We start from the raw sequence: 130,756 nt of genomic DNA on the forward strand, positions 1-130,756 counted from the left end.
GGTATACATATCTCCCACAAGACTAAGAGCTTCTTAAAGCTCCACACCCAGTACAACACTTGACACGTAGTCAACACTCAATAAATGCTAGTTGAATAATATATAAGACATATATTCATGCTATTTCCTCTACCAAAATTGCCTCTTCTCCCTCTCCTTTTGCACCTGAAAAAATTACACTTGTCCTTCAGGGTTCAGCTCAAATGTCAACCCTTTCTGATTCAGCATAAAGCAGAAATAATTACTTCCTCCTCTGGGCTACCGTAGTTATTATATATGTAGTTCTTGTAGCATCTACTATGTTGTACTGTAGTTAGTTAAATTTAAGAACCATCATCCACTCCTCACGAACTCAAGAGCAGGAACTTTGTGTTATTTACATTTGCATCTCTTTGTACTGTACCTACTGTACCTAAAAATTGAAGGCCCTAAATAACAGTCTGTAAATTAGATTGAAGGGGGTAACAATAAGAATAGAGAGGAGGAGATGTGTGTTATAACAAGGGGTAGAGACCAAATCAAAAGAATTTTCTGAACAAAATAGTGAGAAAAAGGAAAGATATAGGGAAAAAAATCAAGGATGATTAAGGTTTTGAACCTGAGTGACTAGAATAACTGAGTCATTTAAACCTGAATAACAGAAATAAAGAAATGAATACTAGGCACAGGTTTGGGCAGGTGTGGGCAATTAGGACTTTATTTAATTTTAGACATGCTGAGTTCAAGGTTCCAGGAAACATCCAGTCAACATTTAATACCCAAATCTGAATTTAAGTTGCAAAAGATACAGGCTTAGCATTCATCTATCATTGGAGCTATCAGGATTAAGTAACAAGAAAAGGGTATCCATTTTCCCACATTGGTCTTAGTAAAAAAAGAAAAAGAAGAAAAAGAAGTGAGTGCTAAATACTGGGATTATTTGCTTATGATATGACAGTCTAACTGGAAAAGTATAAAATAGAAGCCAATAAAGTTATAGAAGCCAGGATAAAAGATGAATACACAAAATTCAATTGCTTTCAATATAATGAAAATAACTAATTAGAAAATGCTATTTTAGGACTTCCCTGGTGGCACAATGGTTAAGAATCCACCTGCCAATGCAGGGGACACGGGTTCGATCACTGGCCCGGGAAGATCCCACATGCCGCAGAGCAGCTAAGCCCATGCGCCACAACTACTGAGCCTGCACTCTATAGCCCACGAGCCACAACTACTGAGCCCACGCACCTAGAGCCCATGCTCCGCAACAACAGAAGCCACCGCAATGAGAAGCCCGCGCACCGCAACAAAGAGTAGTCCCCACTTGCCGCAACTAGAGAAAGTGTGCGCACAGTAACAAAGGCCCAATACAGCCCCCCCAAAAAAAATGCAATTTTAAAAACCTATTCATGATAATAGCAAAACTATAAAATGCTTAGAAAAAAATGTGTAAAACCTATATGAAGAAAATCATAAAACTTCACTGATGCACATAAAAGAAAATCTTTAAAAACAGAAAAGTATACCAAGTTCCTGGGTGGGATGATGCAGTATTCTAGATAAAACAATTCTTTTTAAATTAATATATAAATCTAATGCAATTTTAATCAAAAACCTAAAGAAATTTTTGGAAATATTAAAAGTTAATTCTAAAATTCCTCTGTAAGAACATATCCTAGAAATTTTTGAAAAAGAATAATGAAAATGGACTTGCTCTACCAGAAACCAAAATTTACATAAAGGAACAACAATGAATGCAGTCTAGGAGCATATTTATATACATCTGGGGATTCAGTATGTGATAACAGTGGCATTTCAAATCAGTGGGGAAGAAAATGATTATTCCATAAATGAAGTTAGTACAGTTTTCTATTCATTTGGGAAAAAAATCAGAATCTCTACTTTATACCATATACAAAAATAAATTCCAGATGGATTGAAGATCTAAATGTAAAAAAGAAAATATAGAGGAATAGAAGAAAATACAGAAGACTCGTGACAATATTGAAATAGGAAAAGCTTTCTAAGCAACTCACAAAACACAGAAGCTATAAAGTGAAAAAATGATAGATCTGACTGCATACAAATTTAAAATTGTACAACAAATGACAGCATAAATAAAAATCAACTGTTTTGGTCTTCCCTGGTGGCGCAGTGGTTGGGAGTCCGCCTGCCGATGCAGGGGACGTGGGTTCATGCCCCAGTCCGGGAAGATCCCACATGCCGCGGAGCGGCTGGACCCATGAGCCATGGCCGCTGAGCCTGCGCATCCGGAGCCTGTGCTCCACAACGGGAGAGGCCACAACAGTGAGGCCTGCGTACCGCAAAAAAAAAAAAAAAAAAAAAAAATCAAGTGTTTTTATTTAAACATAATAAGTACAACTGGGATAAAATATACTAACAAATTAAAGGATTAATATACATAAAGAATAAAGAGTTCCCTCAAATCAATAGAAAAAGAGAATCCAAAGGAAAAAATAGGCAAATAGGTAATTCAAAGATAAGAAGTACAAATTTCCAATAAAACATTTCTAATGTTCAGCCTCACTAGTAATCAAAACATGCAAATAAAAACAATGAGATCTTTTCTTTTTACTCAGGTTGGCAAAAAGGAAAACAATCAAATACTTATTAATGCATATCCAATGCTACAGATAAGGGTGTGGAGAAATGGACTCTCTTAAATCCTATTAGTGAGAGTGATTGTAAATTGCTTCAAGCTTTTCAGAAGGCAAATTGTTATTGTCTATGAAAGCTCTACATTAAAAACTATAAAATGCTAATTATATATTTAAGTATCTATTACAATTTTACAGGTATATACTCCATCATCCAGTAATTGCATAGTGTGCCTTACATACCTTATTTCCTTCTGTCACACCAATCCAAACCTCTCCTTTATGATAATCTATATGTTATTTCTCATACAGCTCTCTTCCTCTTCTAAGATAACCAAATCTCTCACTCTCTTTACCCTCCCTAATTCTTCTACTGTGTCCTCTGGAACTCCATTTGTATCAGTATTAAAGTCTGTCATATCCTCAACCTCTTCCCTAAATGTTCCCTTCACCTTCTTGTTCTCACCAAAACCTCACACTTCCCTGAGCACACTGCTTTCCCTGTAGCCCTCTCAAGTGGAGGTTGTATCTCTTCCACACAAGTCACACCACTAGACTTGGACATAAAGTGGTCTCCTGTTGCCCCTCTCCTCACAGCCATTTCTAATTCACTCCTCCTTAAAAATAATTGCTGTCTTCTAGCCCCAAGACTGATGACTTTGCCATCAGTCTTACATCTTGCTCTCTAAAACTACTGTCATTCTTGGTGACTTTGATATTCATGTGGATGATCACTGAACCCCCTCTGGTCAATCAGTTCCTTGACCTCCATCACATCCAATGATACTTTTCTCCAGGCTGCCTCACCTTCTCACTTCACTGCCGTAACCTAAACCTGTAATCACTATCACTGAATCGCCTTTCAATGTAACAGTGGCAATTCAAAGACAATAGAGCAATGCCTTCAAAATTGTGATGGAAAATTATTTTCAAACTAAAATTCTATATTCAGTCAAAGATCAAGTGACAGGGTAGATTAAAGACATTTCAAACAGGTAAGATCTCAAATAATGCTCGAGATTCTCATCCCCCATCCCCCATCCCCAACACACACACACACACGCAATGTTATGCTCTGACCTATTCTTTTTGTGAAATATAGTTCATTCACAATATTGTGTTCGTTTCATGTGTACAGCAAAGTGATTCCGTTATACATATATATGCATATATATATTCTTTTTTATTCTTTTCCATTAGAGTTTATTACAAGATATTGAATATATTTCCCTGTGCTATACAGTAAATCCTTGTTGTTTATCTATTTTATATATGGTAATGTACATCTGTTAATCCCATACTCCCAATTTATCCCTACCCACCCCCTTGCCCTTTGGTAACCATAAGTTTGTTTTCTATGTCTGTGAGTCTGTTTCTGTTTTGTAAATAAGTTCATTTGTACTATTTTTTAGATTCCACATATAAGTGATATCATGTAATATTTGTCTTTCTCTGTCTGACTTACTTCACTTCATGTGATAATCTCCAGGCCCATCCATGTTGCTGCAAATGGCATTATTTCATTCTTTTAATGGCTGAGTAATATTCCATTGTATATATATATATATATATATATATATATATATATATATATATAGACCACATCTTCTTTATCCATTCATCTGTTGATAGACACTTACGTTGCTTCCATGTCTTGGCTCTTGTCAATAGTGCTGCTATGAACATTGAGGTGCATGTATCTTTTCAAATTAGAGCTTTTGTCTTTTCCAGATATATGCTCAGGAGTGGGATAGCTGGATCATATGGCAACTCTATTTTTAGTTAAGGAACCTCCTTACTGTGTTCCACAGTGGCTGCACCAATTTACATCCCTACCAACAGTGTAGGAAGGTTCCCTTTTCTCCACACCCTCTCCAGCATTTATTATTTATAGACTTTTTAATGATGGCCATTCTGACCAGTGTGAGGTGATACTTCATTATACTTTTGTTTTGCACTTCTCTAAAAATTACAATGTTGAGCATCTTTTCATGTGCCTATTGGCCATCTGTATGTCTTCTTTGGACAAATGTCTATTTAGGTCCTCTGCCCATTTTTTGATCAGGTTGTTTGTTTTTCTCTTATTGAGTTGTATGAGCCATTTGTGTATTTTGGAAATTAATCCCTTGTTGGTCACATCATTTGCAAGTGTTTTCTCCCAGCCATAGGTTGTCTTTTCATTTTGTTCATGATTGCCTTTGCTGTGCAAAAGCTTATAAGTTTGATTAGGTCCCATTTGTTTATTTTTGCTTTTATTTCTATTGCCTTGGGCTAGTGACTGTCTAAGGAAACATAATCAAAACATTGTTACGATTTATGCCAGAGAATGTTTTGCGTGTGTTCTCTTCTAGGAGTTTTATGGTGTCATGTCTTATATTTAAGTCTTTAAGCCATTTTGAACTTATTTTTGTTTATGGTGCAAGGGAGTGTTCTAACTTCATTGGTTTACATATGGCTGCCCAGCTTTCCCAACACCACTTGCTGAAGAGACTGTCTTTTCTCCATTGTATATTCTTGCCCCCTTTGTTGAAGATTAATTGACCGCAGGTGTGTGGGTTTATTTCTGGGCTCTCTATTCTGTTCCATTCATCTTTGTCTGTTATTGTGCCAGTACCACACTGTTTTGATTACTGTAGCTTTGTATTATAGTCTGAATGCTTTGACCTATTCTTGAATACTGAAGTTTGGCCATGGTGAGCTTTAAAAATATAGTGCAGCCCATTCCCTCTGGTCATCTTTCTGCAGAATGTTCAAAACCTGGTCCACACAACAACAGCCTTGCCAAATACCCTGACTGTTCTGAGCCCTGTGTTTCTCAGGACAAGTGGTTTGCTGGTTTCCTGGCTTTCCAAAATATTTTTTAATCAAAAGAAAAAGCCCTGAGTTTAGATTTTTGTCAATTTTCATGACACAAATATTTCCCTTAGGGCCAATTTCAAGCTGCCAACATGAGATCAATTTCCTGAAAATGTAATCATCAGCCAGTAAAAGCTGACTCCAGCACACCACTATGTAACGCAGCAGCACTCACTTTAGGCTTTGCCCAAGAATTCCCACAGAAAGGATTCCTATAAACTCTCAGAAAAGCTGAACACAGGCTATGCCCCAGAGACTTCCTATGAAAGTCTTTATTTAATAATGGCAATATTACTCTTTCCTAATACAGTGAAATTAGTGCTTACTACTCAATTTTTCAAAATTAAACCAAATACATTACACAAAGGTGGTTAATATGTAAGAAAAAAACAAAGAAATGTTTAAAACAAAAGGCAAGATAGTGATTACATCTGGTGGTGAGGGAAGGGTACAGAAGTGAGAAGGATCCACACAGGGGCCTTCTAAGGTATTGACGATTTTCCGCTTCTTAAGTCAGATGACATGTATCCAGGTGTTTATTTTATTACTATGCTTATGCTATTTTTAATGTAATATATATTTAATAGTTTAAAATGTTTAAGTAATAATAAAATAGAAAAAAGAAAGAAAAATTATGTACTAAAATAAAATACAGTAGAATATTTTTACATAATCTTCAACGGGGAGGGCCTTCTTTAGCAAGACTCCAAACCCCAAATTGAAAAGATTGACAAGTTTGATTACATCAAAATATTAAATTTCTGTACAACAAAAGATAACATAAATGAAGTTAAAAGACAAGTAACAGAGTAGGAAGGAAAATTTTCTATTATGTGAGGAAAGGATTAATACTTAGTATATATGAAAGGTCCCTACAAATCAATGAGAAAAAGATAAATAACCCATCAGAAAATTGAGTAAAGAATATCAACAGACAATTCATAGAAAAAAGGCAAATATTAAACATATAAAAAATGTTTGATATCACTAATATTGGGGGAAAAACAAATTAAACAATAATGAAATGCCAATTCTCACCCATCTTGTTGGCAAAGATAAAAAAGATTGATGATACCCAGTGTTGGTGAGGGTGTAGGGAAAGAAAGCCTCTCAAATACTACTCGTGAGAGTGTAAATGAGTACATTCTTCTTAGAGGACAATTTGGTTGTATATCTAACAAAATATTAAATGCATTTTTCAACCCTGCAATTCCTCTTCTAGAGTACTAGTCTTCAGACATACTTTCATAGGTGTACAAAGTACAAATATAAAAATAAAAAGAAATGCCCATCAATAGGGGACTGATTAAATATATCACAAGATATTGATATAATCGAATATACGCATCTGCTGAAAAAACAAGATTCACTGACACGGAAAGATGCCTCTGGTTTATTGTTACATTAAAAAAAAGCAATATTCAGATCAATATGATTGACTGATATGATTTTATTTATTAAAAAACTATTATGTGTATTTATATATATAAATAAATAACATATATAAAATGTCATATATATGCTTTTTTCTTATATATTTTATATGCTTATATATTTTTTCTATATGCTTTTTAATAATTTAACTATAATATATAAAAGTAGATATAGATATAGATATGTAAAAGCATAGAAAATATTTTGAAAGAAACTTACTAATCTGTTCATTATGTTACCTCTTGTTGGGTCATGTACCTGGGGAGCAGCTGGAGGAAGACTAACAGTTATAACATTTAACTTCTGTATTGTTTGAATCTTTATAAGCATGTATCTGAAGGTTTTTTACACAATTATAATATAAAAATGTTAATGTTTACATAGTTGGTGCAGAAATTTTTACAAAAAATATATTTGATAATGTTTAATTTAGTATAGCTTTGATTGGGACTTCTTTTAGAATAATCCTGATTACTTCTGTCAAAGCAGCTTATGGATAATATGGGCTCACAAGCATAATAACAAAATGGTATATCTCTGACTTCACTCCCATCAGCTCTGCAGAAGTTAAAAATAACTCTTCTTAAAATTTTCCCAAATATTTCTGGCATTAAGTCCCCAGAGGCTATCTCACATATGCTCTGTAAATGAGTCTGCTTTGCTGCCATGTGGTGCCTGCCATTTTTCTCCAGTAATGATGTCTCCGTTCCTTTCACCAAGAGTGGCTAGTATGCCAACAATGTCCATGAAGGCCACATGAGCTGATGTCTGAGCTGAAGGTGCCAATGCTGTTTAGCAGAGGCACTGAAGGTACCACTGCCAACAGAACTACTGCCTTCAACAATGCCACTGCTAATGTTGCTGCCACCATCACCATCATCTTGATACCACCCTTTCCCTCAACCCCACATCCTTATTTATCTATAAGTCCAATGGATTCAAGTTCTAAAACATATCGCCAATATGCCAACTTCCTTCCAAGTCCACTATTAACACCCTGGCCCAAGCTACCACCATATTTACTTGCACTATTGCAAATACCCTAAATGCTCTCCCTGTTTCCATTCTTACACCAATCCGACCCATTTTCCATGACAGTAGTAAGAATGATCCTTTAAAATATAAATTAGGTCTTATCATTTCCCTGCTCAAAATCATTCAATGGCTATTCATCACACTTAGATTAAAATTCAGAGTCTTTACCACGACTCACTAGATTGTATAATACATGATCTGGCCCCTGACTACCTCTAGAATCTCATCTTTTTTTTTTTTAATTTATTTAATTAATTAATTTATTTATTTTTGGCTGCGTCGGGTCTTCATTGCTGCGAACGGGCTTTCTCCAGTTGCAGAGAGCAGGGGCTACTCTTCGTTGCAGTGCACAGACTTCTCATTACGGTGGCTTCTCTTGTTGCAAAGCTCGGGCTCTAGGCGCGTGGGCTTCAGTACTTGTGGCACACGGGCTCAGTAGTTGTGGCACGCAGGCTCTAGAGCACAGGCTCAGTAGTTGTGGTACACAGGCTTAGTGGCTCCGTGGCATGTGGGATCTTCCCAGGCCAGGGCTCGAACCCGTGTCCCCTGCATTGGCAGGCGGATTCTTAACCACTGTGCCACCAGGGAAGTCCTAGAATCTCATCTTGTCCTACTCTCTCCTCAATCAAACCGGCCTCCTTTCTGTTCCTCAAACATGCCAAGCTTCTCCTGCCTTCGGGTCACTACATCTGCTGTTCTCCTTGCCTAGAATATTCATCTCCCAGCATTTCATATGGCTTGCCTCCTCCTTGTCATTCATACCTTACCTTAGATATCTCCTCTGCAGAGAGCAAACTTCCCAGACCTACCAATCCAAATAAAAGCCACTCATTCTCTACTATATGACTTTATTTAATATTCTGCACAGCACTTCTCACTACCTGACGTTGTTTTGTTAGTCCGTTTTCACCAACAAAAGTACTAGAATCCATGATCCAAGAGAGAAAGGACTCTGTCAATCCTGTTTGCACTGTTTCCTTAGTGCCTAGACTGGTGCCTGGCACATAATACAGGCTCTCAATAAAATTTTGCTGAATGAAGGAATCACCATCACCAATACTGCCAGTGTTGTTGCCAATACCAAAGCTGTTAACCCCTTGTGCTCTTGCTATCCTACTTAGTTTTAGAGGACACCATTATTTTAGCTTTTACTCTTTTGCAGCTCCTTAGACCTAGTCTCAAGTATGGCAATCCAGGTATGACCACAGGTATGACTCCCTGGGGGCTGAACCCAGGGGCATCTTGATTGATAGAAACATGCTGCACCCAGAACCACTCTTCCCCTGCTGCATTGGTCAGTATTCTTGACTCAACCCTGTGTATCTCTAGGCTCTCATCCTCTGGAGCTGCAGTTCTTGATTTTGGCTGCATAAAGAATTACCTGAGGAAGTTTGATGCCTGGCCAGGTCCCACCCTCAGAGGTTCTGATTAATTGGTCTGAGATGCATCAAGGGCGTTGGGATTTTTTTTTAAGCTCCCCAGGTGATTCTGATGTGATAACTGCTGCTTTGGAATAAATTCTTTCACAGGAGCCTCCTTGATTCCTCATATAAATTAGATTCCCGGTAGGTCAATTTCACGTCCTCTTGAATCTCCCAGAATTACGACAAATGACAACTTTAGGCTCAATCTGACACCCCTGAGGCCCTCGCTGCATGGATGAGCTGCCACATACTGATACTGAAATAGTAATACAATAGTATTTTGACCAAATCAGGGTTCCGAAGATACATTTCATGATCACATTAACTGAGCTGAGGCACTTTTGAGAAATGTAGTATGTGCTTGTTGTCACTAGAGGGCTGTCAGGTAAGGTAAGCAAAAGAAGAAAAGAGGAAGAAAAATTGTCAAACTTCAGAGAATCCATTTACTCCCACAGTTCCTATCATTTTGATGAGTACAAAGCTAAGTTTTCTATCACTTGCCCTGATCACTTTTCAAATGTCCAGTCCTGTATATTCAAGTGGATCCTAGCGATTTCTTCCTGATTGTCCACCACCTCACATTTAAGTAAACACTAAAATCAAACACATGCCTTCCCAAACTGACTTTTCTTTCTGACTTCTGTTTCTGTGCATGACGTTTTTATTTTCCCAGGCACCTAACAAGAAACTCCACAGTCCCATGCTTCCTTTTCCCATATGTCCCCTCCCTCCATGCTCTACACTGATTTGCCTCCTAAATATTTCTCACATCCATTTCTTCCACTTTATCCCTATTGCCATGGCCTTAGTCCAGACCCATAGGACTTCTCACTTGGATTTTTGTAATAACCTCCGAAAGGGTATCTCTGACCCAGTTTGGGGTTGTCTACTCTTTCCTTAACACTGCCACCAGAATGAGCTTTCAAAACCAAAAAGCTGACCGTGATCATGGCAGTCCCCTGCTTAAAACCCTTCAGTGGCTCTACACATAATAAAGTACAAATATCTCTTTAGGGCTCTTTAAGATCTGGCTCCTGCCTACTTCTCCAAACATATGTTTCACAGCCCCTTCTCTTGCATGCTAAGATCTGATGTCTACAAACTTGCAGTTCCCCCATCTGTGCCTTTGCAAGTGTTATTTCCTCTGTCTACAACGCCCTTCCTCCTCTTTTTAACCTTTTTAAGATACTCATCTCTCAAAATTCAGCTATGGAATTTCCTTCTTTTTCCAGGCAAAGGTAGCCATTCTGGTGCTGCCTGGGCATCAGGATTTTTCAAAGCTCTCCAGGTGATTCTGATGTGTACCAAGGTTGAGAACCACTGCTGCCATATATCTCTAAAACTACAATATATTTCAATTAGTTTTAGGCATATCTGTCCTCCTTTCTAAACTCTAAGGTCTTTGAGGGAATAAACTATGTCTTATTCAATTTTACAGTCCTAGTACCTGGGGAGAAGAACTGAATGAATGAGTGAATAAACCCTCCCAATGATATAAAAAATACAAGTTTCCACTAATATTTTTGTCATATCATAACCACATGTAAGTCTCTTCTGTAAAAATATGATGGAGCATTACCTTATAGGAACATAAGAATTGTCTTGCTGATTTAGACTAAATATTGTCACCAATAGTGTAAAAGAACATGATTATCCTCATTGACAACTACCTTAACCTGCTCAAAGATACACCTATAAATAATTTTAGCTTCCTGAAATAATTTATTATAAAACCATTTAAAAGTTGTTTAGAATTTTAGCTCATCCTATTTTGTGGGGATAAATTTACTATTGGCATGCAGCAGCATTCCAGGGCCTGCTAGGAGACACAGAGTACAATGAAGCCACCTAAAATTTTCTTTTTTAGATAGAATTCGATCCTATGCCCAAGGACAATTTATCCCCACAGCAGCTTCCCTAGATGCCTCCATTACACCATCACATTCTTATCAACAGCTGCTTAGCTAAAAAGTCCTGAGGACAGCTCACCCAGCCCAGCCCAAAAGACTTGAAGATATTTCTGGGATTAGAAGAGAGATAGTTGAGAGACCATGGAAATAGGGGACAGCTGCTGTTGTCATTCCACAACAAAGAAGACACCAGACAAGTTGGGCCTTCGTCCTAGGTAGGAGTGCCTAACCACAGTTTGGAGGTTTCTGGCCCATGAGGAAATACGAAGGCCTAACCTGAGTTGGGTCTGGGACATGTGTTCTTCTAACCTGCACCCTGCTTTGGCAGGGGTGTCCTGTCAAAGACTCTCTCAACTCCTTTCACGTCATTTATCTAGACACACACAGGGTATTTAAGGGCCAGAACCATTACTCTTATCCAAAAGAACAGGGACCTGAACAGGCCATGGACTGGCAGCAAGAAAGTACCTTTGTACATAGGTAGTCAGATCAAGAAAACCAGGGTTCGAAATTAGTTGGAGCACATATTAACAAACTCTCATGTAGGAGCATAGTCTAAAGCTACAGGCAGCCAGGAGGCTGGTTGTCGCCTCAGCTCTAGTCTAAGGAGGACTGTTCAACGATAAAAATGGCAAACATTCTTCCTATTTTCAGGACTTAAAGGGTGAGCATCTTGTCCTTTAACTGAAAGCTCGATTAGCATTGCAGATGGGATGAAATGCACCTGGACACCCTCTAGCTGGGCTCCTCGTTTTTTCGCTACTGACCAGCTCCCTTGGTCTATTCCAGACACGAGTAAACTTAAAGCGCTGAGAGGAAAATTTGGAGAAAAGCTATTTACATTTGTGGTAATGGCAAAGTATTGCTCAACTTCGCAAAGGTTGAACCACTAAGTAGGTCCTTGCAGTATTCACTGCTAACATTCCCTATAACACAGAGGAGTGACAACAGTCACTAAACCCCGAACTTGAAGTCTATTTTTTCTAATTAGTTTTCCCTACTTCCACCTTCCAGACCCAGATTACAATATAAGCTTTAATTTCCTTTTTGGTCTTTAGAGGGATAAAGTCCTTTGTTATCTGGCTTTCAACAGACATGGGTTTTGGCTTCAGCTTGAAACGGCATTAACTTCCTGACCACCTCTCATCACCCACTTGGTTAGTTTCCCTCTGGCTGCTCCCAGGATGTCCTGTTTCTATCGCTTCCTCCCTGCTTGCGACAGAGGCCCTGCTCCCACGCTGTTCCTGGTCCCTGCCCCCAGGATTATAGCATCCTGAGTGGTCTGCCATTTGTCTCTATTGCCTCTCTCCAGACTCTCCCTGACTTTCCGGTCTCCATCATATATTCCACACCCAGTGCCCTTGAGCTTCTTTCCGTCCCTGACTCTGGTCATCCCACGTTTTCTGTCTCTTCTCTTTTTTTCCAAAGAAACACTTTTGGATTTGGGATTTCTTTTTCACAAGTTTACCCCTAGGTATCACCCACCCACTATATATGACTCCATTTCCTTACCTCCCTGTAGTTCAATCTTTCCCCCATTCAGGCTTGAACAATACACATCTTCAAAAGTACCCCCCAATGCCACTAACCAATGGCAACACTAATTGCCATTAAACATTTACATATACTTAAGATTCTTACATTTAGATTTTACGAGTCCCACTTTTAGACCTCCTCTTCCCAATTCCACAGTCACTTTGAAGAAGGAAGGCATTTTTTTCTATAGATGTCTCTGAGTATTTATGGCTGGAATCCTCAATCTGATGGCCAAATGGCAGCATGAAAATATAATGTGAAACTCCCTCAAGTAAACCTTGCTTAAAGTGTTATCTAAAGACCACCTGCATCACAGTCACTTGGGGGAAGCTTCTCAAAATGCTAATTTTAGGGGCTTCCTAGAAATAAGAATTCAATAGGTCTAGGGTGAAGTTCTAGAATCTGTATTTTAACCAGCTCCCTAGAAGAGTGTATAGTTTGAAAATCACTGCAGTAAGACATGCTGCTTACATAGCTTTCCTAACTTTAGGTGTTAGGATCTTGACTGTGGTCACCAGATTATACATCCATAACAGTATGTGGAGAGTTCTTTAACTTGGGACTTTATGAAGACATCAAAAATAACTGAACCTGAACTGAACTCTAATAACAAGAACCATATACCTACTCATAAACACACACACACACACACACACACACACACACACACACACACACACACACTGCTTATTTACCTACTGCATATATTTAGATAAAACCAACTATAAGGTCTACGGTGGGTTTTTTTTTTTTTTTTTTAAACATCTTTATTGGGGTATAATTGCTTTACAATGGTGTGTTAGTTTCTGCTTTATAACAAAGTGAATCAGCTATACATACACACATGTTCCCATATGTCTTCCCTCTTGCGTCTCCCTCCCTCCCACTCTCCCCATCCCACCCTTCCAGGCTGTCACAAAGCACCGAGCTAATATCCCTGTGCCTTGCGGCTGCTTCCCCCCAGCTATCTACCTTACTACGTTTGTTAGTGTGTATATGTCCATGACTCTCTCTCGCCCTGTCAAAACTCACCCCTCCCCCTCCCCATACCCTCAAGTCCGTTCTCCAGTAGGTCTGCGTCTTTATTCCTATCTTACCCCTAGGTTCTTCATGACATTTTTTTCCCTTAAATTCCATATATATGTGTTAGCATACGGTATTTGTCTTTTTCTTTCTGACTTACTTCACTCTGTATGACAGACTCTAGGTCTATCCATCTCATTACAAATAGCTCAATTTCATTTCTTTTTAAGGCTGAGTAATATTCCATTGTGTATATGTGCCACATCTTCTTTATCCATTCATCCGATGATGGGCGCTTAGGTTGTTTCCATGTCCTGGCTATTGTAAATAGAGCTGCAATGAACATTTTGGTACATGACTCTTTTTGAATTTTGGTTTTCTCAGGGTATATGCCAAGTAGTGGGATTGCTGGGTCATATGGTAATTCTATTTGTAGTTTTTTAAGGAACCTCCATACTGTTCTCCACAGTGGCTGAACCAATTCACATTCCCACCAGCAGTGCAAGAGTGTCCCCTTTTCTCCACACCCTCTCCAGCATTTATTGTTTCTAGATTTTTTGATGATGGCCATTCTGACTGGTGTGAGATGATATCTCATTGTAGTTTTGATTTGCATTTCTCTAATGATTAATGATGTTGAGCATTCTTTCATGTGTTTGTTGGCATTCTGTATATCTTCTTTGGAGAAATGTCTATTTAGGTCTTCTGCCCATTTTTGGATGGGGTTGTTTGTTTTTTTGTTATTGAGCTGCATGAGCTGCTTGTAAATTTTGGAGATTAATCCTTTGTCAGTTGCTTCATTTGCAAATGTTTTCTCCCATTCTGAGGGTTGTCTTTTGGTCTTGGTTATGGTTTCCTTTGCTGTGCAAAAGCTTTGAAGTTTCATTAGGTCCCATTTGTTTATTTTTGTTTTTATTTCCATTACTCTAGGAGGTGGGTCAGAAAGGATCTTGCTGTGATTTATGTCATAGAGTGTTCTTCCTATGTTTTCTTCTAAGAGTTTGATAGTTTCTGGCCTTACATTTAGGTCTTTAATCCATTTTGAGCTTATTTTTGTGTATGGTGTTAGGGAGTGATCTAATCTCATACTTTTACATGTACCTGTCCAGTTTTCCCAGCACCATTTATTGAAGAGGCTGTCCTTTCTCCACTGTACATTCCTGCCTCCTTTATCAAAGATAAGGTGTCCATATGTGCGTGGGTTTATCTCTGGGCTTTCTATCCTGTTCCACTGATCTATCTTTCTGTTTTTGTGCCAGTACCATACTGTCTTGATTACTGTTGCTTTGTAATATAGTCTGAAGTCAGGGAGTCTTATTCCTCCAGCTCCTTTTTTCGTTCTCAAGATTGCTTTGGCTATTCGGGGTCTTTTGTGTTTCCATACAAATTGCGAAATTTTTTGTTCTAGTTCTGTGAAAAATGCCAGTGGTAGTTTGATAGGGATTGCATTGAATCTGTAGATTGCTTTGGGTAGTAGAGTCATTTTCACAATGTTGATTCTTCCCATCCAAGAACATGGTATATCTCTCCATCTATTTGTATCATCTTTAATTTCTTTCATCAGTGTCTTATAATTTTCTGCATACAGGTCTTTCGTATCCTTAGGTAGGTTTATTCCTAGATATTTTATTCTTTTTGTTGCAATGGTAAATGGGAGTGTTTTCTTGATTTCACTTTCAGATTTTTCATCATTAGTATATAGGAATGCCAGAGATTTCTGTGCATTAATTTTGTATCCTGCTACTTTACCAAATTCATTGATTAGCTCTAGTAGTTTTCTGGTAGCATCTTTAGGATTCTCTATGTATAGTATCATGTCATCTGCAAACAGTGACAACTTTACTTCTTCTTTTCCGATTTGGATTCCTTTTATTTCCTTTTCTTCTCTGATTGCTGTGGCTAAAACTTCCAAAACTATGTTGAATAAGAGTGGTGAGAGTGGGCAACCTTGTCTTGTTCCTGATCTTAGTGGAAATGCTTTCAGTTTTTCACCATTGAGGATGATGTTTGCTGTGGGCTTGTCATATATGGCTTTTATTATGTTTAGGAAAGTTCCCTCTATGCCTACTTTCTGGAGGGTTTTTATCATAAATGGGTGTTGAATTTTGTCGAAAGCTTTCTCTGCATCTATTGAGATGATCATATGGTTTTTCTCCTTCAATTTGTTAATATGGTTTATCACATTGATAGATTTGCGTATATTGAAGAATCCTTGCATTCCTGGAATAAACCCCACTTGATCATGGTGTATGATCCTTTTAATGTGCTGTTGGATTCTGTTTGCTAGTATTTTGTTGAGGATTTTTGCATCTATGTTCATCAGTGATATTGGCCTGTAGTTTTCTTTCTTTGTGACATCCTTGTCTGGTTTTGGTATCAAGGTGATGGTGGCTTCGTAGAAGGAATTTGGGAGTGTTCCTCCCTCTGCTATATTTTGGAAGAGTTTGAGAAGGATAGGTGTTAGCTCTTCTCTAAACGTTTGATAGAATTCACCTGTGAAGCCATCTGGTCCTGGGCTTTTGTTTGTTGGAAGGTTTTTAATCACAGTTTCAATTTCAGTGCTTGTGATTGGTCTGTTCATATTTTCTATTTCTTCCTGATTCAGTCTTGGCAGGTTGTGCATTTCTAAGAATTTGTCCATTTCTTCCAGATTGTCCATTTTATTGGCATAGAGTTGCTTGTAGTAATCTCTCATGATTTTTTTTATTTCTGCAGTGTCAGTTGTTACTTCTCCTTTTTCATTTCTAATTCTATTGATTTGAGTCTTCTCCCTTTTTTTCTTGATGAGTCTGGCTAGTGGTTTATCTATTTTGTTTATCTTCTCAAAGAACCAGCTTTTAGTTTTATTGATCTTTGCTATTGTTTCCTTCATTTCTTTTTCATTTATTTCTGATCTGATTTTTATGATTTCTTTCCTTCTGCTAGCTTTGGGGTTTTTTTGTTCTTCTTTCTCTAATTGCTTGAGGTGCAAGGTTAGGTTGTTTATTCGAGATGTTTCCTGCTTCTTAAGGTGGGCTTGTATTGCTATAAACTTCCCCCTTAGAACTGCTTTTGCTGCATCCCATAGGTTTTGGGTCGTTGTGTCTCCATTGTCATTTGTTTCTAGGTATTTTTTGATTTCCTCTTTGATTTCTTCAGTGATCACTTCATTATTAAGTAGTGTATTGTTTAGCCTCCATGTGTTTGTATTTTTTAAAGATCTTTTCCTGTAATTGATATCTAGTCTCATGGCGTTGTGGTCGGAAAAGATACTTGATACAATTTCAGTTTTCTTAAATTTACCAAGGCTTGATTTGTGACCCAAGATATGATCTATCCTGGAGAATGTTCCATGAGCACTTGAGAAAAATGTGTATTCTGTTGTTTTTGGATGGAGTGTCCTATAAATATCAATTAAGTCCATCTTGTTTAATGTATCATTTAAAGCTTGTGTTTCCTTATTTATTTTCATTTTGGATGATCTGTCCATGGGTGAAAGTGGGGTGTTAAAGTCCCCTACTATGAATGTGTTACTGTTGATCTCCCCTTTTATGGTTGTTAGTATTTGCCTTATGTATTGAGGTGCTCCTATGTTGGGTGCATAAATATTTACAATTGTTATATCTTCTTCTTGGATCGATCCCTTGATCATTATGTAGTGTCCTTCTTTGTCCCTTTTAATAGTCCTTATTTTAAAGTCTATTTTGTCTGATATGAGAATTGCTACTCCAGCTTTCTTTTGGTTTCCATTTGCATGGAATATCTTTTTCCATCCCCTTACTTTCAGTCTGTATGTGTCTCTAGTTCTGAAGTGGGTCTCTTGTAGACAGCATATATAAGGGTCTTGTTTTTGTATCCATTCAGCCAATCTGTGTCTTTTGGTGGGAGCATTTAGTCCATTTACATTTAAGGTAATTATCGATATGTATGTTCCTATTTCCATTTTACATATTGTTTTGGGTTCGCTACTATAGGTCATTTCCTTCTCTTGTGTTTCGTGTCTAGAGAAGTTCCTTTAGCATTTGTTGTAAAGCTGGTTTGGTGGTGCTGAACTCTCTCAGCTTTTGCTTGTCTGTAAAGGTTTTAATTTCTCCATCAAATGTGAATGAGATCCTTGCTGGGTAGAGTAGTCTTGGTTGCAGGCTATTCTCCTTCATCACTTTCAGTATGTCCTGCCACTCCCTTCTGGCTTGTAGGGTTTCTGCTGAGAGATCAGCTGTTAACCTTATGGGGATTCCCTTGTGTGTTATTTGTTGTTTTTCCCTTGCTGCTTTTAATATGCTTTCTTTGTATTTAATTTTTGACAGTTTGATTAATATGTGTCTTGGCGTGTTTCTCCTTGTATTTATCCTGTATGGGACCCTCTGTGCTTCCTGGACTTGATTAACTATTTCCTTTCCCATATTAGGGAAGTTTTCAACTATAATCTCTTCAAATATTTTCTCAGTCCCTTTCTTTCTTTCTTCTTCTTCTGGAACCCCTATAATTCGAATGTTGGTGCGTTTCATGTTGTCCCAGAGGTCTCTGAGACTGTCCTCAGTTCTTTTCATTCTTTTTTCTTTATTCTGCTCTGCAGTAGTTATTTCCACTACTTTATCTTCCAGGTCACTTATCCGTTCTTCTGCCTCAGTTATTCTGCTATTGATCCTATCTAGAGTGATTTTAATTTCATTTATTGCATTGTTCATCGTTGCTTGTTTCATCTTTAGTTCTTGTAGGTCCTTGTTAACTGTTTCTTGCATTTTGTCCATTCTACTTCCAAGATTTCGGATCATCCTTACTATCATTATTCTGAATTCTTTTTCAGGTAGATTGCCTATTTCCTCTTCATTTGTTAGGTCTGGTGGGTTTTTATCTTGCTCCTTCATCTGCTGTGTGTTTTTCTGTCTTCTCATTTTGCTTATCTTACTGTGTTTGGGGTCTCCTTTTTGCAGGCTGCACTTTCGTAGTTCCCGTTGTTTTTGATGTCTGTCTCCAGTGGCTAAGGTTGTTTCAGTGGGTTGTGTAGGCTTCCTGGTGGAGGGGACTAGTGCCTGTGTTGTGCTGGATGAGGCTGGATCTTGTCTCTCTAGTGGGCAGGTTCACGTCTGGTGGTGTGTTTTGGGGTGTCTGTGGCCTTATTATGATTTTAGGCAGCCTCTCTGCTAATGGGTGGGGTTGTGTTCCTGTTTTGCTAGTTGTTTGGCATAGGTTGTCCAGCACTGTGGCTTGCTGGTCGTTGAGTGAAGCTGGGTGCTGGTGTTAAGATGGAGGTCTCTGGGATATTTCCACCGTTTAATATTATGTGGAGCTGGGAGGTCTCTTGTTGACCAGTCTACGGTGGGTTTTGTTATCAATCTCCATATCCTCCTTTCTAAGGAAGTGACCTGTGTACATTTTCCTTCCAGGATCTGAGGATCACCATCTGTCTGCCAAGTTGTTAGTATCCCGTGCTGACTGAGATGGGAGATCCAATTCCTGCTTCACAGTGCTTATTAGGAATCCCATGCACTTGCTCTAAGTATTGAGAATTAAATGATTTATATGTTAAGCTTTACATCCTTCCAATATGTTCTGCAAACAGGTGACTACCTATTGTACTAGTTAATTGGAATTGTTTCAAAAGAGAGCCAGCGGGGAGGGAAGGGAATATATGAAAATCAACTGAGGAGCTTTTTCAAGTGACATGTGCCCTCTGTCCAGGATGCCTGAGATTTTGGCAAGATTCATGCTTGTGGATGGGGTAGGAAATTCAGGTTGAGAATTACACTCTGACCAGCATTCTGCATCTATGTTCTCTGGAACAGGTGGAGTCTCTTATTTTTTTAAATCAGCATTTTTAAAGGTGAGAGGTGCATTTTAAATATATTTTGCTGGGAAAATCCATTCGTGCTTTTGAATCTAAGCTGAAAAAAATTCTCCTATTTCTCTCACGACACAAGTCCATAACACAACTCTTCCTCTATACACCATAAACATCCTCCACAACCATTCCAACCCTTACTCCTGGGGCAGCATCAGCTCAGGGTATTACTACCTAATCACTTCTTGCCTTCTATCCATTGATCTAAAGAATGACTTTTACATTTACAATGGGCATCCTCAGAGATTGACAGTATCTACAGTCTTTCCCAGGGCTGGTATGAGATACGGCTTAGATTTTGAGTTTCCCACATATGGTATATGACCAGAGGGAATGTGTTTCTGTCACTAGCTTCATTGACCTTCATCCCTCAACCAAAATGATGGACATCGAATAGCTGTCCACTAACCAATGTATACCCAAAGGAGGAAGACTTAGATTCCACTCAAAAAAATCATTGACCCCTTCTTAGACAAAAAAGTTATGGCTCCTCAGTAAGAAAGTAGCTCAGTTTCAAATAAATTGAATCTCCACATGTCCTAGGCAGACCAGATATCTTTATGCTATTATGGAAAGAAAGGATTCTCACCTTCTACCCAAACAGTGCTTGATCTACTTTCTGCAGTTCTCTAGGCCAGAAAGTGTCTGCTTCAGGACCTGCTGCTACTAGAAGTAGTTATATCACACTACCTGATCCAGGACCTCAAACATCCTTAGTTTTTCAAAGACACGATAAATCCAGTAAAACATATCCACTACAACAACTATGTAATGACCCAATCAATATAAACCGAAAGGCAGAGCTTCTGTGTAATCAGTTTTACTTTTTGCCAAAAAGACTGCCTCCATGATAATTGTACACATCTTAATCCACCTAGCCAAACATCTTTCTGTGGAATAGAACTGAATTGAGGGACATTCACAGAAAGATAGACAAGATAAAAAGGCAGAGAGCTATCTACCAGATGAAGGAACAAGATAAAACCCCAGAAAAACAACTAAATGAAGTGGAGATAGGCAACCTTCCAGAAAAAGGATTCAGAATAATGATAGTGAAGATGACCCAGGACCTCGGAAAAAGAATGGAGGCAAATATTGAGAAGATGCAAGAAATGTTTAACAAAGACCTACAGGAATTAAAGAACAAACAAACAGATGAAAAATACAATAACTGAAATAAAAAATACACTAGAAGGAATCAATAGCAGAATAACTGAGGCGGAAGAACGGATAGGTGACCTGGAAGACACAATGGTGGAATTCACTGCTGAAGAACAGAATAAAGAAAAAAGAATGAAAAGAAATGAAGACAGCCTAAGAGACCTCTGGGACAACATTAATTGCAACAACATTCTCATTATAGGGGTCCCAGAAGGAGAAGAGAGAGAGAAAGGACCTGAGAAAATATTTGAAGAGATTATAGTTGAACACTTCCCTAACATGGGACAGTAAATAGCCACCCAAGTCCAGGAAGCACAGAGAGCCCCAGGCAGGATAAACCCAAGGAGAAACACACCGAGACACATAGTAATCAAATAGACAAAAACTAAAGACAAAGAAAAATTATCGAAAGCAGCAAGGGAAGAATGACAAATAACATACAAGGGAACTCCCATAACGTTAACAGCTGATTTCTCAGCAGAAATTCTACAAGCCAGAAGGGAGTGGCATGATATATTTAAAGTGATGAAAGGCAACAACCTATAACCAAGATTACTCAACCTGGCAAGGATCTCATTCAGATTCGATGGAGAAATCAAAAGCTTTACAGATAAGCAAAAGCTAAGAGAATTCAGCACCACCAAACCAGCTCTACAACAAATGCTAAAGGAACTTCTCTAAGTGGGGAACACAAGAAAAGGACCTACAAAAACAAACCCATAACAATTAAGAAAATGGTAATAGGAACATACATATCAATAATCACCTTAAACGTGAATGGATTAAATGCTCCAACCAAAAGACACAGGCTCGCTGAATGGATACAGAAATAAGACCCATAAATATGCTGTCTACAAGAGACCCACTTCAGACCTAGGGACACATACAGACTGAAAGTGAGGGGATGGAAAAAGATATTCCATGCAAATGGAAATCAAAAGAAAGCTGAAGCAGCAATTCTCATATCAGACGAAACAGACTTTAAAACAAATACTATTACAAGAGAAAAAGAAGGACATTACATAATGATCAAGGGATCAATCCAAGAAGAAGATATAACAATTATAAATATATATGCACTCAACATAGGAGCACCTCAATACATAAGCCAACTGCTAACAGCTATAAAAGAGGAAATCAACAGTAACACAATAATAGTGGGGGACTGTAACACCTCACTTACAACAATGGACAGATCATCCAAACACAAAATTAATAAGGAAACACAAGCTTTAAATGACACAACAGACCAGATAGATTTAATTGATAGTTATAGGACATTCCATCCAAAAACAGCAGATTACACTTTCTTCTCAAGTGCACATAGAACATTCGCCAGAAGAGATGACATCTTGGGTCACAAATCAAGCCTCAGTAAATTTAAGAAAATTGAAATCATATCAAGCATCTTTTCTGACCACAACAATATGAGATTAGAAATCAATTACAGGGAAAAAAACGTAAAAACACAAACACATTGAGGCTCAACAATACGTTACTAAATAACCAAGAGATAACTGAAGAAATCAAAGAGGAAATCAAAAAATACCTAGAGACAAATAACAAAAACACGACAACCCAAAATCTATAGGATGCAGCAAAAGCAGTTCTAAGAGGGTGGTTTATAGTAATACAAGCCTACCTCAAGAAACAAGAAGCATCTCAAATAAACAATCTATCCTTACACCTAAACAAACTAGAGAAAGAAGAACAAACAAAACCCAAAGTTAGTAGAAGGAAAGAAATCATAAAAATCAAAGCAGAAATAAATGAAACAGAAACAAAGAAAACAACAGCAAAGATCAATAAAACTAAAAGCCGGTTCTTTGAGAAGATAAACAAAATTGATAAACCATTAGCCAGACTCACCAAGAAAAAGAGGGAGAGGACTCAAAAATCAATAAAATTAGAAATGAAAAAGGAGAACTTACAATGGACACCGCAGAAATACAAAGGATCATGAGAGATTACTACAAGCAACTCTATGCCAATAAAATGGACAACCTGGAAGAAATGGACAAATTCTTAGAAAGGTATAACCTTCCAAGACTGAACCAGGAAGAAGTAGAAAATATGAACAGACCAATCACAAGTAATGAAATTGAAACTGTGATTAAAAACCTTCCAACAAACAAAAGTCCAGGACCAGATGGTTTACAGGTGAATTCTATCAAACATTTAGAGAAGAGCTAACATCCATCCTTCTCAAATTCTTCCAAACAATTGCAGAGGAAGGAACACTCCCAAACTCATTCTATGAGGCCACCATCACCCTGATAACAAAACCGGTCAAAGGTACTACAAAAAAGAAAATTACAGACCAATATCACTGATGAATATAGATGCAAAACTCCTCAACAAAATACTAGCAAACAGAATCCAACAACACATTAAAAGCATCATACACCAGGCTTCCCTGGTGGCGCAGTGGTTGAGAGTCTGCCTGCCGATGCTGGGGACACGGGTTCGTGCCCTGGTCCGGGAAGATCCCACATGCCACGGAGCGGCTGGGCCCGTGAGCCATGGCCGCTGAGCCTGTGTGTCTGGAGCCTGTGCTCCGCAACGGGAGAGGCCACAACAGTGAGAGGCCTGCATACCGCCAAAAAAAAAGCATCATACACCATGATCAAGTGGGATTTATCCCAGGGATGCAAGGATTCTTCAATATACGCAAATTAATCAATGTGATATACCATATTAACAAATTGAAGGATAAAAACCATATGATCATCTCAATAGACGCAGAAAAAGCTTTTGACAAAATTCAACACCCAATTATGATAAAAACTCTCCAGAAAGTGGGCACAGAGGGAACCTACCTCAGCATAATAAAGGCCATATATGACAAACCCACAGCAAACATCATTTTCAATGATGAAAACTGAAAGCATTTCCTCTAACATCAGGATCAAGACAAGGATGTCCACTGTTGCCACTATTATTGCACATAGTTTTGGAAGTCCTAGCTACAGCAATCAGAGAAGAAACAGAAATAAAAGGAATACAAATTGGAAAAGAAAAAGTAAAACTGTCACTGTTTGCAGATGACATGATACTATACATAGAGAATCCTAAACATGCCACCAGAAAACTACTAGAGCTAATCAATGAATCTGGTAAAGTTGCAGGATACAAAATTAATGTACAGAAAGAAATCTCTTGCATTCCTATAAACTAATGATGAAACATCTGAAAGAGAAATTAAGGAAACACTCCCATTTACCACTGCAACAAAAAGAATAAAATACCTAGGAATAAATCTACCTAAGGAGTCAAAAGATCTATATGCAGAAAACTATAAGACACTGATGAAAGAAATTAAAGATGATACAAATGGATGGAGAGATATACCATGTTCTTGGATTGGAAGAATCAATATTGTGAAAATGGCTATACTACCCAAAGCAATCTACAGATTCAATGCAATCCCTATCAAATTACCAATGGCATTTTTTATAGAACTAGAACAAAAAAATCTTAAAATCTGTATGGTTACACAAAAGACCCCGAAGAGCCAAAGCAGTCTTGAGGGAAAAAAATGGAGCTAGAGGAATCAGATTCCCTGACTTCAGACTATACTACAAAACTATAGTAATCAAGAAAATATGGTACTGGCACAAAAACAGAAATACAGATCAATGGAACAGGATAGAAAGCCCAAAGATAAACCCACGCACCTATGGTCAACTAATGTATGACAAAGGAGGCAAGGATATACAATGGAGAAAAGACAGTATCTGCAATAAGTGGTGCTGGGAAAACTGGACAGCTACATGTAAAAGAATGAAATTAGAACACTCCCTAACACCATACACAAAAATAAACTCAAAATGGATTAGAGACCTAAATGTAAGACAGGACACTATAAAACTCTTAGAGGAAAACATAGGAAGAACATTCTTTGACATAAATCACAGCAAGATCTTTCTTGACCCACCTCCTAGAGTAATGGAAATAAAAACAAAAATAAACAAATGGGACCTAATGAAACTTCAAAGCTTTTGCAAAGCAAAGGAAACTACAAACAAGACGATAAGACAACCCTCAGAATGGGAGAAAATATTTGCAAACAAAGCAACGGACAAAGGTTTCATCTCCAAAATATATAAACAGCTCATGCGGCTCAATATTAAAAAAACAAACAACCCAATCCAAAAATGGGCAGAAGACCTAAATAGACATTTCTCCAAAGAAGACATGCAGATGACCAAGAAGCACTTGAAAAGCTGCTCAACATCACTAATTATTAGAGAAATGCAAATAAAAACTACAATGAGGTATCACCTCACACCAGTTAGAATGGACATCATCAGAAAATCTACAAACAACAAATGCTGGAGAGGATGTGGAGAAAAGGGAACCCTCTTGCACTGTTGGTGCAAATGTAAATTGATACAGCCACTGTGGAGAACAGTATGCAGGTTCCTTAAAAAACTAAAAATAGAATTACCATACAACCCAGCAATCCCAGTACTGGGCATATACCCAGCAAAAACCATAATTCAAAAAGGCACATGCACCCCGATGTTCACTGCAGCACTATTTACGATAGCCAGGTCATGGAAGCAACCTAAATGCCCATCGACAGATGAATGGATAAAGAAGAGTGGTACATATATACAATGAAATATTACTTAGCCATAAAAAGGAACGAAATTGGGTCATTTGTAGAGACGTGGATGGATCTAGAGACTGTCATACAGAGTGAAGTAAGTCAGAAAGAGAAAAACAAATATCGTATATTAACACATGTATGTGGAACCAAGAAAAATGGTACAGATGAACTGGTTTGCAGGGCAGAAATAGAGACACAGATGTAGAGAACAAACGTATGGACACCAAGGGGGAAAGTGGTGGGGGGTGGGGGTGGGGGTGGGGGTGGGATGAATTGGGAGACTGGGATTGATATGTATACACTAATATGTATAAAATGGATAACTAATAAGAACCTGCATATAAAAATAAATAAATAAAATAAAATTCAAAAATTCAAAAAAATTAAAAGAAATAAAAAGTAGATTAAAATTTTTTTAAAAAAGAATTGAATTGAGGAAATATGGCAGAAGAGATAGCCAAAGAAATACCTCCAGTTTAGTACATCTTAAAATGATAGGCAGATAGATAGATATGATAGATAGGTATGATAGACAGAATATATCCTTTTAAATGCAGGGCTGATAGTTGAGATAGTGGGAAAATAAGAGCCAGTAAGGACATGTCAGCAGTAATCCAGAATAAAGAGGAAGCTCTGGAGGTGGCAACTACCTTTGGATAGCTACTGGTTCCTAATAACCCTAGAGTTCAAAAAATCCTATTAGTTTTAATGGGCTAGTCGAGTGCAAGGGACCAAAAAGACAAATCCTGGGGCCCAGGCAAGGTTAGAAGTTAGATCAGGCACACACCATCCCTTTCTTTCTCTGCTTAAAGTCAGACCCCCAAAGGGTGATGCTCTTCATGGATGAATGGGGGCAAAACTACCACCCAGAGGCAGATGGTAGAGATAGGTGCTTGTCCTGGTTTTGGCTCTGCGTAGAAGAGAGAGAGAGAGAGAGAGAGAGAGAGAGAGGGAGAGAGAGAGAAAAATTTCCTTTAGACATCATAACCCCAGGCAGGTCTGGGTCCAGAAATCACATTACCTCTATGGCCAAAACACCTCATACCAGAAATTTAGCTTAAAATAGTCCTGGACTGGCAGTATTCCCAGGTGAGTAGTAGGAGCAACTCTCCCCTAGAAGTGTTCACTTTAAACCCAGGTTTCAATCTTCAGAGAGAAAGTTCCAATGAAATGTGTGCTCACAAATAAATACCAAAATACACACGAGGGAAAATATGAAAGACAGGTGAAGACATATGGAGGATATAATGAGACGGATCGACATGCATCTAGTGGAAGTTCTAGAAGGAAATATCAAAGAGAATAAGAGAGAATGGCTATGAATTTTCCACAGTTAGCGAAATACAAATCCTCAGATTCAGGCCACATTTAGCGAGCTTGCTCACTTTGTCTACTAAATTATTAGGCGAATATCAACGTTTCATTTGCCCACATGAGAATCCTGGATTGACCACAATCAGGGTGTCCATTCGTGTCATCTTCAAAAGGAGCAAAGGGCAATGAGCACAGTTGCTTGAATAAACCTTATGGTTTTTTTCAGAATACTAGACATGCGATTCTGTATAATCAACACAGACATTTCCTTCAGAGTCTGAAGTGGTATCTGGTAGGTGAGCTCTATTAATTCTAACTCCTAGCTTGACCATTCTGCAATCTCCAAAAGGAAAAACAGAGAGAAAAGTATGCATTTTGATGCAGTATACTGGGAAAAGTGTGCATTTAAGGGCCAGGTACACCTAAGTTCAAATTCTGACCCTGCTACTGTGCTTCAGGTCCCTACGTATAAAAATTTTTTAATAAACACAGTGGGGGAAGGTTTGAGAACTGAATGACTGAGATAACATGTAAAAAAGCCAGCCAGATCACTGGTACAGCACAAGTGATTATTCCCTTTTCATCTCCCCATCCCTCTTCTTAGGTCATGACTTTCAGACTTTTGTCCAAGACTGAGGTCAGATCCCTGATTAGTTTTTAAACAAATTGTCTACTTTTGACAAAATGGCCCTTTTAGGTATAAAACTTTGTTAAAATTTTGAAAAACTAAAATTATGTTTACTATTTCTCAACTTCAAGATGTATATGGTCAAGCTGGGTCTAAAGATTGAAGAGATACTGACCAACGAGAATGGCCAGCCAGTGTGACCCAGATGGAGAGGATGACTGAAGTAGGAGAAAATATTTGGCATGACAAGCTAGATTTCAAGTCCATAACTTAGTACTAGCCAGGGAACATTGGAAGACTGTGGTCAAGGCAAGCTGGAGAAGGCTGGCGACCAGAAGTTTAGGCTTCAAAGATGAGGAACATAGGCAAAAGCCATAAATGAAAAGCTAGGCATTTAGTTATTCAGGGTGACCTGGATTACATGTGTCAGATGCCAGGCACAGAGTACTGAAGCTACAAGTCAGAGCTCAAATTAAGAGTTTAGGGCTTCCCTGGTGGCGCAGTGGTTGAGAGTCTGCCTGCCAATGCAGGGGACACGGGTTCGGGCCCTGGTCTGGGAGGATCCCGCGTGCCACGGAGCGGCTGGGCCCGTGGGCTACAAATACTGAGCTCTGCGCGTCTGGAGCCTGTGCTCCGCAGCAAGAGAGGCCGCGACAGTGAGAGCCCTGCGCGTCTGGAGCCTGTGCTCCGCAGCAAGAGAGGCCGCGACAGTGGGAGGCCCGCGCGCCGCGATGAGGAGTGGCCCCCGCTTGCCACAACTAGAGGAAGCCCTCGCACAGAAACGAGGACCCAACACAGCCAAAAATAAATAAATGAATAAATAAATTTAAAAAAAAAAAAAAAAAAGAGTTTAGGTGACAGGGATGAAAAGCCCAGCCCAGAAGGACTGTTATACCACTGTTAACCCACTACTAGTACAATGCCTAGCATATAGCAAGCCCTCTGTTGAATGAATGAAAGAATGAATGAATGATCAAGCAACCACCGTGAAGCCATGTAAAAATACTGGAAGGTCAGTAGTAAGATTAACAGTGAAACTAAGTCTAAATTCTAAAGGCAGGCAGGTTCACTCAATGGTTAAAGACCACAGAATCAAGGGAACCAGAGAGTCCCTAACATCACACGGGTAGCAGGATTGCTGCGGTTCTGGAGAATATTTTGCAAACGGGGTTGAATTTTGGGTGTACTGTGTGTGAGTGTATGTGAAGCAAGATACTTCTTTCATATCTTAAATGCATGTTAGGTAATTTTTTCTGATCTCACTGTTTTTTCTTCTGTTATATTACACCTTAATGTTCACTCCCAGTGTTACATTTACTCCCAAGTGCACTCAAGGACTTCAGAAAGCAAACAGCACCTGCTGATGTATCACACTTGTTTTGCCGTGACCTACCTAGATTCATGGTTCTTAACTAGCAGAGGGAAGATAAGGATATGTAACCCTGGAGTCGTTTTCTATTGTTTCATAACAAATTACCAATTTGTTAGTGGCCTAAAAAAGTGGCCTAAAAAAATACGAATTTGTTAGCTCACAGTTCTGTAAATCAGAAGGCTGGGTAGTGTGGCTGAGCTCTCTGCTCAGGGTCTAACAAGGCTGAAATCAAGATGTCAGCTAGGCTGCTTTCTCGTATGGAGCTTGGGATCCTCTTCCCACCCCATTCAGGTTGTCGGCAGAACGCAGATCCCTGTAGCCAGAACACTGAGGTCCCCCTTTCCTTACTATCAGCAGGGAGCTACTCTTGGTTCCTAGAGGCCACATTCCACACCCCTTGGCCCCAAAGGCAGTATACGGCATAGATGTTTGCTTTCTTCTTTTTAGATGTTTGCCTTCTTTTTTTTTAGATGTTTGCTTTCTTCCAAGCCTGCCAGAGTGTATTTCTCTGACTTCCTTTTCCCACCAGTCAGAGAAAATTCTGCTTTTAAAGGGCTCATGTGATTAGGTCAGATCCACAGGTATAATCTCGCTATCTTAAAGACAACGGATTTGGGACTTTAATTACATCTGCAAAATCCCTTCATAGCAGCACCTAGATTAGCATTGAATTGAATAACTGGGAGAAGATGTGTGTATAGAAGAAGCTAGGAAATCTTAAGGGTCTATCTTAAAATTCTGCCTACCATAAATGCCAATGTTGAGATGTTCCTATTTAGATAAATACCATAAAAAGTGGGAAAAAAGAAATATCAACCAATTGCTTTAATTTTTTTGTTGTAATATTATTATTTCAGACACTTCACTCATTAACATGGCTCATTTGCTATAAGTTAGTCAAACTAGAGGAAACTCTGGGAAGATAACAAAAATAAAATAAAATAGAATAAAATAAAATAAGTGTGACCTTGGGCTTAAATCTTCACCACTAAATGCTAGCTGTAAAACTCTGGGTAAGTTACTTAACTCTTCTAAACTTCAGTTTCCCTACCTACAAAATGGGGATAATAGTAGTATATTCATCATATAGTGCATGATGGATTAAGTGAAATAATATGTGCAAAGCACTTAATACAGTATCTAGCACTAATTTAATGATAGCAATTATTATTTTATCATTGAATGATATAAGACATGTAAAACTGTCTCAGAAAGCATAAAGAGTGATTCTGATGTAACATATTATCACTAGGTACACATAGAGGGCACACCATTAGACAGGTATCCTGTACATAAGGTGAATATGTTTACTATGTACACATATTATCACATACTTATTTAATGTACCACTTTAATTGTGCAGTTCAAATTCCCACTTATCTTTGTCTCTGAACACATTCAGCATAAACAAATCAGCATACAGTTGACCCTTGAACAACACGGATTTGAACTGTGCAGGTGCACTTATATGTGGATCTTTTTCAATAAATACATACTACAGTACTACGTGAACCGAGGTTGGCTGAATCCGAAGATGCATAACCACAGATACGGAGGGCCAATTGTAAAGTTGTAAGTGGATTTTTTGACCTCTAACCCCCACATTGTTCAAGGGTCAACTGTATGCTCCCAAGACGAAGAACATAAAGAGGACTGATAATCATCTTTAAATAGATTAAAGGTTTTGTATGGATTTAGTAGCCAGAATTATAACCAGTGGAAGGAAAATACAGAAATGCAGATTTGGGCTAAATACAATGAAGAGATTCGTTAACATTTATCAAAAAAATGGACTGGGTAAATAGTAAGTTCCATGTCCCTGAGTGACCACTTATCGGGGAAGTTTGTAAAAAGAATTCATGCGTTAGATATGAGGCTTACACTAGTGACCTTTAAAGTCCCTTCCAATTGTAACAGCACACACACATGCATTGGCCTGATTGATATTTCTATATAAATGTTTGCCACTAGATTGTTTCACCAATTAAAAAATACATATGTATATGTGTATATATATGTATGTATGTATATATTCCTTTTCTTCCCTGAAAGAAAAATAAAAGATCTCTTCCTCAGATTTTGACCTGAGTGAAATTTTGAAGCATAAGTTTCATATGTCTTAGTTTTTCTCTCTTTAGAGCAGGCCACATATACTGCTTATTGTTTTGAAAAACAAAATTATGCTTAGTCCATATTATTTACAAGTGAACCACTAATATTATACTTTGCTTCTAGAAGCTCCATATCAGTGCATCACTTCACAGTTGCTTTGGAAATTACCGTTACCATTCTCTTTGTGTGTCAGGCCTGCAGTGCAGAAAATATGACTATTTTTTCCAAGTTCATTTTCTCAGTGGCCCTTATTAAACTGTTCCAAAAGCTAAGTGTGACACCTGTAATAGGCCCAGGACTCACAGTCATGCACTATATTGGGAATGAATCTCAGCTCTTCATTTTGTGTGAAGTCTACCTTGTATATGATTGCTTATATATTTTCTTTCAACATTTTCCCCTTGTTTACAAAGTAATACATATTCACCGTAGAAAACTGAGTCATTATATAAAGGTACAAATAACCAAAACTTTCATTATTATCTTAATCAGCAACCAAAGACAATCACCATCAAGCATTTATGAATATTCTTCCAGAATTCCCTATGCTTATATACACATATAGATACACAGATAAATAATCTTACATAAATGGGATTATTCCTCATGCAGTTATTTCATGACATCTGTTTTCATTTTAATGCATCATGAGCTCCTGTCATGTCAATGAATATAGAGACTTACCCCTTAACAGCTGGTGGTTAGCACATCGTTCCTGTCTGCTAGTAACCCTTTCTTGAAAAAAACATCCATTGCATACTCCATGTGGTCCATGAGGAAGATGATCACAGTAGTCTCTCCCCACATGGTGTGTGGCAGGGAATCAGTTGACCCAGAGAGGTTTCCTAAGACCAATCAACATAGACCCTGAGATTTAATATATCAACACCAAGAGAAAGTTTTACTTCCTTTGGGTTTGAGAATTATTAAGACATTATAAACTGAAGTTGCCTGCAGCCATCTTTGCTGAGTACAAAAAGGAAGCTGTCTGTGATAGGAAAATTGAAGCCAAAGCACAAAAACAAGCAGAGATAAGCAAAGAAGAGAGGCAGACAGAAAGAGAAAGTTTTGATATATCTTAGACCCTAGATCCAGCCATGCCTAAAGCTACTTCATCTGGACTATAGTCTGTGCTGCTATAAGACAACATATGGGGACTTCCCTGGTGGCACAGTGGTTAAGAATCTGCCTGCCAATGTGGGGGACACGGGTTCGAGCTCTGGTCAGGAAGATCCCACAGGCCGCAGAGCAACTAAGCCCGTGCGCCACAACTACTAAGCCCATGCGCCACAACTACTAAGCCTGCATGCCTAGAGCCCATGCTCCATAACAAGAGAAGCCACCGCAATGAGAAGCCCGCGCACCGCAAGGAAGAGTAGCCCTGCCCGCCGCAACTAGAGAAAGCCCTCGTGCAGCAACGAAGACCCAATGCAGCCAAAAATAAATAAATAAATTTAAAAAAAGACAACATATGCTTTCCCACAAAATTACTGCGTTATGCAAAGTTGTTCAATAAAAACCACAGGGCTTATGGGGGAAATGGGGCTATGAGTGCAACATTTAAGAACTGTCAGTGACACATACACAAAAAGATACAAACCTAATGAAAATGGTAGCAGTTTTACACATTAAATGGTTAAGAAATACATAAATACTACAATAAATATGGTGCTTTATTTTGAAAAAGAACTAAAGTTTGCTTGTGGAAATGGGTTATCAGAAGGGTTGCAACTTGTGAATTATTGTGAAGTGGTGGAAGGAGGGTTATCTGAAATCAGATGGAAAGCTGTAACACTCCATGTGGATGAGTGTGACTCAAAACACACAATGAAGTGAGGTAACTGGTAGACGTCTGGGGTCTGTGTGCGTGTATTTTGTGTATTCCTACGCAACTTGATTCATCCGGGTGTAGTTTTCTGTTTTCATCTGTATCTGGCTGACAAATTTGCACATAAGCAAATGCAAAATTCACCTTCCGCTCAAATTGTCTCTAATATATTAGTCACAAAGGAATAGACAAGTGTTAGAGCAGTCTGTACTTGACTATGTTAGTGAATAAATTCCCTTTTTTCGTTTAAGATAATTCCAGTTAGCTTTCTTCCAGGGTCCTGAATAGTAATACGTATTTTAAGTGTCAGGCTGGCTTTTCTGTGTCTCTTGACACATTTCTAGACTACCACTCTCTACTTTCAGTTCTTGTGTGCTCAGAGATTGAAAATTCATCTTAATATGAACATAAACTATCATTAAGAAGGTGGAGTAGACCTGAAAAAGATATAAAAATTCCAAAGCCAAATAGATTTTTTGAATTTGTACTATTATAATCTGTAACACAACTGACTTTTCAAACAGATAATTGAAAGTTGATGATTACAGAATTTAGTCTTGGCCCTGACAACTGTGGCCAGTTTCAGAATGATTTTTTTCATGGATTCTTATATTTCAAAATCCACAAAAACTCTCACAGAGATTATAATATTAAATCTTTTCATGTCAATATTGTATCTCAAATCACCTAACCCTGTACATAAAAAGTTTTCCCCTGAGTTATCATGTTAGCTCTTGTTTATAACAAAAGCCTACATGCATTACAGTTTTGTTACTGATGTTTTGAGTGATTATCCTTGGGGTTGGAGCAAAATTGGCTCCAAGGATACCGCCATTTTGTATTATTCTTGACAAGAGGAGAGAGCAAGTATCCCACAGACAAGCTGTTCTATACACTGGCTGTGACCCTAGCCTTTGAAACTCCTAAGTAGAGTTTATGCTGTGCAGATAAGGAGGCATAAAAAGTTTCCTTAAACCCACCTTAGCCCTAGACCTGTGCAGTTTTTATAGTCATTGGAAATGAGCCAGGTGGGAAAATGTTTTATTCTCATTTTTATCTATACATATAATTTTGTGCCATTATACAATTCTGTTGTGAAACTAATTCAAACAACCACTTAATTTGAGTGTAATTTCAGTTCTCAGTTACCCTAGAAAATAGTATCCTCTGGATCAGGGGTTGGCAAAACTTTTCTGCAAAGAGCCTGAGAGTAAATATTTTAGGCTTTGAGGGCCATAGAGTCTCTGTCCCCACTATTCAACTCTGCTCTGAAAGCAAACATATACAATATATAAACAAATAGGGCTGGTTGTGTTCCAATAAAACTTTATTTACAAAAAGAGACAGCAGGACAGATTTGTCTAGTGTACCAGTACCATAATTTGCCAACCCCTGCTTTGGACCAATAACTTTCTTTTTCTTTCTTTCTTTCTTTCTTTTTTTTTTTTTTGATGGAGCCTTGCAGCAGTCTCTTGAGACTCAAGGAAGGCCAAGCAGGCAGGAAACTGAACTATCCCTGCTTCAACTAAAATTGTTTTTATTTTTATGATATGTGGACTTTTGCATGAAATTAGGCTTGATTAAAGGGTTCCATTTCTAATAAGGAGAAAGGCTTCAAAACCACTGCCTTGAACTAAGCCTAAAACCTGCTGCTTTAAAACTCAAGAACAGATGTTTCAGGCAAAACAAACACATCTTCTGACATCTTTAAAAACGATCATAGGTGGTACACATGTGTTTTGATGTTCCCAGAAATTCACTTTCTCATAAAATTGATAAAAGCATTTACATAGATAATTTTAACAGCTCTAAAAATGTTATCAGCTTAATCTTTCCTAGTTCATTTTAACTGTTTTCTAAGTATAATGTTTAAAGTACCTTAAAAGGTCCAAGAGAGGTGGTATGGTATAGTGAAAAAAAGCACCAAATTGGGACTCTGTGTTTTCATCCATTGTTAGATTGTGAGCTTCTGGAAGAGAGGAACTAAGTTGTCTTTTTCATCTTTGAATTATCCTCAGCACCTAGAATAATACATGACACCAAACTTTAATTTTTTTTTTTTTTTTTTTTTTTGCAGTACGCGGGCCTCTCACTGTTGTGGCCTCTCCCGTTACGGAGCACAGGCTCCGGATGCGCAGGCTCAATGGCTATGGCTCACGGGCCCAGCCGCTCGGCAGCATGTGGGATCTTCCCGGACCGGGGCACGAACCCGTGTCCCCTGCATCGGCAGGCGGACTCTCAACCACTGCGCCATCAGGGAAACCCCAAACTTTAATTTTTAAGGCAAATGTAAATTCACTATCAGAAAGCTAGGAAGAGAATAAATTCAGGTAGTTTATTTACTTGTATCTTTCCATAATCCATAAGGAAAATAGCATATCTCTCCTAGTGAGCAACAAAATAAAAAGTTAGTACTTTGAGATATATTTTTATACCTAGGAAATTAACATGTTTAAAACACATAAAAGCTAGGGACTTCCCTGGTGGTCCAGTGGCTAAGACTCTGTGCTCCCAATGTAGGGGGCCAGGGTTCGATCCCTGGTCAGGGAACTAGATCCCGCATGCCGCAACGAAGAGTTCACATGCCACAACTAAAAGATCCCCCGTGCCGCAACTAAGACCCGATGCAGCTAAATAAATTTTTTAAAATAAATTTATTTATTTATTTATGTTTATGTTTGGCTGTGTTGTGCCTTCGTTGCTGCGCCCGGGCTTTCTCTAGTTGCGGCGAGCGGGGGCTACTCTTGGTTGCGGTGTGCGGGCTTCTCATTGCGGTGGCTTCTCTTGTTGCAGAGCACAGGCTTCAGTAGTTGTGGCTTGCAAGCTCTAGAGCGCAGGCTCAGTAGTTGTGGCGAACGGGCTTAGTTGCTCCGCGGCATGTGGGATCTTCCCGGACCAGGGCTCAAACCCGTGTCCCCTGCGTTGGCAGGCAGGTTCTTAACCACTGCACCACCAGGGAAGCCCTAAATAAATATTTTTAAACAACAAAAAAAAGCTAATAATTATTGGACAGTGCCAAAAGTCATGTCCTCACAAGGATCCACAAATCCCTTATGTGCAATTCTTAAATCCCAAAAGCTCTGGAAACCAAACATTTTTGTTTTGTACTTTTAGTAACTTATTGACAGTTAAATTACTCTAACCTAAACTTACTTGACAGTGGTAGCTGATCTGAACTGAAGGAGGCTATTTACTGGTATTTATTTACCACGTATGAATAATCATATGGTTTACTGCAAAAAATATTACCCTATTTCATTATGCAGCGTTTTCCCTGAACTTCTAGGGTGTTAAAGAATACACAGTCTATGGCATTTGGTTTTACACAACTCCAGATCTTTTCCTGGTTGCTTTCCGGAGTAATCTAGAGCCCCATTCCAGCCTGAGGCCATGCCACTGGTCCCACTTATCTTTTCTGTGACCATCTTGAGCAACAATTGAGGCTGCAAACGGATCAGAGCGCCTTCCTTCCTGTCATGGCAGTGGGAAAAGTAAGTGTGCCTCCCAATCCCATAGAAAGTCAGTATTATCACTTTGATGGTCCATGATGCGTTAAGAAAGAACATCTTGGTCTTTTAAAAAGCACCTTTCTATTTTCATCACTGGACATTGGGCAGTCGAGGATTAGAATTAAGTTACTAGCTCTTAGCCTCGCAACGGAATCTGCTCAATATATATTTACCATTTGGCTGACGCACATCTTGGCCAGTATGTAAGAATTTCTCTCGCGTTAAGTGTGGGCAAAAATGCGTATTTGTAGGGAGAAAGTAACCGGAGGCCCTACAGTGGCTCAGCTCCAGCAACAAATCCATCATTACTCCATGCAACTGTCACGCTCCCCACGTTTCTCTCTTGGACCCCACCCTCTGGCCGGCAGGATCGTACCTAGGGATCTCAGTTAGAGAGCTTGTAGTAAATAAGACGGGTTATGCCCATAACGCTAGAGGAGGTGGACCTGCCTACTCCCTAGGGTGGGATATTCCGCGCTTGGAAAAATTAACACAAAGTAGATTCAAACCACAATGCTAACTTTTCCCGACAGCATTTCCTTGTAAGAAAAAAAGCAGACCCCAAATCACCCCTCTAAAAATGCCTCTTCGGAACTGCAGTTAGTGGGTAGAACACTCTGCCGGACCCCACCTACGTCGGGCGCGCTCTCACAAGGCCGGGGAACCTCGCCGCTCCTGCGCGGGTTCTAGACTCCTCCCCTCAGGACGCTCATCACCACCCTTCCCCGCTACTTCCGGCCCTCACAGAACGCCCTCAACGCGCTTGCGCCGTTTTGATAGGCTTTTCGAGTACAAGAAATCTGAGCGCTGCTTCCCAGGAACCGCCCCCGCCTCCTCTTCGCCCCGCCCACGCCTTACTGTCCTCTCCTGAAATCTCGCGAGGGTTGGTGAGCGTCCGTATTTTGCGGACAACTAGCTTTCCCAGCTGCTGTAATTGCAGCTGCGGGAGAAATTGGAGCTGCTGTCGTCGGCGTGCGCCCCCTCCCCCACTGAGGAGAGCCACCGCCTCTTCTCTCGCTCTCCTCATACACCTATCGCCGGGAGCGGCGGCAGCAACAGTCCCTGAACCCACCGGCGCCTCCTCAGGCGGCCGCACTGCTGGTCATTCCCTCAGTCCGGCAGCTCCCGGCGGCCCCCTGCCACTGTCCGGCTCCTCACTTCAGATCGTCTGCTCCCTCCTCATCCTTCCCCGGGGCCCACCTCCCCACGGCCTCGCCGGGGTGGAGGACGACGAGGAGGAGACGAGAGTCACCCTCCCTCCAGGCGGCGCCGGCTCCCTCACCCGCGGGTGTGTCTTATAAATGGCGTCGGAAAGCGACACAGAGGAATTCTTTGATGCCCCTGAAGATGTGCACCTAGGGGGCGGCTACCCTGTAGGGTAAGTAACCGGAGCCATGGCCCACAAGCCGGGCGTCCCCGTCCCCCGGCTTCCCCTGTGCCTTCCCCCGTGCCTTCCCCCCTACACCCCTCCCAGGGCCGGCTGTGTCCGCCACCGCTGCTCCTCTCCGCCTCCCTCGGGCACTTAAGAGACAGTCGGGGGAGGGCGATTGGCCACTTGGGCAAACCCTCCTCTTTTCCCTGGTGAACGGCCCCAGGGGTTCCTTTCTTGTCTTGTCCAGCTTTCTAAGAGGTGGGACAGTTTACGAACCTGAGAGCCGGAGATTTGTATTTGTGGGGTTCAGAGCATACTTTGGAAACATCCGTTTTAGCCTTGGGGGCCATAGTTTAAAGGAGCAGCAACAGGAGAAATTACAGTGCCCAGTTTTTTTTTTCTTTTGCCGCTAACTTAGCTATTCGTTTCAGGGGTGGCTGTACCTCTCCCTATTTTGCCTTCTTCTCTTCGTTGCACAGAAAGAAAAGGAGCGGAGCGCGGAGTGGGGGGGGGGGAAGATTGGGTGTTTACTTAGGAAAGTCCTCTAGGTGATGTACTCTAGATCCACGGTGTTTTATTAAAATAGCACCTTGCCGTGAGGCAAAGGAAATCGAAGACAAGGTCCTTTGCCATTAGGGAGAATGCGGTCTTAAAAGCGTAGCCGGACATAAATGTGCACAACCGACTACAGAGATGCAAACAAGTGCTGAGTAATCTGTGGTTAGAAGGAGAGCCACAGCTTTGTGCTCTTTATCTAATTCTGCAAGATGTTTTAGTGGTGATTAATACGGGAGATTCTGAGTAGGAAATAGAGTAGTTGGAATGCTTCGCTTGCCTGGGACTTCTACTTACCCACTCCTCCACTTTTCAAAGTTGGAATATGTTTAAAGCGATTTCACCGAACTCTTCTACTGGGCTTGTGTGGAACTAGAGGCAGTGAAATACATTTTCATGCTATAAGAACTTGAAAATCGGTAAAATTTGTATGTTAATGTAAGTCACTAATATGGTTCCAGGAGTCAGCTGCCTTCAATTTGCAAGTTTACCCGTGGAAGAGATATCTTAATGCAGATAATGTTATCTGTACATTCTAGAAGTCGTTCTAAAACCTAATATGTATTATATATAATATATACCTCAAAAGTTACAGCAACAAAATCAGAGAGAACTTTCTACGTTGGTAGATCACTGATGAGTGTGTTTCCACCAACCTTCAAATCACTGTTATGGGATTTGGGGGCTGCAATGGCCAATCTTGAGATGGCATTGAATCTCCTTCAAGTTCAATATATGAAACAAGTTCATAGCTAGATGTTAGAGGATAGAAAATTCACTTGGATTACCAAGTACATTGGAGCCCCCTGAAATTAAATTTTGTCTTTGTGGTATTCCCTTTAAAGTAATGAACTGTCAATTCAGGTTAAATAAGAGACCTAATCCTTTAGTTGTTGTTGTTGGTGGTGGTGTGTGTGTGTGTGTGTGTGTGTGCACGCGTGGAGGGGGAAGGGAAATAACCATCGACATAAATGATTTAATCAATTTAGAGCTATGTGAATATTGTTCCTTTTCAATGAATATAACAAATTTAAGTTTGAAGGACAGCTACATCAGGACCTGTGTAAACTGCCTAGTAGTCCAGTACCTGGCACAGAGAAAGAACTGCAATGTTCATTCCCTTCTCCTTCCTTTCTTGGAATTAGCAAATTTAACTTCACACAGTGCTTACTTTGGGAGGAAGTATGCAGAACTTGGAGTTATTTAACGTATCCAAACCGAATGAGTCATTTTGATAGAATTGATAGAGTCACTTATTCCCTCGTGGGATAATATAGTTTCTCAAGCACTTTGATCCTTTGATATGCTAGGTGAAAAGTAAAAACATCTCTTGGGACCCAGCCTTCTGATTTTAACTCTAACCTGCCTATATATTGAGAGTGTTGAGCTCTGTAGATAAAACTGTTAGTCTGTGAATTTTTCAGCTCCATCCTGCGTTAGTGAGGGGATTTGGAAGAGAATTAGACTCATCTGGAGAATTGCATCTGAAAAGAACTAGCAGTACTGGGAGGACTGCACAAGGTTGGCATCATTAGCATTTCCTCTGTCCTTTGTGACAGTTTTTGTCATTTTGCATAAGGTACTGTGAGGAGACTTGGCTGGGTAACTAACAACCTAGAAATGCAGTGAGAAATCTTGATTTGTGGAAACACGTGGTATTACTAGATATCTGGTCATTAGAAGTATCCTCTCTCCCTTGAGATATACTTGGAGTAGCATACCATACAAACTCTAAGAGGTTAACAGACTGAGTTTGGGCACTTTAAGAAATGTTCCTTGCATTGCGCGTTCTAGAGTACACAGACCATTTCACCAAATTGTAGTAAACTGAGTAGACTGTTGAGAGTTATCTCGTGTTTTGTTAATCAGCAGAATCCAGATAAACAATCCATTTCCTAAAATTGATTTATTTCTTCTTTTCCCCCTCCAGTGGTGTCTTCAACTTTGTTATTCTACTCTTTGAAAGCAAATTTAATAAGTTAAAAATAAGCCCAGTTGTTTATAGAAAGGCTTGATTCGAATGCACCCTACTATAACACAGTGGCAGATCATCTCCACTTGTACAGCTTTGCAGTGTGCATCAGTTATAATGCTTTATTTTGATTGGTATTTTAAGTCAGGTTTCCTTATTCTTATCTCCATTTTAATGAGAAAGCTTAGGCTCAGAGAGGTTAATGAATTGGCCTAGGAGACAAGTGAAAGCTGGGATTTGAAACCAGTTCTTCGGACTTCTACTCCAGTATTTTTTCTAGTACATCATAGCTGCCCCATACTGGGTGTGTGGGGTGTGTGTGTGTGTGTGTGTGTGTGTGTGTGTGTGTGTGTGTGTGTGTGTGTTTATACAGGGTAACCTCCTCCAAGAGATGCTGGAGTAAAATGCTTTAGGACCAACTTGCTAAATTGAACTGATGCATATATTTAGAACTAGCAGCACAAACTTTTCAGTTCTCTTGGCTAGAAATTCCCACTTTCTGTTTCAAGAATGTGTATCTTGTTTTGTCAGATAGGAATGTTATAAGATCATAGCATGTTACAGCTGGAAGGGACATCTAGTTAAACTCCTTCATGTAAAATGTTGTGAAAGCCAAAGCCTGGAAAAAGTAAAGTGACTTGTCCAAGGTGCCACAGCAAACTAATGGCAAAGTTAGGACTAGAATCCAGATGAGTTTCACAGTCTAGAGTTCTTTTCTGCTATCGTGCTGTCTTTTGATAAAGCAGGAAAGGGAGGAGGAAGTTTGGTATAGTAGAAAAAAGCCCTGGACTATGAGTCATTTCATTTCCTCATCTTTAATTCGAGGAGAGTTTAACAGACTGGATGGTATTGGGTACATGATTCGAGACCCATAGATTTGAAATTAAATATTTATTGGGTAAATTATACATGAAATGAATGTTCCTGCTAATTTGTGTGGATTATACATATACCTACTAAAGGCTGGCACTGAAACATGTTATAAAATTAAATGTGACATTTTGAGCATTCTTTATTTTTGTGTTGGCAACCAAAATATTTGTATTTTGGCTATACTTTTAATCAGCTATACATATACATATATCCCCATATCTCTTCCCTCTTGCATCTCCCTCCCTCCCACCCTCCCTATCCCACCCCTCTAGGTGGTCACAAAGCACCGAGCTGATCTCCCTGGAGTCACAGTATATTATTTTAGATTGGAGTAATGACAAAATCTTGATTTTTAAGTTATGAGAACTGAGATCAAACTGCCCCAAAGAATTGTTTGGTCTGAAAAGTAAAAAGTTGCATAGCTGCCTTTGTTGAAAACTCAGCTTCTCACTTAGGCCTCAGAAACATTTCTCTCTGAATTGAAAATTGATACAAGTTTCAATTAAAAAGGCCCTGGAAGGAAGGCTAGAATGGTAACATTTTTAGAGTAGGAAGGGACAGGAGATCATTTAGCCCAGCCCTTCCATTTAACTGAAAGAGAAACCTAGACTCAGACAGGGGAAGTGACACATCGCTGATTAGTGGCAAGCTCAGAACTAGAACCCAGGTCTCCTGATTCTTCATTTATACCGTGATGCCTTGTCTGCAGAAGGAGGGAAAGTGTTGCCAGGTATCCCTGCTGTAGGTTTCTGGCACTTACCCTGTTAGCGGGACTCCTAAGATGGTCAACTGCTATCTACCATGATTCTGTTTCTTTCATGCCTTTCTGTCAGAGGACATGGACTGTTCTAGGATCCTAACTTCTGTCCACTAATTTTCTCAAAGTCAGGATGAAAAACGGTGACAGAATAGCTAATCTAAGAACAGGGATGGTTATTTGTTTTGTTAGTGTCAGTCACAGTGTATTATTTTATTTATTTATTTATTTTAACATCTTTATTGGAGTATAATTGCTTTACAATGGTGTGTTAGTTTCTGCTTTTAACAAAGTGAATCAGTTATACATATACATATATCCCCATATCTCTTCCCTCTTGCGTCTCCCTCCCTCCCACCCCTCTAGGTGGTCACAAAGCACCGAGCTGATCTCCCTGGAGTCACAGTATATTATTTTAGATTGGAGTAATGACAAAACCTTGATTTTTAAGTTATGAGAACTGAGATCAAGCTGCCCCAAAGAATTGTTTGGTCTGAAAAATAAAAACTTGCATAGCTGCCTTTGTTGAAAACTCAGCTTCTCACTTAGGCATCAGAAACATTTCCCTCTGAATTGAAAAGTGATACAAGTTTCAATTAAAAAGGTATTTGTGTGCTATGGGTTACTTAAGGAAAGAGTCCTTAAAAATGGCTGTTCATGGGTTGGCATTTAAGCATAAATTGTATTTAATCATGGATTATATTTGATTGCTATTGGCTTTGTGGATGATAGAAATATATTTACATATGCTGTTTTATCACACCCATGTAGCATCATACAGAAGTGGGGGGAAAACCTTCCACATATTAATTAGTAAATTCAAGCTCTAAATTTAGTGGCCTCAAACTGTCAGTTTGGTGACCCATTGAGGTGGGACAGTCCGAACCAGTACTGCAATTTGGGGGCTCAATTTGAATCTGTACAAACTCCTGTAAACTGAAAACTTTATTCTGTTCTTATGATAACCTACTTCATAAAATAGGGTAGATAAAATTTGATCTTTAAAAATATTAAAAACCTAGATTTAGGATGTTGACCATTCGGTGGTGATCCTACAGAACAAAAAATAACTTCTAATTGTTGATATTTGAGACTTGTGTAACCTTTACATTACATGACAATCCATGTGTTCTCTTTGGTTCATTGTTTCGATTTTGACAAAGTCAGGTGAATTTGCCGGGCAAGCACCTTGAAGAGGCTGTTTGTTTCCTCCTCACACTCTGCCTGCAGTTCTGGTAATTACTTCCTGGGGTATGGAGGAAAGGAGTGGTGGTGGTGGTGGTGGTGGAGGAGGTGATGGAGATGGAGTAGGTGGTGAAGGTAGCCCCAGCAGCCAAGATAGAGAGACCAGGTTCTAAGGCTGCTTCTGGGGCATGGGTAACTGAGACCAGACAAATCATACTATTTAGCATTGTTTTAGGTACATGCCTACACAGTGAATTAAACAACCCTTTCTGTAAGAGATTAATAGCCTATAAGAATTACCTCAAACAAAATTTAAAGTAATAAAAATTGTAGGTATTTAACCCGAATTGATAATTAACCTACATTTGTTTTCTACCCAGAGCTAAGCTAATTTCTACAAACTTTCACAAGGTTTATTCCCCCCTAGCTGTCAGATGTTATTCTGCTAACAAGCTAAACCTTTAATTGGGTGCTTTCCTTACTCTTCAGAGCAGAACCTTATCTATTCTCTTATTTCAAACTGTGCAGTCTTTGTGTTAGTCTGTCATCTCGTGATTCAAGATTGTGGAAAAAGCACATAAGACATAAGGTGGGCCTCATACCTGATGGCAACCCCAATGTTTTTCCCCATTCAGTATACAAATTTATCTTGGTTACTATACCAACCAACCTATCAGTTATTCTTCTAGCTCTTTTGCCTTCTCAGATACTAGGATTACCATATAATCAGGTTCTGCTAAAGCTCTTCAGGTCTTAGCATTTTATTACCAGCTGCAGCTGTCTGGCAGTTTACAGCTTGGCATTCCATTAGTGTCAGTCGGTTTTAAGTCCACAAAACCTTTTTGTCTCCAAACATTTTAAACATACAGAATTTAACAGTAACATGTTTAGGCAACATTTTTCTCATACTAATTTTCTCAGTTCCATTGTTAGTCATTGTCTTGAAGATTGAATGCATTACATCACTGGCATCCAGTGGCCATCCATTTGTCATATCAGCTAGAATAAACTTCAAGATCAAGAGTGACCATTTAAGAAATATATGCAAATGTGAAGTGACTTAAAAGTACCTTGATTCATCAGCAACTACCAAATAAATAATCTGGCCTCTAACAAAAATGATTTCTGTAGGTTGTAGAAAGAATGTTTGGACCTTTCATTCTAATTTGAGAAAACAGTTTAGAAATTTAATAGGAAAGGTTATCTTTCTTTTGCAGCCTTTGAATAAACGGGAAAAGAAAGGTAAAGACTGCATAGTTGTATGGGTCTTTATTATGTCCTTCTGTCTTCTTTTTTTTTTTTTTTTGGCAATACGCGGGCCTCTCACTGTTGTGGCCTCTCCCGTTGCGGAGCACAGGCTCTGGACGCGCAGGCTTAGTGGCCATGGCTCATGGGCCCAGCTGCTCTGCGGCATGTGGGATCTTCCCGGACCGCGGCATGAACCAGTGTCCCCTGCATCGGCAGGCGGACTCTCAACCACTGCGCCACCAGGGAAGCCCGTGTCCTTCTATTTCTTTATCTCTTAAAAACTTCAGAATTCAAACAACTAAAATAGTTTTAAGTTATATATATGTTTGTTTTGCTAAAAATAAGGATGTTGAAGAAATATTTAGGATATATAAACTGGTAGTTTATATATTAGTGTTTGTGTTAATGTTTGGTGCTCACGCTTGTTAATATTGTATGGTATAGTAATAACTTCTAAATATGCATAATTAATCTCAGTTTAACTGAGGTGGTTAATCTTTTAGTCATTTAGCCAATATTGGTATCCGTTTCTGTACACAACTATAACGTAAGTAATTGTTACAGCTACTGCTTTGGGCAGCACAGATCTAGAATGTCTGTCACCACAGGACGTTCCTGGGGAGTGCTGCTGATGCCTCCTGGTGGGGGTGGCTGGAGAGATGCAAGTTGGGCTATGTTGGCTATCCCTGTCTAAAAGGCAGGCAAGAAGATATTGGAACCGCTGTCTGCATTTTATGCCATGTTTCGCCAGGAACTCAGTCTGTTTTGTTTTACCAAACCTCGAGCTGGAGCACATGGTTCGGGCAAGGATAGTTCTTACATATTTGTAAATTGATTTATAGCAGTCTTAAAAGACATAAAAAGTGAAACCACATTTGGTTAAGCATTTAAAATATGTATATATCAAAGTAGAATTCTCTTAAGATATTGTGTGTACTTTTCAAAAAGTGTTTGTCTTTCTGAATTAGAATATTATGTAGTGAGCTTGTAAGTTTGTGAAATGATTAAATTAAAATTTCCTGGCTTGAATTTTTATTTAAATCATATTCGAATGGTTTCATTTTAATATTAGTTTATCCTATTCAGAACTCTGGTTACCAAATTCTGAGGATGCCCCAAGGAGAACTTTATTTTCATTGTATAAATAGGCTTAAGAGCAGAAAAGGTTTTACTTTATCCGCAGGATCCTAATCCTTAAAATTTTTAAAAAGAAGGGGGAGGGGAGGATAAAATTTTTTTCAAAAAGGGCCAAGGATGAAGCATAAAAGTTTTGGAAACTACTGACAGAAAACTTTAACAATGTTTTCCAGTAGGCAGCCTGTACAGAGCAACCCATACCTGTTTAAAACCTACTTGACCACTCACTACTAATTGTAATAGACTATTCCAGTACAGACTCACTGAACCATGGGCATTCTTATGAACCACAGGTCAAGCTCTCTAGAGGACCAATAAATAGAATATAGAGCTGTATTCAAACCCACTTTCTCAGAAGCAGGCATCCTGGTTACTAAGTAGGCTCAAGAGAAGAGGTAGGAGTGTTCTTTCTGGCATTGCTCTTGAACTGGAAAGACTAGCCATGGATGAACTTAATGTCCATAGTCCTCTTTTAAATTTGTTCCTGCAAGTCTTTATTTAAATTGGGAGACTGAGGAAATTATCTTTCTAGTTATTAGCAGTACTATTAACAATTTGTGTGGTTTTTTAAAAAATCATTATTTTAAAATACACCTATCTACCCAAATGGCAGGTGGTTTGAAGGTTTCCTCCCAACCCCAATTCCACCCCATTCACCCCCAGCTTTCTCCTTCCTAGCTTACCTCAAAGACATTAGTACAGAGATTCCCCAGCATAATGACTTGCTGTTCCTTACAACTGAGAAGGAACAGTGATGGATGAAATATAATGAATGGGTGGGTCTTTGGGAAGGAATAAGGGAAAGATTGGTTAAATTGGATATAGCGGATGCATTGGTAAGTGGGATTGGTTAGTGTCACAGGTGGGGTAGGTCATTGGATTAGCAGAAGATAGGTGAGCGGAATGAATAGGTAGTTTGATAAAACTAGTACCTTTGTGAGTGAAAGTGAGTGGGTTTGTCAATATTTTGCAATTGGTATTTTATCTTTATTGGATTGGCTTTAGAGATTAAGGCTAATGACTGAGATCAGTCTTTTTTCCTTTAAGTGAACTTTACTATGCCTATTTTTATCCCAGGTCATAGCTCCTGGTTGTTGACTTTTAACCTTTGCCTTACTTCCCAGCGTAGAGAGGAGATGTCTGCAGTTGATGTGTAGCAGCTACAAAAGGTTTACGTGGCGATAGGATGCTCTACGGTGTTCCGCTTCTCTTCACAATCTCTTCTACTTTTGAACTTCCTGGTTCTCTGAAATCTTCACTCCCTTCCCCCATCCCTATACAGTTCCTATAAGAGTGAAGGGAGGAAATGGAGGGGGCTGAGACAAGGACAGTGGTTTGGATTTATGGGACCTTTATAACTTGGGGACATCCTGTACTCAGTAAATATTAAGTGTTAACAGTGAAGCCTTGGGAAGTGTTGCCAGTTATCCTGCAGTCATATCAATTCCTTGTTACCAACTTTCTTTTTTCCAGGAATGAATGTATTCCCAATAAGAAAGAAATAATATAGTACTGCATGTTGTTAAACATGCAGAGAATGGTAATGCCATACTCTTGATTAATGTTGGGCATTCATTTTCAAAGTACTTTTATTTACATTATCTCTTCTGATTTATCCTGCAATTCTGTAATATAGGACAATTTTTGTGAGCTAGGTAGGGCAGTTATTATGCTAATTCTGCAAATAAAAAAACAGCTCAGCATAAATGGGGGTCAGCCAGCAAAAGTGGAATTTCACTAATTTGTGGTAATTAGATGATGGTTTTGAATGGAGATGTAAAACATTAGGTTCCTCCCATTTCACTTTTCTAAACTATAAACATTTTTTGATGTTATATTTTAAATGTGAATTATTAGAATGATGAGGCTGACTCTCCTGCCATTTGGGTATGTATAATTCACTGTTGAAAACAACAAAAAGCAGTATTTTTTATGCTTTTCTTTTTAAGCTTTGACGGAATTGATTATGGTATGGTAGCTAGGTCAGAAAATGACCTTGCTACTGAAAGAGCTGGAATCCCAGACACTGCTAACTTCATTTCAAAGGGTATGTTCTTTGTTCCTAAGGGAAAAACCCCTCAAGATGTGAGAAACTGCTGATTTGGGCTTCTGTGCCTCATCAAAAAGTCTTGAGCACAGATTTTTTTTTTTCTGTAATTGTTTTGTAGATTGTTGTCAGTTGTTTAGTTACGCCACATTTTTTTTCCTTTTTTTTTTTTTTTTTGCTGTATAACTCTGATTCATATTTTTGGCTACAAGCCACTAATTGGAAACACAATGTTTCTTTATTTTTTTTCCCTTCCCCTTCAAAAATATTTTCTAGCAGTCACAGTGAATGCATGTGGGAGTTTTTAATATTTTCCAGCTAATCAGACCTCTTTTGGCTATCAAATTAATGGGAAAAATACATTCCTAGTAGCTAATTAGAAAAATTACATTCTCAGTAATTACTATGTAAGATGCAAATAAGGATGAATAATCTCTTTAATAATAAACTTGGGGACTTCCCTGGTGGTCCAGTGGCTAAGACTCCACGCTCCCAATGCAGGGGGCTCTGGGTTCGATCCCTGGTCAGGGAACTAAGATCCCACATGCTACAACTAAGAGTTCGCATGCCACAACTAAGACCCGGCACAGCCAAATAAATACATAAATAAAAATCTCTTTAAAATAATAAACTTGGCCTACAGATCGTTTTATGTAGGTAAGCATTCTGGGTAATTTGAGATTTTTCTAGAATATTTATGAAGTTTTTAATACATGTTAAAGAATGCAGAAGTAGAAATTCAGATACATAAAGCATAGAAGTAGAATTTATAACCTAAAGTGCTTAATTACTGAAATATGTCCAATTTTCTATTATTCATGATATTGAGGGAAAACATGAATAATTAAATGTTACCAGTTACACCAAAACCTCAGCTCAGTCATTAGTTTACAACTTCCTTTCCCATCAAACCTTTTATCAGAGATAACAGTAATTTTTTTCCTGTAATTTAAAAAACAAAATAAATGGTTTAGTTGGAATTTTTGTTCCTCTGCCCATCTTTGGTGATAAGTAGTGAACTCAAAAGGAGAAAAGCAAAGAATCTCAAAGTCTGAATAATCAGTTCATTGATAATAGAATTGATTTATTTAAATTTTTTAAAAAGGGGGTTGTGACAGGTTCTCCCTTGGTGGCGCAGTGGTTAAGAACCTACCTGCCTACACATGGGACACGGATTCAGTCCTTGGTCCAGAAAGATCCCACATGCCGTGGAGCAGCTAAGCCCGTGCGCCACAACTACTGAGCCTGCACTCTAGAGCCCCTGAGTCACGACTACTGAAGTTGGTGTGTACGCCGCAACTACTGAGCCTACACGCTGCAACTGCTGAAATCCCACACGCTCTAGGGCCCATGTGCTGCAACTACTGAAGCCCACGTGTCTAGAGCCCGTGCTCCGCATCAAGAGAAGCCACCACCACAAGAAGCCCGTGTACCACAACGAAGAGTAGCCCCCTCTCGCCACAACTAGAGAGAGTCCACAGACAGCAACAAAGATCCAACGCAACCAAAAATAAATAGAAATTTTTAAAAAAGATTAGCACATCATTGGATGTTTTAGATAACTTACAAAATCATATTAGCACGTTAACTTGATAAAGCTTCTGTAAAGTGGCCTGTAGCCCAACATCTTGTTTACTTTTTAAAAAGTAAGTTACGAAGTGATTTAGGATAATTGCATTAGTATTGACTTTTCCAGACAGTCATAAATTTAGTTATCTGTTTCTGTTGCAATTTTACTAGAAATTATTTTAAATCATTAATAGATGTGACTTTCATCTAACCCACTTTGACAAATTGGGACATTGTGATATAGCTACCCTACCCTGGAGTTACTGCTTGAATGTGGGTATTTATTGAATGATTGTAAACGTGAAGGGTAGAATGGTTTTAGTTTAGAATTCTTGAGTAGGCCCAGGGAGCTGATATATTTTTCTGTTTATTTTGTCAATAAATAGATTATCAAGCTGTTCTTTCAGGAATATGGCGTAAAACTACATGAATTACATAAATCAGTTTGGAAAAATCAGCTTGTCATTTTAGACAAGATAAAGCTGCTTAAGTTCTACTTTAAGTTTTAATTACTTTCTATATGACTAGAGTTATATTTCATTATAAAGTTTCTTTTGATTTCATTATAGATCACTTAAAAATGTTGCCACAAAACCTATATTGAGAAAACATAGAGCCATTGTGCCAAATTTTCTCTCCATCTGTTTCTATTAATATCAATGGTAAAATAGTCATTAGGTATTTTAGACATATTCTGCTTCTTGGCTTTCATAGTATTTAAAACCTAAAATGGTCTTTCAAAGGATAATAAAAGTAGTAATTCACATCTTGAGGATTCAGTTAATTCCCTATTAGATAACTGTCATAACTATATTCTCCATTTTTTGTTAATCTTGTTAATAAACCAGTATTGCCATGTATCAAGGGAAACCCCCTTCTGTGGGGGGTTTTATGCTTAGCATGTAATCTAGTAAAACTTGCCATAACAATGTAACTAATTAATAAATACATTCATTAATGATATATACGCATCAGTATATACATTTTAATTCCAGTGAACGATGCTGCATACCAAATTTTTAAAAATTATGCACCTAGAGCAAGATTTAAAAAATAAAACGGTATCTTATTCTCTAAATTTGAACTGTTCTTAATTTTTCTTCAACCTGAGGTTTGGTTCTGTTTTTGATTTTTGCTTTGTTTTTGTTGTTTTCCTGCCTGTCCTAAGTGGGGGAAGAAATCCTCATGTCAGTGTTTTGTGAGCACCAGAACCTTTCTGATTACTAGTTTAGACTTAGCACTTTTGTGTTGGTCTTAGTTTGCCATCAGATCTTCCTATTTCAGTTTGCTGGACTTTAGAAATCAAAACCCTTTAATTACCTGCTTATTTTAATGACTAGCTAGGGCCTTATCTGCACTCACCTCCTGTTCACCTCAAGGACCTTAGAATCCCAAACCTTTGTACAGGCAAGCTGTTCTTTGCTCTCCTTGATTCAGTTTGTTGATGTACTGCTTAAGCTTATCTTACTTTTATAGTTTCCTGATGGCAAAGGCAAAAAGAGGTGGATAAAAACAAAATCAAGCTATAGGACAATTTTCTGTTAAGCCCTTGGTAGTCACCTTCTATAAGAAAAATGATTTGCCAAGCCACCAGCTTTATTCCAGCTGACTCACTCTATGCGTCCTCCTTCCATGTCATTACTCTTTTTTACCTCCTTAGGAGTCTGTCAGGAATTTTGCAACCTGACAAGAGGCTTCTTCAGAGCCAACCATCTTTTTTTCCTCAGAACCTAAAATGTGAGTCCTCTTACTGACAAAAAAAGAAAAGAAGACCTTGTTAGTCCATTTTTCTGTGTGTTGCCCAATTGTTTTGGTATATTCTTTTCGCCCAGTATAATGAGTAGTCTGGAAATGGAAATGTTAAATGTGAGATCACTCTTATATTTTGTGTAGTGGGTCTTTGAGTTCCTACTTGTTTAGTTGACTATGAAGCAGGTGGCAAATGTAGCTTTAGTCTGCACATTCCTTCCACCCTGTTCTCAGAAGGCTTACAGGTTGTGTTTGTTTGTTTTTCAGATAACCCTCAGGTAAGAGGTAAGAGAAACACCAAACCCAAAAGACAGAAGGATCTGTCTATAGCTAAAGGGTGAGAAACTAGAGGTAGGATGGCTTATGGGATCTGACTCTTTGAAACTACAGAAATTCAGTGTTCTTTTTTAAAGTAGACTTAAGCACTGATTACCCTAAAGCCATAGTGCATGAGTGATGAAGATGGAAAAGATGATTCAATGATTGCCTGGAGAGAAACCGCTCGCTGAAGCTCTGAAAAACCAAGTTAGACTATTACAGTAGTCAGCCATGTTTATACCTGATTTCAAAATGTGGGTTTTGCAGTAAGACAGGCAAGGAAATGCAACTGGCTTCTATTTGGGGAATCTAATCTGTATGGGTTCTTAATACACACTTGTATTGACTGCCATTCAAATTGAGGAGCCATTAGTGCTTCAGGTTGTGGGAGGATGTTGAGACAATTGAAAAGCAAGTTCTACCTCATATTGTAGAAAGCTCATCAGTTTTATTGAAAAAGAACGTATCTGAAATATTTCTGATATCCCTTTTATAAAGTGAAGTGTCCTAAAATGACTTTGTAAATACAGTAACCAGATCCATTTTTAATGACAACATAATTTTAATTGATATTTATCCAGAAAGTTGGCTGTTGATCTTTATTTGACCTATATAGGTTAACTTCATTTTTAACACAAATGAAGACAAATGATATAAATATCTTTATAAATAATGGTTATAAGTCAGTTTACATATCTAGAGATTTATCAGTTTGTTACAGTAGCCATCTTGTTTTTGTTTTTTTGAGGGGTTCAATCTAAGCCAAAATAATGAAGCTGTTAATAGACCTTACTACTCTGTTTCACTGTTTTTGAAAAATGTACATAATAGCATATATACAGTATTTGCATTTGGGCATATCCACTGAATGCATTGTCTGGAAAAGCTTTGACTAAATTCACACATGTGCAATTTTTTTCCCCAGTCAGTGAATGCTGTTGAATACTTAGATTAATATTTATACAATGACATTGGCCATACAATTCCTCCCACTTTGTCCCATTATCACACACGAACAGATCATAGAATTAATTGTCCACCTAATTATTTTAGGGGTAGGGTAGAGTTGCCAGATAAAATACAGGACTCCCAGTTAAATCCCAATTTCAGATAAACATACTAAAAATAGATTTGTTGTTTATCTGAAATTGGAATTTAACTGAGCAGCCTATATTTATGTTTGCTAAATCTGGCAACCCTAGGTGGGGGAGAAGCAAAAGGAGACTAGTAGGTATGGGCACAGTTGTGAGACTTAAATACAACTGAGTATGCAGTGACAAGGATCGCCTTTTACTCTGATTGGGAATACCGGGATTTTTGAGTGCAATGTTAATTTTAAGAGTCCAACTCTTTTTTTCTTTGTAAGTGCATTCCTGAAAACAAAGCTCAGAAATAACAAAACTTAACAATATATCGTTTAGAGATACATGGCATTTTAAAAATAAAAAAGTAAGGGAACAATAAGTCAAATCTGGGCTAGTGGTTCCCTCTAAGGCAAAAGCAGCAGAATAGGGCAGACAGTAGCTTCCCTGGTCTTGACACTGTTCTCATTCTCAGGTGACCTAGTGAGTCACAGTTCATTTTATTTGTTGTGCTTCATAATTACATGTATCTGCTACATTATACTCTTGTACATATCAAATATAGAATAACAGTTTAAAAGTTAAAACATAGGCTTCAGTGAGAATATTAGCCTATATGGAAAGTTTCACTGCTTGTACTTTCCAAAATAAATCCAAAATCCAAAAGGTAAAGAGGCGTTCATTTCTCTCTTCTCTGGGTTAGCCATCCTTAGTTCTTTATATCATTCTACTCAGTTTCTGGAACATTCACCAAATTGGTTTCTGTCTTTTGGATATGTTCTGTTTTTTCAGTGTTTCTTTTAAAATGTATCCCAACGATACACGATATTCTAAAGCGTGCTCTTATCTATCAGTGGGAAGTAGAGTAGAATTTACCACTCCCCTTGCCCTGGACATAATAGTTCTGTTAATTCAGCCTAAGATCACACTAGCTCTTTCAGTAGTCATATCACAGCCTTTACTGTCTGAGCAATCAACAAAAATACCTAAATGTTTTCACATGATTTGTTGTTAAGTCATATCTCCCCAATCATGCATTTTACATTTATCCCTATTACATTACATTCTGTTAAGATTTGGCCCATCCTTCTAACTTGTTGAAATATTTTTGGATACTGTCAGCCAGTATATTCCTTATCCCTCCAACTTTGTGCCAACTGTAAATTTGGTAGATATACCATCAGTTTCCTCATTCAAGACATTCAAATGTCAAGTGGGACAGAACATCAAGTAGGATAGAGTACAATAAAAATTATTTACTATTTCCTTATGGTTTTTCATTGATTCATTAATCACACCTTGAGTAATGTTCAACCAGTTACAAACCCACCTAAGTGTATTCTAGCCTACATCTCTTTGTTGTCTAAAAGGATATCATGAGAGAATTATAAAATTAGTGCGTAAATCCAGATTTTTTTTGTGTGTACGGTATTCCCTTTATATTCTAGGCCAGTAACCCTATCAAAAAAGGAAATTAGGTTAATCTTGCATGTTTGGCTTTCTGTGAGTGCTTACTGACTCTTAAATGAGTATCTTTTCCCCACGCCTAGGGCCCTAAAACCATTTCACAATGTGTTTAAGAATTTTGCTTGACATTGACATCAAGTGAATCTGTTTATAGTTTGTAGCATCTACCTACTTTCCAGTGTTGACTACCAGAGTTTTCCTTAACATCCTTTTCCATCTCTCTGATTCTTCAGAGGTTTTAGAGATTGAACTCTATAAATTCTCAGAGTATGCTGGGATATAATTTGGGACAGGAGAACTGAAATCATTTACAGTAGCTAGGTACTTTTATCTCCTTGAATGTGTTGGGATTCAATTTCCTCATTCTATAATTTGTTTTTCCCTTTCTGGTTTAACTATCAGTAATCTTAATTGGAAAAAAAAGAATTGATGCAGGCTTTTACTTTATATTATTCATCCACATATATCCAGACTGCAGTTTCTTTTTGTTGTTCTGAATATAAATTAAAATAATGAAAAACTCTGTCTCTGGTATTTTTTTAAATCCTCGCACATTTTGAGCACCAGTCTTTTCTGATACTGTTCTTATAGGTTTTTGTACTTTTCCTTGGATGTGTGCCCATTCCATCCCTCCGATCTCTTCTGCATGTTCTCCTTTAAAATACTTCTTTTGACATGTCACCATGGAGATGCAATCAACGAAATTCAGACAATGAGAAATTCTAGGGGATGAACAACCTAGTGTCTTTGTTTAAGACTTTTTTTTAAGAGCAGTTTTAGGTTCACAGCAAAATTGAGGGGAAGGTACAGAGATTTCCCATATACCCCTTCCCCACACACATGTATAGCCTCCCCCATTATCAACGTCTCCCATCAGAGTGATACATTTGTTACAATTGATGAACCTACATTGACACATCCATAATCACCCAAAGTCCATAGTTTACCTTAGGGTTCACTTTTGGTGTTGTAGATTCTATGGTTTTGGACAACTGCCTAATGGCATGTATCCATCATTATAGTATCATACACATTAGTTTCACTGCCCTAAAAAATCCTCTTCAGAATGAACAGCCTAGTTCCTCAACACATGAACTGCAAGAAATAAAAAAAATGAAAGGAAACCTACTCATTGAAAGAGACATATCAACTGATTATAGCACATGGACCTTATTTGGATACTGATTGAAATGGACCAACTGTAAAAAAAAAAAATTGAGACAATCTGGGAAATATGAATGTTGACTGTGTATAATAGGGAATTGTTAAATTTGATAATAGTGTTGTGGTTATGTTTTAGATATGTACTGAAATTTTTATGGGTAAAAATGAAATAGTTCCTGAGATTTGCTTCAAAATAATCTGGCAGGGGAGTGGAGGGAGGGATATTGATATTGATCACTGTTGACCATGGTCAACATGTTGTGCATGTGGGTTGATAATATTATTCTCCCAATTTTGTACATGTTTGAAATAGCCATAATTAAAACTTGGAAAAACTCCCCCAAAATATTTTTTATGATCACATACATTGTTACTAGCAGATTCAGAACTAAAACTCAGGTCTCCTGATTCCAGCTCATGTTCTTTTACTATGTAGCTAAACTTACAGCCCTTCTACTTCGAGATTGGTGTCATGGTGCCCTTTCAGTCTTTGGGACCCCCTCCCCAAGGCTTCCCTGGGGAATTTGTGGTGGCACTTCTAGATAAGTAAGGCTTTAATAAATGGCCAGTTTCATTTGACCGGCTACCTACCCATGTGAAACCAGGAAAGAATATTAGACTTATTAGGGTAAATTGACAGGCTCCATGTGTTGCTAGAATCAGCAAAGAGACTTGGGTCCTACGCCTAATTATTATTAGGCCCTTGATCTTCGCATAGGCTCTAGGAGATCAGGGCCTATGTCTGCTTTGTTCGCTACTTTACACCCAGTGCCTAGCACTGTGCTGGTACGAGGTAAGCAGTAGGTAAATGTTGAATGAATGGATTAATTTAAGCTTCTTTGGCCTTATTTTCCTCACATGTAAAATGAGATAGTTGGTCTAAATTATTCTTACTTCCTTCAAACATGAAAAAATATATATTCCCTTCTTACTGATTTTTTAAAAATCCTTTTAGGACTTTGTAAAGAATTACTGTAAATGTCTTTTTAACACTGGGTAACATCATTAGGTAGAATGCTCACTTCTAACACCTGTGACAGAAAACCCACAGTTATGTTGCATCAAAATCTCTTAAAAATAGCCTACTGCTATGCATCTTCTGTTGGATTGATTTTATTTCTATTAAGTAAATGAATACTGTTCTCAACATTACTAAATTAGAGAGTCAGGTTTAGCAAGTTCCAAACTCAAGCTAAGAGGGTTATTAATAAAATGTTGCATCGCTTGCATATTTTTACTTTTCACTGAAATTGTATTGAATGCAGTATTATTATGTCAGAGTTTATAAAGGATTTGACATTTTGCTTCCTCTGGAAACTTAGTGAGTAACTTTTGGATAAGCTGTAATTATTGTCATCAGATCCAAATCCCAGTGATTAGCACCTACCTTTGGAAGTAATGACCTTATTATTCTAATGAAATTTTACCTTAGGTGTCTGAAAGTTATCACTGGATCAGGTCAGAGTTTATAAAGGAAAAAATAATTCCTATACTGCCCTGCAAAGTGACCAGAGCAATGTTTTGATGCCATGTAACATTTTAAAAATAATGAATGTTGTGTAGATACTAAAGTGCATTGGTACTGAACACAAATACCCTAGATGCAAAAGGAAAAAAAACTACTATAATTAAAATGCTAAATGGACAGGGACCGGAGAAAGCTTCAGTCACACATTATTTTATACTCAAATATGAGGTTCGTTAGTATAAACTCAACATAGCGAGTGCATGAAAATAACTTTCTTACAGAAAACAGGATATAATGAATTAAAATATTCTATCTGTATAAGTTGCTGAAATACTAACCTTAAAATTGCTTTTATATTCAAAACCTGAGTGCAAGCCACACTAAAAATAAGTATTTGATCTATAAGCCATGTGGGTTTTTGTTTATTTGTTTGTTAGTAGAATACCAATACTTGTTTAACTTAGACTTTATTTTGGAGCTGTTTCAGAAATTGTTTTTCATGTTTAAGTTTAATAATATCATTGATAGACATTGTCTTCAATTTCAGAAACTATGCTGCAAAATCAAAGATTTACTGCATTTTTAATTAGTGTGAATATGTTGAAAGGTTTTTTTTAATGCTATTAGGTGATGAAGGAAGTTTCTCCCATTAAAGTTATATTTTTGTTCAGCTTTGTTAGAAGCACATTTCTTATTTCAATGAAGCTTTGTTAATCATATATTTAAATGTGTCAAAAATACTTGATTTTAAAATATCCTATAATAAAAACTTTTGAAATGAAAATTGAACTTTTGAAGTTCTCATTTTGGTTTGTAAAGGTTTTGTTAAAGTGAGATAAACTGCCAATACTTAAATATATCTACCTGTTAACTTCAGTTTTCTTATAGATCTCTCACTTGTGTGGGGTGTAATAAAAGTTATTTTATGTGCTTTTTATGGGAAAAATGTGGGCTTTTTATGGGGAAAATTACTGACCTTAACCTTTGAACAGGAGGAATCTAATATTTAGTATCTACAGAAAATTTTGAAAGAATATTTTTCTAGTAAACTAGATGTATCAGAGTATTACCGGACATTTCTGGATGTGTGTGTGTGCGCTGGATTATGTCCATGTTTCCTATAATATATCTCAAATTTAAGGGAAGTCAAAGGTATAAAATTTAGATCATTAATCATGGTATAAAAATTACATCTTCACTCCCAAACTAATGAAGGATCTTAAAATAAACTTCCCTAAAGTTACAGAAACTCTGAAAACCCTTGCTTAAAGGTCTTGCCCCTAGTTGGTTGGGAAAGCCAAGAGTAGAACTTAATTTTCTTGACCTAGTCCCCTATTTCTCCTGTCCCCAAACTCCAACATGAATAGCTATTTTCTTTAGGTACATAATCACTCTGAAATAGTATGTTATTATCTCTACTTTGAAGTTAGAGACTGAGTTATGGAGAAGAGTTGAATGGTTGTCTGGGGAAACCCTCAGAAGCTCTGGATTCTTCCTTTACCATACAATTCCAGTTTTAAAAACCGGGTTTCCCAGCTCGATGCAGACTAGAAGCAAAAATTAGAAGGAAAGGGGGAAGAAAGCTTTTAAAGGCAGGCACATGGCCAGCTGTACGAAGTGACCACTTCTATTGAGGAGGGAGATGCAAAACTATAAAACACAGACATTCCAAGCATAGTAGCGTAGGGTCCTGTAGTGTGAAGGCAGATAAATCCCCTGTACGTTAGGGTCCGTGGAGGGCATTACTGTATTAAAATATAGTGTAGTATTTGAGCATGATAAATACTCTGAGTCAGTAAGAAAGGGAAAATTGTGTATCCTTTGTTTAAGAAGGTATTTTCAAGGGAAAGATTACTGAAACGGCAAGGCTTAGCCTATAATGTACTTATTTACAAGCTGCTTTTGAAATTTGAAATTCAAAAGTACTTAGAACACTTTCAGAAGTTTGGCACTCAAAGAGAAGCTTCATCTCTCTGGCAGTTTTATACATGGAACATTTCATTATTTTATTTCCTAGCAGTGCCAAATCAATTAGGCATTAATTGTAGTTGTTAAAGGCAGATCAGGATTCAAGCCTTTGACTTAATTAGTTTAGTACAACTCAAGAAGCAGCGCTAATTACCTTTACTTTGGTGTTCATTCATAGCACTGCTTAGAATATTCTCATAACCGTCATCTTTTAAGACCTTACACAGAAAAGAGGCAATATTGCAATGTAGTTGAGAGAGTGGACCCTAGAGCCAGACTGCCTAAGGTCAAATTCTGGCCCAGTTATTCACTAGCAGTGCAATTTAAATTACCTCATCTGACCCAAGCCTCAAGTTTTTTTGTTGTGTAAAATAGGGAAGGTAATATAACTACCTCATTGGAAAGCTGTGAGGACTAAAGAAGCAAAAGCAAGTGAAGTCCTAGCACATTTTTGGCACATGCTTATTAATAAATGATGGCCATTGTATAATTATTATTACAAGGCCCCTATTAAGAACATTTCCTGTGGGAATATTAAATAATGATTTACTGTTTATTATGGTGAAATGAATTGTTTTCTCATTTTGGCACATGATACAAATCGTTTTAGCCAACTTTGCAAGTTATAAATATGCTTTCACTTTTTACTAGATGCTAATGTTCTATAAATGGATGAAAAAATGTATCACAAAATGTATCTTACAGACTACCCTGTTAAAGACAATTTTAGGCTTAATCAGACTGGAGGAAGCTATGAAATGTTTTACTACCTACCAAGACCTTAACAACTTTGTAACATTTAAATTATGTTTTGAACATGAGTGGCTTTGTTATTAGTTTTTTGTTTAATGACATCACAAAATGCAAGCAGGATCCCATTTTAATCACCAGCTCAGTATAATCTGGTGTTTTTCATGTTCCCTGTTGTTAAATAGCCTGGAGCTTTACAGGCTGTAGGGTATCTTTCCTGTATCCAGAAATTGGTCTCAGGCTTCCCACTACTGACAGAGTCGCTTGGAGAAACTTGGTGCACTCATTATTTGTGAGTTTCAATGGAGCAATTCAAAGCTGCTGAGGAAACTACAGCTTATTGTGTGTGCCCCATGTGCTCTCTCACTTAATCCTTATAGTAGTCCTATGAAGTGTAGATGTTTTTACCCCTTTTCCAAAGGAGGAGATTGAGGCTTGGATAAATTAAATGAATTGATCAAGATCACACATAGGGTAAATGGCAGAAGCGGTATTCAAGCAAGGTCTATCTGCACATGTTCTTTTCACTGCATTCCCTTGGCTCTCAAAAGGAAGTAATAAATTACTCTTTATAGTTTGTACACAGCTGTATGTAAAGCCCCACCAGAACCAATCTGGACTATTTCCATGTGTGTCAACAGTTGGTCTATAACTTAGATCCCGTGAATAATCAGCTCTTTATGAAACCAGTTACATACAAGAGATAAATGTGGCACCCTATTCTGTTTTTTGGACAGCTAAAAAACCTGATCAGATTTCTCAAAGTGGGAGTCATGGGGAAGGCAGATTTTCTTTTTCTTGCCTTCTCTACCTCATATGGGGGTTAAGTTTTTTGAAAAACATCTTATTTCCTCTTGTTGCTACACCTCTGTGGCAGATGATTTTTTTTTTCTTGATTGACATTCAGAATATGTGCCATATGGAAATTTGAGCCTCTTCAAGGTTTTTTGTTTTTGTTTTTAAAACTTTTGTTATTGTTTTGAGTGCACTTGTATTATTTTACACATCCTTTTTGTGAAATATTTATTCCTTTTATTAAAATTGGAATAACCTTGGTCCTAATCACCTCCGGATAAACAGGATTTTGTTACAGAGCAGTATGTTTGCCAGGGAAACCAAGTTATTGCGGATATTAAAATTTTCATTCCTGGAAATTGTCCTTTATTAACATGAAATGATATCGTCCAGGCACTGCAATTAAGTGGGCAGGCACTTAAAAGAGACTACCTTTTTTGTTTTTTAAACAAGCTTTAAAAAACCCCTAAACTGGGATTGTGTCTTAATCATCTTCCTATCTCTAGTCCCTGGTACATGGTAGATGTTCCATAAATGTTTGTTGAATAAAGGGGTTGATTTTCTGTTGAATGGCAAAAGTAATTTTTTATCACACTGTTTTGATTAGAGGTCAAGGATTACTCAGTTTGGCACATGAAGAGCATGGGAGTAGGACTCGATGCTTCTCTTGGTTCTGCCCCTAACTTAATTTGTGACTTTGGGGAAAGTCACTTAATCTCTGAGCACCTTGGTTTCTTTATCTGTAAAAAGAGGCGCTATGACTAGATGATCTTGAAGGCACCTTTCAACACAAAGTTGTATCATCTGTGATCACTGCATTTAAAAAATTTAGGAATGGCGTATGAATCATTTAAAAGCTTCTTACTGCATAACCCTGATAAGCGGCTGTAAGGGTATGTCTCTCCTTTGTGCTTTGAAGCAGATATCAAATTGTTCCTATTCGAAGAAAAATGTAAGGTGGTATGTGAAAATAATTGGTGAAAAGTTACTTTTTAAAATTATTATATCTAGAGCACTCTGTATTTAAGAATAGAGTTTTGCTCCAGTTAAAAAAAAAAAAAGAGCTGCAAACAAAAATAGGTTATCTCTCTTTAAAAGTAACGTAAATGTCTAATGCATATGAAACTTTTCATCCATACTGTAAATCAAAGAAGCACAAATTAAGACAGCAATAAGATATATTTTGCCTATCAAATTTGTAAACATTTAAAAATAACACTCATTTTTGGCAAGGGTATTAAGAAACAGGGACTCAGAGCAATGGGAGTGTATTTAAATTGGTACAACTGTTCTGGAGGGCAATTTGAGAGTTTCTCAGAATGCTGAGAAGTCTGTATACTTTTGACCTGCAATTCCACTTCTAGAGAAATTTATTTTAAAGAAATTTATCATGGAAGAGTACAAAATTTTATTCACATTAATGCTAATTATAGTGTTATATATCTAGGAAGACAAAAGATACAAACTCAAATCTCTTGGTTGTAAGGCTATGGGTCACTTTAATTTTCTTCTTTACTTTTTTATGGTTTCTACATCTTCTGTAAATGTTTTTTAAAATATGGGCTTGTCTTTAATGAGTGTATAGAAGTATTTCCCTTCTCATCTCCACTATTCAACACTTTCTTGCTTTTATTTCTGAACAGGCCTCCAGGAAAGGTTGTGATTTCAACATTAAAGGTGAGTTGTGCTTTCTGAACGTGATAAGTATATTTCTACAAATTGTATACAATTTTCATTCATTTTTCTCTTTTATGTAATTCTTCGTTTTCTGCTTTGGCTTTCTATTACTTATTTTTTGCTAAGTAATGTTATCATTGTATCTTACTCTAGGTGTGATTAGGTACTCTAGAAATACCTAATTAAATATTGTACTGTAAGGAAGGGACTATAAGTATTTTTTAGATTTCTGCTAATTTTTATTTGGTTTACAATTTTTAGAATAAAAGAACACTATAAAATACTTGTATTTGTGTGTATGTGTGTTTTTAATTGAAAAAGTAATACTTGCATGACAGAAATATGGAGTAACCAAAACACTTGTGTACTTCTTATGGGCACATGTATTGGTATCATAATTATATATAAAAATCAATCCTAGCCTTATATTCAAGCAAAGAAGTTTGATATTGAGACATTATGCCAATGAGAACCATTTTAAATACAAGAATATCACCAAACAGAACTATTTACATCAAATAGAATATATACTATATGTGTATGTTTGTGTATGGTTGTGTTTGTGTGTACGTCTGTACATATGTATGTATAATCTCAAACATGCTGTATTTTTTTTTCAGTTTCAGTGTCCCTACCTTCTATTTATATACATTGGATATTGATCTGTTTGATAAATTGTGGTGTATTCATATGGAATATTCTGTAGCAGTGGCTATGAATGAATTAGTTATACACAATAACATGGATGAATTTCAGCACCATGGTGTTGAGTGGGGAAAATAAAACAAGTCACAGGAAAATACATGTAGGAAGATTCCATTTATATTAAGTCCAAAAGCATGCAAAACTAGAGAATATATTGTTCAGAGATACAAGCATAGTAAAACTATAAAGAACAGCAAGGGAATAATAAACACAAAGTTTAGGATATCAGTCATCTCTGAGGGGGAAAGAATGTAATGGAAATGGAGAAGGACATACAAGAGACTTGAAAGCTAATAGTAATACTGTTCTTTTTCTTAAACTGAGTACTTAAGAAAGGTTATATCATAATTCTTTATTCCTTATATTTTATAAAAATTCTTTTATATTAACTATTTAATAAAACCGTTTTAAAAAACAACTCATGGACATGGTTAAAATTCACTCAGTGTGAGGGCTTCCCTGGTGGCGCAGTGGTTGAGAGTCCGCCTGCCGATGCAGGGGACACGGGCTCGTGCCCCGGTCCGGGAAGATCCCACATGCCGCGGAGCGGCTGGGCCCGTGAGCCATGGCCGCTGAGCCTGCGCGTCTGGAGCCTGTGCTCCGCAACGGGAGAGGCCACAACAGTGAGAGGCCCGCGTACCGCAAAAAAAAAAAAAAAAAAAAAATTCACTCAGTGTGAAAAGAAGATGGTTGGAAATGTAGCTTCCCTCCCATTCTTCACCTTCCACTTCCCAGTCCTCCTATCCAGAGACTATTGCTGTTTATGCTTGTAGATTTTAAAAGCCACTTAGATCTTTTTTTTTTTTTTTTTCACATTTTTGGTTTTGGTTTTTTTTTTTGCGGTACGAGGGCCTCTCACTGTTGCGGCCTCTCCCATTGCGGAGCACAGGCTCCGGACGCACAGGCTCAGCGGCTATGGCTCACGGGCCCAGCCGCTCCGCGGCATGTGGGATCTTCCCGGACCGAGGCACGAACCCGTGGCCCCTGCATCGGCAGGCGGACTCTCAACCACTGCGCCACCAGGGAAGCCCCACTTAGATCTTAAGATATTTTTAGGTTATAACAAATAGGTTTGGGAAATTTATTTTATCCCAGTAGTTATAGATTGTCCTTAACTTGAATAAAATTAGATAGAAAATGTACATATTTAGTAAATAAATATGAAGTTGGATATAGTTCTTTTTTACTTTTTATTTTGAAATAATTATAGAGTCACAGAAAGCTGCAAAGATAGTAGAGTGAAGTCCTGTTATCCTTCACCCACTTTCCCCAGTGGTTATGTCTTAATTATAGTACAATATCAAAACCAAGAATTTGACGGTGGTACAGTGTGAGTGTATAGTTCTATGTCGTTTTATTACATGTGTATATTTATATAACCACCACCACAATCCAGATGAGATCTAGTTTATCACCACAGAGTGCTTCCTTTATAAAGTCACAACCACCACCTCCCCACATCATCCCTAACCCCAGGCAGCCAGCCACTAATCTGTTTTCCATCTCAATAATTTTGTCATTTGAGAATGTCCTATAAGTGGAATCATATAATGTGTGACCTTTTGAGATTGGCTCAAATGATTGAGATCCATCCAAGTTGTTGCATGTGTCAATGGTTTATTCCTTTTTGTTGTTAAGTAATACTCTATGATGTGGATGTACATGGGTTATTGAGTGCTTATTGTATATAACAGCATATCTATTGATACCTTAAGCAATCCAAAGAAAAGTTTGATATAGTTCCTATTTTTGATGGCTTTACAACTGCACAGAAAAGATACATATATATAAGAAAGGATGATACATGTGGTATTGATGTTTGTAGACTAGAATAGACCTTAAGAATTACAGGGAGTTTGGAGGAGGAAGGGGGACATAGAGCAATTGTGAGAACTCTGTTGCCTGGAATAGGAGAGAAAATTTTTCAGGAGGAGGTAGAACTTGTGTTAGGCTTTGAAAATTGGGAGAGGTTTGCATAGGTGGATAGAGAAAAATTGGGAAAGCATTGTATGTTAGGTAATAGTACGAACTAATTAATATGCAAAGACAGAGAATTTGCTGGGCGCGTTGAAAGACTGGTGTGACTAATGTAAACATTTCAGTGGTGGAATGTTGGTAAAGTAAATTGGGGCTAGATTTCCATGAGCCTTGAATGTCAGGTTAAGAAATCTGGGCTTTAAATTTTTGAAGCAAGATATTTAAAGTCAATATTTATATGCCTTACAAGATTTTTTGCTGGGGAATTAACAAAAGATAAGTGGTAGAAGGGTGGAAGAAAGTTCGGGGGAAAGAGACTAAGTTCAGAGAGAGCTGTTAAGAGGTTAGAATGTCAAGACATGAGACTCCAACAGAGGGATGGTGTTGATAGGAGTGGATGGATGCATATGACAACTATTTAAGAGTTGTTTCCTGGTTTTTGTTTCTTGTTTTTTTTTTTTCTCTCCTCAGCAAGAGTGGCGGTCACATCTCAAACATTTTTTGAAATTTCACTTTAGTCACAGTTAATTACTCATTACTCATTACACAGTTACTTCCTCATTACTAAAAACCAGAAGTGACCTGAATTTTTTAGTAACTAACATTTTTAGCTTAATGTTCTTTAGTAGATAATAATGAAGATTTCTTTGAGTGTAGATCACTTTTGTACAAATGATTTGTGAAACTGGGTCTTTTGTTGGATGTGCTTATTAAAATTAAAAAGCTCAATTCTTATAACTGAATACTATGAGGAGGGTACAAACAGCTCTCTGATATCCAATACAGATGGAGGGAAACAGTGGTGTGAATTGCTAGAAATTGAATGCTCTATTATACCTTTTAAGAAAGCATGTATCTGAGGTTGTGATAGGTAGGAGTTAGAGAAATGGCCTAAAGGTGGGAAGCTGGGATTTAGTAGGTACTGTGCCACAGTAATGGGGCAGCCCATCTCCAGAAAAAGGTAATAATTGAGGACTGTCTCAAGTCTAGCTAAGTTGGTGTTGGTTGTCTGTAGGCACATGCTTGGCTTCCATTGCTTTGTCCTCAAAGCCTGATCGAGCTGCTAGGGGAAAGACCTGGACCTTAAACCTCACTAAGGAGAGAATCATAGATGACTGTATATACTAAATCAGGTTTTACTAAGAAATCTTCCAACTAACCTCTCTAGAGATCAGATCCTCTGGTAGGTGCCATTATCACTCCTTAAAACTAGGACTTAACAGCAGTTTACCTTATAGGAGTTGATACCTTTCAAAAGTTCAAAGTCTAAGAGAGTTTTGTTAAAGCCAAATAAAATAGAAACCTAATCATTGCTTGCCAGTTTTGGTCTGTGATCTTAGTAAGTATTAAAATAAATGAAATTGAGGTACAGGAATTATTATTATGTATTTTTCTTAGGTTAACTTGGGGAAAATATCCATGGAATTAAGGTTGTACAGTGCTTCTGATTTCCCTACTAATGAACAGTTATTGGAGGGTAATTGGGTAAATACAGTTAATTTGTAGGACAGTTGAAGGTGTTTCTCTAATATTCATTGACCGTTCTTAATTATCATCAGTTTCAAGAATTCTCTCTCATCTTGTCAAGATGGCTATTTCAGGGTGGTCAGGGAAGGCTTTTCTGATGTAATAATGCCTGAGCTATGACCCTAAGGATGGTAAGGAACCATCCAGTTGGCCAAAGTATAATTGTGTGGTTGTGATGGGAGAGGGAGGTGAGAAATATAGATGTCAAAGATGTAGGCAGGAGCCATATCATGTTAGGTGTTCATGGGCTGTGGTAGAGTTTAGATTTTATCTAATACTTCAAATTCCATGAAACAACTTTTCTCTAGAAGAATCTATATAAGAATTGGTAGTATTTCCCAAATGCTGGGAGGAATTCAATGAAACAACTTTTCAGCTTGAAGATATTGGAAGTCCTAACAGAAATTTCTCTAGCACATTATTATGTCTTTAGCATTATAATAATCTCTGGAGTAGAGAGATTATTGGAGCCTGTCCTGATACTTGTATAATTGCTACCTTAATACATACATACATCCTTATGTATCTTAGGTCGCTTATCTGTCAAAAATGGTTATAGTGACTTTCTGACAAGCTCTGTGATGTACACCAAGAATTATGAAAAGTTTTTTTCTCAGTATTAGTGGTAGCATTCAAATTACTGTACTTCTATAAATGTAAAGAAAACTTAAGATGGAAAAGAATATTGTGTTAAGATTTGCAAATGTATGATTATCTTACTTTACCCGAATTTTTTTTCCAACAGAAATGCAGCATCCATTTTACCTTCTCTAACCTCCCAAATATATATATATATGTACGTATGTGTATATGAATGTATACGTAGATATATATGTATTTTTGGTGGGTTTAATTTTTTTCATCTGTTACTGTTTTGGGGACTTCATTTAATACCGGTTAAATCTTGATTCCTTTTATCTAAAGTGTATAGAGTTTTTAAGAAAATGATTCTCTGAATATGGTCTTCCTCATTATGTACTTTTGTGTTTATTCATATTTATGAAGGGATACTTTGGGGAAAATAACAATTCTAATTCAACCCTTTGCTTAAGTCCTTAATCTTTTTAAGCTACAAAGGTACTTAGTAGTTCTTATCTTCCTGCGCAGTTTTTTAATGTTAAAAAGTTGGGTACATGTGAAGGAAAATATCCTATTACAATAGAAAAATAGAAAATTGCTGATTGGTAACCTTCCTATGCAAATTAAATTGTCCCAATTGGCATAAAAATCTCTGGGCATCTATCAGTATACAAACATCTAAGCTCTTTATGGGCCTTTGATTTATTAATGTTATAATTTCTAATTTATACCCATTTTAAACAAAGTTTTAAAGAAAAGATATTTGGTCTTTGTTTCTTTTCTTTTTAAAATAGGAAGCAGAGAACTCTGCATACAAAGTTGGAAATGAGTCCCCTGTACAAGAATTGAAGCAAGATGTGTCTAAAAAGGTTTGTAAGATAAAATGTTAATGTTAGTTTAGCAGATGTCATATTTTTATGGTATATTTAAAGTGGAAAATTTTTTATATTCTTTTAGTATAGTGCCCTGTACGCGGTGGATGTTCAGTAAATGTTCCTGAATCTGTTGAATTTGTGATTGAAGGTGCATCAGGCTTTTTAGAAGGCATTTTGTAATCGAACTAATTGGTAATTTATCCTTGAATCAGTATTTTGAAAAATGTTTTGTAATGTGTTTTTATTTTTTATACCTGTATTTTTATTAGAGTAAGCTATAGCTACTCTTGAGGTTAGTACCAAGAGGTAAATAAAGGTACTGAAAAACTCAGTGCAGCAAATTCTAATGTCTTGAGGAGTTAGAGGTTACAAGAAGTCATTACTCTTCTAGTACCTTTGATAACTTTTAAGGAATTGATCATATGAAGCTTCAGGGTTTGGTTTACTGGAAGAGACTGAGCATAAGATAAAAATTTTGGCAATGGGTTGTTCACAGTATCAGGATAAAACCCAAGGAGAAAGAATGGTGTGTGTCTGTTCATTTATACCAGTTTTGAGTGTTTTCTGTGCCCCAGGCACTGTTTAGCGAGTGGATTTCCAGAGACCAATGCTACGACACATCCTCTATCCCACAGTTTCTCAACAGCAACACCTTTGGGGTGAATAATTCTTTGTTGTGGGGGGAAGGAGAGACTGTTCTGTACATTGTAGAATGTTTAGCAGCATTCCTGGCTTTGACTCACTAGATGTCAACGTCCGCCCCCCCCCCCAACCCCTACCCCATCTTGACAACCAAAAATGTCTCCAGACATCACTGAATGTCTGGGGGAATGGTACCAGGCAAAATCACCACTAATGTAGATTCATTGTTCTACCCTTATGGAATTTAGAAATTAATGGACTACATATTTTAATATTGATCATACTTTTTCCTTTAAAAAGAAAAATTTCCTTTTTGGGAAAAATGGTTTTGTGTATCAGCATGAATGAGATAACAAGAGTGGTACCCTTTTTTTTTTTTAATCAGAAATTTCCCACAATTCTACACAAACAAACAGCTGTCTTGATTTTTTGGCGTTCCCTTCTGGTTCTCACTCATTTGCTTTTTTTTTTTTTTGGCCTATTTGTAGTGTAGATAGAATTTTGTTGGTGATGGTGTTGTTTTGTTTCTGACAGAATTTTATATTCTACCTTTTCCTCTTAATATCTTTTGATTTTTATCATATTTCTATATGATTTTTTTTTTTTTTTTTTTGCGGTACGTGGGCCTCTCACTGCTGTGGCCTCTCCCATTGCGGAACACAGGCTCCGGACGCGCAGGCTCAGCGGCTGTGGCTCACGGGCCCAGCCGCTCTGCAGCATGTGGGATCTTCCTGGACCAGGGCACAAACCCGCGTCCCCTGCATCGGCAGGCGGACTCTCAACCACTGCGCCACCAGGGAAGCCCTCTACATGATTTTAATACTCAGTTTTCATTTGGTCTATTAGCTTCCATCAAGCAAATGGATTATTATGTATCTAGCCATTTTTATTGTTGAAAACTTGAAAAGTTTGTTTTTCCACTAGAGCTTTTCTTTCCCTTTTTAAGAATTTTTTTCTTGGGATAAAATACAAATGGGTAAGTATAGTTAGTAGCCAATAAAAAGTGATTTTTAAGGAGAGTTTAGAAGCTGAAAAAATAGTAAACACTATGGAGCCATAGAGTGAGTCTTAAGACTCTAGGTATTACTTTTTAAGTTCTAGCCTTTTCAGGTGAATTAAGTATCCAACATTAATGATAAAGGCTGTGGAGTTATACCCTGGATCAGGGTATAACACAATCCCTGTTCCCAGTAACTTACATTTTAGTAGAGAAAATTGGATAAACACAAAACTGAGTGTAATAAGTGTTCAAATAGACTTGCAAACTTTATAAGAACACAAAGGGAGGCTTTACTTTCTCCTTGAGGATAGGAATGGGGAAGGAGGAAGTAGCATCTGAACTGGTTCTTGATGAATGGATAAGATTTGGGCAGGGGGCTTCCCTGGTGGCGCAGTGGTTGAGAGTCTGCCTGCCAATGCAGGGGACACGGGTTCGTGCCCCGGTCCGGGAAGATCCCACATGCCGCGGAGCGGTTAGGCCCGTGAGCCATGGCCGCTGAGCCTGCGCGTCTGGAGCCTGTGCTCCGCAACGGGAGAGGCCACAACAGTGAGAGGCCCGCGTACCGCAAAAAAAAAAAAAAAAAAAAGATTTGGGCAGTCAGAGATGGAAGAGGAAAGGCATAACCAAAGGCGTGGACATGAGGAATGTGCAGAATGTTTGACGATGAGTCTAGAGACCAGAGTTAGGGCCAGATTATGGGAATGCCTCTCATGTCATACTAAAACATCTGGTTTTTATTTTACAGTCGCTGTGAAAGCAATGATTTTTTTGAAGCAGGGAGGTGATAGGAAACAGTTGCTTTAGCATGATCATTTCTCTGTTAGTCTTGATTCTCACTGTTCTCTTGTTCTTTCCCCATTTGCTACCTCCTGAAACCCGGCAGAGAACGGGGGTGGGGAAACAGGGCTAGGTACTGTAAATAGGTGCTATGGGGGCATATCAAGAGGTAGAAAACACGGGCCTTGTTTTCCAGGTGTGGAGAAAATATTTATATAGAGCTAGCTCATGTACTACTCTGTATTTATATTCTAGTTCATATTATAATGAACAGTAAGAGTGATAGGAGTTCAGAAGAGGAAGAGATTGTCCTCAGGTAAGGGATTAGAGAAGGTTTAAGATTTTCAACCTTGTTTTAACCCCTCTGATGGCATAGGCCTTTTCACTCTGCATAGTGATTATTTGAAAGCTTTACATTCACCTCATGCTCACTGTGCCCACCTGCATCTGCTTACTTTCATCAGCTAACCTTGCTTCCCACACTGCATGTAGGTGTTAGAGGCTAAGGAGCCTGAATTCAGTCCTTTTCATCATCTCTCACTTCCCTCACCTGCAAACTTGTTGTCATCTTTTACCTCTTTTTCATGCCATTCCTGAGAATTTAGTATTCTTTTTTTTCCTGTCCAAAGTAGAATGATATAATATAAAGAACACTGGATTTTTTGGAGAAAAACCCAGATTTCAGTTTTGACTTTGTAGTTTACTAGCTGTGGGACCTTGGGCGAAATACTTAATGCCTTTACCTCAGATTCTTGCTTTTGTAGAAGGGAGATAATCTAGCTCCCTCACAAGGCCTGTGTAAAGATTAAATGGCAAATGTGTGTACTGGGTCTGATACACAGCAGACCCTCTTTCTTTTCTTCTCCAGAACTTGTTATCTTCCTTTCCATTGGCTCTTTACCCTCGGCTTATAAAAATGCTGGATCATTTTCTTGCACCCTCTTCCATGTATAGCCAAGCTTTTTGAGAACATAGAGTGTGCTGGCTGTTCCTGTCTTCACCTCTTATTCATTCGTAAATTTACTGTAATCTGTCTTCTGTTATTGCTAAAGTACTCAGAGCTCAGAAACTACCTAATTGACAAATTAGGTGGACTCTAGTTAATATTTCTCTGGTAAAAGTAAGGTAGGTCTAGGACAAAAATTTGAAGATTGAGAAAAATTAATATGTAGAATATGCTGGGTAGTCAGGGATGAATGTTATTGAACGGCTTAATATCCAGTTCAACTTGGCATGAATTTGTAGTAAACCACATCAAGATAGTTCCATAACACATTCTGTTAACTTTCTGGAGCCAAAGAATTGAGAAAGCAGAAGTCATCCATGTCTCCGTGGTGGAAAGATAAGTGAGTGGGCTGGGAGATTTATTGTGTTAATAATGACAGGACTGGGTAGAAAATATATTTTCTTCTAAATGTTGGTAGGAGACGCAGAAAGCCTGCCTGTAGTTTTCAACTGTAGGTAAGAAATAAAAGGGAAAAAAGGCAAGATGAGGTGGGTATTTGAACTCTTTTCATGGTCCTGCCATCTCTCTGCAGAACAGGGGGTTAGATGTAGCCTGTTTAAGAACATTAATCTCCCTGCATCTGCTGGCTTTCCATGTCAGGCTTGAGTTCAGAGCTGAACAACTTGAAATCTTGTACAAGGTGGTTTTGATTCTCATAGTTAACTAGGCTCAAACCAGCAGGCAAGTAACTTGGCATAAATATGTAAATGAACTATGACATGAAGCATCTGAATGTAAATTTAGGTTTAAACTTTCTTTTACAGGATTGATTGAATTTTTGTGATTACACGTACTAACACAGATTCCCTGTATAATGGTTAAGAGTACAGTGTCTGGAACCAAAAACTCCCTACATTTATGCCAGCTTCATCACTTACTAGCTTTGTGACATTGGACAAATCACTTGGTCCCTCTGTGCCTTAGTTCCCTCATTTGTATAATGATGATAGTAAGAGTGCTATCTTACAAGGTTGTTGTAAAGATTAAAATACGTAAAGTGTTAAGAACATTGCCTGGCACATAGTAAGTACTAAATAAATGATTAGCTGTTATTTTGTTCTTGTAAATAGCTTCACTGCTTTTTTTCAACTGCTTTTTAACCTTTCATCAGATTATTGAAAGTATTATTGAAGAGAGTCAGAAAGTACTACAGCTGGAAGATGACTCTTTGGATTCCAAAGGAAAAGGACAGTCTGATCAGGCTACTGCCAGTCCTATCATGGCTGGAACAGATATACCTGGATTGTTAGCCGTAGATCAAGTACTGCAGGAAGATTCCCAAAAGGCAGAGAGTCAGGATGTATCTGAAGACACTGAATTAGAATCAAAAAAATGTTTTCCTTCTGATGACACATGTGACAAGCCAGTAGATGAAACCACTAAGTTAACTGAAATAAGTTCAACTGAACAACAGCTTAATGTGCCTGAAACTGAAACAGAAGTGTTGAACAAGGAAGCAGTGGAAGTCAAAGAAAGTGATGTTCTAGAACCTGCATCCTCACACTCCTTATCTACTAAAGATTTTGCTGTTGTGGAAGAAGTTGCTCCTGCCAAACCACCAAGACAGCTTACTCCAGAACCTGATATAGTAGCTAGTACAAAGAAGCCTGTTCCAGCACGCCCACCTCCTCCAACTAATTTCCCGCCTCCTAGACCCCCACCTCCATCTCGACCTGCTCCACCACCAAGAAAAAAGAAAAGCGAATTGGAGTTTGAGGCTCTTAAGGCACCTGATCTAGATGGCAAGTATTAGTTGAGAAATAGCTATTTTTGCGGGGAGTTCTTGGAGTTGAAACTTGAACTTTCTGATTTTTTTTTCACTTTATGCTGTATATAACAACATTGATGACCAAGTTATAAAACTTATTTTAGTAATAGAAAGTCAAAATGTTTACATTGGTGTTGTTACATTACTGTAATTAAACATTTCAGGAGACTTTCAAATCTGTTACCATTGGAGAGCCAGTGTGGCATAGTGAAAAGAGTGTAGAAGTTGGAGACTTCAGATTTGAATTCAAGTCCTAGTTCTCTTCATGTGTAAGTTGTGTAGCCTTGAGGAATTTAACATATTTGAACCCTGGTTTTCCCATGTATAAAACAAGAGTAATAAAACCACTTTTCTCAGAGGATTGTTCTAAGCATCAGCCAGATAAAGGTTAAAGCACTTTTCAAGCTATGTATAAGGTCTTATATAAATATTAGTTGTTGTTGTTGTTGTTATTATTATTGCAGTTCCCAAAGAGAATATTACATCTGATACTCTCCTAACTACAAACATGGCTTCAGAGAGTACAGTCAAAGATTCTCAGCCTTCTCTTGATTTGGCAAGTGCTACCAGTGGAGATAAAATAGTTACTGCCCAGGTTGGTGAATTTGTGTTATATTTGATACAGGCTTTCTCAGCTTTCTGCAACTGGCTGGTTTGTTGATTGTTTTGGTTTTGGTTTTGGTTTTGGTTTTGGTTTTGGTTTGTTGATTGTTGAACCTTCTTTCTTCTCCAGGCCAAATATTTCCTTGTCCACAAAACCTGGCTACCTTACATCCCTTGTCTAGCTCTGCTACTTAAGTAGCTGGCTGATTCTGGCAAGCTATTTAACATCTGAGTCTGAGATGGCTCATTGATGAAATGAGAGGAAAACCTTCCTTGAAGGTTTCTTGCAAGGTTGAAATGAGCTAGAGTATGCCAAGTGCCTGGCATGTAGTAGGTATTCAAAAAGTGACAGATGCTGCTATATGTAATATTTATTAATAAATACCAACTATAATCTTCATTTATCTGACCTATAGTGGTCAAAATTGGGGACTTTTATTTTTTATAATTTCCTTTTCCTAATCATGAAAAAAAAAGTTCATACACTAGGCTATGTATCCATATATGAGGCAATAGAAAGGACTTGATAACATGAATTTCTGCCACTGTCAAATTCTGGGATTCAAGAGGGTTACTTATGTGGTAGCTGTGGTTAGGGCAGGTTAGCCGACTGGGAGATACTATCATACTAAGTGAAGTAAGTCAGACAGAGAAAGACAAATATCATATGATATCGGAATCTTAAAAAAAATGATACAAATGAACTTATTTACAAAACAGAAACATACAGACTTGGAAAACAAACTTATGGTTACCAAAGGGGAAAGGTGGGGGGAGGGATAAATTGGGAGTTTGGGATTAACATATACACAGTACTATATATAAAATAGATAATCAACAAAGACCTACTGTACAGCACAGGGAACTCTGCTCAATATTCTGTAATAACCTCAAAGGGAAAAGAACTTGAAAAAGAATAGATACATGTATATGTATAACTGAATCACTTTGCTGTACACCTGAAACTAACACAACATTGTTAATCAACTATACTGCAATATAAAATTTAAAAATTTTTTAAATCAAGGATTCTGTGGCCAATGGAACTTGGAATAAAATTCAAAGCACATACACACACAAAAAGACACTATAGTCTTTACAGAGCCTTAGAGCAGAGGTCAACAGTGGCCTGATTTTGTGGGGTCCCCAAGCTAAAAATGGTCTTTATATTTTTAAAGGGTTGTTTTTTAAAAAAGAATATGCAACAGACACTATATATGAAGCAAAAAGCTTAAAATATTTACTATCTGGCTCTACAGGAAATGTTTGCCAACCCCTACCCTCGAGATATCCATGTGTATAGCTCTGATTAATGGCAATATTAGTGCTGGCATTTAACTGGTAGAGAACTGCTTTTGGGCCAGGTTCAAATAGAACATTTATTTGCTTTCAAGACTACTAAGACATTATTTCATGAGCAGCAACACTTTTGGTACCTAATGTTTTTCAGTATGCTGGGAATAATAAAAGACTGAAATGGAGTGCTCCATTTAAATTTTCAGTAGGCTCCATTATCTATATTCTGGAATTCTTTAGAACTGTGTGTGGTAATGAATAATTGAATATTTATAGAAATTGATTCAGTCTACTTTCTGTTTATAAAATTATAATTTCAGGAAAATGGAAAAACACCTGATGGGCAGACAATAGCAGGTGAAGTGATGGGCCCTCAGAGACCTAGATCCAACTCTGGGAGAGAGCTTACTGATGAGGTATAATTAGATTTTTTGATTCTTGAAAGCATAAAACATAGAGGTCATGATGAGAAGATGAAAAAATTCTAGAGATGAATGGTGATGATGGTTGCATGACAATGTAAATGTACTTGATGCTGATGAACTATACAGTTAAAAGTGGTTAAAATGGTAAATTTTGTATTATATATATTTTACCATGATTAAAAAAAATTAGCTTTATTGCTGTTAGGCAAAAAAATCATAATGTAGAGGAAAAAATGAAAATTGAAGATTGTCTTAGTTTTTTTTTTTTTAATATGCTGGAGTTTGAACTCTGACTTAAACTTGCCCTTTCACATAATTATATGGTGGAATAAGTGTATTGAAAGCAAGGCCTATGTTTTATAGAAAGTGGGCTTAAAAAAAACTTGATATTATAGGTATATGTCTTTATACATATTGGATTATGTACAGTGTATACAGACTCAATGTTTAATTCTTACCTTAAAATTTAGTATACATCTGTTGGCCAATTTATTCAGAATGAAGTTTTGAAGCAAAATCTTAACTTTTGTTTCTTTTAAACAGTACATTTAAAAAAATTATTGTACTTTGGAAAACGGTTTGGTAGTTCCTCAAAATATTAAGCATCGAGTTACCATGACCCAGCAATACCAATCCTATGTATACACCAAAGAGAAAGGAAAACATACATCCACACAAAAAATATACATAGGTGTTCATGCTAGCGAAAGTGTGGAAACGATACAAATGTCCAACACTGATGAATGGATTAATAAAATGTAGTATGTCCATCCATGTGGACTATTTTTTGGCGATTAAAAGGAAAGAGATACATGCTGCGATATGGATGAACCTTGACAGGATGATGCTAAGTGAAAGAAGCCAATCACAAAAGACTACATACTATATGATTTAATTTATATGAAATGTCCAGAATAGGCAAATCCATAAGAGAAAAAAAGTAGATTCGTGGTTGCCAAGGACTGGGAGGAGAGGGGAATACAGCATGACAGCTAATGGGTTTATGGTTTCTTTTGGGGGAGGTAGAAATGTTCTAAACTTAGATAATGGTGGTAATTGAACAACTCTGTGAATGTACTCAGAACCATTGAATTATACGCTTTAAATGAGTGCATTTTGTGGTGTGGAAATTGTATCTCACTAAAAATGTTTAAAAAATTATTGTACAAGCGGGAGGGGCCACAACAGTGAGGGGCCCACGTACCGCAAAAAAAAAAAAAAAATTATTGTACATAGTCCTGAATGTATCTAGAAAGTTCTTAGCTTGAATTTTTGAGGATTTTGTAGATTCAAAAAGATAATTAAATTATAGGTACTCTTGGTGTTATTTTTTACTTCAGGAAATTTTAGCCAGTGTAATGATTAAGAATCTGGATACTGGAGAAGAAATACCTTTGAGTCTTGCAGAAGAGAAACTGCCAACAGGTATTAATCCTCTCACTCTACACATCATGAGAAGGACTAAGGAATATGTAAGGTATGGCCTGTTATTATTTATCATTTGTAGTATTTCATTCAGAGTGGTGAAAAGTTCTCTGTTTATGAACTATGAGAGTCCCTAATTTGGTTTCATTCAGTCTTCTTTTTTTAAAGTTAGAATTAAAATTAGAGTTAGTTAATGTATGTATTCTTAAACTTCTTTCTCTCTCTTTTTTAAAATTAGCTTTTTTTTTAAAGATTCCACATATAAGTGATATCATAAAGTATTTGTCTTTCTCTGTCTGATTTATTTCATTTAGCTTAATGCTCCCAAGGTCCATCCATGTTGTCACAAATGGCTGGATTTCCTTCCTTTTTATGACTGAACAATATTCTTCTCTGAGTGTGTGTGTGTGTGTGTGTGTGTGTGTGTGTGTGTGTGTCACATTTTCTTTATTCAGCTTTGTTCTCAAGATTGTACAATTACTTGGGGAAAAATATATATATATCTTAAATCTCATAGTATTTGGTTTGTCTTCTTTTAAAATGATTTATATTGGATTGGCCAAAAAGTTTGTTCGGGTTTTGCTATGACATCTTACAGAAAACCTGAACAAACTTTTCAACCAACCCAATATTATACTAGAGACAATATTAGAACACATGAAGCTAAAAAGCCATGTGGGATAAACACCTGGTCTTCTGAAACCTTGCTTTAAGGATCAGAAATTTTATAAATAATTGTATTGTCTTTTTAGGGTCAGAAAGTGTCTTTAGAGTGAGGTGATTGACTTTACTGTGAGATGTATGTAGAACTAAGAAATAATTTCGGTGAAAGCAAAGCTTTCACATGATGTGCCTGGTAAGTAAGGAGGGAGATATTTATAAGTTAATGTGTCATTTCTGTGCAGCACGTTTTGCCCAGCAAAAAGCCTTGTTTGTGTTAGGTTTTTCATAAATTCCTAAATTGCATTCGTTTGCATTTTGTACATTGCACCTTGCTTAAAGATTCTACTCTATGATCTTTCAAGTCTTTAAATTCTCAGGGTCATCATTTAAATTAAACTTATATAAAGCATGTTAACATTTTTTTCTTACACTGATTAGCTAATTGTATACTAAGTACACATAGAGATTTTTGAGAAGTGTAGGGGAAATGGCTTCTTATAAAATGACTACCTCTTCTTGTAGTAATGACGCAGCACAGTCAGATGATGAAGAGAAGTTACAGTCTCAGCAAACAGATACTGATGGTGGAAGGTTAAAACAGAAAACGTGAGTTACAGTACATCTCTTTTCTTCATTTCAGGCTTTTATTATATATATATATATATATATATATATATATATATATATGAGAGCTGCCATATTTTAAATCTATATTCTGTCCAGTTTACATGTCCATCCACCACTACCACTCCCTGCCCTCGGGCAATGGATTATGAGTTCCTTGAGGCTGTCTTGGTCATTTTTATAGCATCTGACATACAGTAAATGATCGATACATTTTGCATCATGCTTGTATTTTTCTGATGGTAGGTGCCAGAAGTGTTGGTAGAAGAACATGATTGTCCTTGAAGTTGCTTTTTCCATTTCTCATCTCTCCAAATCCTATTTGTCTTTCTAAACCCAACTACGTGAGATTCTTCCTTACTACTCCAGTACATAGTAAAGTTTCTCCTGTTCTCAATTTCAATGACACCTATTGTCTACATAACTTACATTTGCTGTTTATATTTTATATTATCTTAAACTGTTTTCTGATTTTAAAAAATAAGATAAATATATGTTAAACAACTAGACCATGTGTTGCAAAAGGATTTTGATCACATCATTCTTCTTTTTCCCCTATAAAAATCTAGCACAGTGGTGGACATGTATGTTTTGCTTGATTATACACGAGTCACTTAATTGGCAATAATTCAGTCTAAGGCCTAAAATGAGCTCTCTACTCAAGTCTGATCTTTTCCTAGTGTGGCAAGTATAGCAAAGAAAGCATTGAGATTTTTTAGAGCAGGTATGCCCACAGTGGAGGTATATGATAACACCTCAGCTATCTGGACCTTGGCCTTCTAGCAATGGCAACTATCGGGAACCGGAAAATTAGAATTGTTCAGGAGACATATAGACATCCAGGAAAGATGTCACTTGCTCCATGCACTAAAGCTCATTATTTTTTAAAAGAAAAGCTCCTCAAGTTCATTCAAAGCCTTTATACTTACTTCTTACATAATTTCTAAAAATCTGGTCATCTGGTATCTGATCTCAGAGCAAAATAGAAGCAGCAAACTGACATGTAAATCAGCGCATAAGAATGTCACATAATACTCTGATTGCAAGAGAGGAATCAGAAAATGATAAAAAAGGACTCACACATTGCACAACCATTTCACATGGCAGTGCTTTCAACTTCTTCTTATGTTGTGACATACAGAACATGGTATTATTTGCACTGAACCCTGGGGTAAACTGATGAGGCAGCTGATGGCCAAAAGAGACTGGCCCAGGGTTCTGGTTTCTCTGCGCTCTACCCTGTTGCCTTGAAGGCTGAGAGGGGAACCAATATTATGGCTCACTTGCAATCCATTTGAAAAGTCTTGAATGTATTAAAGAATAGTAAAGATGGTAACTGACCCTATTTATTAAAGAAAGAAACTTATCGAGCATTAAGTGCCATTAAAGAAGGCACAAAAGTATGTATTTTAGAAATGTTCTCATCCAAAATGATTAAAATATGTTTCCTTGCTTAAAGTAGTACTAAACCTGTAGTTAACCAGAAAATATAACTTCAGAGTTATAGGTAGCAGAGACCTTACTGTGATTTTAAAAATGGTTTATCTGTTTTTAATCTCTATATCTGTATTTAATTTCTGTAGCACAGATATAGAGAACAAATCAGTGGTTACCAGTGGGGAGAGGGAAGGGTGGGGAGGCAAGATAGGGGTAAGGAATTAAGAGGTACAAACTACTGTGTGTAAAATAAATAAGCTACAAGGATATATTGTACAGCATGGGGAATATAGCCACTATTTTATAATAACTTTAATTTAATTTTTATTTTATATTGGAGTATAGTTGATTTACAATAGCATGTTAGTTTTACAGGTATACAGCAAAGTGATTCAGTTATACATAATCCATTCTTTTTCAGATTCTTTTCCCATATAGGTTATTACTCAATATTGAGTAGAGTTCCCTGTGCTATACAGTAGGTCCTTGTTGATTCTCTATTTTATGTATAGTAGTGTGTATATGATAATCCCAAACTCCTAATTTATCCCCCCCCACACCTTTCCCCTTTGGTAACCGTAAGTTTGTTTTCGAAGTCTGTATGTTTCTGTTTTGTAAATAAGTTCATTTGTATCCTTGTTTTTAGATTCCACATGTAAGTGATATCGTGTGATATTTGTCTTTCCCTGTCTGACTTACTTCACTTAGTATGATAACCTCTAGGTCCGTCCATGTCGCTGCAAATGGCAGTATTTCATTCTTTTTTTATGACTGAGTAATATTCCATTGTATATATGTACATCTTCTTTATCCATTCCTCTGTCAATGGACATTTAGGTTGCTTCTGTGTCTTGGCTGTTGTGAGTAGTGCTGGTATGAACATTGGGGTGCATGTATCTTTTCAAAGTATGGTTTTCTCCAGATATATGCCCAGAGAAGTGGGATTGCTGGATCATATGGTAGTTCTTTTAGTTTTTTAAGGAACCTCCATACTGTTGTCCATAGTGACTGTACCAATTTACATTCCCACCAACAGTGTAGGAGGGTTCCCTTCTCTCCACACCCTCTCCAGCATTTATTGTGTGTAGACTTTCTGATGATGGCCATTCTGACCGGTATGAGGTGATACCTCATTGTAGTTTTGATTTGCATTTCTCTAATAATTAGTGATGTTGAGCATCTTTTCGTGTGCTTTTTGGCCATCTGTATGTCTTCTTTGGAGAAATGTCTATTTAGATTTTCTGCCCATATTTTGATTGGGTTGTTTGGTTTTTTTGATATTGAGCTGCATGAGCTGTTTTGTATATTTTGGAAATGAATCCCTTGTCTGTCACTTCGTTTGCGAATATTTTCTCCCATTCTGTGGGCTTTCTTTGTTTATGGTTTCCTTTGCTGTGCAAAAGCTTTTAAGTTTAATTGGGTCCCATTTGTTTATTTTTGTTTTTATTTTCATTACTGCAGGAGGTGGATCCAAAAAGATCTTGCTGCGATTTATGTCAGAGTGTTCTGCCTATGTTTTCCTCTAAGAGTTTTGTAGTATCTGGTCTTACATTTAGGTCTTTAATCCATTTTGAGTTTATTTTTGTGTATGGTGTTAGAAAATGTTCTAATTTCATTCTTTTACATGTAGCTGTCCAGTTTTCCCAGCACCACTTATTGAAGAGACTGTCGTTTCTCCAGTGTATATTCTTGCCTCCTTTGTCATACATTAATTGACCATAGGTGGAGTATAATCTATAAAAAGTTTGAATCACTACATTATACACCTGAAACTAATATAATATTATAAATCAACTATACCTCAAAAAAAAAAAGGTTTACCTGGGAATTCCCTGGCAGTCCAGTGGTTAGCACTCTGCACTTTCACTGCCAAGGGCCCGGGTTTGATCCCCGGTTAGGGAACTAAGATCCCACAAGCCGCGTGGTGTGGCCAAAAGAAAAAGGTTTATCATCTGTGTCTTATGTTTATCAAAAGTAATACAGAAATGGGTAAAAAAGAAAATGAAAGCCTCTCATACTCTCACCCCCAGAAATAATCTTTAGGTATGTTCACCATGGAGTTTTTTTTTAATTTATTTATTTTTGGCTGCGTTGGGTCTTCATTGCTGTGCGCGGGCTTTCTCTAGTTGCGGCGAGCGGGAGCTACTCTTCTTTGTCATGCGTGGGCTTCTCATTGCGGTGGCTTCTCTTGTTGCGGAGCACAGGCTCTAGGCGCATGGGCTTCACTAGTTGTGGCACGTGGGCTCAGTAGTTGTGGCTCGTGGGCTCTAGAGTGCAGGCTCAGTAGTTGTGGCGCACGGGCTTAGTTGCTCCATGGCATGTGGGATCTTCCCGGACCAGGGATCGAACCCGTGTCCCCTGCATTGGCACGTGGATTCTTAACCACTGTGCCACCAGGGAAGTCCCCACCATAGAATTTTTTTTCTCACAAAAGTGAAGTTATACTGTGTCTATAGTTTATTGACTTTTTAAAAAAAATACCTATTATGTAATGGACATCTCTTCATATCAGTACCAGTTGTAGCATATTGTAGTCTTTCTGTCAGTTAGACATGGGAGTTTGGTGCTGCAGATAAAATAGTTAGGAAGACAATCGTAGTCTCTGCCCTCATAGAGCTTCCAGTTAAATAAGAGAAATAGACACTAAACATGTAATTACACAGATAAATCTAACTGTGTTTGTAGTAATTACTATAGAAGAATATATGGGGTGCTATGGGAGTGTATAACAGGAAAATCTGTTCTAAAGAGTCAAGGAGGGCTTTTTTAAAAGAGAGCTATTTGTTCTGAGACCTAAAAGATGAGTAGAAATTAGCCAAGGGAGAAGTGTTCCAGGCAGAAATAACCACCCATCCAAAGGCCTTGAGGTGACTAAAAGCTTGGTACATTTCAAGAACTGAAGTTAGGGCTTCCCTGATGGCACAGTGGTTAAGAATCCGCCTGCCAATGCAGGGGGCACAGGTTCGAGTCCTGGTCTGGGAAGATCCTACATGCCGCGGAGCGACTAAGCCCGTGCACCACAACGACTGAGCCTGTGCTCTAGAGCCCACGAGCCACAACTACTGAGCCCACGTGCCACAACTAGTGAAGCCCACGCGCCCAGGTATCTGCACTTTAAAACACTCCCCTCCCACTCCGTTCCCACCAAGTGATTATTATCCACCACTGAAAACTAGTGCTCTAGAGGATATGATATTATACATTGGGGGGAACTGCCTATATTTCCTTTGTAGCCATATTGATTTGAGTATATTTATTCCATAGAACAAGGGATTTAGGAACTCAAAGACCTACTATGTATATAAAAAAGGAGTTATTTCAAATGATACACTTTACCAGTCACAGCTTCTGAAATTATCTGTGAATTGTTGAACTTTTACAATTAGTTGAGTTAATAAGAAGTAATTTGGGTTGGGTTTTTTGGTTTTTATCTTTTTTTGGTATTTTTGTTAAGGACTCAACTAAAGAAGTTCCTAGGAAAATCAGTAAAGAGAGCAAAGCACCTTGCTGAGGAATACGGCGAACGTGCTGTAAATAAAGTTAAAAGTGTTAGAGACGAAGGTAAGTGAAATAGAACATTTCAACTGAATACTTAATTGATTCGTAATCATTTAAATTTAGCCTGTAGCTTGTAAGAAGCATTCTATTTTATTGAAAGTAATAAACCTTAATAGCTAATATCTTAGTATTTCAATAAATCATGTTACTCTCACTATCAGTTTTATGAGTGGGAAGAAAAATGAATTTATGCATCTTAAACATGAATTTGTACATACTTTGTGACTAGCAACCTGGAAGAGTTGAGTGTTCAGTAATCAGTTGTAAATTCGTTTTGTAAGGCTATTTAGTGTTTATAAATATTCTCAAAATTAGGTAAATTTTCTGAATTTCCACACCTTAACTTCCTATGCCTTTGTTATAATTGTGCTCATTTGTTTTATTTAATAAACACTTATATAATATTTATTCTGTGCCAGACACTGTTCCAAGCACTTTCACCTGTGTTAACTCATTTAATCCTCTTAAAAACTCTATGAGGTAAGGACCATTATTATCCCCATTTTATAGATGAGAAAACTGAGGCACAAAAAGGTCAAATACCTTGCCCGTAGTCACACAGATAATAAATGGCAGAGCTGGATTTGGACCCAGGCAATCTGGTACCAGACTCCATGCTGCTAACCAATATGCTGTTTAGTAATAGACAGATTTTGCTTTTCCAATTAATGAATTTTCTTGGTAAGCAGTAGATATGAAAATATGACAGTAGCAATATCTATATTAGCTAGTGATGATTTCTGTTGCTTTTCTATTCAGTGTTTCATACTGATCAAGAGGATCCTTCATCAAGTGATGATGAAGGAATGCCATACACAAGACCAGTTAAATTCAAAGCAGCACATGGCTTCAAAGGACCTTATGATTTTGATCAGATCAAAGTGGTACAAGATCTTAGTGGTGAACATATGGTAAGCAACCTTTTTATTTTTCAGGATTGATTCTGTTTTCATTGAGAGAAATACTTTGGTTTCTATAAAGCTGATGTCTTATGTATGTAATTTCGCTAGCCTGAGCCATGAAAAGTGAATTGATAATAATATGATTTAATGAATAGGTAATGCAAAGTCTGTCTCTGAATCATTGTTCAAGAAGTGACCTATTGAATAAGTAAACTCTAGGCCTGTATTATTAAGAAAGCTATGCAAACTTTCTTTTACCAGAGAAAGGTACCAAACTTTAAAGCAGTTAAGGGTGATCTGTCACTTTGAACAATGTTTAAAATGCTCCCTGGTATATTTTAAATAATTTATACAAATATTTCAGAAGCTCAATATATTTTGTAAAGTGACAGAACAAGGAGAGAGGTAGAGGTACAAGTCGTCTATCAGAGTTAAAATGTACCAAAGTAGATATAAAGTTCACAAATACATTACAGTTACCCCCTGAAAATGCTAGGAACGCAGGGAAGGTAGTAATAAACTCAGAACTGGGTAAGTGATACTGTTGGTCTTTGATCAGGGAATCTACTTATCTATTTAGATTTTAAATCTAAAAGTTGGCTTACACATATCAGTTGGCAGCCAGATTTGAATTTACTTTGGTGCTTATAATCTACACATAAAACGTTTGAGTTGTATAGCACAGGGAACTATATTCAATATCCTGTGATAAACTATAATGGGAAAGAATATGAAAAAGAATGTATATGTATAACTGAATCACTGTGCTGTACAGCAGAAATTAACACAACATTGTAAATCAACTATACTTCAATCAAATAAATTTTTTAAAAAGTTTCAATTGAGGGCTTCCCTGGTGGCGCAGTGGTTGAGAGTCCACCTGCTGATGCAGGGGATGCGGGTTCGTGCCCCGGTCCAGGAAGATCCCACATGCTGCGGAGCGGCTGGGCCCATGAGCCGTGGCCGCTGAGCCTGCGCGTCCGGAGCCTGTGCTCCGCAGCGGGAGAGGCCACAGCAGTGAGAGGCCCGCGTACCGCAAAAAAAAAAAAAAAAAAAAAGGTTTCAATTGATTATAGTAACTCCCTTAAGGAATCTGATGAATTTCCTTGTACTGTATTGGTTCTCTTTCATTATTAACAGTTTTAAGTAAATCTCATTGAAGTAGGCTCCAAATGACAAATTTCTTAACATACTTGAATTTTGTGGAAATGAATGTTATTCCAGTAAATAAACTGTTACCTTTAACTTGGATGATCTTTTTGACCTGCATAGATGTGTGTTATAACAGTGGTTATAACAGTATTTATTGTAATAGGATTTGGCCTTTCCAATTTAAGTGTTCACATTCTTTACCATGCCTACCCCCACCCCGCCACACACACACACACACACACACACACACACACACTTCCGCACTGTTCTTAGTACTGTCTATCTGGGAATTTTAGCCATATGCTGCAAAACCTTTTTTCTGGGGAGAAAAATAGAATGAGACCACTCCATTCCAACACTTCTAAATAACCAGTGCTGTGAGGGTCACTGCTAAGCTGGGCCTTATTCTTCCCTCAGCCCTGGTCAGGAGTTGTTATTGCTATTCTGAGGTCTGTGCCCCCTCCTATCCCACTCGCCCTCATGTTCAGCTAGGAGACTGAGATCCCAGACTAGGATTTGTTCTTTTGCAATGAAGGTTTCTGGCCCCCTCAGATCTCCCATTTCCATTAATATGTGGACAAGGTTTTGGGTCTTGAAGTCGTTTATTTTTATTTTTTTATAAATTTATTTTTTTGTTTGTTTTATTTTTGGCTGCGTTCAGCCTTCGCTGCTGCACGTGTGCCCTCTCCAGTTGCATCAAGCGGGGACTACTCTTCGTTGAGTGCACAGGCTTCTCGTTGCGGTGGCTTCTCCTGTTGCGGTGCCCGGGCTCTAGGCGCACAGGCTTCAGTAGTTGTGGCTCATCGGCTCTAGAGCGCAGGCTCAGTAGTTGTGGCGCACGGGCTTAGCTGCTCCATGGCATGCAGGGTCCTCCCGGACCAGGGCTCGAACCCATGTCCCTTGCATTGGCAGGCGGATACCTAACCATTGTGCCACCAGGGAAGCCTGAAGTTGTTAGTTTAGATTATGCAAACTGCAACTGTCTTTTCCCTCTCTTCTAAAAGTCCCTTTTTGTGGTATTATAGCACCATTGGACTATTGGCCTTAAGTGGTGTTAGTTATGTGAGCATTATCTTAGTTTATAGTAAGTCCCCTACATACGACCCTTGTTGTGAACTTTCAAAGGTGCGAACGTGCGTTCACATGTCTAGTCACGTAAGTTCACGTGTCTGGCGTACATTGTCACGTGTGTGCATCCTCTACAAGTGGTTGTGTTTTTGTGTACTTTACTGTACAGTAAGTACTGTATAGAGTACAGTAGTACAGTATCTTTATTTCAAGCCCAGGATGTCCAGAAACAGGCATAAAAGCAGAGGTTGATGTAGCTGGTACTGTACTATGCTTTTCAAGGTGTACTGTACTGTAAGATTTTAAATGTTTTCTTTATTTTTTGTGTTTGTTATTTATGTATTATTTGTGTGAAAAGTATTATAAACCTATTACAGTACAGTACTGTATGGTTGATTGTGTTAGTTGGGTACCTAGGCTGACGTTTTACAAACGCACTCTCGGAATGGAACTTGTTCATATGTAGGGGATTTACTGTATGTGTAATTTGGCATAACTTTTTTCTTTGGCTTAAAAACAATGTCTCAACTTCTAAAGTAATAACTTTGAACCTTCCTTTGTTTTCACAGGGTGCTGTTTGGACCATGAAATTTTCTCACTGTGGCAGATTACTTGCCTCAGCTGGACAAGACAATGTAGTAAGAATATGGGCTTTAAAAAATGCTTTCGACTATTTCAACAATATGCGGATGAAATACAATACTGAAGGTATTTTTCATTTATTGGTGGGTTTTAAAAAATCTGGAGACATCTGGCATTTTTACATTTTAGGTATAATGATACCCTCTTATCTGGCAATCATTTGCAGCAAGCACTACTTTCCATAAAAGCCACAAACTTAAAACAGAAGTCAACAGCAGAAAGCATCTAAACCCAGTGAAAAAAGCTACCACAAAGTTTTTGACTTTATCTCTTTTTAGGTGTACTGCAGAGTTAAATTCATCAACTACCGAGAACAAAGTTATTTGGTTTCCCCTGGTAACTTTCAGTTCTATCTTAGGTTAAAATGAAATATCTGATTAATCTAGAAAAAGAATGAGAATAATGTTTACATCCAGTAAGTAAAGAATGATTAAGGAAACATAGCCATGGAAAGTAAATGTGATTTGTCAGTACATCAAAGGGTATATGAAACTAGGTTAAATGGAAAGGAGAAACCCCAGAACATGATGTGTATACGCAACGATTACAACTATGTAAAATATTTTTGTATTGTGTTATCAGCAAAGTGTGTAAAATTGATGTAAATAGGAGCTTTAAGTTTATGGGATTCTTTTCTTGTAATTATTGTCATTATTTAACTGCAGTACATTTTCTCCACAAACCCCTCACCACCCAATCATCCAAGGCTGAACACAAAAGTTAAGGGATGGGAGAAAGGAGAATAGAGGTAGTATGGGCAGGAGTATAGACTGTAGTTGAAGCAGCAGTTTGAGGAACATAGAAATCTAGGGAGAGCCACTAAACTGGCCAGCGAGGCCCATATACTTTAGTAGCCCCATGGGGTTGTTTGCAATATGTTATAATACATAATTCAAGATGATGATGAGTTGACAAAAAGTAAAACTATGTTTATTATACATTTATTGCCCTGCCTGGAGCAGAAAGACTATTTTCAGTGGCCATTGAGACTTACCCCAGCCCAGACCCTTCCTGCCCCTGTATTCATCTTCCTAACTGTTAGGATTGACAAGAATGTCTTCACGATGTCTTCACGATGAATAATGAGGACTTAACAGTATTTTTTTTAATTGGGGAAATGGTTAAGCCATTTTATAAATATTTTATATAAAAATGATAAAAACAAATATTTTGGTGCGTAAGAGTTAACGCTTCGCTTGTTTAGAAAAATGTATTTTTCCAGAATGATGTATTCTATGACTTTTAAATAGGTGTTACTGTATTATTATTTCTGATTGATGTGTGTGTGTGTGTACACTTGTATATATACGTGCCTTTTTACAATTATTATGTTGTTTTAGGACGTGTGTCCCCATCACCTTCTCAGGAAAGTCTAAATTCATCAAAATCTGATACAGATACAGGGGTATGTTTATTATTTTATGGTTACTATTGTTACATACTATGATTTTTTACCATAAAGTACCTTGTTTATCAGATATTACAGGTACATGAAAGCATTTAAAATTGAGATGCATTAGGTTTTTTCTGTTAGAATTGTTAAATGAAAAATTGTGATGTTTAAAGATTGTCAGACAGTAACTAATATTACTCAAGCTACTATACTAATGTAAACTTAAATTTAAAAATTCCCTCCCCTCAAATCCATGTTAGATATTTTACAAATAATAATAGTAACGGACACCTGAATTAAAGATAATTAAGGAAAGAAAAAAGATATTGAAATATTTTCATTTTTCCATCTTCTTGGTTTAATAAATGTTTTATCCCAGTGTCAGGTGGTTTAAAATATCTTAATGATTTTCATTTGGTTTCAGAGCTGGAAGGTTAAATATAACTAGTTTTAACCTAAGAAGCGGAATGCAAAATATTATTCTAAGCTGTCCCTGTGCTTCTTGTGTATTCAGCAAGGCAAGGGTGATGTAAACAAATAGAACCTAAAATGTCCATCTGCTCAACAGTATTTTCCTGGGATTTCGTTGGCTCTATAGTATTTGACACTAATTTTTCCCTACTCTAAACATACTCCTCTCAGCTTTCCATGGTTCTGTTTTTCCTTGTTCTCTTCCTATATCCCTGCTGTCTCTTCCTCTTCCACCCCCTAAAATGTTGCTGTTTTTCTGGGTTTTGTCCTTTGGCTATTCTCAGTTGACATATTCACTCGCTACCTCCAATCCTGAACTGGCTTTAGCTCCATAATTCTTGTTTCCTTTCAATAGCTTTATGTGTTTTAAACAACAGTGAAATCTTACTGTGCATGCTACCCTTTTCACATAATAATATATATAGGCTCTCTCCACCTACACGTTCTTTAAGCACATCAGTTAATAGGTCTGAAACTAAACTCCCTCAACAAATGTTTTCTGAGTGCCTGTTACATGTGCCAGACACTGCTAGATTCTGCAAAATCAAATGAGACTTATTTTCTGGCCTCAGGGACCTTGCTAACTGTGAAATCTAGTGAAATAGATATATCTGCAATTATAGTATTGGATGGTAATACTCTATAGAAGATACTACACACGTATACAAGTTAGCCTTATGAATTAGTGTGTCAGGAAAAGCTTCTGGAGGCTTTGAACGAGGAATCAACTATGTGAGGGAAGGAAGGGGCGTATCAGAGCAAATAGCAAGGGCAAAGGCATGGAGGCTGAAACGACATGGCATGTTAAAGGTACTACCTGGCTGGAGCAAAGGGTGCATGTGTGAGAGTTGTAGGAAAGGTAGGCAGGATTGGTATTTTCAGTGGCTTTTTCTATTAAACCAAAACATATGAACTTTATCCTCAAGGTACTAGGGGAAGATGGGCTTTGAGGGGTTTGGGTCAGAAGCTGAATTAAAATGTTCAGATTTTTGTTTTGGAATGAGCATTCTCGTAGCAGTGTAAAAGATAGATTGGATGGGGGCTCCTGGCTAGAGACAGGGAGACCACTTAAGAGGCTCTCAACCCCAGAGATAAATGGGTACTTCGATTATGGTAGATTATGATAGCAGTGAGTCTAGAAACCATAAAGAGGAGCTGAATTTGAGAAATATAAAAGAAGGACTTGATGACTGGACTACCTGGGGTAGTAAGTGAGTAGCCTAGGATGATTCCCAGGTGTCCAGCTTGAGCAACTGGCTAGATATTAATGGTCATTCACGGAAATAGTTTTATTATTATCTACCCACAACCCTGCTTCTCCTGTTTTGAGCCTTCTTTAACGGTATCAACATCCATAAGTTACCTTTTTAACTCAGAAACACTCATTACTTTTTCTTCCTTACCCACATACCAAATTAGTTAAAAATTCTATCCGCTCCACCTCCTCCTACAAATGCCCATGGAATCTGACCCCTCATTACTCACCTCGTCTAGGTCCTTGACACTCATTTAAATGCTTGCTGTAGCCTCCTAGTTGGTTTTTCTGTCGCTGGTCTCTACTGCCACCAGCTTTTTGTTTTGGCCACACCACGTGGCTTGCGGGATCAAACCTGTGCCCCCTGCAGTGAAAGCATGGAGTCCTAACCACTGGACCTCCAGGAGATTCCCTTTTTTTTTTTTTTTTTGTCAAAATACAGACCTGTGCCATTTTGTGATTTAAAGTCTTCTGGTGGCTCCTTGTCACCATTCTTCCTGATATTACCTCATCTTACCTTTTTAACTCAGTTCTAATTCCCTAGTACCTGTGCATCCTACTTGCCATGCCAAATATAGGTCTGTATCCTAAACACTCTTTCACTTTCATGTCTTTGTTCATGTTGTTTGCTTTGCCAGGAATTCCCTCCCTGTCCCCTTTTCTTACAGGGCAAAGCCCTACTCATCCTTCAAGATTCAGCTCAAATATCTTATCTTCTCTTATTATTTTCCCTGAATCAAGCAGACAGAATTGTTCCTCACTTGTGTTCTGACAGTACATCATATGTACTTTGACATTGATATTATTTACCATGCCTTCCTTGGCAGTTTGTCCCTCTGGCTAGGCTCAGGGCTGATTTAAGGCAAAGAACTGTACTTCACAGATCTTAGTATCCTTGGAACCTAACCCCATGCCTGACTGTGGTAGACCTAAATCAGTGTTGAATTCCTGCTTCTGTGCCTTTCATTCATTCCTATTCCCCTTATCTGGATGCCTGTGGTCTGCCTTTTTTCTACTTAAAACTTGCCCATTCTTGAAGGCCCACGTCCTCCATAAAGCCTTCACTGACTAATGTAGCAGTGAAAATTTTAACCACTTTGCTTTAGGGGAAAAGGATTTGCTTTTATTAGTTTAATTTACCATAAAGTTTCCAGGCCTTGATTACTATTAAAAACAGAGACTATTAAAAAAAAAAACAGAGACTATTTGTACTATCTTATATTATGCTTATTTTAACAATCCTACTTACAGATTCTTAACTACTTCCATCCCCCCCCCCAAAAAAAAACCCTAAGTAACTCCCAATCTTGTTTGAATAGAAGACCTTTTAAATGAGGAGCATAGGGACTTCCCTGGAGGTCCGGTGGCTTGGGACTCCGTGCTTCCAATGCAAGGGGCATGAGTTCTATCCCTGGTCGGGCAACTAAGATCCCACATGCCTCTTGGTGTGGCCAAAAAAAAAAAAAAAATGAGCATAGTAGTTCTTTGACCCAAAAAGTACTGAGCCCCTGGAGTACTGAGCCTTTTTTCTGGAGTAGTTGAGTATCATTTATATCTATTGTTTTCAGGAAAAGATACCTTGGGGTTCCTTTCACTTCTGTTATTCTATATGGGGACAGTTAAAAGAAGCCTCTGTTTCATATGCCTTTGTCTTTAACCTAGTACTCGCTGCAGTGAGGCACAGTAAGCACAGTGGAGTTTATTTCCCTGATATGTGTGTTCTTTTTTTCTTTTTTCTCATGACAGTGATATCTTATATATATCTCTTTTGATACATTTTTACTCTTGCCTTCTTAGCATCCATGTAAAATAGAATACATAAAAGTACCTATTGTACAGTTGGGCATACAAAGTGACACACCCAAGATCACTCACCTACTCGTTGGTCATGCCAAGCCTAGAATTCTGGCCCTTATGCTCTCTGTTTCTATTGATTTCCAAAAGTAGCTCAGTAAATGTAAGGAAGAGCAGCGTATTTAGTTTGCTCCATCATGCTACAGACTTGTAACATTTCTGCTTGACACGAATAAATATGATATCTACCTAAAAATTAATGTTTTTCTTCGATAAATCTGTTTGGTGCACTTGATTAGTGGAATATCAATATGGGTGTTAACAGCATTTAACTTCTGCTTAGAATTTTTGAGAGTAGATTGTAGGGGAGGAAAAAATTTCCTCTACCTTCTTAGGTTCTGTGGCTGGGAACTTCGAAATAACCTAACAAAAGACGGATTAAGAGGAGAAACGGTTTATTACGTATGCATATGGAGGCCTTCCTAGAGGAATAGTGAAGACCCAAAGAAGCTATTAGACTTAGGCACTTATATATCATTTTAACAAAGAGCAAGAAATTTGTGGAAAAGTGACAAGATAAAGAAAAAGAAGTTTAGGCTTTTAGGGGTGGTAAATTGTGGGAAGGTAAATCAACTGGGGGAAACTAATGGAAGATAAGGGTAATTTAGTAAGGTTCTGTTTAGGCAGTTAAGATTGATTCTCCCCTTCCTGGTAAGGGAGAGGTGAGGGGGAGACACCTTCACAAAGGGCACTTTATGCTCTGCTTTCAGGTAGAAAGGGGGAGGGCAGAGACTTTTTCTTGTGTCTGTTTCCTCTTAGTTGCATTCAGCTCAAAATAATCCTTAGGCAAAGGGGCATATTTGGGGGTGACATATTCTGATCCCCTTCAAAATCATTAGAGTCTAAAATGGATGAAAGGCCTTAACTGTAAGGGAATGAGAGGGAATTTTTATGAAACTGTACATATGCGGTATGTATTAAAAATATGCACTGATTTAGATTTGGTTCAATCAACAAGCAATTTTTAAACGTCGACAGTGTGTTAGGCACTGAAAATATAAAGATGCAGTGGATAATTCATACCAACGAGCAATGCATGGGAGAAGACAGACATCAACAATGATATTGTATTGGCCAAAAAGTGCCTTCAGTTTTTAAGTAAAAATAAAAGGCACATTTTTCATTTTCACCAAGGACTTTATTTAACAACGTATTCACCCTTTTGTTCCACTACCTTCTGGCATTTTCCAGGCAACTTCATAATTCCATCTTCCCAAAACTTTTTATCTTTTTGAGCAAAGAACTGTTCCAGGTGCCTTTTACAGTCTTCCAGGGAATTGAAATTTTTTCCTTTAACAGAATTTTGTAAAGACCTAAATAAAAGGAAATCCAAAGGCACAATGTCTGGTGAATATGGTGGATGAATCAGAACTTCCCAGCCAAGCCGTAACAGTTTTTGCCTGGTCATCAAAGAAACACAATCTTGCATTATCCTGATGGAAGATGATGTATTTTCTGTTGACTAATTCTGGACGCTTTTCGTCGAGTGTTGCTTTCAGTTGGTCTAATTGGGAGCAGTACTTGTTGGAATTAATCGTTTGGTTTTCCAGAAGGAGCTCATAATAGAGGACTCCCTTCCAATCCCACCATATACACAACATCGCCTTCTTTGGATGAAGACCAGCCTTTGGTGTGGTTGGTGGTGGTTCATTTCGCTTGCCCCACGATCTCTTCCATTCCACATTATTGTACAGTATCCACTTTTCATTTCCTGTCACAATTTGTTTTAAAAACAGAATGTTTTCATTACGTTTAAGTAGAGAATTGCATGCAGAAATACTGTCAAGAAGTTTTTTTTCCACTTAACTTACATGGAACCCAAACATCAAAGCGATGAACATAATCAAACTGGTGCAAATGATTTTCACCGCTTGATTTGGATATTTTGAGTATGTCAGCTATCTCCCGCGTGGTATAACGTTGATTTTTCTTAATAAATGTCTCAATTTGATCACTATCAACTTCAACTGGTCTAGCCAACCTTGGAGCATCGACCAGCGAGAAATCTCTAGCACAAAACTTCGCAAACCACTCTTGACACACTCGATCAGTCACAGCACCTTCTCCATACACTGCACAAATCCTTTTTTGCATTTCGGTTGTGTTTTTACCTTTCTTGAAATAATAAAACATAATATGCCAAAAACGTTGCTTTTTCTCTTCCATCTTCAATATTAAAATGGCTACACAAAAATTCACCAATTTTGAAAAGTCTCTTTTTAAATGCACGCTGATATGACAGCTGTCACATACAATCTAATAAAATTGTTTCAAATGAAGTTAAAGACAACTACGTGCTACTAGAGCCATCTTACGGAAAAAAACAAACGAACCTTCTGGCCAACCCGATAATATATGCCCAAAACAGAATTAAGTATCATTTTCCTGAGAAAACCACTCCTTTGATGGTATGCATACTTGATATCAGTTCATTATTTAACACCCATACCATCTCCTGAGTTAGAAACTGTGATCACTTTTCACTGTCTCCTCTCCCTTCAGTGTCTGCTCATTTACCAGATCCTGCCCGCTTGATCTCAGAAATGTCTTTGGAATCTGGCCATTTCTTTCATTTCCACTGTTACAATCCAGGCCTTTATCTCTTACCTGGACCACTATAGCTGTTCTCCCAGATTCCAGTCTTTTATCCACAGAATTATGGATAAAATTATGCCAGCAGAATTACTTTCCTGTAAAACAAATCTCATCATGTTACTCTCCTGTTTTAAGCACTCCTTTTGGCTCTCTTTTTTCCTATAGAATTAAGTCTAAATTCCTTAGATGACCCAGTCTTTCAGAGATCAGCCTGACCTCAGCTCTCATTGTTATTTCCCACCCTTCCCTCTCTCAGGCCTTATGTTCTGAACCACTTGGTTGTTCATGCCCCAACAAAAATGTCAGACCCTTTGTTGATTCCCTGTACTTAACAATACATGTGCAGTTCCCCTTTGCCTGGCAAATTCATTTAAGACTCGTCCCCTCACTGAAGCATTCCTTGCTTCACCTAGTAATTTACTCATGTGCTCCCTCACTGTTCCCATGGTACTTTGCCCATAGTTCTGTTAAAAGCACTTACTGTATACTATATCAATTTATGTAACAACAGCTAACATTTTATGAGCCCTTACTATGTGCCATGTACTTTGCTAAGTACATTTTATGTCTTACTTCACCTCACAACAGCCCTGGTAGTGCTGTGAAGTACTATTAAGAACCCTATTTTACAGATGAAGAAAATGCTTAGAGATATTGAGTAACACCAGTTTCACACAGTTGGTAGATACAGCAAGAGAATTAGAACCCAGCTCTGATGTGTCTTTAGAGCTTATGCTCTTAACCATTATGCTCTGCTAGTTGACATCTGAAGGTCTGGCACTATGTCTTCATTTAGTCCACAAATATTTATTGAGTGTCTACTGTGTATTTATCATTGTTCTAAGAGTTGGGGATATAGTAGTGAACAGAAGAAACAAAAAAAATGTATTGTTATGAAGCTTATTCTAGTGGTGGGAGACAGAGAAACAAAACAAGTAAATTTTGTAATATATTAGAAGGTGATAAATTTTGTGGAGAAAAATAAAGCAGATAAAGCGGGGTGACAGGAGGTAAATATGGTGGACGAGCAAAGCTTCACTGAGAAGTCATTTGAGGAGAATCTGAAGGAGGTGAGAGAGGGATCATCTGGCTATCTGGAGGAGAAGAACATTCCAAGTGGAGGCAAGTGAAACTGTGATAAGGCAGGAGTCCTGGTATGTTCAGGAAATAGCACTGAGGCCTGGGTAGCTGGAGCCAGTGAGCAAGGAGATGAGTAGTAGAAAATGAAGTCATGAAAACAAAAAAAAAGAAAATGAAGTCACGGAGGTGTAGATGGGCCAGTCATAAGGTGTAGGACACTGCAAGGACTTTGGCTTTTGCTCTGAGAAAGAAGCCAATGGAGGGTTTTTGAACAGAGAATGACAATCTGACATATTTTATTCTGGCTTTTAAATACTGAGAATAGATTATAAACAGATAAGAAATATTTATTTTGGTATTTCAAGTAGCATACCATATCTGGTATATAGTAAGTGTTAATAAATATCAAAAGGCTTACAAGTTTTCAAAGCAATCCAACTTTAAATGACATTTTTAGATAATCTGGATATTTGGATATGGATTTGGTATTTGATGACACAGATGGTATTTTTTTAGGTATGATAATGTAATGGTAGTTAAATTTAAAAGATTACTAGTTAGAGATACATATAGAATATTTACTGATAAAATGAATGATGTTTAGATTTTGCTTTAAGTGCTCCAGCAAAAATAAGCAAATACATAAAAGTGGGAGGATTGAAAAACAAGGTGAATAAAATGTTGATAATCATTAAAACAGGTGACGGATGCACGGGTTTCATTATACTGTCTACTTCTGTGTATATTTGAAATGTTCATAATAAAGTTTTATATTTACATAGAGATATAAATATCTCTCTACATATAGATATCTAGAGAGATATAGATAAAATATATAACATTTCACTTGGTAATTCTACCTTTAAAAATCTATCATAAAGAAATGATCATGTATGCCCAAAGATGTAAGAGGATTTTCATATTAATGTTCTCACAGTAGCTAAAATTTAAACAAACTGAATTTTTTTTTTTTTTTTTTTTGCGGTACGCGGGCCTCCCACCGCCGTGGCCTCTCCCGCTGCGGAGCCCAGGCTCCGGACGTGCAGACCCAGCGGCCATGGCCCACGGGCGCAGCCGCTCCGCGGCATGTGGGATCCTCCCGGACCGGGGCACGAACCCACGTCCCCCGCATCGGCAGGCGGACTCCCAACCACTGCGCCACCAGGGAAGCCCTGAATTTTTAATAGTTGAAAAATAAAAACTATGATATAATCCATACAGTATAATACTATGCAGTCCTTAAATTCTTTTCAAAGACTACTTGATGACATTTAAAATATTCTAAATAAATTGTAAAGTGAAAATAGCAGAATAAAAAACAGATATAATATTATCCTAATCTTAACTAAAAATATCTATAAATATAGATTTTTTAATTTTAAAGAAATACACTAAATTATAACTAGTAGTTATCACTAGCTGGTAGGGTTTTAGCTAAAATTTTCTGTAATAAATTTACCTGATTTTATTAAGACAAACAACAGAAGATACTATAAAAGTCTATGGTTTAAGCCTTTGACCCTTCTAGTAGGATAAGCAAATAATAAAATAGGGATAAAGGTTCATGCTCCAGGATGTTTGTTGAATTGCTATTTAGCAAAAAATTGGAAATGTCGAAATTACCAACAAATTGGAAATGATTAAATTATGGTGCATCCATATGCAGCTAGTAAATGTTTCCAAAGAGTGAAATACAGAAAGTGCTCATGTAAAATAAAAAGGAAGATACTGAATCATGTGTACAATGTGATTTCAATTATGTTTTTAAAAAATGAAAGATTGAAGGTGGCCAAAATTTGAGCAGATTATAGGTGGTTTTAATTTTAGTTTTTCTACTTTCTATGTTTTCTGAATTGTCTATACTGAGCATGTATATTACTTTATAATCAAAAATACATTATTTAAGTATTTTGAAAATATGTAGAGTACAATGAAAAGAAAATGGATGGTTAAGGAGGAAAAAAAGATCTGGGATCACAGCTAGGGGAAATATGCTGAGGAGTTAATAAAATGAAAATTATTATTAAACAAAAAGTTGAATTTTATGTAACAGGGCAAGAAGCCTGTTTAGTTTTGTCTTCCAGCAGTGCTCACTAATCTAGCAGTAAAATTAGGGGAAGTAGCTGTAATCATCTAGGATGAGGAGTGTTTGGCAAAGGGTCAGGGCATCTGTGTTGCTGGTCTACCTCCACAGAGAATGTGAAGATGTTTTTATAAACTGTAAAGTTGTTAACAGATAGTGGTAGTTTTTATCTATCCCCATGGCCACTGTCCTATTTAAGCCCTCGTTAGTCTTACTTAAACTTACTGACTGCTTTTCCTGCCCCGACTCTCTTTCCAAACCATCTTTTACATTATTGCCCAGCATTCTCTTTCTAAAGCCCCAGTCAGATTGTGTTATTTTTCCTTTTCAGAAACCTTTGTTGGCTCTCCATCGCCTTAGAATGTCTGAATTTTTAAGCCACTTTATGATCTGGTCTCAAAGTACCTTTCTACCCTAATCCCCTGCTTTATCTCCATATACGTTTTTCTCCATCCTCATCATCCTACCTACCCTTCCCTAAATATGCAAGGCTTAGCTAACATTCCATATTTCTGCTCAAGTGACATCCTCTAAAACATTTGAGGAACAACCTCTGGACTTAGTTAGATTACTTGTACCTTTGCTTTGGTTCTGCTGTTTACAGGTGGCTGCGTGACTTTTAATATGTTGTTTTGACCTCTTTGATTCTCAGGTTTTTTGCTTAATTTCTTCATCCTCATAATGGTAATACCTACCTCACAGGGTCGTTAGGATTCATTCAGATAATGAATACAAAAGCATGTTGTAAACTAAATGCATGGCACATGTGTATGGCATTATTTTCTACCTACCTCTACCTGTCAGGATGCTTTTGACTTCAAATAATAGAAATCCAACTGAAAATGGCTTAACAATGAGGAAGCCAGTCTGGAGGTAAGGCGGCTCTAGGGTTGCTTAATTCAGCAGCTCAGTAGTGTCATCAGGAACACAAGGTCCTTCCATCCTCTTGCTTTGCTGTTCTTTATCTGTTGTTCTCCTGGGCTTGGTGCCCTCATGGTAGTAAAATGACTACTACTGTCTTAGGTGTCACATGCAGACAACAATGTTCAGAAGCAGGAAAGAGGAAGGTCCCTTTAGTATACCCCTTTTTAAGAGTGAGGAAATCTTTCTAGAAGCCTCCCCTATCACCTCATCCCCCAGATGGACTTGCCCTCATGTCTGTTTGATGAAAATTATGACATATGCCCATGCCTAAACCAGTCATCACTGGAAAGGGGAGTTAGTTCATCTTAATTAGCTTGGACCTAATCGTGATCACCCCCTGGTGCTGGCTCCCACCTCTCCTAAAGGAAGAGATGCTCAAAAAAGGACAAAGTGGGGGCTCTGTTAGGGAGGGAAAGATTGTGATAGCATGATGTCTTCAGGGATGATCCTGGTTTATTAGGACAAGGAGGTGAGGAAGTAATAAGTAGTAGATTCAGCATAAAGGGGAGTCAGCTTTTAGTGGATCAAGATTTCAATCAGGCATCATATAAAATGAGAGAATAAATGGGGTGGGAAGAGTATGAAGCTTTTGTTTTTCTAGTTTTAACATTTGTTTTCATGTCTAAATAGGTATGCAGTGGAGCTGATGAAGACCCAGATGATAAAAATGCACCATTTCGACAACGGCCGTTTTGCAAATATAAAGGACATACTGCTGATCTCCTTGATCTTTCATGGTCTAAAGTAAGAAATCTTTTTTTTTTTTGGCTGCGTTGGGTCTTCGTTTCTGTGCACGGGCTTTCTCTAGTTGCGGCGAGCAGGGGCTACTCTTTGTTGCGGTGCATGGGCCTCTCTTGTTGCAGAGCACAGGCTCTAGGTGCACAGGCTTCAGTAGTTGCAGCATGTGGGCTTAGTAGTTGTGGCACACAGGCTTAGTTGCTCCGCAGCATGTGGGATCTTCCCGGACCAGGGATCGAACACATGTCCCCTGCATTGGCAGGTGGGTTCTTAACCACTGCGCCATCATAAAGTCCTAAAGTAAGAAATTCTTATTTGAATTTTGTATTCTATGTAACTATTTTAGGATATAAGCAAATGTTTTATTTGTATGATTGTCACAGTCAGGTGTTTGAATGTTTGTATATACTTTGTGGGAGTTACAAATTAATCAAAGTTAAAAAAGAGAAATGTCAGATTAGGCTAATAAAATGTTTATATTACTTAACAGCTTCTATCTGGATCTGTCTATATACTTGTATTTGCTTCTTTTATAAAATAGTTTTGCAAAGTAACTATCCTCAGCAAAATGGATATGACTTCAGCTACAAAGGTGAAGTCTGACCTATCTAATCAAGACTGTTTTGGGGATAATCTGCTATATTCATGAAATTATTAATTTAGGTTTAATAATTATATTCTGCAGATCAATGGTAAGTCTTCATTTTGTAATTTTTTTTTTCCTTAGAGCAAAATTTTAGAAGTAGAGGGGCTATTTTGCCACCGATCAAATATCTTAGAAGTTTGCAAAATTTTTAAGAGATATTTAAAATTTTATTTAAGGTGTTTGAAGCATGAAGCAGTTTTTTGGAATTTTTGCATGATTCCTTATACTTTCTTTGTATTAAAATTTGTCAGTAATCAAAATCTAAAATATATTAAGAATTTGTGGGGGAAAGTGATATTTAAAAGCTTTAAATTGAGAAAAGTCATCTGAGTTAACAAAATACTAGCAAGGATACCAGTGACACCCATATATTTTAACTATATCACAAACATATCACTGGCATATATTGGCCAGTCAGCCTTTCCCTGAGCTCCAGCTTTGAATCACTCCATTTTTGAATTATGCTCGTATCATATTTGTTTAGATGTTATGGATGCATTTCATAACGTTTTTCTCTAACCTCCTGGAACAAGCTTGGGCCTCACCTGGTAGTCTGGTTTTAAATTGAGCCACAGTTGTATCTTTGTACTCTCTCCCCACCCTGTGTGAAATCTGAGTTGTTGGAAGATGGAAATTTAAAGTGTCCTTAATCTGATAATCGTATTCATCTAGAATAAAAAGTACAAAGCACCTTATTGGGAACTCTGCACTCATTTTACTTTCTTAAAGCAAACCAATATTTTTTGTAAAATGTAACACCAACTGAAGATATTAATCCTCCATTGATGACTGTATCAGTCAGTGTTCTCCAGAGTAACAGAACCAAGAGGAAATACATACATGGGAGGTTTATTTTAAGGAATTGGCTCACACAGTTGTGGGGGCAGGCAAATTTCAAATTTGTAGGGCAGGCATTGAAAACTCAGCTGGAGTCACGCTGAAGTTTTTTTGGGTTTTTTTCCCAGCTTTATCGAGATGTAATTAAAACATTGTGTAAGTTTAAGGTGTACACAGTGATGATTTGATATACTTACATATTGGGAAATGATTACTACAATAAGGGTAATTAACACATTCATCACCATAAATAGTTACCTTTTTTTTGTGGTGAGAACATTTAAGATCTACTCTCTTAGCAACTTGCAAGTATATAATACAGCGTTGTTAACTCTAGTCACCTTGTTGTACATTCATGCTGGAGTCTTAAGGCAGAATTTCTTCTCCAGGAAACCTCAGTTTTTGTTCTTAACACCTTCATCTGTCTCTGTGCTCTTTTCTTAAACTTTCTTTTTTACTTAACTGTTTATCTATGTACATTTCCACATCTTATTGGCAACAAGATTCTAAGCCCCTCAAGAGTAGGGATCAGCTCTTACTTCACTGTTGTTTCTCTTGAGTATCTAGCACAGTTGATGTTTATAGTGGGTTTTCTGTTTGTTGAAGACTTATTTTGTGCCACGTAATAGGAATTACCTTGTTAATACTGAAAATAACAATGCTGTGAGGTAGTTGATATTCCATACTGTGGATTAGAAGACTGGGCCTCTGACCCATCACAAAACTAGTTATGGGTAGAACTTAGATCTGAATCTAATTTTTTTGACTTGTAAGATCATGCTTGGTTCAAGAACGCTATTTAATTTCATTTATTTAATAAGTATTTATTTTTGGATTGGGTTGTTTGCTTTTTTAATATTGAGCTGCATGAGCTGTTTATATATTTTGGAGATTAATCCTTTGTTGACTCGTTTGCAAATATTTTCTCCCATTCTGAGGGTTGTCTTTTCGTCTTGCTTGTACTTTCCTTTGTTGTGCAAAATCTTTTAAGTTTCATTAGGTGCCATTTCTTTAGTTTTGTTTTAATTTTCATTTCTCTAAGAGGTGGATCAAAAAAGATCTTGCTGTGATTTATGTCAAAGAGTGTTCTTCCTATGTTTTCCTCTAAGAGTTTTATAGTGTCTGGCCTTACATTTAGGTCTTTAATCCATTTTGAGTTTATTTTTTTGTATGGTGTTAGGGAGTGTTCTAATTTCATTCTTTTACATGTAGATGTCCAGTTTTCCCAGCACCACTTATTGAAGAGGCTTTCTTTTCTCCACTGTGTATTCTTGCATCCTTTATCCAAGATAAGGTGACCATATGTGCGTGGGTTTCTCTCTGGGCTTTCTATCCTGTTTCATTGATCCATATTTCTTTTTTTGTGCCGGTACCATACTGTCTTGATGACTGTAGCTTTGTAGTATAGTCTGAAGTCCGGGAGCCTGATTCCTCCAGCTCCGTTTTCTTTCTCAAGATTGCTTTGGCTATTTGGGGTCTTTTGTGTTTCCACACAAACGGTGAACATTTTTTTTCTAGTTCTGTGAAAAATGCCATTGGTAATTTGTTAGGGATTGCACTGAATCTGTAGATTGCTTTGGGTAGTATAGTCATTTTCCCAATATTGATTCTTCCAATCCAAGAACATGGTATATCTCTCCATCTGTTGGTAACATCTTTAATTTCTTTCATCAGTGTCTTATAGTTTTCTGCATACAGGTCTTTTGTCTCCTTAGGTAGGTTTATTCCTAGGTATTTTATTCTTTTTGTTGCAATGGTAAATGGGAGTATTTCCTTAATTTCTCTTTTAGATTTTTCATCATTAGTGTATAGGAATGCCAGAGATTTCTGTGCCTTAATTTTGTATCCTGCTACTTTACCAAATTCATTGATTAGCTCTAGTAGTTTTCTGGTGGCATCTTTAGGATTCTCTATGTATAGTATCATGTCATCTGCAAACGGTGACAGTTTTACTTCTTCTTTTCCAATTTGTATTCCTGGTATTTCTTTTTCTTCTCTGATTGCCATGGCTAGGACTTCCAAAACTATGTTGAATAATAGTGGTGAGAGTGGACATCCTTGTCTTGTTCCTGATCTTAGAGGAAATGGTTTCAGTTTTTCACCATTGAGAACGATGTTGCCTGTGGGTTTGTCACATATGGCCTTTATTATGTTGAGGTAGGTTCCCTCTATGCCCACTTTCTGGAGAGTTTTTATCATAAATGGTGTTGAATTTTGTCAGAAGCTTTTTCTGCATCTGTTGAGATGATCATATGGTTTTTCTTCTTCAATTTGTTAATATGGTGTATCACATTGATTGGTTTGCGTATATTGAAGAATCCTTCCATCCCTGGGATAAATCCCACTTGGTCATGGTATATGACCCTTTTAATGTGTTGTTGGATTCTGTTTGCTACTATTTTGTTGAGGATTTTTGCATCTATATTCATCAGTGATATTGGTTTGTAATTTTCTTTTTTTGTAGTATCTTTGTCTGGTTTTGTTATCAGGGTGATGGTGGCCTCATAGAATGAGTTTGGGAGTGTTCCTTCCTCTGCAACTTTTTGGAAGAGTTTGAGAAGAATGGCTGTTAGCTCTTCTCTAAATGTTTGATAGAATTCACCTGTGAAGCCAACTGGTCCTGGACTTTTGTTTGTTGGAAGAGTTTTAATCACAGTTTCAATTTCATTACTTGTGATTGGTCTGTTCATATTTTCTATTTCTTCCTGGTTCAATCTTGGAAGGTTATACCTTTCTAAGAATTTGTCCACTTCTTCCAGGTTGTCCATTTTATTGGCACAGAGTTGCTTGTTGTAGTCTCTTAGGATGCTTTGTATTTCTGCGGTGTCTGTTGTAACTTCTCCTTTTTCATTTCTAATTTTAATGATTTGAGTCCTCTCCCTCTTTTTCTTGATGAGTCTGGCTAATGGTTTATCAATTTTTTTTATCTTCTCAAAGAACCAGCTTTTCATTTTATTGATCTTTCCTATTGTTTTCTTCATTTCTATTTCATCTATCTCTTCTCTGATCTTTATGATTTCTTTCCTTCTACTAACTTTGGGTTTTGTTTGTTCTTCTTTCTCTAGTTCGTTTAGGTGTAAGGTTAGATTGTTTATTTGAGATGTTTGTTGTTTCTTGAGGTAGGATTGTATTGCTATAAACTTCCCTCTTAGAACTGCTTTTGCTGCATCCCATAGGTTTTGGATCGTTGTGTTTTCATTGTCATTTGTCTCTAGGTATTTTTTTATTTCCTCTTTGATTTCTTCAGTGATCTCTTGGTTATTTAGTAATGTGTTGTTTAGCCTCCATGTGTTTGTCTTTATTACGCTTTTTTCCCTGTAGTTGATTTCTAGTCTCATATCATGGTGGTCAGAAAAGATGCTTGGTGTGATTTCAGTTTTCTTAAATTTAGTGAGGCTTGATTTGTGACCCGCGATGTGATCGATCCTGGAGAATGTTCCGTGCACACTTGAGAAGAAAGTGTAATCTGCTGTTTTTGGATGGAATGTTTGGATGCTCTGTCCATTGGTGTAAGTGAGGTGTTAAAGTCCCCCACTATTATTGTGTTACTGTCGATTTCCTCTTTTATAGCTGTTAGCAGTTGCCTTATGTATTGAGGTGCTCCTATGTTGGGTGTACGTTTGTTTGTTTTTGTTTTTTTTTTGCAGTACGCGGGCCTTTCACTCTTGTGGCCTCTCCCGTTGCAGAGCACAGGCTCCGGATATGCAGGCTCAGTGGCCATGACTCACGGGCCTAGGCGCTCTGCGGCATGTGGTATCTTCCCGGACCAGGGCACGAACCCGTGTCCCCTGCATCAGCAGGCGGACTCTCAACCACTGCGCCACCAGGGAAGCCCCATGTATTTTTATAATTGTTATATCTTCTTCTTGGATTGATCCCTTGATCATTATGTAGTGTCTTTCCTTGTCTTTTGTAACATTCTTTATTTTAAAGTCTGTTTTATCTGATGTGAGTATTGCTACTCCCGCTTTCTTTTGATTTCCATTTGTATGAAATATCTTTTTCCATCCCCTTACTTTCAGTCTGTATGTGTCTCTAGGTCTGAAGTGGGTCTCTTGTAGACAGCATATATATGGGTCTTGTTTTTGTATCCATTCAGCGAGACTGTGTCTTTTGGTTGGAGTATTTAATCCATTCACGTTTAAGGTGATTATCGATATGTATGTTCCTATTACCATTTTCTTAATTGTTTTGGGTTTGTTTTTGTAGGTCCTTTTCTTCTCTTGTGTTTCCCACTTAGAGAAGTTCCTTTAGCATTTGTTGTAGAGCTGGTTTGGTGGTGCTGAATTCTCTTAGCTTTTGCTTATCTGTAAAGCTTTTGATTTCTCCGAGTCTGAATGAGATCCTTGCTGGGTAGAGTAATCTTGGTTGTAGGTTTTTCCCTTTCATCACTTTAAATATGTCATGCCACCCCCTTCTGGCTTGTAGAGTTTCTGCGGAAAAATCAGCTGTTAACCTTATGGGAGTTCCCTTGTATGTTGTTTGTCGTTTTTCCCTTGCTGCTTTCAATAATTTTTCTTTGTCTTTGATTTTTGCCTGTTTGATTACTATGTGCCTTGGCGTGTTTCTCCTTGGGTTTATCCCGTATGGGACTCTCTGTGCTTCCTGGACTTGGGTGGCTATTTCCTTTCCCATGTTAGAGAAGTTTTCGACTATAATCTCTTCATTTATTTTCTCGGGTGCTTTCTCTCTCTCTTCTCCTTCTGGGACCCGTATAATACGAATGTTGTTGTGTTTAATGTTGTCCCAGAGGTCTCTTAGACTGTCTTCATTTCTTTTCATTCTTTTTTCTTTGTTCTTTTCCGCAGCAGTGAATTCCACTATTCTGTCTTCCAGGTCACTTATCTGTTCTTCTGCCTCAGTTATTCTGCTATTGATTCCTTCTAGTGTAGTTTTCATTTCAGTTATTGTATTGTTCATCTCTGTTTGTTTGTTCTTTAGTTTTTCTAGGTCTTTCTTAAACATTTCTTGCATCTTCTCGATCTTTGCCTCCATTCTTTTTCTGAGGTCCTGGATCATCTTCGCTATCATTATTCTGAATTCTTTTTCTGGAAGGTTGCCTATCTCCACTTCATTTAGTTGTTTTTCTGTGGTGTTATCTTGTTCCTTCATCTGGTTCATAGCCCTCTGCCTTTTCGTCTTGTCTTTCTGTGAATGTGTTTTTTGTTCCACAGGCTGCACGATTGTAGTTCTTCTTGCTTCTGCTGTCTACCCTCTGGTGGGTTAGGTTATCTGAGAGGCTTGTGCAAGTTTCCTGATGGGAGGGACTGGTGGTGGGTAGAGCTGGCTGTTGCTCTGGTGGGCAGAGCTCAGTAAAACTTTAATAGACTTACCTGCTGATGGGTGGGGCTGGGTTCCCTCCCTGTTGGTTGTTTGGCCTGAGGCGACCCAACACTGGGGTCTTTGGTGGGGCTAATGGCAGACTCTGGGAGGGCTCACGCCAAGGAAGACTTCCCAGAACTTCTGCTGCCAGTGTCCTTGTCCTCACGGTGAGACACAGCCACCCACTGCCTTTGCAGGTGACCCTCCAACACTAGCAGGTAGGTCTGGTTCAGTCTCCTATGGGGTCTCTGCTCCTTCCCCTGGGTCCTGATGTGCACAGTATTTTGTGTGTGCCCTCCAAGAGTGGAGTCTCTGTTTGTCCCAGTCCTGTCAAAGTCCTGCAATCAAATCCCGCTAGCTTTCAAAGTCTGATTCTCTAGGAAATCCTCCTCCCATTGCCGGACCCCCAGTTTGGGAAGCCTGACGTGGGGCTCAGAACCTTCACTCCAGTGGGTGGACTTCTGTGGTATAAGAGTTCTCCAGTTTGTGAGTCACCCACCCAGCAGTTATGGGATTTGATTTTTTGGGGGTTTTTTTTTGGTTTTTTGTTTGTTTTGCGGTTCGCGGGCCTCTCACTGCTGCGCGCCCCCCCCCCCGCCGCCAGCTGCGGAGCACAGGCTCCGGACGCGCAGGCTCAGCGGCCATGGCTCACGGGCCAAGCCACTCCACGGCATGTGGGATCCTCCCGGACCGGGTCATGAACCCGCATTCCCCGCGTCGGCAGGCGGACTCCCAACCACTGCACCACCAGGGAAGCCCCTGATTTTACTGTGATTGCCCCCCTCCTACTGTCTCATTGTGGCTTCTCCTTTGTCTTTGGATGTGGGGTATCTTTTTTGGTGAGTTCCAGCGCCTTCCTGTTGATGATTGTTCAGCATTTAGTTGTGATTCCAGTGTTCTCACAAGAGGGAGTGACGTACAGAATCTGGTCTCGCGCCCCTGCGCAGTGGCACATCCGGCGCCTGGTAGGGCCGAGCACCTGGGAATCCTATCCCCTTATGTATCCATCTGGAAGCTTTTGACAGATAGATGTTTGGTTTATGGGTGATGGGCCATCATAATGCCTAAATCAGTTACACTACCCTCTTCTAGCTTTGAAAATTCTATTCTGAGACATTTGACAATTTCTGTTCTCTCATTTGCTTGCCTAAGGTGTGACAGGTGCACAAGAACTTTTCGTTTCAAGACATTTTAAGTGACAATTAGGGAATTCATGGGAGTTAAAATTCACCAGTGTTATCAATGTGAAAATAACTGAAGTGACGATCAAATGAATAGATGCCTTACATTCATAGCTAACTTCTAGTACATGCAGGCTCCAACAACCAAGGCACACCTTAGTCCTCTGTCGGCATCTGGCAGATTTCTTTCAACAGAAGTCATAAGATTCATCCTCATTTCAGAATAGGTAATGTGAAAAAGTCTTAGAATCAAAGAAATATGGTATTTAACTATTTGGAAAAAAATGGGATTGTCCAAGTGGATTGGATATCTTTGTACTTTATGATGCTGCATATAACAATAGTAATGACAAAACTCTTGAGATACCTAAAACTAAAAGTTCACTTTTATGGTGTAAGTGTTTTTTTCATATGGTGATAAGATAATCAATGTCAATTTCTCCGTAGAACTACTTTCTGCTTTCTTCTTCAATGGATAAAACAGTCAGGTTATGGCACATTTCCAGAAGAGAATGCCTTTGCTGTTTTCAGCACATAGATTTTGTCACTGCCATAGCTTTCCATCCAAGAGTAAGTATTTACATGTTTTTCTGTTATACTATGAGGAAGGTGATGGAACCAGGTTTCTCTGGAGGGTAATTGGACTACAGGAAAAAAATTATTAATATCCACATAGTTAAGAGCAACTTAATTTAGTGTTTCATTCTGCTTTAAAAATAAGAAAGGAAATAAATATTGTACTAATCTTCATTAGAAGAGCTGGAAATATTATAGTCTAAATATGACAGTGAAAAGTCATCCCAAATCTTTAATAAGACCTGCAGGGTATAAATAAAGAAATAAAATATCTTATTAAAGAGGAGAGAGGTTGGAGACAGTGGAAGAAGAAAAGACGGCAGGTAAATAAATGAGAAAGGGAAGCATATAGGCAGGAATAGTTGTAGGAGGGTCAGGAAGGGAAGAGACAAAGAGGAAAAGGTTGAAAGAGGCAAAGACCAAAATTCATTACAAGATAGACTGAATTCCTATTTCAGGTCTGAAAACATTGTTAATCTTGAGATCCCTTCATACTCATTTTCAATGTAGAAAATCCTTTAATATCTTTCCTCTAGAAAGAATTTCATATGATTTCAACTAAAGGAGAAAAATCTACCATCATGGACTCCAGAGCTATCTTATGCCCTTATAGGATAGAGCCACCAAATGCATGAGGCTAGAGTAGTTTTAGTTCTTTGCAGCTGTAAGCACAAGGGATGTCACTTGTTGGCACTGCTTCACTAGCTAGGTTGAAATAAGTGGAGGGCTTGAGCTGACCCTCATTGACTTTCCCTCCACTACATTTGTGTATGATTACATTTCCAATCATGTCCTCATCTCTCTGTGTTTAGTACCCATTGTCTTTTTTTTTTTTTTTTTTTTTTTTGCGGTATGCGGGCCTCTCACTGCTGTGGCCTCTCCCATTGCGGAGCACAGGCTCCGGACGCGCAGGCCCAGCGGCCATGGCTCACGGGCCCAGCCACTCCGCGGCATGCGGGATCCTCCCGGACCGGGGCACGAACCGGTATCCCCTGCATCGGCAGGCGGACTCTCAACCACTGCGCCACCAGGGAAGCCCCCCCATTGTCTTTTTAATGCAACCTTTCAATTATATTGACATTTCTTTCTCTCATTCCCCAAATTAAGAGAGAAGAATGACTTTTTTCTCTCAATATAATTTCCCTCCCTGGGCAGGCTTATAACATAGGCAGTAATAATTCTGAACCCTTAGAGAAGATTTTATTAAGAACTTTTGAAAATTAAAAATGCTTAATCTATGTTAATACTGTATCAGTTTTGACCATCAAGCTTTCGAGGCTTCTTTCTAAATAATATCCCCATCCTGTCACCTAAGGGTGCAACAAAAGGGTAGATTTTACCCCTGTCAGCACCTGTGAGCAAAATCCCCCCACCTCTATTTTAACTATAATGTATCAAGATGGAAAGAGAGGGCTATTAGGTGGTAATAGTTATCTATGTAGTACTTTATTATTAAGGTTTCTGTTTAGTCAATAATTTTCCTATACTTTTATTTGGTTTTATTTTGGAAACTGAAAAGCCTTATTTCTAAAAATTCTACTGACCTGGAGAATTTATGAGAGGGGCTAGGGAAGAGTGGGGTGGTGTTGACATTTTCCTAGGAAATATGACTCTATCAAATAATGTTACCTAGAAGAAACGAAGCAGAGTCATAAAAGAAATAGCAAAATGGAGATACACACACATGTACACACGTGTATATATGTATGTAAATAAAATTCTGAATTGTAAGACCAAGATGAAGTATTTTTATTTGTTCAGCACTTCTGCTGGTAGACATTGAGTTGAGCCTACTGTACCATAGCCATAAAAATGCCTATTCTATGAAGGTTATCCTTGACGGGCTTGAGAAGTGGGTAAGAATAATAATCTTGAGTGGAGAAGAAAATGTTTCTTGTTTTGGCATCCCAATTATTTTATTTTCTTTTTAATTCTTATGTTACCAAAAATTAGAGCAGCTTCATGGTAGGCTTGGTTTAGTTTAGAACAGGGTTTCTAAACCTTGGCACTAATGGCACTTGGGGTTGGATAATTCTTTTTCTTAGAGAGAGAAAAGGCTGTCCTGTGCATTGTAGGCTGTTTAGCAGCATTCCTGGCCTCTACCCACTAGATGTCAGTAGCGCCCCACCCTCTAAATTGTGACAATTCCAAACTGTCTCCAGACATTGCTAGATGTCTCCTGTGGGGCCAGGTTGCCCCCAGCTGAGAACCCCTGGTTTGAGATTGAGAATTTAAACAGTGAAGCAATTCTCTGCTGACAGGGTATCAGAGTTCCAAAAATTGACTGGTTCTGTGGGCTAACTGGCATTAGTTACTCTTTTATCCATCTGTTACATGTATCCCAAGGAAGGTATGGGCAAATGTACCATTTTAGGATAGTGTTTCCCAAAGCATGTTCCTTGAATTGCTAGCCCTGCTAGATGTCCCTACCTGACCCCCAAAAAAGTCGCCCGTTAAAGATTCAGAGTGCGTGTTAACTGAGAATCCTGTTTAACTTTCTGTAACCCAGAATTTCTCAAACTTATTTGACCACAGAACCCTTCTACACAATGTATACTCAAACACATTGTCTATTAACATCTATACCTTGGGAAAAGCAGTTTAAGGATATGATAAAGTGATTAGAATGTCATTTCTCCAAAATGAATACTGAGGTTTCTAATTGTTGTTATTTTTAGTGACTGAAATAATGCTTCTTTAATACTTTTAAAATGAAATCTATATATTTTAACATTATTTCTAATAGACTTAATGTATTGATTTGCTAATGAGTTTTTCTTCATGTGATAAAATGAAAGCTTCCTCTTTCGTCACATTTTTAGGATGACAGGTATTTTCTAAGTGGGTCATTGGATGGAAAGCTCCGCCTTTGGAACATACCTGACAAAAAAGTGGCTTTGTGGAATGAAGTAGATGGTCAAACAAAATTGATCACAGCTGCAAATTTCTGTCAGAATGGCAAATACGCAGTGATTGGGACATATGATGGCAGGTGTATTTTCTATGATACAGAGGTAAATGACTGTCTTGTATAAATTACATACTTGAATACTTAGATACTTTTGTGGTTTGGAATAAGTTGGTGTATCCTGTCTGGGCTTTAACTGCCTTATCTGTAATTGGGACAAATAATACCATGTTTGTCTGTGAGTTGGCTCAGATGATCTTTGAGTTTCTTTCTAATTCTGATCTTTTTAAATTGTGATTTTTTTTTTTTTTAGCATTTGAAATACCACACACAGATACATGTCCGATCTACCAGAGGGCGCAACAAGGTTGGAAGAAAAATTACTGGCATTGAACCTTTACCTGGAGAAAATAAGGTACTAGGTATTCAAAACCATCTGTCTCCACACTATATATAGACTCCTGAAAGTAAGTTCTTCATATCTTAGCTAAGAATATATTTCCTTTCCTATGGAATATTGCTTTTTCTAGTTTTGAGATATATTCTGTATGTGTCTAACACCCTTTTTTGGTTGTACCTTAGCACAGATTAAAAGATGGTATTTTTAACTTTTCCTTTGATTTCTTTTTAGATACTGGTAACTTCAAATGACTCCAGAATCAGACTATATGATCTTAGAGATTTGTCACTGTCCATGAAGTATAAGGGTTATGTCAACAGCAGCAGCCAGATCAAAGCAAGTTTCAGGTAAATTGACAATGAGGAATTCCCAAAAGGGATCAGAACATTTCTCCCCTACTCCCATTTTTCCATTGATCTATGGCTTATGTTTATATGGTGCTGTTAGTTACTTTGCAGTTTTACAACTGGTATCTCATATTATCAGTCCTACTTACATTATCCAGCTGTTTGGTAGAGTTCGAATTGCCCTTGCTCTGAGGATGAAGAAACCAACACCCAGAAAATTAAGTAATTTGCCTAAAGTCACACTGGTAGTTGCAGAACCAGGATTAGAAGACCCAGCTCCAGAATTTGTGCTTTTGTACTTTCATGTATGCTTTCTAAGAGGAGATTTATCCCACCACCGCCCACCCCACCCATGGTCTTGATCCTTTTAGGTGCAGAAGCTAATAAAGCATTTCGAGACCCTAAAGTACAGTGTCCTGTACTTACACCTTTGCATATCATTATTATTTGAACTGTTAGTTTGGGATCTGCAGGCTCTCCTGAAATACCTACCTTTCCTTCCTTTGTAGCCGTCCTTATTTCAGCTCTTTTCTTACCAGTTCTCCTTTCTTCTTGAATTACCCAGTAATTTAATTGGTAAAAGCATTCTGCTTCTCTCTTTTACCTCTTAAGTAGGCACTCATCCCAGTGTGGGTTAACCCAGCAGCAGTTACCTAGAGCTTCGATGAAAATACTAATGCCACTGGCCACCCATGTCAAACCTACACGTTCAGGACCTCTGGAGTGAGACTAGGAGTCTGTATTTCAACAAGTTCTCTTGGCTGTTTTCTTAGGTGTTTCAAACTAGGAAGCTCTGATAGAGGGAAACCTAAAAAAACCCACAACTTTGATTTTTTTTTTCTTTCTTCACTAAATGTAGCCATGATTTTAGTTACCTCGTTAGTGGCTCAGAAGATAAGTATGTTTATATCTGGAGTACTTACCATGACTTAAGCAAGTTTACTTCAGTGAGGAGAGATCGTAATGACTTTTGGGAAGGTATTAAAGGTAAGTAAATGCATACTTTTATGTGTCTTATAAGTGAATAAAGTTAAAATGGAGATGTATTATAAGTAAATTTGTATAGGCTTTATTTCAGAGAGATAGTTTGGCAGTTTTAAGTGCTTTCGCATTGTATTGGCTTTGTTTGATTTTTCTGTACCAAGGAAGAACGTATACTTGTCTAAAATTTGAGAAGTCATGGAATCTCAGAACTTGTATGTGGTTTTGGTGGGTTGTTTTTTTTTTAACATCTTTATTGGAGTATAATTGCTTTACAATGGTGTGTTACTTTCTGCTTTATAACAAAGTGAATCAGCTATACATATACATATATCCCCATATCTCCTCCCTCTTGCGTCTCCCTCCCACCCTCCCTATCCCACCCCTCTAGGTGGTCACAGAGCACCAAGCTGATCTCCCTGTGCTATGCGGCTGCTTCCAACTAGCTATCCGTTTTACATTTGGTAGAGTATATATGTCCATGCCACTCTCTCACTTCGTCCCAGCTTACCCTTCTCCCTCTCCGTGTCCTCAAGCCCATTCTCTACGTCTGCATCTTGATTCCTGTCCTTCCCCTAGGCTCTTCAGAACCTTTTTTTTTTTTAATTTTTAGATTCCATATATATGTGTTAGCATACGGTATTTGTTTTTCTCTTTCTGACTTATTCACTCTGTATGACAGACTCTGGGTCCATCCACCTCACCACAAATAACTCAATTTCATTGCTTTCTATGGCTGAGTAATATTCCATTGTATATACGTGCCGCATCTTCTTTATCCATTCATCTGTCGATGGACACTTAGGTTGCTTCCATGTCCTGGCTATTGTAAATAGTGATGCAATGAACATTGTGGTCCATGACACTTTTTGAATTATGGTTTTCTCGGGGTATATGCCCAGTAGTGGGATTGCTGGGTCATATCGTAGTTCTATTTTTAGTTTTTTAAGGAACCTCCATACTGTTCTCCATAGTAGCTGTATCAATTTACATTCCCATCAACAGTGAAAGAGGGTTCCCTTTTCTTTGCACACTCTCCAGCATTTGTTGTTTGTAGACTTTTTGATGATTGCCGTTCTGACTGGTGTGAGGTGATACCTCATTGTAGTTTGGATTTGCATTTCTCTAATGATTAGTGATGTTGAGCATCCTTTCATGTGTTTGTTGGCAATCTGTATATTTTCTTTGGAGAAATGCCTATTTAGGTCTTCTGCCCATTTTTCGATTGGGTTGTTTGTTTTTTTGATATTTAGCTACATGAGCTGCTTGTGAATTTTGGAGAATAGTCCTTTGTCAGTTGCTTCATCTGCAAATATTTTCTCCCATTCTGAGGGTTGTCTTTTTGTCTTGTTTATGGTTTCCTTTGCTGTGCAAAATCTTTGAAGCTTCATTAGGTCCCATTTGTTTATTTTTGGTTTTATTTCCATTTCTCTAGGAGGTGGGTCAAAAAGGATCTTGCTGTGATTTATGTCATAAAGTGTTCTGCCTATGTTTTCCTCTAAGAGTTTGATAGTTTCTGGCCTTACATGTAGGTCTTTAATCCATTTTGAGTTTATTTTTGTGTATGGTATTAGGGAGTGTTCTAATTTCCTTCTTTTTTTTTTTTTTTTTTTTTTGCGTTACGCGGGCCTCTCAATGCTGTGGCCTCTCCCGCCGCGGAGCACAGGCTCCGGACGCGCAGGCCCAGCGGCCATGGCTCACGGGCCCAGCCGCTCCGCGGCATGTGGGATCTTCCCGGACCGGGGCACGAACCCGCGTCCCCTGCATCGGCAGGCGGACTCTCAACCACTGCGCCACCAGGGAAGCCCTAATTTCCTTCTTTTACATGTAGCTGTCCAGTTTTCCCAGCACCACTTATTGAAGGGCTGTCTTTTCTCCATTGTATATTTGTGCCTCCTTTATCAAAAGTAAGGTGACCATATGTGCATGGGTTTATCTCTAGGCTTTCTATCCTGTTCCATTGATCTATATTTCTGTTTTTGTGCCAGTACCATACTGTCTTGATGACTGTAGTTTTGTAGTATAGTCTGAAGTCCAGGAACCTGATTCCTCCAGCTCCGTTTTCTTTCTCAAGATTGCTTTGGCTGCTCGGGGTCTTCTGTGTTTCCATACAAATTGTGACTTTTTTTTTTCTAGTTCTGTGAAAAATGCCACTGGTGGTTCGATAGGAATTCACTGAATCTGTAGATTGCTTTGGGTAGTAGAGTCATTTTCACAATGTCGATTCTTCCAACCAAGAACATGGTATATCTCTCCATCTGTTTTGTATCATCTTTAATTTCTTTCATCAGTGTCTTATAGTTTTCTGCATACAGGTCTTTTGTCTCCTTAGGTAGGTTTATTCCTAGGTATTTTATTCTTCTTGTTGCAGTGGTAAATGGGAGTGTTTCCTTAATTTCTCTTTCGGATTTCTCATCATTAGTGTATAGGACGGCAAGAGATTTCTGTGCATTAATTTTGTATCCTGCTACTTTACCAAATTCATTGATTAGCTCTAGTAGTTTTCTGGTAGAGTCTTTAGGATTCTCTATGTATAGTATCATGTCATCTGCAGATAGTGACAGCTTTACTTCTTCTTTTCCAATTTGGATTACTTTTATTTCTTTTTCTTCTCTGATTGCCATGGCTAAAACTTCCAAAACTATGTTGAATAATAGTGGTGAGAGTGGACAGCCTTGTCTTGTTCCTGATCTTAGAGTAAATGGTTTCAGTTTTTCACCATTGAGAACGATGTTGCCTGTGGGTTTGTCACATATGGCCTTTATTATGTTGAGGTAAGTTCCCTCTATGCCTACTTTCTGGAGGGTTTTTATCATAAGTGGGTGTTGAATTTTGTCGAAAGATTTTTCTGCATCTATTGAGATGATCATATGGTTTTTCTCCTTCAGTTAATATGGTGTATCACATTGATCGATTTGTGTATATTGAAGAATCCTTGCATTCCTGGGATAAACCCCACTTGATCATGGTATATGATCCTTTTAATGTGCTATTGGATTCTGTTTGCTAGTATTTTGTTGAGGATTTTTGCATCTATGTTCATGAGTGATATTGGCCTGTAGTTTTCTTTCTTTGTGTCATCTTTGTCTGGTTTTTGTATTAGGGTGATGCTGGCCTTGTAGAATGAGTTTGAGAGTGTTCCTCCCTCTGCTATATTTTGGAAGAGTTTGAGAACATTATGTGTTAGCTCTTCTTTAAATGTTTGATAGAATTCGCCTGTGAAGCCATCTGGTCCTGGTCTCAATTTCAGTGCTTGTGATTGGTCTGTTTATATTTTCTGTTTCTTCCTGGTTCAGTCTCGGAAGGTTGTGCTTTTCTAAGAATTTGTCCATTTCTTCCAGGTTGTCCATTTTATTGGCATAGAGTTGCTTGTAGTAATCTCTCATGATCCTTTGTATTTCTGCAGTGTCAGTTGTTACTTCTCCTTTTTCATTTCTAATTCTGTTGATTTGAGTCTTCTCCTTTTCTTTCTTGATGAGTTTGGCTAAGGGTTTATCTGTTTTGTTTGTCTTCTCAGAGAACCAGGGTTTAGTTTTATTGATCTTTGCTGTTGTTTTCTTCAGTTCTTTTTCATTTATTTCTGCTCTGATCTTTATGATTTCTTTCCTTCTGCTAACTTTGGGAGTTTTTTGTTCTTCTTTCTCTAATTGCTTTAGATTGTTTATTTGAGATATTTCTTGTTTCTTTTGGTAGTATTGTATTGCTATAAACTTCCCTCTTAGAACTCCTTTTGCCGCATCCCATAGGATTTGGGTCATCGTGTTTTCATAGTCATTTGTTTCTAGGTATTTTTTGATTTCCTCTTTGGTTTCTTCTGTGACCTCCCTCTTGGTTATTTAGTAGTGTATTGTTTAGCTTCCGTGGGTTTGTATTTTTTACAGATTTTTTCCTGTAATTGATATCTAGTCTCATAGCGTTGTGGTCAGAAAAGATACTTGATACGATTTCAATTTTCTTAAATTTACCAAGGTTTGATTTATGACCCAAGATATGGTCTGTCCTGGAAAATGTTCCATGAGCAGTTGAGAAGAAAGTGAATTCTGTTGTTTTTGGATGGAATGTCCTATAAATATCAATGAAGTCCATTTTGTTTAATGTATCATTTAAAGCTTGTGTTTCCTTATTTATTTTCATTTTGGATGATTTGTCTATTGGTGAAAGTGGGGTGTTCAAAGTCCCCTACTATGATGGATTTGGTTTCTTTTAAGAAAATATTTTGGGTTTTAAATAGTTCTTAGTTACTTATATGTTAGTTTTTAAAGGTACTTGCATATAACTACACTATTATGTTTTTTGAAATATTATGCTTTTTGTCTTGATGTTTAGAATCAAGTTTATTAGTTGTCTTAAAGTAAAATTTTTTTCCCCAGCCCATAATGCAGTTGTTACATCAGCCATCTTTGCTCCAAACCCAAGTTTGATGTTGTCTTTGGATGTGCAGTCTGAAAAATCAGAAGGGAACGATAAAGGTGAAGATGCTGAAGTTTTGGATAACATGCCCTCTGGTAGGTATTCATATTTTATTTGTCCTTCGTTTTCTCTAGTCAGCCTTTAGTAGCCTCATTGACCTGTGGGTATTATGAGGTCTTCATCATGAGTATGAAGAATATTTCCTTTGTGCAACATAATGGTTGTCAGATGTTCATTTCTGAACATTTTGGTAATATAGTTCTTGCGAGTTTTACTTCTTTTAAATTCACCTGGGAATTAAAACTGAAACTTTTGAAAGTTGGTAATTTTTTTTATGGACAACTATTCTCTTTAGAGAAATGCAAACCAGACATAAATACATACAAGATAAATTATCTGTCTCTGCTGCACTATAATCTCTGTGAGGGCAAAGATTTTATGTGTTTTATTTATTGTTGTAGGGCCAGTGCCTAGCACAGTGCTTGCCTGCATGTAGTAGGTGCTTAATAAACATTTACTGAATAAGTGAATTAAACCAAAATGAAAGCAGTGTTCTTTTCTAATTGCCACAAATTTACAGCTTCTCATAGATAGCTATTTACAAGCCAGTAATTCTTGCCCTTTGCAGCAAATACTTTGAGAAGGAATAGTACTTTCAATTATATAAAATGCTCAGATTAGGAAGTAAAAAGAAACCGTCAAGTAGTATTGAGTGCCAATTATATAAAAATGGTCCCTGTTAATTCTTAAGAGTAAGGTAAAAACATGGAAACTTGGACCAGTTGTTAATGAAAACAAGTTTGTATTGTTAAAATCTATTGCAGAATATTTTATTAAATGTGTTTTCTCACTTTAGAGACTATACCCAGGCCTTGTAGAGAGTTATAAAGTCACAACAATAGATACAATGTAGTAAGAGTGCTTCTAAAAGTATTTGAATACTAAAAAGTTCTCAAGCATTTTTCTCATTTAATATCAAGTAATTTCCCTTGTGGCATTATTTGCACTATACACTGTACTAAATACACTATTTCTTCTGTCTGTGAAGAAAAATTTTGATAGCAAAGATGAACTTCAGTCTAGCACTTCTTTCTTTTTTCTTTTTTATTTAAATATTTATTTATTTATTCATTTGGTTGTGCTGAGTCTTACTTGTGGCAGGCAGGCTCCTTAGTTGTGGCATGTGGGATCTAGTTCCCTGACCAGGGGTCGAACCCAGACCCTCTGCATTGGGAGCGTGGAGTCTTATCCACTGTGCCACCAGCGAAGTCCCTACCACTTCTTTCAATTACCAGATTTAAAAATCAACCAACTCAGAATTATTACACCTTTACTAAATGCCTGTTTGGAAATATTTCTTTTCATTTTCTTTTTTTTTTTCTCACAGTCAAATCCTACTTCTCTCTTCTAAATTAAGTCATTTGGTTGGTTTTTTTTCCTTTTCTTTTTCCCCAATACCTTTTTACACTCTGCACATTTTCCCTACACATTGAACAGAAAATTCTAGCTTTTTAAACCATTTGAGGAAAAATGAAAAGTACCTTTTTTAAACTTCTCAAACTACACCATATTAACATGGTTCAGTTATTACTTCACTGCCTCCTTTTTAAAGAGGCACAACTTTGGATCATACTCAGATTTGTGTTTGCTGTTTTGTACCTGTGTAGGTGTACTCTAAGAATAAACTCTTAAACTTGGGGTATGAGATCATAAAATATATCTGATTGCCCTCCTCTTTATTCTGACATATTTGGCAACTTAAGCTTCAGTTTTCCTCATGTTTAAAATGGTGATAATACCTCATTTATAAGGTTGTGATATGGGCAGAAGACCTCAATAGACATTTCTCCAAAGAAGACCTACAGATGTCCAACAGGCACATGAAAAGATGCTCCACATCGCTAATTATTAGAGAAATGCTAATCAAAACTACAGTGTACACACACACACACACACTCACACACACACACACACACACACACACAGGAATATTACTCAACCATAAAAAAGAATGAAATAATGTCATTTGCAGCAATGTGGATGGACCTAGCGATTATCATATTAAGTAAGTCAGAGAAAGACAAATATATCACTTATATGTGGAATCTAAAAAATAGTACACGTGAACTTATTTACAAAACAGAAACAGACTCACAGACATAGAAAACAAACTTACGGCTACCATATGTACACCTGAAATTAACACAATATTTTAAATCAACTATACTTCAATTAAAAAAAAATACAGCTGAAAACTAAAAAAAAAAAAGACAAAACAAGGTTGTGAGAAGAATTAAACACATGTAAGGTGTCTAGCAAAATGCCTGGCATGCAATAGACATTATCATCTTCATTATATTGTATCTTATAAGGCATTTCTATATATATATATATATATATATATATATATATATATATATATATGAAACCATTTTGTCTAACTCATCCTGTACACAACTTCCCAGTTAAAGTTTGGATTATTTTCTTCCTTACTAATCACTCCTTCTTAAACCCACAATTTTTGCCTATGCATAATAGTTAACACTGAATTTTGTTCGTTAAATGTTTTTACCAGCAAATGTAAGTGGTAAGCGTTTTTGCCATTCAGCGTAGTAGCTACATGGTTCTTCAGTATGGACTGGAAAGGCAAAAGGTTCTCTCAGCATTCACAGAGTGATCGTGTGTGCTTCATTTCATGGCAGTTCCAGTATGTCTGCTGTACAGTAAACCTTACTGTCAACCTCATTAGTGAACCCTGTTGGCAAAAGACTTGCCCAGCTGGTCCCATCCCGCCAACATTCCAGTCCTGGGGCTGAATAACATGCTAGCCTCTTGTCGCGAAATGAAGAATTAGACAACTTAGAGGCCTTGGCTGTCTGGGAGTAAATCCAGGCATCCTGGCCCCAAGGGACCATAATCTCTCCTTAGCTGCCAGGAAAAGAGCAGCTAAGACAAGGTAAGTGGAAGTGAGCCTCAGAGAGGAGAGGTATAGGAGGATGAAAGGATCACAGGAGCAAGCCAGAAAAGAGAGACTGAAGGCTGGGAGAGGTTCTTCCGCCCCAAAGGTAGAGGGTCATGGGCATGTGACAGTTGTGGCAGCAGGCTTCATATTCCTTTAAAATCAACTAAAAACTTTCTTTTATGCTTTTAAGGTATTATGAAGACAGATAACACAGAAGTTCTTCTCTCTGCTGACTTCACTGGCGCAATCAAAGTGTTTATTAACAAAAGGAAAAATGTATCTTAATTTGAAATGACATTTAAAATAAACATATCAGTAAGTTTCTATATGTATTAGAACTGAAAAAGTTATAGTGTTTCAGGCCAACATCCTTTTTTTAATTTTTATTGGAAGTTGTTCAAATATAATATATTTTTTGAGAGGCAACGTTAATGATCTAGTAAACCCGGGACTGATAGACTAGAAAGGAATGTAGCTAGAATAACATTGCCAAACATTAGGCTTTACGTTTTGTTATGTTTGTGTTTTTGTTATATAATTGTGAACATGCACAGGTTTCTGCATGAAAATATATTAATATATTAATCACATGTGTGTGCCTTTTGGTTACATGCACTAAATCTAACAGAGTTAAATTATTTCAGTGGCTCTTTTGGCCTCTTACTGAGGGGGAGTGTCTTGTTTCTAGCTTAAATAATTTCTTTTGCACAAAATTTCATTTTTAAGAGAAGTGGTATCTTTTGACTGAGTTAATATTTTTAAAATGTTATATAGGTTTTCAATAGGTCAACAACCATGTGTAAATGGTTTTTATAAATTTCTCAATTTGGGGACTTTTTTTGTGTGTGGTCTAAATTGTGGACTTAAGATTCTTTTTTTGTATGTGTGTGTGTGTGTGTGTATATATATATATATTCTTTTCTTTTTTTTTTTTTGCCACACTGGAGCACAATGTTTCCTATGTAAAGAATTCTTTTCATTCTTTATCCATGAGCACCAGGCTTTGCTCACTTAAAAAAATTAAGCCACATTAAGGAGTGAGTCTTCTTTTTTTACAATAATGTAAAAATGGACAGTTTACATTTTTTAAAGCATTGTAGTTTTAAAAATTAAGCTGTTCTGTGTTGTTGAATTTGAAAGCCTTTGTAAATATTGATATAATGTACCAATGAAATAACATCTGGGGTGATGGAACCCTGATAATGTTGTTGATGGTTAGCATATGTTTCTGAAAATTAAATATGTATTATTAAAAGTTGGTGGCCAAAACTTGTTAAACATATGACTTTATTTTCAGATGACTTCGGTAAATTGAGAAATGTAAAAAAACCAAAATCTTTTTTATAATTTGATTTTTAGCAAGCAGAGATCAAATTTTGGACCCCTAAATTATAATGCATTAGCTACATACCTTTAAGAAAAAAAGTTTTTAATTCTAGTTCTAAAATGAACACTGCTAACAGTTCATCTGTATGCTTATATGTTCTTTACTGCATTTGTTTTCAGTATATAGGTGAGAAGCTGGGGAGCCGTGATCACATCCTTATCAATCAGCATGGTCTTTTAAAAAAATTTTTATTTTATTTATTTATTTTTGTCTGCGTTGGGTCTTCATTACTGCACATGGGCTTTCTCTAGTTGCGGTGAGTGGGGGCTACTCTTCGCTGCGGTGTGTGGGCTTCTCATTGCGGTGGCTTCTCTTGTTGCAGAGCATGGGCTCTAGGTGCACGGGCTTCAGTAGTTGTTGCTCGCGGGCTCTAGAGCACAGGCTCAGTAGTTGTGGCGCACGGGCTTAGTTGCTCCGCGACATGTGGGATCTTCCCGGACCAGGGCTCAAACCCGTGTCCCCTTCATTGGCAGGCGGATTCTTAATCACTGAGCCACCAGGGAAGCCCATCAGCATGGTCTTGAGGTGTCGTGGATTTTCTAGTTCATTGCATATTATTTGCCTTGGTTTTACCCCTATGCTGCTTTCTTCCTCTTGCCAGTGCTTTGCTTTGTCCTTCCCCTCCTCTCACCTCCCTCACACTTCTCTCCCCACCTCTGCTCACTTTTCTGTACTCTACCTGACAGACCGAGTTGTTATGCCATTGGCTTTTTAACCAGTCACTTTCGTAGTCTCAGGGTCTGGATGGCAGTGTGATTGGTCTAGCGTGTCAAAGAATTCAGTGTCTTCAACCCTCTTGGCTTTCACTGACTTCTGCCTGAGGCCTTGTAGTCTGCTGCGGTGCTGGATGTTTCAACTGCAGATAATCAGGGTGTTGCCAATATGAATATTTCCTGATAGGTTTTATGTGGTTTCTTGAACAAAAAGGCAAAAAATAGTTGGGATGCAAGCTTAAGAGAACAATACTGACACTTGTAAATTTCGTTTTATATAAATTGTTGGCTATCACTATATAAATACACTGTGAAGTTACAAGTCAGAAAGTGAGTTTGAAAAGGTAGCATGAAGATGTATACAAAGAAAAACTGAACAATATTTTTCCCTAAAATGAATATTAGAAACTCACTGTAATAAGTTGTGTGGTATTATAGGAAGGAGCACAGATTGTAGAATTAGATAAACTTAGATTTGGTTTCCTCTGTTAGCACCTTCCTTGAGCAAGTTATTCTGTATTAATTTCCATGTCCTTATCTGTAGTACAAGAATATCTAATGGAAATTGTAAAGATTTACTGAGAAATCGTGTATGTATAAAGCTTGGTACCTAGCCAGTAGGTGTACTCAACAAACACACATTTCTCACTGCCTCTCCCGAATCCCTGAGTACCCTCCTAGACCAAAAAAAAAAAAAAAAAGATGTGCAAGTGCTTTCTAGATATTGAGATTTCATGGACAAATAGTATTTTAAGGATTGACATAGGACACCAGCCTTTTTCTGCCAACGCAACACTTTTAAAAACTGCCACCGTATACTATCACCTCATCATAAAAGAGAGAACATCTTAATACTAAAACAGTCACTAAGAAAAGTCAAGCACAATCTTATCTTAGAGCAACAAACAGTCTAAAGTGAATAAACCTAGCTTTTGAAAAAAGTAACCATATTACCTTATTTTCCCTTTTTCCTTTGGTGAAAATTTCATCACAGACTTGGTGTGGCTGCCTGGACAAGTTTAAAACCACATTTCATTAAAAACTCTTTGAAGAGTCATATTGAGCCTTCCCCTGCCTCCATCTTGTTTACCTTAATTGGAATTAAAATATGAATGACTCAACATATTTAGCATGCCATTTTCTCTGGTCTTCAAATTATACAGCTGGGCAGTTGCTTTTTATTCTTTGAAATATATGTTTAACGTTAATATATCCATCCCCAAAATTCTAGTTTCAGTTGTATAATTTTGAGAGCCAGCTCTCCTCACTGATACGAAAAAATCAAATTATCAGAATGTTTTTAAGTTATTTAATTATTATGGGGATTCAAGATAAAGTTTTCAAAAGAAAATCATTCCCAGTTTCACTGGTTTCTAGCTTCCTGCCTTCTTCATTAAGCAGATGTTTATTGAACACCTACTATGTACAGACCACTGCTGAGACTAGAAAAGAATAAGGCAGCAGCCATGTGCCAGAGGAGCTCACGGTCTGATGGAGAAGATGGCCACAGAAACAAGTGAGAGACTTGGAACTATCTTGTGGCTGTGGCCCTAGAAATGCCCCTTCTCATCCTATCCCTTGTCTGTTCTACCCTTCCTAGTAACTCATGGCAGCCACTTGATTCTCAGGCCCATCTTAGTTCATCTAATATTACAAATAGCAAGGATAATATGGGTAAAAGACCTTATGTGTAAGCCATATACCGGTAAGGTGGAAAAAATGGAGTACCCACCATGCCGACATCTTCGCTGGTCTCTGGCTCCCTCCTCCCAGACTAAAATCATTGTCTATTTCCTCTAAATTCTTACCTGTCTTCTATTTTGAGCTAACTCCTGTTTAACAGACCCCCCCTTCCCCGCAACTGCTCTCCTGTTCCCTTCAGTTCTGAAGCTTGGTCCATTTTTCTTTCGTTCTCTAGATTTGAGTCATCTGGTTTTGGGGAAGCCAGGTTCCCCCTGTTAGCCACAACCACTTGGCTGGTGTAGACCCATGCACATGAAGTAAATTCAGGTTGATACAGCAGGGCCAGCGTGAAGGGTGGTGTGGAAATGAGGGGAGAGATCCACTGCAGAGTCCCCAGCAAATCAAATGTCATCATGTAGGTGATCTACGGTGGTCCAGGCAGATGGAGTTTGCCTGTACGTCCAGCTACCCTGCATTACATTTTTTAATTTTTATTTTGGAATAACTTTAGATTTACAGAAAAGTTGCAAAGAAAATACGGAGTTCCCATATACTCCTTACCCAGTTTCCCTTAATGTTAATATCTTACGTTACCATGGCACAGTGATCAAAACTAAAACCCACATTGGTACAATACTATTAAGTAAACTCCAGACTTTATTCACATTGCACCAGTTTTCCACTAGTGTCCTTTTTCACTTCCAAGATCCAGTCCAGAATACCTTATTGCATTTAGGCATATTGTGCTTTCTTAATTTAAATAAACTTTTTATCTTAGAATAGTTTTAGATTTTTCAGAAAAGTTTGCAAAGAGTTCACATATCCCCTGCACCAATTTCTCCTATTGTTAACATCTCACATTACAATGGCACATTTTTCACATTAAGGAACCAACATTTGTACATTACTGTTAACTAAACTCCACACTTTATTCAGATTTCACTAGTTTTTAACCTAATATCCTTTTTCTGTCCCGGATTCCCGTCTAGAATGTAACATTACACATGGTCGTCAGGTCTCCTTAGGCTCTTCTTAGCCATGACGTTTTCTCATGCTTTCCATGACCTCAGCAGTTTTGAGGAGTACTGGTTAGGTATTTTGTTGAATGTCCCTCAGTTTGGGTTTGTCTGGTATTTTTCTCATGATTCAACAGGCTATGAACTTTGGGGAGGAAGACCACAGAGGTGAATTACTCTTTTCATTACATCACATCAAGGATATACACTATGGAGAACAGTATGGAGATTACTTAAAAAACTAAAAATTGAACTATTATATGATCCAGCAATCCCACTACTGGGCATCTAGCCAGAGAAAACCATAATTCAAAAAGATACATGTACCACAATGTTCACTGCAGCACTATTTACAATAGCCAGGACATGGAAACAACCTAAATGGCCTTCGACAGACGAATGGGTAAAGAAGACGCGGCACATATATACAATGGAATATTACTCAGCCATAAAAAGGAACAAAACTGAGTTATTTGTAGTGATGTGGATGGACCTAGAGTCTGTCATACAGAGTGAAGTAAGTCAGAAAGAGAAAAACGAATACCATACACTAACGTATACATATGGAATCCAGAAAAATGGTACTGATGAACCCAGTGGTAGGGCAGGAATAAAGATGCAAACGTTGAGAACAGACTTGAGGACGTGGGGAGGGTGAAGGGTAAGCTGGGACGTAGTGAGAGAGTGGCATTGACATATATACACTACCCAGTGTAAAATAGCTAGCTAGTGGGAAGCAGCCGCATAGCACAGGGAGATCATCTCGGTGCTTTGTGTCCACCTAGAGGCGTGGGATAGGGAGGGTGGGAGGGAGGGGATATGGGGATATATGTATACATATAGCTGATTCACTTTGTTGTACAGCAGAAACTAACACCGTTGTAAAGCAATTATATTCCAATAAAGAAGTATTTTTTAAAAAAAGGATACATACTACCAACATGACATCACCTGGCTGAGGAATGTTTGTCAGGTTTCTCTATTATAAAGTTACTTTTTTCTCACTTTCCATAAATCTTCTCTTTGGAAGTGAATCACTAAGCACAGCCGAAACTCAAGGGGTAAGGAAGAGTTAAGGCCCACCTCCTTGAGGAGCAAGTATCTGTATAACTTAATTTGGAATTGCTCAGTACAGGAGATAGGTCTCTTCTCTCTTATTTATTTATTCAACCATTTGTTTATATCAGCATGGACTTACGGGTATTTATTTTATACTTTGAGTTACAGCGCAATACTACCTTATTTTGTTGTTCAACTTGTTCCAGCCTTAGCCATTGAGAGTTCTTTCAAGTTGGCTTCTGTGTCCCTTTGACTGTTTTTTTTTTTTTTTGAGCACTTCCTTACCTTCTGTCACTCCCAACATGCTCCAGGTTCTTTTTGTGTATTTCCTGCTCCAGCCCTATAATCAACCATTTATCCCAGTTCCTTTTATTGGAGACTGGTATTAGAAACTAAGATTTGGGTGACAGGTGTGCTCATTGCTACTGGGGCATTGTTTCTCTTAGGCCCTCTCAGCTGACCGAGCAAAGAAATATATGCATGTATACTAATCTCCACACATCTATAAAAATTTCTATGTAACCATCTCTATATTAAATTAGACGTGAATCCTTGCTGATGTCTCTGAGTAATCCATTAACACATGGATTATTCTAGTTTCCTCCTCTTGCTTATGGATAACCTCCCTCTCCAACAGTGAGACACCTGGTTTCCACCATTTACTTCCCATTTACTTATTTGTTCAATCACAACATAACATATTCAGCAGTTTCAGAATTGCTAACCCATACCCCCATGAGAAATACCTTTACCAACTAGAATACAGTTTTTACATACAGTCCTTCGTCTTTTATATCGTAATTTCTGGTTACAACACTGTTTTTCGAAGTTACTAAGGTCAGCGCCTTTTTTCTCCACTCACATCACCTTTTAAAATACTAGATTCATTTACATTATCTGTTCCTCTAATAAAATCTATTGGGGACTTCCCTGGTGGCAGAGTGGTTAAGAATCCGCCTGCCAACGCAGGGGACACGGGTTCGAGCCCTGGTCCGGGAAGATCCCCCATGCCGTGGAGCAACTAAGCCCATGCGCCACAACTACTGAGCCTGCGCTCTAGAGCCCACAAGCCACAACTTCTGAGCCCGCGTGCCACAACCACTGAAGCCTGCGCACCTAGAGCCCGTGGTCTGCAACAAGAGAAGCCACCACAAAGAGAAGCCCGTGCACCACAGTGAAGAGTAGCCCCCGCTCGCCACAACTAGAGAAAGCCCGCACACAGCAATGAAGACCCAACGCAGCCAAAAATTAAAATTTTTTAAAAATTAAAAATTTTTAAAACTTAAAAATATATTGGAATTTGATGATGTACAAATCCCAATAGTGGTTTCCTTACTTACTAACTTATTTAGTAAGTAAGCAGTGGAATTCTTTTGTAGACAACTTCCTGCCTTGCTTTCAAATGCTTAGCATTATCCCAAAGCAGTTTTACAGTCTGTCCTGTTGCTGCACTGGGGTTGCACTTATTCAGCAAACATCAAGCACTTAGTCTGTGTCAAGACCTTGAGGGTGTCCAGTAGAAGAAACAGACAAGAATGATGATTCCATCCAGACTCTTAGCATGATTAAAGGGTAGTCTTATCTGATTTTCCTACTTCTCAATGCCAAGCCATTTACTGATATATATATATATATATATACATGTATGTATGTATATACATATGACGTTGGGTTAAGTCAAAACCCAGTTCTCTGATTTACCGTGCAAGCAGGTATTGATTCCCCCTTGCTTATATAAGATTGTGTTTATATAAGTACTGCTTATAAGTATAAGTAGTACTCTTAGTTATCAAAAAGCAAACTTATTCGAGCATATACAGAATTTGGTGATTATCTAAAGGAATTAGTAATTCATTAGCATATATGAAGTCCATTCTCAAAGAAAAGACATTTCTAATTTAGTTATGAATACCTTAATTCTCTCTCCTGATGAAAAGATGCGGAGGTAGAGCCGTTCCGATGGATACTCTGAAAGTTGAGTACATAGGTCATTTGGATTCATGCTGTGGATCTTTATAGAAGCTAGCCTGACAGCCCCATAACTTGTTTGCAGTGAGTCTGCCTATATTAGTTTGCTAGGGCTGCCATAAGAAAATACCACAGACTGAGTGGCTTAAACAACAGGTTTGATTTCTTCTCAGGACTCTCTCCTACGCTTTAAAAATGGCCACCGTCTTGCCTCTTCACAGGGTCATCCCTCTGTGCACATGTGCCCTGGTGTCTCTGTATGTCCTAATCTCCTCTTTTCATAAGGAGAGCAGTCAGATTGGATTAAGTCCCACCTTAAGGCCTCATTTACACTTGCTCCCTCTTTAAAGGCCTTATCTCCAAATATAGTCACATTCTGAGGTACTGGAGGGTTAGGTCTTCAACATATGAATTTGGGGGCAACACAGTTCACTCCATTAACACTGCCCCCAACAGTCATTTTATTTTAAATAAATCTAAAAAGTGATAAGACTGTAGTAACAGCAGGAAATAGGGAAATTGGAAATACTCAAATTAATTACTCAGCCTGTGGCTATGTTTTTTCAGGCCCTGCATTTAAGGTTATACATGAAGTGCATCTAAACTAGACGAGCTCAAAGGTGAAACAAATTGACAGCATAGAAAGGGCTGTGTAGGCAGGGCTTGTGTGTGTTTGTATAAAATGTTTAGACATAAACAGATAAGTAAATGTCTAAGATCGAAACTCATTCCTTCACATGCACCACATAAAACCTTTTAAACATGTTTATTGAGATATAATTCACATGCCGTCAGATTCATCCATTTAAAGTGTACAATTCGGGCTTCCCTGGTGGCGCAGTGGTTGAGAGTCCGCCTGCCGATGCAGGGGACACGGGTTCGTGCCCTGGTCTGGGAGGATCCCACATGCCGCGGAGCGGCTGGGCCCGTGAGCCATGGCCACTGGGCCTGCGCATCCGGAGCCTGTGCTCCGCAATGGGAGAGGCCACAACAGTGACAGGCCCGTGTACGGCAAAAAACAAACAAACAAAAATAATAATAATAAAGTGTACAATTCAATGGTCTTAAGCAACCATCACCACCAAGTTTAGAATATTTTCATCACCTCAAGAAGAAACCCTGTGCCCATTAGCAATCACTTCCCACTTCCCTTCATCCAGTACCAGCCCCACTAATATAATTTCTTTCTGGACATTTCATATAAGTAGAATCATACAGTATGTGCCCTTTTGTCTCTGGCTTCTTTCATTTAGTTTAATATTTTCAAGATTCATCCATGTTGTATCATATATCAGTACTTCATTTTATTTCTAAATAATATTCCGTTGTACATTTCGTTTATCTATTCATCAGTTGATGGACATTTGTGTTGTTTCCTGTCTTTGGCTATTATGATGATATTCTTAAAATTTATGCACAACTTTTTGTGGGGACATTTGTTTTCGTTTCTCTTAAGTATATGCCTAGTAATAGAAGTGCTGGGTCATATGGTAACTCTTTTTAATTTTTTGAGGAACCGCCAAGCTTTTCTGCAGTGGCTGTACCATTCTGCATTTCCACAAGCAATGTATGAGGGCTCTAATTTCTTCACATCCTCATCAACACTTGTTGTCCATCCTAGTTATGTAAAGTCCATTATCCTTGTGATTTTGATTTGCACTTCCCTAATGACAAATGATGTTGAGCATCTTTTCATGTGCTTGCTTGCCATTTATATGTTTTCTTGGAGCAATGCCTATGCAAGTCTTTTGCCCATTTTTTAATTGGGTAATTTTTCTTCTTGTCATTGAGTGTGTTAGTACTTTTTCTGGATACAAATCACATATATGATATACCTGATATATGATTTATCAGATATATGATTTGCAAATATTTTCTCCAATTCTGTATGTTGTCGTTTCATATTCTTGATGTGTCCTTTGAAGCACAAGTCTTTTTAATTTTGATGTATCTATTTTTTCTTTTGTCATTTTTGCTTTTGGTGTTATATCTAATAAACCATTGCTTAATCCAAGGTCATAGAGATTTACTCCTAAGTTTTCTTCTAAGAGTCTTAATAGTTTTTGCTCTTACATTTAGGTCTATGATCCATTTTGAGTTAATTTTTATGTATGGTATAAGGGAGGGGTCCAACTTTATTCTTTCGCACGTGGCTATCCAGTTTTTCCAGCATTGTTTCTTGAAAAGATTATTCTTTCCCCATTGAATTATCTTGGCATCCTTGTCAAAAATTACTTGATCATAATGTAAGGGTTTATTTCTGGATTCTCATTTCTATTCCATTGATCTATATGCCTATCCATATACCAATACCAAATTGTCTTGATTACTGCACCTGTGTAATAACTTTTGAAATTGGGAACTGTGAGTCCTCCATCTTTGTTCTTTCTTTTCAAAATTGTTTTAGCTATTCTCGGTCGCTTGCATTTCCATATAAATTTTAGGATCAGCTTGTCAATTTCTGCAAAAACTGTTGGAATTTAATAGGAAAATTAACCCTAATTTCTCCAGTAAAAAAGATATTTTTGATGTATGGCTGAAGAGCTCACCAGAATTTGAAAAGTCTGTAAGAACCAAGTTTGAAGCAGCTGGCTGAAGCTAAACAACATAGGAAAAATTTCAAAGCAAATGCTTTTCAGATAATCACCTACGTTGCCTTGAACCATTTGTAATATGCTTTGGATCTCGGAAATTCATGAAGGAGTTACAATTATGATTTCAATCATTTTATTGCATATTTTCTGAGTTCCTACTCTATGGGGTACTGTAAAGAATAAAAAATTATAAGGTATAGCCCTTTCCTTCAAAGGTCACAATCAGAACACCCTTCATTAGTAGAAACCTTTTTCCACTATTAGAACTTGTTAATACAGCCTCTTCGGATTAGTACAAGGGCATAAATAACAGGAGGATCTGTTACACATCTATTCAATTTCCAGTTTTGTGGGAAACCTAAATCTTAGGAGGATTTGGCAAAAAGCAGTGGAGAAACCATGACTTAAGGATTATTTACATGTAAAATACTACCCTTGGAGAAGCATTTGTGGGAGCAGACTTGGGTTATATACACTGATTCCTGGCTGGGACTAGTAGCAAGGCTTAGGTAGAAGAGAGAATTCGGTTGCTACATACCTGATCTCTAAACTGACACAAATTCATAAGAAATCCTTTCTAATTTAAAATATTATTCTACTTTAACATTTACACAGTGTAGGAAACTTGACTTATACCAAAAATTATAAGAAATAATCACCCATAATACTGTAATTCAGAGATAACTGATATTGATATTTTAGGATATTTAACTCTTTTATGCATATATATTTTTAAGAGCTTATATAATTAAACAAGATAATTTGAATAATATTCATACTACACATCACGGGCAGTTTCCATGTTTTTTCATGGTGCATAAATGTTCCATCATATGGACACAATTTAAGCAATGTATGGAACACTCAGGGTGTACCCTTATTTTATTACCATGAATAACAATGGAAGATATAGAGGCAAATATCTTTGTCAGAATTTCTAATTACTGACTTAAGATGATAAATCCTTAAAATGAAAGTATAAGGCATGAACTCCTAAGGATAAGCAGTATCATAGATTGTAAAAATCTTCTGCACAGGAATTGGGAGCCCCAGTTTGTAGTCCTGGTTCTGGTGGCCTTGTGACTTGAGGAAAGTTAAGGAATTCTCTGAGAGCCTAACAAAATAAGGTATTTAGATTAAGAGCCCTTCTAACTCAAGTGATCCATGTGCCTGGTCAGCATTCTTTCGGAGGCAGTATAGCTAAGAATTTACTCACTTTCCTGTTTCTTAGCAGATATCTAGAGGACATGCGATATGCAAGTCACTCGCGGTTTATGTCACCTGCAAAGTCATAGCCATGTGAAGTCTGTTGAAGTCAACTTGGGGAGCTCACTTCCAGAGATGGAATTCCTTGTGATAGAATTGCCTGGCAGGAGAAGGGAGGGTGGCTA

The 130,756-nt window shown here is 37.8% G+C and overlaps 1 protein-coding gene across 1 annotated transcript; it reads left to right on the forward strand.

The window, feature by feature from the left end:
- The first annotated feature begins 37,065 nt into the window (after positions 1–37,065).
- Positions 37,066–120,373, forward strand: WDR44 (WD repeat domain 44). Its single transcript, XM_032619943.1, has 20 exons — positions 37,066–37,556; positions 61,298–61,331; positions 66,914–66,988; positions 71,531–72,161; positions 72,652–72,782; positions 74,407–74,502; positions 75,852–75,988; positions 77,122–77,205; positions 82,115–82,221; positions 82,978–83,129; positions 85,910–86,048; positions 87,323–87,387; positions 98,268–98,381; positions 106,809–106,931; positions 109,760–109,951; positions 110,159–110,260; positions 110,477–110,592; positions 111,452–111,579; positions 115,944–116,078; positions 119,136–120,373. The coding sequence occupies exons 1-20, from the start codon at positions 37,480–37,482 to the stop codon at positions 119,228–119,230; spliced, it is 2,733 nt and encodes a 910-aa protein (XP_032475834.1). The 5' UTR covers positions 37,066–37,479; the 3' UTR covers positions 119,231–120,373.
- Positions 120,374–130,756: the final 10,383 nt, after the last annotated feature.

Source organism: Phocoena sinus, chromosome X, assembly GCF_008692025.1.
Source record: "Phocoena sinus isolate mPhoSin1 chromosome X, mPhoSin1.pri, whole genome shotgun sequence".
NCBI classification, from domain to species: domain Eukaryota; kingdom Metazoa; phylum Chordata; class Mammalia; order Artiodactyla; family Phocoenidae; genus Phocoena; species Phocoena sinus.

Bases quoted from the DNA above. Each gene is read 5' to 3' on its own strand.
- WDR44 (XM_032619943.1), top strand. From the start codon at position 37,480: ATGGCGTCGGAAAGCGACACAGAGGAATTCTTTGATGCCCCTGAAGAT. The intron at 72,783-74,406 runs GTTGGTGAATTT...TTATAATTTCAG, and splicing joins ATAAAATAGTTACTGCCCAG to GAAAATGGAAAAACACCTGA. The intron at 98,382-106,808 runs GTAAGAAATCTT...ATTTCTCCGTAG, and splicing joins TTGATCTTTCATGGTCTAAA to AACTACTTTCTGCTTTCTTC.